Raw genomic sequence first — 144179 nt, 5'->3', positions numbered from 1 at the left:
AGTCCTCACTCCCACTTCCTTTATCCAGAGGCCTCCCTGCCCTTGAGGACTCCCCTTCCACTCTCCTGTCTGGCAGAATCCTCGTAAGCCCAACAAGGCTGGGCCCAGGATTCCTGGGGGGCTCAACCCCCAACCTGCTGCGGTCACCTAGTATAGGGGCTAGGGTGTCCCCACTCCGGGGTACTCTCTCTACACTGGGCACTTCTCTGACCCACTGATCATTACATACAAGTTAAAGCAAATGCAAGTTATTTAATCAACAATTAATTTTAAAAAGAATAAGGAAAAATGGGAAAGGGTAAAGGAAACGCATCAGCCCATTCTGTGGCAGGGAACATCACAAACAGTGTCTCTGAAACGTCCGGGCTGTTCACAGTCTGTGCCTTGTCAGTCCCAGGCCTCCTGCTCAGGCCCTGGCTGTGCTGCAGGGATGCTGCAGGTTGGACACTTGCTCTGGTGGTGGCCACACGCTCTCAGGCTCTAAGTGGTAGGACCCTTCTTCCCAGTGTCGCCCCCGCCCTGTCGGGGTTACAATCCAAGCCTGGCCTGCAGAGTCTCTTGGCTGAGGTGCCTCCCTGTGCTGGGCCCGCTGCCCAGGGTCCCCCTCGGTCTCCCCAGCTGCTCATGACACCCAGCTACGGACTGCTCCAGCCCCAGCTGCACCGCTCTGTCTCTGCTGCTCTGCCTCCAGCTCCCTGGGCTGCTTCTTTGGCCCCTCTGCCTCTGGTTGCTGCAGCTCTGCTCCCAGGACAGGGTCTGCTCTCTCTGGGCTGCTTTTCTGATCCCTCTGGATCTGGCCCAGCTCTGCTCCCCAGCTTAGTTTGGGCCCCTGCTTTCTCCTTAGTTTGGCCCCACTCTGTCTGACCCAGGCAAATCCAGCTCACGTGGAGGATGGGACCTCCCTGGCCTCCTGACTCCCTGATTAGCCTGCCTGCCCTGTCATTTAGGCTGACCTGGAGCATTGGCTTCTCCCCATTGTACCTGGGGGCTGTCAGTCTCAGGGTCCTGATTCCCCATTAACCCTTCCCCCTTTTTAGTACTGGGAGCTAGCAACTAAAACACCCCCACTGAATGTAGTAAGCAGGCAACAGTCCCCTTACATAACTATAAAGAGAGTAGTAAAGGAGAGCCTGGGTCAATGTCTAATCATTTCCCTTCCAATCCACTCCAAGGACCAAATCTTTCCTGGCAGCTTGGATGCACGTGTGCAGAATTAATAGTACAACCCATCATTTTGCCTTGTATTTATGCTAATGAAATTAGTCCTAGGTAGTTAGATTTCAAATTGTTTAAGAAACATTTTGTTTTTAAATGTTAACCCTTCACCTTTTCCAGATGGTAGGTAGGAAAGCTCTGTAGCAGAGGCTTATAAAAATCCTTCTTGGTGTTCTTTCTAAATTAGCTAGCGACAGCATATATATTTGTCAATACAGAAAAACAGCAAAAGAAATTCTAGCCCCTTTGTTTTGCACTGATGTTAATGCAGCCACAGCAGTGAGCAGTGTACGCCTAACATTTCAGTTGTAATTCCCAGAGTGGGAAAAGAAGCCGGTGAAGTTGTAGGTTGCTGTACACACAGAGGCATCATCTTACTAATGGGCCCTTAAACAATTGGAGTTATCCCCTTTTGAAGAAAAATGTCAGAGAGCTATGGACCAGATCCCCAACTTCAGGTCTTAACTTCAATGGGGCACAATTATTTACACCAGGGCATCTGACCCTACATATGCTCCCATCACTGAGGACTGGATGTGCCCATGGTATTCTGTACAGAAACCAGGAAGAATCAAGAGAGAGCCTGAATTTCCCTGTCTCTTGCTCATTCATGGAGAAGATAGGGCATTGTACACCTGGGAATTCTGGGAGAATCCATCCTGGAGCTTTCCCTGGAGGTGGGAAAAGGTGTTGCCAACTGTCCTGATTTTAGCATGAGTTTCACAATATCTGAACTTTAACTTTTTAACCCCAGCGCCTAGAGTCATGTGTTTATGTGAAAATCTTAACGTTTATTTTTCAGAAGTGTCCAGTCCCACTTGTTGCAGAGAAAACATGTCCCAAAGGCACCCTAAAATCCACTGGCAAAGAAAAATAACCCCCAAAATGTATCTTTTTATTCTCATGATTTTTTACCCAAGCTCTGGATTTCGGGGGGGGGGAGGCTGAGTCATAGTCTTTGATCATTTGGGGTTGGCAATGCTGGGTGTAACTCCACTGCTCGGCTATAGAGCTCTGTGTCATCGTCACAATAAGTGTCTACGTCAGCAATACTGCACACTTAGCTCATCCCCAGGCCATTTACAGATTGGGCTTTGATTTTTTGATAGGAGACCCCATGTGCAGAGAGAGCCCTGAAGGACAGCCTTTAAGCAGGAAGTGTGCTCTCAATGGTCAGCTTATTTTTCCATCACCATGTTACCATTCCAAAACAGCTGATTGCCTTTATTTCAGAAGCAGTCTGGCTAAGCTTAGCCCATACAGTTTCAAAGCTCAGGAGTTGTGCAAAGCACTCACTCTGCAGTATTACCACCAGAAGCCAGTGGGCTGCACCAGCAGAATTCATTAAGGGTGTTAATTTCCTGTATTAGCATTTGGCTTCTTTAGCTTCTCTTCACCTGCGCTAACTCTAATTTGCACGTCTTCCTTTAACGTCATTTGAAAAGCAGTTTAAGCCCTGAGCATCCCAGGAAACTGGTGCAGAATATAGATATAGCTTTCTTGATTGTTACTCTGTTTCTCACTAAGATAGTTTTGTGCTGTTAATTACAGCCCAGAGCCATTGAGCACTACTGCTGTATTAAAGTGAGTGAAAGGAGTGCTCTACATTTCTGAACATAGACCACTGAGCGTTATGGGTTCTTTATATTCTTTTCTTTTTTATATCATTTCACAACTCTTAGAAAACATTTTGTTATTTTAAATGATGCAGCTGAAAGTCCTGTTTAATTATTGATGTTGCGAGAACATCAGCATGGATCTAACCTAATGTTGTACGGCTACCGTCCTCCAGCATGATGAACAGTTAGTTTTAATAAAGGCGTGTCGATGAATTGGTGAGGTGTTCACTTCCAGAGCTCTCTTGCATATTTTATAATGCAGGCAAAATGATGGGACAGAAGTCTGCTTTCCCTTGAAACAAGTCACACAGTGTAGCAAGAGGGGAAAAAATCCTTCTCCTATCTACCGGCAAAAGTTCTCATGTAAGGATCAACTTTTTCTTTAATCAACATCTGATCTTTTGGATTCAGAGAATAAAAGCCCTTTTTCAAAGAATGGTCTTTAATTTTAATTAGTGCTTGTGAAAGATGCATTGATTTACAGCCATGTCTTGTATGTGTCGATAGAGAACTATAGCTTTTTGCTAAGACCTTTTACAACCTCCTAGCAATGTATGCAAAGTATGTCCTAACCTTTATGCATTCTCTAGAAGAAACAGGAGCCACAAAAAATAAAATAAAATAAAATTCAGACCTGGAATTAAAACCACCCATGCACAGTATATAGGGGAGGAAATCCTAATTTGAACCCTAGGAACATCTTCCCAACAATGACTAGGCTATGATTTAATCACAGGTATTTTTAGTAAAAGTTATGGACAGGTCACAGGCAAGAAATAAAAAATCACGGCCCGTGACCTACCCATGACTTATACCATAAATACCCCTGATTGAATCTTGGGCAGGGTTGCTACTCGGGGAGCGGGGAGCCCGCAGTCCCAGCTGCCAGGGAGCGGGAGCCCCAGGGACCCAGGCATCAGCTACGGGGGAAAGCCCCAGGGGCCAGGGGCTGCTCTGGCCACCCCCAGGACCGCTGCTCAGGCAGTCCCCAGGGCTAGCTGCATCAGCCTGTATTCGGGAAGTCCTCGGAGCCAGCTGCCCGTTTCACCAGAGTAGTGGCTGGTGCGGCTGTCCTTGGGACTGGGGACACTCCAGCAGTGGCTGGTGCAGCTGGCGTGGCTGGCTGCAGGGCTACCCAAGCAGCTGGCTGCAGAGCCGCTCCAGCAGTGGCCAGTGTGGTGTCCCCAGGTCCATCTGAGAAGCTGTCTCTAGGGTCAGCTGCTTGGGTAGCCCTGGGGTGAGCCACACTGGCCACTGAAGAAGTCACGGCAGTTGCAGGAAGACACAGAATCCATGACTTCCACGACCTCCATCACAGACACAGAGCCCTAACTATGACGTCTGTCCATTGTGAAATAGAGGAAGCTACAGGTATACACACCTAGATAGAAAGATCCTGATTTATTGCTCACGCTGATGTAAATCAAGAATAACTGTTGAAGTCAATGAAGTCATGCTGATGTGAAAATGGTGTAATGAGGTCCCAGGGTAGGGAGATGGAAGGTGAGAGAAGAACAGGAAGGTGGTTGAGTAAGATAACTTAACACTGCAGATGTTTCTCCAGCTGTCATGTCTAGCGCTCTGTGCTATTACAAACATAAGAAGAAAAGTGACACATTTCTCCCCACAGAAAGAGAATTTCAGGGATGTAAAATGCATCCTCCTTCCTCAAAGACAGGTTTTTGTTGCCCCTAAACCTACCTAATCATATCTACTTTTGGTAATGCTGATTTCTTTCAGGCTCAGTTTTGCAGACCGTACGGTGTGCCAATTGCTCTTATTATAGTTTTTAATTAGACACTGGGATACCCTGATGTTTAATATTAAACTATGGGAAAACCCCATCCTCCTTCTTTGGGCATGGAAGTTCTTAGATGCCAACCTAAGAGCAATGAAAATGATTAGGGGGCTGGGGCACATGACTTATGAGGAGAGGCTGAGGGAACTGGGCTTATTTAGTCTGCAGAAGAGAAGAGTGAGGGGGGATTTGATAGCAGCCTTCAACTACCTGAAGGGGGGTTCCAAAGAGGATGGAGCTCAGCTGTTCTCAGTGGTGGCAGATGACAGAACAAGGAGCAATGGTCGCAAGTTGCAGTGGGGGAGGTTTAGGTTGGATATTAGGAAACACTATTTCACTAGGAGGATGGTGAAGCACTGGAATGGGTTCCCTAGGGAGGTGGTGGAATCTCCATCCTGAGAGGTTTTTAAGGCCCGGCTTGACAAAGCCCTGGCTGGGATGATTTAGTTAGGGTTGGTCCTGCTTTGAGCAGGGGGTTGGATTAGTTGACCTCCTGAGGTCTCTTCCAACCCTGATATTCTATGATTCTATGATTCATCGCCCACATTGTGCTTTCTCCTGTGCTGTCCCTCGTGGATGGGAGGAGGTACCTGTAAACATCCCCAAAGCCACCTCAATGTCCTCCTTCAAATCCATTCCTCAAACTCCCTTTTCCCATCATGCCTATACAAAAAGCTTGACATGCCAATACATTGTTGCACGGGGTCTGTTGGAGGCAGATCAGCGGTGTGCCAGAGGGAGGATCAAGGAAAAGCCTGTTGGATCTACTGCTAAATAGATTAACTGACCTTTGCTTATTCTAGGGTGCAAGAGAACCATCTTACTTCACACCACTGCTCTTATGATCATAACTCCCAGATCATAACTGCTTACCTTGCCCAGGAAAGTGTGGGTTCTCTACCTAGGCACTTATATGGCCCCACACAGTGGTAGTAATATATTTGGCCCATACCACCACAGGTATTTAGGGGTCTTACTCCCTTAGAAATCAATTATTTCAGTGGCAGTTAGGCCCCTAAATACCTGTGAGGATCTGGGCCTTTGTGCCCAAGTGAAGAGCTTGGAGGGATCCTGGCTCAGCAAACATTCAGGGCCAGATCCAGCCATGCTTATGCACACTGAGTAGTACCATACCCCAGGAGCAGACCCATTCATTTCAGTGGGATTACTCAATGTGAGTAGTCCTATAATGATGAATATTATGGCTGCCAGACTGGTAACATTTCATAATTGTCTCCCTCTGCCTTCCTTTCTTTTCTCTCTTGTACTAACGAGTATCCCCTGATCTTTAGGGAACAGTAGGGGTGGCTTGAGAAGATTCTCTCCAAAAAGAAAGCAATCAAAGCTGAATGCAGCAATTACATTCCCAGCTACAAGAAAACTGTGGCAATGCCCACTTATTCCCATTAAGCTACATTTAATTGCACAGCCACATTCTGCGAAGCCCTTGGAGTAAAATAACTCGGCCCATTGTTGACAGTGCCTATCTGCTGAGCATATATAGATGCTCTTCTTGCTGAACCAATTAGATAGCTGCAGAGCTTGGATTTATTCCTTTGGTGCCATTGTCTTTTTTCCTGAGACAATGGTTTCGGTTCACTTGGACCATACGTTGGCTTGAATTTATGCTGCTCTGCTTTGTTAAAGATCAGATTTTCCTTTGCCATTAAAGGGAAAATAGAGCCTTTTAAATGGACTGTGAAATAAGGTAAAGAAAAGTTTAATTACGGTAAAATCAATTCAGTGGAGTGGCTTTATTAATAGTTATTGTATTCTGCATCATGTTGCTTATTAAATATTGCGCATTTCAGAGATCTTACTATTTTGTACTGTTTTGTTTTATTGTTTTATTGCTTTTTAGCTACAGGCTCATTCCAGTTGCACGCTGGCTTTGAAGAAAGGAGCTGTCTGTTTGGTGTAAGACCCCATGATTAGAAACATAAAAATTACCATACTGGATCAGACCAGGGCACCATGGAGTCCAATATTCTGTGCTTAGCAGTGGCTAGTAGCAGATTCTCTAGAAGAATGTGCAAGAAACTGCACAGTGGACAATTATGAAATATCATCTAAATCCTGTCTGTTAGAAGTTGATTAATGTCCTGAAGTGTAAGGGTTTATAACACTTCTCTTTCTCTTATTTTCTATCTTATGTTGCCAAGAATCTTCTCATTATCCATTTTGATGCCTGATCCGTTTTTTCATTCTTCTTGGCCTCAAGGATGTCTTGTGGCAATGAGTTCCATAGCTTAGTTCAAAAGTAATTCTTCCTCCTCCTCTTCATTATTATCATCCTCACTGGAGTAGTATCTAGAAGATCTAGTCATGGACCATGACCCCAATGTACTAGGCACTGTACAAACACAGAACAAAAAATGGTCCCTGTCTCAAAGCGAAGTACGTTTTAATCTTTCTGCCTTTTAGTGTCATTGGCTACCCCTTTGGAGTTGTGTTATGAGAAAGGACATAGGCCTGCTCACATTGTCTTCTTGGGGCTAATCACAATAAACCTAAAAATGAGACTTTTTTGAAAACACTTACCATTGATTTCAGGCTCCTCACATTTAAGTCAATAGCGAAACTTCCATTGACATCAATGGGACCAAAAGTAGGACAATGCTGAGCACTTTCAAAACTTCCACCATCCATGTCTACACTTAAAGCAAAACCATTTTTAATCTGATATTTCAATTTCTGTCTGTTTCTGTTTAATTATCAGCCTGGGGAAGATGATTCAGTTTCTCTAGAAACCACTGCACATTAAAGCTGATACAGAAAAATAATGATTTTCCCCACAAAAATGCGAGCCATTCACTTAATAAGATTGAGGATGACTTGCTGCAATGCAACTGAGGCAGAGAGGAGCCAAGATAGCCAATTCATATATATATATATATATATATATATATATATATATATATGTCTGTCTACCTATCCACCTATCTACTAAGGGTCATGGTGGACTTTCCATCCTTTGAAGGCTTTCAGTCAAGATTGGATGTCTTTCTAAATGATCTAGTTCAGAGAGAAGTGAAGGGCTTGATGCAAAAACATTGATCGGAGAGTCTGTGGCCTGTGTGCTGCAGATGGTCAGACTAGGTGATCATAATGGTCCCTTCTAGCCTTAAAATCCATTGATCTCCCATGCTTGGGAGGAGCTCCCTGAAAATATCCACATAGCCACTTCCTTGTTCTTCAGATCCCTCCTTGAAACTTTCCTTTGATGAGATGCCTACAAAATCTTGACAACAGTTAGATTGCTGGCGTGCTGACACCATTCCTACCATGCTGACAAACATTGTCCCATAGTTGCCTTGTACTCACCTGTCTTTCTGTATCCGTCTCTTGTCTTATAGATTGTCAGCTTTTTGAGGTATGGACCATCTTTCTTCTTCTGTGTTTGTACAGCACACAGCAGAATGGAGCCCTGGCCCATGACAAGGGCTCTTGGGTGCTATGATAATAATAATAATGTAAACACATAGATTTGTTTATTACTACCACTCATCACTGTAATATATAAGAACCTTCTGTGACCCTAGGTACCCCAGTATTCACACGCTACACGCTACTGCAATAATATTTGTACAAAATATGCCTTGTGAGGTCTCATATGACACACTGGGTATTAGTATCATTGTAAAATGCATGTGTTGATATTATGTGTGAAGTTATGCATTCCCTCTGTGTGATGTTACTAGAATATGTTTAAGACAAAGACAAGGTAAAGGTGATAAACATGTCTGTCCTAGACCAAGGAATGTGGGTTTATCTCACTTTACATATTAGCAGTTGACAAAGCCATTGAGCTAAACAGTGGGGGTTATCCTGAGCCTGAACTCGAGAGACAGAGAAGAGCATCATTTCAAAACTGGAAGTCAAATCCTACTGAGGAAAAGAGAAAGGAGCATAAACTCTGGCAAATCAAGTATAAGAAGGCAGGCCAAAAAAGAATTTGAAGAGCAAGTAGCAAAAGGCACAAAAACTAACAGCAAAAATATTTTTAAGTACATCCGAAGCAAGAAGCCTGCCAAACAATCAATGGGGGCCCTGGACAATGAAGGTGCTAAAGGAGCACCCAAGGAAGACAAGGCCTTTGCAGAGCAGCTAAATGAATTATCTGCATGGGTCTTCACTACAGAGGATGTGAGGGAGTCTCCCACTCCTGAGCTATTTTATTTAGGAGACAAATGTGAGGAACTGTCCCAGATTAAGGTATCAGTAGAGGTGGTTTGGGAACAAATTGATAAATTAAACAATGATAACCAGGACCATATGGTATTCAATCAAGAGTTGTGAAGGAACTCAAATATGAAATTTCAAAACTACTATCTGTAGTATGTAAACTATTGCATAAATCAGCCTCTGTACCAGATGATTGGAGGATAGCTAATGTACCATCAATTTTTTTAAAAGGCTCCAGAGGCGATCCTGCCAATGACAGGCCAGTAAGCCTAACTTTAGTACTGGGCTAATTGGTTGAAATTATAGTAAATAACAGAATATTCAGACACATAAATGAACACAATATGTTAGAGAAAAGTCAACACGGCTTTTGTAAAGGGAAATCATGCCTCACCAGTCTACTAGAATTCTTTGAGGGGGTTAACAAGCATGTGGCAAGGGGGATCCAGTGGATATTGTGTACATGTATGTTCAGAAAGCCTTCACAAGGTCCCTCACCAAAGGCTCTTAAGCAAAGTAAGCAGTCATGGGATACGAGGGAAGTCCTCCCATGGATCAATAGCATAGAAGGCATCCTTCAGTCTTGAGAGACCATGGGGACGCGCCCTGAGAGGTAAAGAATTTACTCAGTTGGATTTATAGAAGCTGCAAACATGGCTGAAGAGACCCACTAGAGAGAGACAATCTCTGCTGCATCTGTCACATTTAAAGGTGATGTTTCAATCCTTTGGGCTCTGCTTCTGCGAGCTCGTTTCTCCTCTGCTAAACTGGACGGCTTCCTCTCATAATTCCGGAGTCATTTGTAAAGCTCTTGTTTCCAAAGGCTGCAATCTTGGATGTGGTCTCCCATTTGTCCACATCCATGTCCATTTCTTTGAGGTCTCACTTTGCACAAATCCTTGAAATGCAATTATGGGCATCCTTTGTGTCTTTTTCCAGATGCCAATTCACTGCAGAGGATGTCCTTTGAGATGCTCCCATCATTCATTTGGCACACATGCCCAAGCCGGCAGAGGCATCTCTGTTGGAGGAGTGTTTGCATGCTGGGTATTGCTGGCCTGTTTGAGCACCTCAGTGTTGGTGACTCTGTCCCTCCAGGAGATTCCAAAGATTCAATAAAGGCAACACTTATGAAAGCTGTTGATCCTCTTTTCCTGATGAGAGTATAAGGTCCATGTCTCACTCCCACACAAAAGTGTGCTGATAACACACGCATGATACACACAGATCTGTGTGTGTCCTGTCAGTTTGTTGTTTTGCCAGATCCTCTTGTTCAGTCTAGACATTGTTGTGGTGGCTTCTCTGGTGCGGATGTTGAGTTCATGGACCAATAACAGTTGAAAGATAGGACAAAAAGGGTAGGGATAAATGGTCAGTTTTCACAATGGAGAGAGGTAAATAGCGAGAATCCCCAAGGATCTATACTAGGACCAGTGATGTTCAACATATAAATGATCTGGAAAAAGGGGTAAATGCTGAGATGGCAAATTTTGCAGACAGCACATAATTAGTCAAGATAATTAAGTCCAAACCTGACTGCAGAGAGTTACAGAGGGATCTCACAAACCTGTGATTGGGCAACAAAACAACAGATGAAATTAAATATTGATAAATGCAAAGTAATGCACATTGGAAAACATACCAGCTGCACATATAAAATGATGGGTGTAAATTATCTGTTTCCACTCAAGAAAGAGATCTTGTAGTCATCATGGATAATTCTCTGAAAACATCTGCTCAAGGGGCAGCAATAGTCAAAAAGTGAACAGAACATTAGGAAACATTAGGAAAGGGATAGATAATAAGACAGAAAATGTAATGCCACTGTGTAAAACCATGGTACGCCCATTCCTTCCCTATTGTGTGCAGTTCTGGTTACCCCATATCAAAAAAAGATATATTAGAATTGGGAAGGATACAGAGATGGGCAACAAAAAAGATTAAGCATATGGAACAACTTCCATATGAGGAGAGGTTAAAAAGACACGGATGGTTCAGTTTAGAAAAGAGATGACTAAGGGAGGATAGGATAGAGGTCTATAAATCATAGCTGTTGTGGAGAAAGTGAATAAGGAAGTATTATTTACCCCTTCACATAACACAAGAGCCAGTGGTCACCTGATGATATTAATGGGCAGCAGGTTTTAAATTAACATAAGGAAGTAGATGGTCACATAACACACAGTCAACCTGTGGAATTGATTGCCAGGGGATGTTGTAAAGGCCAAAAGTATAACAGGGTTCAAAAAAGAATTAGAGAAGTTCATGGAGGATAGGTCCATCAATGGCTATTAGCCAAGATGGTCAGGGACACAACCCCACGCTCTGGGTGTCCCTAAACCTCCAACTTCCTGAAGCTGGGACTGTACGACAGGGGATGGCTTATCGAAAGAATTCCCTGTTCTGTTCATTCCCTCTGAAGCATCTGGCACTGGCTGCTGTCAGAAGACAGAATACTGGGCTAGATGGACCGTTGGTCTGACCCAGAATGGACCTTCTTATGTTTTAGAAAGCTAACAGGTTGGAGTGTTTTACAGTCTCTGTAGAGGCAGTGAACCTAATACTTTCTATATGAGGATCTAATGAGAGGGACTGGCTTAATATCAGGTGTTCTAATATCAGCCTGCAAGGATCACCAGGTTGGTCAAAGCTAGTGTCAGGCTTGTGGGCTGCTGGCAGGGCTCTTGGGGTCAGAGCTCTGGACCAAAGCTGCACAACCACAAGACATCCTGGGTTTCAAGGTAGATGGTGACCAAACCCCTAATCGGCCTGGGCGAACCCCAAAACTTCACACTTTCCACAGAATATCAATTATTAATCATACATCCCTCCTGCACTTCTCCATTTCCAGGGTAAAAATACTTTGCTTGGATGGGAGTTTTTGGGTTAGTTTGGTTGCTCTGTTTGGTGGTTTCAGGTCTTTGTTTGAGGGATTTTGGAGGGAATAGAAGGAGGTGTCAGTGCTCTGAGTATCGTTCTTGCTATGGAGGAAATGCTTTATCAGAGATGAAATGTAGGAGCACATATACAACCTTGGAATGCCCCCTTGCATCCATGCTTAATGTCACTGGTATCCTTGACTCCAGCATCTCCTGCAGGCCGTCTGTTTCTCAATGGGTCTTCCGTGGCTCAGCCCTCTGCCAAGTCACATAAAGTTCAAACCCCTTCTGGTTCAAATGAAAATCCAAACCACTCTTCTGCCCCTTTTGGCTACTGAAGTTTTCTGATTCCACTTAAAAACCCTATCGGCAGGGCTCCCTCCCACAGGAAGTCTACGCTCATTCCTGTGGGTCTCTTCCACCTGTTGTAGGACCTAACTCAGGGCTTCCCCCAGAGCCTACTCTGCTCCCTGTTGGTTTCTCTCCAGAGAAGAGTCCTGCCTCCTCTGCAATCTCTCCTTGGATCTTGTCCCCTTTCCAGAGCCTTTAACAGTGATCAGCCCTGTGGCCTTCCTCAGTCTGCCCACCCCAAGCCCTTCCCAGAGAGAGAGAGGGAACTTCCTACCTCCTGGGTCTTCTCTCCTCAACTGAGCTCCCTCAGCTCCTTATGAGGCCTAGCTCCACCACTCTTCCCCCTCAGGCAATTCGTTTATCATGCCCCAGGTGATGAGCATGACTAATTGGGGTCCTTTCTCTGGCCTTGCAGGGGGTAGGGTTTAAGCCCTGTCACAGGATGGTCCACAGCATTTCCTAACAGTGGTCAGACTATGGATTCACCCAATCTCCTCAAGAAGTGTATCCCTAGCTCTCACATTCTTCATCCTGGGCTTTGAGATCTGTACTGTTCCATGCCTACCATTCCCCCTTTACTAACTGTACCCTGATTTAAAAACCCATAAAACAAAATCACCCAACAAAAGCAAAACATACAACCAGCTCAGCTGTGCCTTCTTCATTTGCTTGTATATTTTATCCACAGACCCAGCTCCGCACCTGTTCTTGTGGTTTTTTTAATTGTGAGCTGTCCATGGCGCTGAGCTCAGGTTAGTGTATAAGAAAAAACAAAACAAAAAAAAACAACGGACAACCAGAGAACGTGGAGTAAAGGGGATCCTTCCTGCACACCATAGCCACAGACCCTTAACTCTGCCTCATTTAGTCCTTTTGGTAGATCCCCCTGAGACTGAGACTGGAGCACCAGGAGCTGAGATACTCCAAGTGAGGGTTACCATAACAGTACAATATTGCTTCATAACCATACCTGCCACTTTCTCTTTGCCCTGCACAACTCCACTTCGCCTGTCCTGTTCACACAGACATGGCTTTGTGCAGCACCACTGGTATGGGGAATCCTTATCACAGATTGACAAAGACCATCCTGCACTGACAGGCTGAGGGAGGGATAAGTGACTGTGATTACTTAGAGGGACTTTTTTGGCAATGATTCAAATGGGACAGAGATAAGGATCTGGGGCTGTGGTGTGCGGGAAGGGTCCCTTTTACTCTGCGTTCTCTGGTTGGCCATTGTTTGTTTTTGTTTTTTCTTATAACGCTAACCTGACCTCACCATTTCATTGAGAGTAACTAGTAACTTGCTGTACGGCAGCCAGATTTGGCTACTCTTGCTCATAGCTGCAAGTAGTGCCATTGAAATGCAGATCACAAAGCCCAGGAAAAACCGGTGAGAGCCAGGGAAAAAGCATTATCTGTTGAAGGGATCCAGCTAGGGAACAATCTTTGAGGAGATCAGGTGAATCCAGAGTCTGGCCCATCCTTCCTGTTGAAAAAGCCCTTCCACACTCTTCCATTCCCAAACCCCTACCAACCCCACCCAAAAAAAGCCTACCCCAAGCAAAGTTTTGACTCTGAAGAGTGAGAAGTGACAGACAGCCCGGGAAGTTCACTAGGGATTTTACTACAGCTGTTGATTTCAAACAAAAGGTACTACAGTGATGTGCAGTAGTATAACACTCTAAGATTATCTAGCTAGCTAGCTAGCTATCTGTCTAAGCATTCTTAGATTAAGGTATTACTCAAGGTAAACTAGGATAACAGAATCCAGCAGATAAGGAGGAATTGATTTGCATGGCTAAAATGCAACATTTTCCAATCCTAAAGACAAAGTTGCTGTTTCCCAGTGTCCCAATGGATACAAACCAACCCTATTATTATGCATGTCAAAGAGAGAAAAATGTTCCACTTTTAATGAAGAAGACAAGATAGTGAAAAGTGGTTAACTAAATTTCAGCCATTGCGTTTAAACCTACTCATGTGATTCAAACTCATTTACTTCCCCTGAAGTTTTCTGACAAGAACATATATTTCCCTGGAAATGTAGCATACTAAAGCTACTGTAAATAAGCTGAATGAAAAATCATGCTTTTATTTACTTTATGATTTACCAGTCGTAGTGCCGAATCAATCTATGTTTCCTGTATGCTTGCTTCAAGGCTGGACATGGATCAGGTTTTTTTCTGTCTTGCTTCTTCAAAACCATATGAAAAACACTTTCTGATCATGGGGACAGCTATTAAACTTCATCTTTGGTCTGTTATTTTGTAGTAGTGGCATTAAGAAAATGAAACCGTATTCTAAATAGGTTTTATTGGTTTTCACATATAACATATACCCGTATTATTCTCTTGTGGAAGTGTTTAAAAACAACAGCAACATGCAATTGGGCTCAAGTTGATTGAATGCTTAGGCTGAAATAAGATAAAGATACAAGTCATAAAACCAAGGTCTGGCGTACCTGTGATCATTAAAAGTCCCATAGAGCTATTTTGCAAGACTGGGTATATCCTGGCCAAATTCCTACACAAATTCTCCCAGCAGTTTCAACTGGATATAGAATTTGACTTCACTTCTGCCTGTATGTTGCCCATGGCTATGCATCATTAGGCAGCTGCCACATTTTATCCCAGAGGAGGCTGCATTTCAATGGTGAGGAAAACTATATAAATGGAAAGTTTGGATGGAGCTATGTAAAATGAAGGCACTTGATTATCCCATCAGTAAAACACTTTGATGATGGGACCCAAAAATTATACTATTGTACTGTAAAGGAGACATAGGGATATATAGACATATGGAGACATATGGATATACATATAGATAAGGGAGTTTACATTCTGTATTGATAATTTTAAAGTTATAGCTCATTGAATATAAAAAAAATATTATTCACACCATATTAGGGAAAGAGACAATAATAATGTTGAGGAGGATCCAGGGAATTATATACGTCAGAAACAACAAATGAGAGAAATATTATTTTTATTATTTCTATGTGGTAATGCCTAGAATTCCCAACCAATATCGGGGCCCATTGTGTTAGTTGGTGGGCATAGAAAGAGTAAGAGATGGACTGGACCTCAAAGAAATTGCCATCTAAACAGAGAAGACAGACATAGGAAGCATTATTATTATTGTCATTTTACAGACGGGAAACTGAGGCATAGAAAAAAGAAAAGGAGTACTTGTGGCACCTTAGAGACTAACAAATTTATTAGAGCATAAGCTTTCGTGAGCTACAGTTCACGGCATAGAAAGAGAGTAAGTCACCTGCCAAAGGTCCATGACTGGGGCTCCTAGGCACTACCACAATACAAATAATAATAGGAAGAGTCGGTTTCATCCAAAAAATGTAAGAATGTCCAGGAACAGAAGAACTTTTTCTCCGTGATCCTACAACCCACGCTGCATGACTAGAAAATTACAAATGGCCTGTTATGTTGGGTTTTGGTTTAATAAGAAAATATGACTCTCAAGTACTCTCCTTGCTGTGCATACAGACAGCAAGCCTCCTGCCCTAAACAATTTCACTTCAAGATTTAATTAAATGTTCAGAAAACACATTGATATGCCGGCTACGGAGATTCAGGCTGATCAGGTGTTGTCTAATCACGGCAGTGACAGTAATGAGCATCAGCCTTTACCACCTGGGCCTCAAGGTTCACTCTAGTTATCGTTCCCTGATGCCAAAGTTACCCCGGTGAATTCCACCTCATGTGACCCCGGGTTAATTTGAGCCTCTGTTCCGTTTAATCACATCCCCCGCCACTGTGCTATTTTAAGTGACGGTCTACAGTTTTGCCATTGAATTTGAAAATGTCCATCTCTGATAAGTTGTGATTGTAATGGGGGACTGGGAGTTGAGGATTCCTGGGTTCTATCTGAGGCCACTAACTGAGTCTACGTAACCTTGTATTCCTATCACTGTTATCCTCCTACAGTCCCTCTGATTCTTTCTTACATTCACGTGTTGCATCTTGTGTTAAATTGGACTGTCAGCTGTTTGGGGAAGGGACTGTCTCTCACTGTGTGTTTGTATAACACTCTGCACAAGGCTGCTAATTAGGACTTCTTATTGCTACTGTGATACTCATCTTGAGTCCCTTTTAGTAACCCCTCTCTTCACACCAGAATCAGGGCAGTGCCACCTTTGCTGGACTTGTGCTCTAGGTATTGTGGCCAGACTCAATGATCTGGCTCAAAGAATTTTCTCCTGAGGAGTTATATGTTGTACTGTGGCAGGAGTAGGCTGATATTGGCATGCTGGTGGCAAGACATCTAGGAAAGTGATTTTTTAAAATGTCTTGTCTTAAATGATGTCTAATAGCAGTGAGTTCCACAGATTAATTATGTACTGTGCAAAAATAAATAAAGCATTTTCTTTTTAGGTCCCACTTAACTTTAAATCTGTCACTTGTTTAGTTTTTTCTTTTCCTAAAAAAAATCTGCTTTTGTTGAAGTGTTAATTAAAACCATCTACCACACTTTTATGGAACAACTATGCTTTAAATCTACCAGAAGGAAACAGACTTATTGTTATTAAACCATAGGTTATATCACACGTAACTTTCATACTCCCAAACTCAGAGCAATCTCAGTTTCCAGGGATTCTTATAAAAACCCATTCGGATTTCATTAGGCATTTGTAAATAATACTCATATGTTTGGCTGCCGCTGTATGCCTATGGGCTGCTCTCATTTCCATGCAGCAATATTGGAATCAATGGTCCCAGTTTCCCCAAATAATTTTCCTAATTCCCAGGAATAATTTAACTTGTTTCATTTAGTCTTTCATAGATCTCCACTTGCTGTATGTGCATAATATAGATAGGCCGCCACCTTCTGAAGTCAGTGGGACTCTTTCCATTGACTGCGTGGGCTTTGGATCAGGCCCTAAGGCCTATATACTCAAAGGTATTTAGGCACCTAAGCACCATTGAAATCAATGGGAATTAGGTGTCAAAATAGCATTCAGGATCTGGGCTTGAAAGCCTGAATGTCATAGGTTAAGTCTACACAGCCCAAGGCAGGGATCCTCTGAGCCCAGGCCAACAGACTCAAGTTTACGAGACTTGTGCTCCTGTGTTAGCCCATGGTACATGCACACCTTGAATATTGTGAGCAGTTCTGATTGCCCCATCTCCAAAAAAGATATATTGGAATTGAAAAAAGTACAGAGAAGGCAACAAAAATGATTAGCAGTATGGAACTGCTTCCATGTGAGGAGAGATTAAAAAGACGGAGTGTGCTCGGCTTGGAAAAGAGCTGACAAATGGGGGTATGATAGAGGTCTATAAAACCACAAATGGTGTGGAAAAAGTGCATAAGGACGTGTTATTACCCCTTCACGTAACACAAGAAACAAGGGTCACACCATGAAATTATTAGGCCGCAGATTTAAAATAAAACAGAAGGAAGTACTTCTTCACATGACACACAGCCAACTGGTGGAACTCCTTGCCAGGGGATGCTGAGAAGGCCAAAAGTATAACTGGGTTTAAAAAGAGAATGAGATAAGCTCATGAAGGAGAGGTCCTTCAATGACTAATAGCTAAGATGATCAGGGATGCAACTCCATGCTCTGGGTGTTTCTAAACCTCCAAAAATCATAAAATAATGACTGGTGTAGAGAAAGTAGATAAGTAAGTGTTGTTTACTACTTCTCATAACACAAGAACTAGGAGTCACCAAATGAAATTAATAGGTGGCAGGTTTAAAACAAATAAGAGGAAATATTTCTTCACACAACGCACAGTCAACCTGTGGAACTCCTTGCCAGAGGTTGTTGTGAAGGCCAAGACCATAACAGGGTTCAAAAAAGAACTAGATAAATTCATGGAGGATAGGTCCATCACTGGCTATTAGCCAGGATGGGCAGGAATGGTGTTCCTAGCCTCTGTTTGCCAGAAGCTGGGAGTGAGCGACAGGGGATGGATCACTTGATGACTACCTGTTCTGTGCATTCCCTGTGGGACACCTGGCACTGGCCACTGACAGAAGACAGGATACTGGGCTAGATGGATCTTTGGTCTGACCCAGTAGGGCCGTTCTTATGTTCTTAAATGCTCAACGCTGGGACTGGACAACAGGAAATGGATCACTGAAAAAAATTCCCTGTTCTGTTCATTCTCTCTGAAGCATCGTGCACCAGCCACTGTTGATAGACGGGATACTTTGTTAGATGGACCATTGGTTGGACCCAATGTGGCCATTCGTATATTAACAATAGCTGTGTAGACATTGTGGCTCAGGCTGGAGCTCAGCCTCTGAACCCTAGGGAGAAGAGAGGGCTTCAGAACCAAGCACCAACCTGACCTACAACTTAAAAGTGCCATCTACACATTTTTAGTGCCATAGCCCAAGCCTGAGTGTGTTCACTGGGGCTGGGAGGCTCACTGCCGTTGGCTGTGCAGACATACCCTAAGAGTCCCTCTTTGTTTGCAATAAAGATGGTGGTGGTTTCCAGTGAATGTATCTTGGCTTTCATGGTGCTTGTCTCTGCCCCCCAATTGTTTCTTAAGCAATTTGAATGAGATACTAACATGGCTCTCATTATCATAGTTTCTGAGCAACTGTGGAACTCCAGAGAGATGGCCTAGCCTAAGCCAGGATCTTTCTAATGTATTTATCCTCACACAACACTGCTGTAAGGTAGGAAAGTGCTATTATCCTTGTTTTAGGGATGGGGGAACTCATAGATTCCAAGGCCAGAAGCTACCATTGTTATCATCTAGTCTGTCCTCCTGTATAACGCAGGCCAGAGAACTTCCCCAAATAATTCCTAGAGCAGATCTTTTAGAAAAACATCCAATTTTGATATAAAAATTGTCAGTGATGGAAAATCCACTGGGACCATTGGTAAATTGTTCCAGTGGTTAATAACTCTCATTCTCAAAATTTACACCTTCTTTCCAATTCAAATTTGTCTAGCTTCAACTTCCAGCCTTTGGATCATCGTATACCATTCTCTGCTAGACTGAGGAGACCACTATTAAATATTTGTTCCCCATGTAGATATTTATAGATTGTGAACAAGTCACCCCTTAACCTTCTGTTTGTTAAGATATATAGATTGAGTGCCTCGAGTCTCTCAATATAAGGCATGTTTTCTAATACTATAATTATTCTCATGGCTCTTCTCTGAACCTTCTTCAATTTATCCGCCTCCTTCTTGAATCGTGGGCATCAGAACTGGACACCGTATTCCCGCATTGGTAGTATCAGTGCCAATGCAGAGGTAGAAAGCCCTCCTTACTTGTACTCGAGAATCTCTTGTTTTTACACATCTCAGGATCGCATTAGCTCTTTTGCCACTGTGTTACATCGGGAGCTCATGTTCAGCTAATTACCAACCATGAGTAGACCCCCAAATCTTTTTCAGAGTCAGTGCTTTCCAGAATGGAGTACCCATCCTGTAATCATGGTATGCAGTCTTTGTTCCCAGGGGTATGCACTCAAGTTTAGCTGTATTAAAATGCATCTTGTTTCCTTGTGCCCAGTTTACCAAGCAATCCAAATTGCTCTGAATCACTGACCTGTCCTCTTCGTTATTTACTACTTCCACAGTTTTTGTGTCATCTGCAAATTTGATCAGTGATGATTGTTTGTGTTCTTCCAGGTCATTGATAAAAATGCTAGTTAGAATATGCGCAGAGAGGCAAAGTGACTTGCCCAAGGTCCCAGGAAGTCTGTTACAGAGTAGAAACTTGAACCAGCTCTTCTAAATCCTAGTCTAGTGCACCCAACCCCTGAACCATCCTTTCTCTCAAGGTTGTGATTCTTCAAGGTACCTAAGCACTTGCTTGGAGCATGTGAGTCATCCCGTTATTTAAGTACTTTGTTGAACTGTTTCAGAGTAGCAGCTGTGTTAGTCTGTATCCTCAAAAAGATGTGGCACCTTAGAGACTAACAAATTTATTTGAGCATAAGCTTTCATCTCTAAGGTGCCACAAGTACTCCTTTTCTTTTTGTTGAACTGGGCTCTCAAGCCTTATTTGTTTGAACGGTGTAAGTAGCCAGGAGAGGAGGTGGCAGAGTGGGGGTAAAACAAAGAGATATGGGATGAAATTAAGGGAAGAAAAAGTTTCTCTTGAATACGGGGGAGGTGGGGGGGATTCAGATGATAAGATCTGTGAGGCTGCAAAATAATGTGCCAAGGAAAATGACGGAGACGTCAGCACTTGAGACATTTAAATTAGACTGGACACAGCCATGGGATCTGGAATTTAAAGCACAGACCTGCCCCCTGTTCTCTGATCCAGCATACCTGATGTCCAGTGTAACCTGACCTCTCATTTCCTTCTCCAACTTCAATGGGCCCAGTTCATCACTGCCCTAGGACAGGCATAAGGATCCTCGAGACGCTCTCTGGTGCAGGGGTGAATCTGCTAGCTCCGTGCTTCCTCTGCAGTACCACAGGGTAGAAGAAGAGGGTGAGCTGGAGGGGCACAAGGATGGGCTGGTGGCATTGTCAGAGAAAGGCCGCTAAAGCAGGAGAGCAACTCAAAATGCCCAATTTTCCCCTGCATCAATAGCAGGGATGAATCTGCCTCTATGGTCCTATCTGTATATCTCTAAGTAAGGGTCTCGCCTTAGTCTCCAGTACCATCCTGTGTTATTACAATGCACACAGGGCATTGTCCTTTGCTATATTTTTGTCGCTTGAAAAGCAGAGGTGGTGGTGTAGAATTGGCTGCGGGGCTGTGGGGACCTAATACCAGAGCATGCAGGGCAGGCTGCTTGTGAGTGATTAACCCAATAAGAAGAAAATCCATAATGATAAAATGAAGAAATGCTCTCAAATGCTGGCTGAAACTGCCCACCTTTCAGGTTTCTAATCACTTTGCAGTGCTCTGGGGTTTTAGAGTGCTGTGTCCAACTCTCTGTTCTTTCCGAACCAAAAATTGCACAGGGAATAATGAGACCATAGCGGTTTCATTGTTTTCTGCACGTCCATCCATTAAGCCACATTCCGCAGTCCTTAATCGAGCAAAACTCCCATTGATTCTAGTGGGAGTTTAGCTCATTTCAGGACTGCAGAATTTTGCCCATTTTCAGAAGCAAGAAAGCCCACTGCAATAAGTTATAGGGGTCAGGAGAAGAATACTGATAGTGTATGGGGATACGAACAAGAACAGTCAGGTACAGCTGCTACAGAGACCCTTTGAAGGCATTAACAAACCCATTTTATTCACAGCATCCTTTGGTTATATCCCATTGTGACTGCTAAGGAACACAACATTGCATTTGAAAACAAATAGCTTAAAAATCCCCTTTCCCTATTCTGCACCTGGAAATAAAAGTCAGAAGAGGGAGAATACTGAAACTGCAGTTAATAGAGCATGTTATAAATGTAAATGCTCAGAAGGCATGACATGGGAAAATTAAAGTTGAACATGCAACCTTATCTAAGAGCCCTTGTGCATACGCAGCCCAACTTGAATTACATTCATTTACATTCCCTTATCATACAACCTTAGGTACAGATGAGTTGCAAGCGTCTTCTGGTACTTCTAGATAAGTAGCATCCAGGAAAGTCTTTTCCATGTACAGTAGGCAAACATCCTTAAACAACATGCTGGTTACACGGTAGAATATCTGAGAAAATTTTCATTAAAACTAATTTATACTGTACCAGCTGAAGATCTGATCCAGTGTCTTTATTTAACTAACACCTAACATTCGTACACCAGGCCAGCAAAACACTTATGCTCCTGCATAACTTTAAGCATTAGTAATCTCCTTGAAGTCAACATGCTTAAAGTTCCACAGGTGCTTAAGTGCTTTGCTGGATCAGGTCTTTACCCTGTGCACTGCTGCTGCCGGAATCCAGCCTAGCCATGTGTTTTGTCTCGCTAGCTGCAGCTACTTCCTGACTCTGTAAATCTGGGAGAAAGTGTGGCACTGCATAGCATCTTGCAGATTGTGGGGTGGCTTTAAACCTCCTTGGGAAGGTTAACCCTTCATAGCACACCTCCACCATTGCTGGAATTGGGCTGTGGACAAGGGGTGGACTTTGCTCTCCAGTGCTGGTATATTGTAAGAGCTCTAAATTGAACCTGCAAGAGAAAAAAGCAGATGTAAAAATGTTTTAAAAACATATATCAGTGAGACTGGAGTGCTGAGATAGAATAATCTTGCTAAGGTTTAAGAGTGTGCTTTTTTTCATTCTACAAACTCTTTTCTCATATGGAAGCTGTCATCAGACGTTGCAGGATCAGCCCTGGGGTTTTCAGCTTACTGCATAATATTAAAGCAAAGGATAAAGATCATTTCAGAAACTAACAGGTGGTACGATAATGTCATTGTCGAATCAGGGATGAAAGGCAGCCAAAAAGAAAGTGCAAAAATGTCTTCATTACAGGAGCAGCATTAAGCCAACCCCACTCCCTTCCTTCACTCATCCAGTGGAATATCAGCTGCAAAACTAATTACTGACAAGGTGAAGAAGTCTGAGTGTGAGAGCGTCCATTGGTGGAATCTGACTTCGTCCTGCATCCAAAAACAATACGAGTTCCCTTTAAAGGAGTAATTTCCTTTGCAAATGATTAATGACCTGCCACTCAACAGCAGCTAACCAATCTCATAGAGTGCCCTTCGAGCCATGGTGTCAGAGTGCGTCTCATAGCAAATTAATCTTGAGTTGAGAATGGGTCCTGCCAAAATCACAAAAGAAACTACCCTAAAGCCCATGAAATCAATCAAATTTCAGGTTAGACTGACCATCTCCACCCTGTGTCTCACCATGATAGGGTCCAAGGCCATGCCACATTGGCAAAGCCCTGTGTCCCCAAAGCTTGAGGTAAATATCTGGAATATCTCAAAGGCCCACAATGAAGACAAAGGAGCTGATAGGGAATAAGGAGGTCACCAAAGACACAATGGACTTTGCTCAGGCAGCATCCTATAGTTACTGATGGGTGAGTTTCAAAAGGTACAGACTTTGTGTTAGCTTCAGATAAGTACCCAAAAGTTCAGGGGTGAGATCCTGGCTCCATGGAAATCAATGTCAAAATTCCCATTGCCTTCAATGGGGCTTATCCAGACCTTCAGCAGCCATGATAGGGTTGTATGCATTATCACATAGACCCTGTGGAGGTAAACACCACAGGAGTTACCACTTCAAAGGGCCAGACTGACAGCTTCCATCATGGCCCCTGATTGTAATAACTGTAATAACAATCAGCCTTTTGTACCTGCTATGCTTCCATCTACACAGAGAACAAAACTTGTACTTTCAGCCTTAAAAAGATTGCTTTGATTTCAGATTAAGGAAAAGCAACAACATGAAAAATACAAAAGTAAAGTCTATCTAGGAGAGAGCACACTGTGTGCATCCTCTCTATCACAGGCAATTGCAGCTTTGCCTATAAAATGGCTGATGTCTCTGCACGCTGTCAGAATTTGCAGAAATGTGAAGGTATAGAATGCAGAAAATAAAAGCACCACCCTACACCACTCTCCTCTCTGGAAGGTTCCCCTATTATAGAATGCATTCGTCCAGTAGATTCATAATATTTAAGGCCAGAAAGGACCATTAGATCATCTAGTCTGACCTCCTGTACAACAAAGGCCAAGTAATTTCACCCACTTACCCTGTATTGAACCCAATAACTTGTGTTTGTCTACATCATTTTTACCAGTCTTAATCTGAAGACATAAAGCAAGGAGAACCCACAACTCCCCGGGGTAGTTTGTTCCAATGGTTAATCATAGAATCATAGAATCATAGAATATCAGGGTTGGAAGGGACCCCAGAAGGTCATCTAGTCCAAACCCCCTGCTCAAAGCAGGACCAAGTCCCAGTTAAATCATCCTAGCCAGGGCTTTGTCAAGCCTGACCTTAAAAACCTCTAAGGAAGGAGATTCTACCACCTCCCTAGGTAACGCATTCCAGTGTTTCACCACCCTCCTAGTGAAAAAGTTTTTCCTAATATCCAATCTAAACCTCCCCCATTGCAACTTGAGACCATTACTCCTCGTTCTGTCATCTGCTACCATTGAGAACAGTCTAGAGCCATCCTCTTTGAAACCCCCTTTCAGGTAGTTGAAAGCAGCTATCAAATCCCCCCTCATTCTTCTCTTCTGCAGACTAAACAATCCCAGCTCCCTCAGCCTCTCCTCATAAGTCATGTGCTCTAGACCCCTAATCATTTTTGTTGCCCTTCGCTGTACTCTTTCCAATTTATCCACATCCTTCTTGTAGTGTGGGGCCCAAAACTGGACACAGTACTCCAGATGAGGCCTCACCAGTGTCGAATAGAGGGGAACGATCACGTCCCTCGATCTGCTCGCTATGCCCCTACTTATACATCCCAAAATGCCATTGGCCTTCTTGGCAACAAGGGCACACTGCTGACTCATATCCAGCTTCTCGTCCACTGTCACCCCTAGGTCCTTTTCCGCAGAACTGCTGCCGAGCCATTCGGTCCCTAGTCTGTAGCGGTGCATTGGATTCTTCCATCCTAAGTGCAGGACCCTGCACTTATCCTTATTGAACCTCATTAGATTTCTTTTGGCCCAATCTTCCAATTTGTCTAGGTCCTTCTGTATCCTATCCCTCCCCTCCAGCGTATCTACCACTCCTCCCAGTTTAGTATCATCCGCAAATTTGCTGAGAGTGCAATCCACACCATCCTCCAGATCATTTATGAAGATATTGAACAAAACGGGCCCCAGGACCGACCCCTGGGGCACTCCACTTGACACCGGCTGCCAACTAGACATGGAGCCATTGATCACTACCCGTTGAGCCCGACAATCTAGCCAGCTTTCTACCCACCTTATAGTGCATTCATCCAGCCCATACTTCCTTAACTTGCTGACAAGAATGCTGTGGGAGACCGTGTCAAAAGCTTTGCTAAAGTCAAGAAACAATACATCCACTGCTTTCCCTTCATCCACAGAACCAGTAATCTCATCATAAAAGGCGATTAGATTAGTCAGGCATGACCTTCCCTTGGTGAATCCATGCTGACTGTTTCTGATCACTTTCCTCTCCTCTAAGTGCTTCAGGATTGATTCTTTGAGGACCTGCTCCATGATTTTTCCAGGGACTGAGGTGAGGCTGACCGGCCTGTAGTTCCCAGGATCCTCCTTCTTCCCTTTTTTAAAGATGGGCACTACATTAGCCTTTTTCCAGTCATCCGGGACTTCCCCCGTTCGCCACGAGTTTTCAAAGATAATGGCCAAGGGCTCTGCAATCACAGCCGCCAATTCCCTCAGCACTCTCGGATGCAATTCGTCCGGCCCCATGGACTTGTGCACGTCCAGCTTTTCTAAATAGTCCCTAACCACCTCTATCTCTACAGAGGGCTGGCCATCTCTTCCCCATTTTGTGATGCCCAGCACAGCAGTCTGGGAGCTGACCTTGTTAGTGAAAACAGAGGCAAAAAAAGCATTGAGTACATTAGCTTTTTCCACATCCTCTGTCACTAGCTTGCCTCCCTCATTCAGTAAGGGGCCCACACTTTCCTTGGCTTTCTTCTTGTTGCCAACATACCTGAAGAAACCCTTCTTGTTACTCTTGACATCTCTTGCTAGCTGCAGCTCCAGGTGCGATTTGGCCCTCCTGATATCTTTCCTACATGCCCGAGCAATATTTTTATACTCTTCCCTGGTCATATGTCCAACCTTCCACTTCTTGTAAGCTTCTTTTTTATGTTTAAGATCCGCTAGGATTTCACCATTAAGCCAAGCTGGTCGCCTGCCATATTTACTATTCTTTCGACTCATCGGGATGGTTTGTCCCTGTAACCTCAACAGGGATTCCTTGAAATACAGCCAGCTCTCCTGGACTCCCTTCCCTTTCATGTTAGTCCCCCAGGGGATCCTGGCCATCTGTTCCCTGAGGGAGTCAAAGTCTGCTTTCCTGAAGTCCAGGGTCCGTATCCTGCTGCTTACCTTTCTTCCCTGCGTCAGGATCCTGAACTCAACCAACTCATGGTCACTGCCTCCCAGATTCCCATCCACTTTTGCTTCCCCCACTAATTCTACCCGGTTTGTGAGCAGCAGGTCAAGAAAAGCGCTCCCCCTAGTTGGCTCCCCTAGCACTTGCACCAGGAAATTGTCCCCTACGCTTTCCAAAAACTTCCTGGATTGTCTATGCACCGCTGTATTGCTCTCCCAGCAGATATCAGGAAAATTAAAGTCACCCATGAGAATCAGGGCATGCGATCTAGTAGCTTCCGTGAGTTGCCGGAAGAAAGCCTCATCCACCTCATCCCCCTGGTCCGGTGGTCTATAGCAGACTCCCACCATGACATCACTCTTGTTGCACACACTTCTAAACTTAATCCAGAGACACTCAGGTTTTTCCACAGTTTCGTACCGGAGCTCTGAGCAGTCATACTGCTCCCTTACATACAGTGCTACTCCCCCACCTTTTCTGCCCTGCCTGTCCTTCCTGAACAGTTTATAACCATCCATGACTGTACTCCAGTCATGTGAGTTATCCCACCGAGTCTCTGTTATTCCAATCACGTCATAATTCCTTGACATCACCAGGACCTCCAGTTCTCCCTGCTTGTTTCCAAGGCTTTGTGCATTTGTATATAAGCACTTGAGATAACCTGTTGATCGCCCCTCAATCCCAGTATGAGGCAGGAGCCCTCCCCTCACAGACATTCCTGCCTGTGCTTCCTCCCGGTATCCCGCTTTCCCACTTACCTCAGGGCTTTGGTCTCCTTCCCCTGGTGAACCTAGTTTAAAGCCCTCCTCACTAGGTTAGCCAGCCTGCTGGCAAAGATGTTCTTCCCTCTGTTCGTAAGATGGAGCCCGTCTCTGCCCAGCACTCCTCCTTCATGGAACACCATCCCATGGTCAAAGAATCCAAAGCCTTCTCTCCGACACCACCTGCGTAGCCATTCGTTGACCTCCACGATTCGACGGTCCCTACCCAGGCCCCTTCCTTCCACGGGGAGGATGGACGAGAACACCACTTGCGCCTCCAACTCCTTTATCCTTCTTCCCAGAGCCACGTAGTCCGCAGTGATCCGCTCAAGGTCATTCTTGGCAGTATCATTGGTGCCCACGTGGAGAAGCAGGAAGGGGTAGCGATCCGAGGGCTTGATGAGTCTCGGCAGTCTCTCCGTCACATCACGAATCTTAGCCCCTGGCAAGCAGCAGACTTCTCGGTTTTCCCGGTCAGGGCGGCAGATAGATGACTCAGTCCCCCGGAGGAGAGAGTCCCCGACCACCACCACCCGCCTTCTCCTCTTGGGAGTGGTGGTCGTGGAACCCCCAACCTCAGGACATCGCATCTCATGCCTCCCAACCAGCGGAGTCTCCTTCTGCTTTCTCCCCCCAGACATATCATCTGGTCCACTCTCCGCAATGGTACCTGTGGAGAGAACATGAAAGCGGTTAGTTACCTGTGTCTGTGTTACTGGAACCCGGACATTCCGCTTACCTCTTCTGGAGGTCACATGTTGCCAAGCTTCTTCACTGGCCTCTTGGCTCCTCTGTGCAACCTGCTCTACATCTTTAGAGCTTTGTGCCCCTAGAAGCCTATCCTGAGTTTGGTCCAGAAAATCCTCAGTCTCTCGTATACAACGCAGGGTCGTTACCTGTTGCTCCAGACCTTCAATCTTCTCTTCCAATATGGAGACCAGCTTGCACTTTGTACAGACAAAGTCGCTTCTGTCCTGTGGAAGAAAGACAAACATGGCACATCCAGTGCAGGTCACAACAGCTGAACCCCCCCCTTCCATATCACCTACCTACTATGAGCTTCCTCAGAGACGTTGGCAAGATGTAAGCCTCACTGGGCTCACTCCAGGCGAACTCCCAGGCAAACTCCTGCTGTGAGCTGCTCTGCTGTCCCCGCTGCTCAGCTGGTTCGCGAGGCTCTGGCTATTTTTAAACAGCCAGGCTTCCCTGACGCAAACACACAGACACCCTAATGCCCGCCCCCTGCAGGCTAGCAGCCAATCAGACACTCACTCAGGCTCTCTCCCTGCCCTCCCAGCAAACACCCTCACTGCTACAAAATTGTGCCCTATTTCTTGCTATGCCTTTCTCCTCTACATTAAGAAGCCCGTTCATGCCCAGCATTTTCACCCCAGGAAGATACTTATGCACCATGATCAAATCACCTCTTACTCTCTCACTGCACTAAAGTTATCACCTGTGAGCCTTGGGTTGGAGTCCTGCCTTCCCAAAGGCTTTCCCCAGCATTTGTCTCCCAGCTGGCCACCCAGCCTCATAGTCCACTCTTAGAATCATAGAATCATAGAATCATAGAATATCAGGGTTGGAAGGGACCCCAGAAGGTCATCTAGTCCAACCCCCTGCTCAAAGCAGGACCAAGTCCCAGTTAAATCATCCTAGCCAGGGCTTTGTCAAGCCTGACCTTAAAAACCTCTAAGGAAGGAGATTCTACCACCTCCCTAGGTAACGCATTCCAGTGTTTCACCACCCTCTTAGTGAAAAAGTTTTTCCTAATATCCAATCTAAACCTCCCCCATTGCAACTTGAGACCATTACTCCTCGTTCTGTCATCTGCTACCATTGAGAACAGTCTAGAGCCATCCTCTTTGAAACCCCCTTTCAGGTAGTTGAAAGCAGCTATCAAATCCCCCCTCATTCTTCTCTTCTGCAGACTAAACAATCCCAGCTCCCTCAGCCTCTCCTCATAAGTCATGTGCTCTAGACCCCTAATCATTTTTGTTGCCCTTCGCTGTACTCTTTCCAATTTATCCACATCCTTCTTGTAGTGTGGGGCCCAAAACTGGACACAGTACTCCAGATGAGGCCTCACCAGTGTCGAATAGAGGGGAACGATCACGTCCCTCGATCTGCTCGCTATGCCCCTACTTATACATCCCAAAATGCCATTGGCCTTCTTGGCAACAAGGGCACACTGCTGACTCATATCCAGCTTCTCGTCCACTGTCACCCCTAGGTCCTTTTCCGCAGAACTGCTGCCGAGCCATTCGGTCCCTAGTCTGTAGCGGTGCATCGGATTCTTCCATCCTAAGTGCAGGACCCTGCACTTATCCTTATTGAACCTCATTAGATTTCTTTTGGCCCAATCTTCCAATTTGTCTAGGTCCTTCTGTATCCTATCCCTCCCCTCCAGCGTATCTACCACTCCTCCCAGTTTAGTATCATCCGCAAATTTGCTGAGAGTGCAATCCACACCATCCTCCAGATCATTTATGAAGATATTGAACAAAACGGGCCCCAGGACCGACCCCTGGGGCACTCCACTTGACACCGGCTGCCAACTAGACATGGAGCCATTGATCACTACCCGTTGAGCCCGACAATCTAGCCAGCTTTCTACCCACCTTATAGTGCATTCATCCAGCCCATACTTCCTTAACTTGCTGACAAGAATGCTGTGGGAGACCGTGTCAAAAGCTTTGCTAAAGTCAAGAAACAATACATCCACTGCTTTCCCTTCATCCACAGAACCAGTAATCTCATCATAAAAGGCGATTAGATTAGTCAGGCATGACCTTCCCTTGGTGAATCCATGCTGACTGTTCCTGATCACTTTCCTCTCCTCTAAGTGCTTCAGGATTGATTCTTTGAGGACCTGCTCCATGATTTTTCCAGGGACTGAGGTGAGGCTGACCGGCCTGTAGTTCCCAGGATCCTCCTTCTTCCCTTTTTTAAAGATGGGCACTACATTAGCCTTTTTCCAGTCATCCGGGACTTCCCCCGTTCGCCACGAGTTTTCAAAGATAATGGCCAAGGGCTCTGCAATCACAGCCGCCAATTCCCTCAGCACTCTCGGATGCAATTCGTCCGGCCCCATGGACTTGTGCACGTCCAGCTTTTCTAAATAGTCCCTAACCACCTCTATCTCTACAGAGGGCTGGCCATCTCTTCCCCATTTTGTGATGCCCAGCACAGCAGTCTGGGAGCTGACCTTGTTAGTGAAAACAGAGGCAAAAAAAGCATTGAGTACATTAGCTTTTTCCACATCCTCTGTCACTAGCTTGCCTCCCTCATTCAGTAAGGGGCCCACACTTTCCTTGGCTTTCTTCTTGTTGCCAACATACCTGAAGAAACCCTTCTTGTTACTCTTGACATCTCTTGCTAGCTGCAGCTCCAGGTGCGATTTGGCCCTCCTGATATCTTTCCTACATGCCCGAGCAATATTTTTATACTCTTCCCTGGTCATATGTCCAACCTTCCACTTCTTGTAAGCTTCTTTTTTATGTTTAAGATCCGCTAGGATTTCACCATTAAGCCAAGCTGGTCGCCTGCCATATTTACTATTCTTTCGACTCATCGGGATGGTTTGTCCCTGTAACCTCAACAGGGATTCCTTGAAATACAGCCAGCTCTCCTGGACTCCCTTCCCTTTCATGTTAGTCCCCCAGGGGATCCTGGCCATCTGTTCCCTGAGGGAGTCAAAGTCTGCTTTCCTGAAGTCCAGGGTCCGTATCCTGCTGCTTACCTTTCTTCCCTGCGTCAGGATCCTGAACTCAACCAACTCATGGTCACTGCCTCCCAGATTCCCATCCACTTTTGCTTCCCCCACTAATTCTACCCGGTTTGTGAGCAGCAGGTCAAGAAAAGCGCTCCCCCTAGTTGGCTCCCCTAGCACTTGCACCAGGAAATTGTCCCCTACGCTTTCCAAAAACTTCCTGGATTGTCTATGCACCGCTGTATTGCTCTCCCAGCAGATATCAGGAAAATTAAAGTCACCCATGAGAATCAGGGCATGCGATCTAGTAGCTTCCGTGAGTTGCCGGAAGAAAGCCTCATCCACCTCATCCCCCTGGTCCGGTGGTCTATAGCAGACTCCCACCATGACATCACTCTTGTTGCACACACTTCTAAACTTAATCCAGAGACACTCAGGTTTTTCCACAGTTTCGTACCGGAGCTCTGAGCAGTCATACTGCTCCCTTACATACAGTGCTACTCCCCCACCTTTTCTGCCCTGCCTGTCCTTCCTGAACAGTTTATAACCATCCATGACTGTACTCCAGTCATGTGAGTTATCCCACCAAGTCTCTGTTATTCCAATCACGTCATAATTCCTTGACATCACCAGGACCTCCAGTTCTCCCTGCTTGTTTCCAAGGCTTTGTGCATTTGTATATAAGCACTTGAGATAACCTGTTGATCGCCCCTCATTCCCAGTATGAGGCAGGAGCCCTCCCCTCACAGACCTTCCTGCCTGTGCTTCCTCCCGGTATCCCGCTTTCCCACTTACCTCAGGGCTTTGGTCTCCTTCCCCCGGTGAACCTAGTTTAAAGCCTGTGCTGTGGGAAAAGGGAAACTGAGCTGCAGTTTACCCCTTGTTCTCTGGGACTGGGTAGTCTCCCTGTCATGTAGAAGGGAAAGGAGGCTATGTAATAACAAGCTGCCGCCACCCTGAATAACATCTGCCACTTCTTGCTGGTAGCTATCATAAGGAGGGCGTAGGTGGCATGAGGTGGGTGGTCTGGCCCATGCGGGGAGGAGTCTAAGGGTGTCTAGCTCCTCTGCCACATCTGTAACACACCATGATGACATACAGCGCTAATGCCACTGCTTTCTGTGCTCCTGGTGCAGGAGCAGGAAACCAGGCAGGCCAAGGAACCAGAGTCCAGCCCTCAGACAAACTAAGAGCAATAACAAGCTTCATTCTCTGTTCCACTGCCAGGCTACTACACCTGCCTGACACCCCATTGTGTGGCTGGCCACCTCCCAGAGAGGAGGATGGGAAAGGAGAAACCCCCCAAGGTCAGGCATAGCCATAACATGACCACCATTGCAAAGTGTGTGAACCCTAAAGAATAAACCCTAGAGCAACAATACAATCTATCCAATGTATAGGTCAGTACCACCAGTGGCAAAACCTCCTTGCAAATTATACTAGCCTTACCACTCCGCAAACCAACGACCTAGTACAGAAGATCCCCACTTTATGCTAAACAACATCATCCTTAAGCAGGATACGCTCTTGAATATTTAGCCACTGGCATTAACCAGCATGGAGCCAACCCTCAGAGAGAGCAAGTGTTTCAAATATAATGTGTTTAATGACTTGCATTCGATCAGCTCATTAATGGCTGTGACGAGCGCAGAAGCATTGCCACCAGGGGCATTCAAGAGGGGGAAACAAAGAGGCACAGCGAGTTGTGATATCTTAAACTCTCCAGCTGAAGGGGATTAAACGCGCCACAGGAAATGAACAGCAGGGCTTCTTTCCTGCCAGAATGCCACCCCAGCTTGCTCAACTAGAAGCGTACGTGGCGGCAGGCCCTAACCCTCCCTTTAATAGCACTGAGCGGTATGTTCCAAACCAAGTTTTGCAGTGAGAAGCAAATAACCCAGCTGCCAACTAAAACTCAAATCCCATGTGGCACCAGCTGGGTGGTCAAAGGCTGCTAGCCACTAACCACACCCCTTAAAATATGGAGGGAGCATATTAGGAGGAACATTGCACAGAAGCAAATGTATTTCCCTGCCCCCAGTATTGGCTACATGTGGTCCCGTCCGTATTGCAGGCTCTCCTCCCTCAGCAGCTCATGGTGTACGCAGGCTGTGACGCACCCCTCTAGCAGGGTCCGGAGTGCTTGCTGCCCTGAGTCAGACTGAGTTGTGCATGGATGGAAGGAGGACTTGGGCTCACACCGGGGTCAGAGTATGGAGCTAGTGTGTAGTGTAGACATACTCAGAGGAAGCGGGGGGTGATGGCTCTGCTCACTCCACACCTGCCTATGGAGTGGACCCAGACCACAGGGAGAGCCTCCTGCTGCCTGGGGAGGGTTGCACTAGCATGAGCGCACTCCTGTGCCTCCTGGCGCTCCACTGAACTGGGCCTAGCTGTCCCTAAACTAGCATTATAATCATATCTTTTTCTCCTCTAGAACACCTTCTGTTCAAGGGTTTCACAGCATTTTATAGACATGACTTCCCTCTCAGCTCACCCCTAGGATGGGTAAGTATAGCTGGGTTCACTGGTCCATTTTACACATGGGGAAACTGAGGCACACTGGGGGTCAGAGCCTGATTTTCAGAGCTCTTGAGCACCCACTGAACCTGCTGCAGTCACAGTTGGCTTCCTCCTCCCCATCCTCCTGCTATGTAAATCAGTTGTGCAAATTAGAACCCTACTGCCACATGGGATTTAGTTGTGATGCAATAGTACCATCTTGGCTACCTGTGGCTTTCCGTTCCTCTGGGGCTCCCACTGGCAGATGTTCCACTGTTTAGGGCACTAGCCTCGGACTTGGGAGACCTGGCTTCAATTCTCTGCTGTGCCACAAACTTTCTGTGACACCTTGGGCAAGCCACTTAGCCGCGCCGTGCCTCAATTTCCCCTTCTGCTTCACAGCGGTGTTGGGTGGCTGTTTTGAAGATTGTGGAGCACTTTGAGAGCTACTGATGAGAAGCACTGTATAAGAAATAGGTATCATTTTTACAAGGAGGATGTGTTGTTTCAGTCTGTATTATTACCTACAATCAAGTCACCATTAACACAATTTTTTTTCTAATCTCCTTCCTCTGAATCCTCAGGGATGGCCATGGCTGGAGATGGGACATTGGACGGAGAGGCCCAGGGAACAAGGTGGCACCAAGCATGCTCTCTCTCTTAGGTGCCCAGCTGGCTGACTCTTGCTCAATGTGCAGGGTCTAACTGATTGCCATATGTGGGGTCAGGAAGGAATTTTCCCCCAGGGCAGATAGGCAGTGATCTTGGTGGGGTTTTAAAGACAATAAAGTCATTGCAGAGAAACTAAATGAATTCTAAACTAAATGAATTCTTTGCTTCAGTCTTCACAGCTGAGGATGTTAGGGAGATTCCCCAACCCGAGCCATCTTTTGTAGGTGACAAATCTGAGGAATTGTCACAGTTGAAGTGTCACTAGAGAAGGTTTTGGAATTAATTGAGAAATTTAACAGTAACAAGTCACCAGGACCAGATGGCATTCACCCAAGAGTTCTGAAAGAACTCAAATGTGAAATTGTGGAACTATTAACTATGGTTTGTAACCTGTTCTTTAAATCAGCTTCTGTACCCAATGACTGGAAGATAGCTAATGTAACGCCAATATTTAAGAAGGGCTCTAGAGGTGATCCCGGCAATTACAGACCGGTAAGTCTAATGTCAGTACTGGGCAAATTAATCAAAACAATAGTAAAGAATAAAATTGTCAGACACATAGAAGAACATAAATTGTTGTGCAAAAGTCAACATGGTTTCTGTAAAGAGAGATCATGTCTTACTAATCTATTGGAGTTCTTTGAGGGCGTCAACAAACATGTGGACAAGGAGAATCCAGCGGACATAGTGTACTTAGATTTCCAGAAAGCCTTTGACAAGGTCCTTCACCAAAGGCTCTTACTTAAATTAAGTTGTCATGGGATAAGAGGGAAGATCCTTTCATGGATTGAGAACTGGTTAAAAGACAGAGAACAAAGGGTAGGAATAAATGGTAAATTTTCAGAATGGAGAGGGGTAACTAGTGGTGTTCCCCAAGGGCCAGTTTTAGGACCAATCCTATTCAACTTATTCATAAATGATCTGGAGAAAGGGGTAAAGAGTGAGGTGGCAAAGTTTGCAAATTATACTAAACTGCTCAAGATAGTTAAGACCAAAGCAGACTGTGAAGAACTTCAAAAAGATCTCACAAAACTAAGTGATTGGGCAACAAAGTGGCAAATTAAATTTAATGTGGATAAATGTAAAGTAATGCACATTGGGAAAAATAACCCCAACTATACATACAATATGATGGGGGTTAATTTAGCTACAACTAATCAGGAGAAAGATCTTGGAATCATCGTGGATAGTTCTCTGAGGATGTCCACGCAGTGTGCAGTGGCAGTCAAAAAAGCAAACGGGATGTTAGGAATCATTTAAAAAGGGATAGAAAATACGACGGAGAATATCTTATTACTCTTATATAAATTCATGGTATGCCCACATCTTGAATACAGCGTACAGAGGTGGTCCCTTCATCTCAAAAAAGATATACTGGCATTAGAAAAGGCTCAGAAAAAGGCAACTAAAATGATTAGAGGGTCGGAACAGGTCCCATATGAGGAGAGATGAAAGAGGCTAGGACTTTTCATCTTAGAAAAGAGGAGATTAAGGGGGGATATGATAGAGGTCTATAAAATCATGAGTGGTGTGGAGAAAGTGAATAAGGAAAAGTTATACTTGTTCCCACAATATAAGAACTAGGGGCCACCAAATGAAATTAATGGGCAGCAGGTTTAAAACAAATGAAAGGAAGTTCTTCTTCACTCAGCGCACAGTCAACCTGTGGAACTCCTTGCCTGAGGAGGTTGTGAAGGCTAGGACTGTAACAGGGTTTAAAAGAGAACTGGATAAATTCATGGAGGTTAAGTCCATTAATGGCTATTAGCCAGGATGGGTAAGGAATGGTGTCCCTAGCCTCTGTTTGTCAGAGGGTGGAGATGGATGGCAGGAGAGAGATCACTTGATCATTACCTGTTAGGTTCTCCCCCTCTGGGGCACCTGGCATTGGCCGCTGTCAGTAGACAGGATACTGGGCTGAATGAACCTTTGGTCTGACCCAGTATGGCCATTCTTATGTTATTATGTTCATCTTCCTCTGCAATATGTGGGTGCTAGTCATTTGCCAGGGTTATCTGGGTATATCTCAATCATTTTCCTGCCATTGCATGGGCCTTAGGCACTGCACCTTGGTCCCTCCTGTTCTCTGCCTGTGACACAGAATAGCTGTGTTTCCTATGGGCGGTAATACTTGGTCTCATTTCAGTGGCTGGGTTTAGTGAGCGGGTGCTGAGTGGGGTTGGTGATCAGGAGGTCAGTATAGACGATCTGGTGATCCCTTCTGGACTGGAATTCTATGGCTCCATGAATTACTTCTACTTCCCGAGCTCCCACAGTGGCACTGCAGTTACATACGGCCCCTGGCGGCCCTCTCTGGTTTTATGCCCCATTTAGACCTCACTCCTGGCGTGGAACCAGAAGAGAGGTACATGTGCCCCACCGATGTGGGGTGCTAGAGGGTTTAATCTGAAAATTAAACCCAGCTGCAAATTAAACCCTTCCATTTTCCCTTTTCACCCAAAGGGGGAGCCAGAGAGGTTCTGTTCCCTGCATCTGCGGTTTAGATTAATATCATTTGTAATGGTTTCACAGACATTGCAGAGAAGTAGAATATAGCATCACTTGCGGAGGGTTTTAACTCCTTTTATGACTGTACTTTAAGTTTTTCAGCAGATGCTGTTTAAAACCAATACAAAACAAATTCGGGTGGGGGTAGTTTTAGCATTGCATTCAGTTTTTGTCACATTTTAGTATTTTTAATCCAGCAGGCAAAAAAAATTCATTATTTTCTTAAATTTAATTAATTTACTAAACTTCTGATGGTTCATTGAATTCAATCCTGTATCTGCAATCTTTCTGGGTCCATTAAGCTCATGGGGTTCGACTTCATCTCTTCTAACTCATAAAAATCTCATCAAAATGGAAATAAAATGCAGTTTGAACTTGCTAATGAAGGGAAAAAATGTTAACTTCCCAGCGCTGTTGAATTAATGGATTATTTTTGCCAAGCCATTTTAATGGGGAACTTTCGCACTGAGGCAAACTTATAAAAGTGGGAATAATTATACAAAAAGGCATTTGCCAGGCCAGTAATTTTCTCTGCTTTTCCTCTACAGCTGTTGAAGATATTTATGTATCAACAGCCTTCTTCCTCCTACACCTGCTTCTCCTTAAGGATGATCATAATCCTGTTTATAGCATATCCCATTCTGTTGCTAGCTGTGGAGATACTCAATAGACGTCACATATTCATTATAGCCCCATCCAGCAAAGCACTCGAGTACCTGCCCAACTTTAAGCATGGAAGTAATTCCATTTCTCTTCTGTTCATGGTGCATTTCCCATCCAGTGGGTGCAAAGCACTGTAGAACTGTCAGGTAGAGTTGTTCTTTGATGCAGCAAACATCCCCAAGTCTTTTTTCACAAGAGCAGTGGTTACTGCACCCAATTCCAACTGGGCTAATTGCAACCTGCCTCCCTAATTCCCCTTGCAATTTCAACTGGTTTTGGTGTCTTCTTCAATTTCTCTCCTGAATTATTGGGCAGTATTCCTAGGCACTATGAAAGAGCTGCTAAATTCCACCCCAGAGGTGGCTGCATTTCAGTGTTGAATGAAGCAGTTTCTGGATCCTCTACATAAAGTTCATAAAGTACTTTGGTAACTTTTATGATGAAGTATTCTCTGTAAATTCTAGGGCTATTCAAAAAAAAATTATAAGAAAGCATTTTAATCACAAAATTGCCTTTAAAAATTATTTTCTACATTGTTTTCATATCTATTCCTTTAATATTTATCATTTCTTGTTTGTGTTTTATTCTGTTTTTCTTTTATTTCCTCCCAAATCTTCTTTCCCTCTTTCTTTTTTTTCCCCCACCGTCATTTTCAAAATCAGGTTTTTTTCCCCCAAAAAATGATTGACGGGGAAAAGGAAAGAGGAATTTTAAAAGGGAAAGTAAAGAAAAGTAAAGAAGAACCAAACTGAAAACTGAAAAAGATGTATCAAAACATTGAGAAATGATATTGAAAATATTTGATAAAAAGCAAAACATGAAACGTGATTTTGAACCCTGTGAGATGAAAACAACCTCAATATTTCTAATAGTTCCATGAAATTGTTTTTAAATCATGTCTACTAAATAGAATTGATTGTTCTCTACATATACATATAACTATAGAAATACTTATTTTAAACTATTATTCTGACAGTAATTATAAATGAAATAATATCCCTGAACCAATCTAGCTAAAGTTAATGTCTGGCTGTGTCATGCAAACAAACAAAGGGCTGACCAGACCAATGAGTTACTGACTTCCACTGTATTTAATTATGATCCTCTAAACACAAAAGCCTGCCTAACAAATGAGCGTGTCACTGGGAAAGAAGTTAATTATGTATCAGTGAGACAAGGAATTAATTTCATGATCTCAGCTCAGTAGTTTTAGCCGTACTCTCCACTCCCCTTTTCTGGGGAAGTCACACATGACTGGACAAAGGGGAGGGAGGGCATGGCTGTTGTTTTCCAGATGAATTTCTCAAAATTAGTTCTTAGACTAGGAGATTTTAATCTTTCCAAAAACTTGACTTGGACAATTCTAACTTCTCTGTTTGTCCTGTTGTCTTTATTTTCCAACCTCTTAGAAGTAATTTAAATTTGGTCACACAGAGTCCTTGGCTTATTTAGCTTCACTGTATAGAGACAGGTTTCAGAGTAGCAGCCGTGTTAGTCTGTATTCGCAAAAAGAAAAGGAGTACTTGTGGCACCTTAGAGACTAACAAATTTATTTGAGCATAAGCTTTCGTGAGCTACAGCTCACTTCATCGGATGAGATGTAGCTCACGAAAGCTTATGCTCAAATAAATTTGTTAGTCTCTAAGGTGCCACAAGTACTCCTTTTCTTTTTGTGTAGAGACACAGATGAAACGATTCCCAATGGAGATTTTAGGATGCAGGATGGATTTCTATGGCTGCTGATTTCCTTACTTTCTTAAATTGATCTTTGACCGTGTCAGTTAATTAATTAGCTAACTAATTTTCCTCCCCCCATGTATGATGAATCTTTGTCGAGTTAAGGATGGTGATACTCCATAAGGTTTGGAGTCTGTCTTTGGCTTGGATAAACATCCCAAGATTTGGATTCTTGTCTCTAACTGAAAAACTGGGAAGTTTGCAAGACTTGTTTTGGTCACAGCATTTCCGGCACTAGGGTTTCCAGTCCCAGATAGAACTACTGCACAGATTTTGGAGTAGATGACGCCTTTGAACATAGCCCAGAGCAAAGATGGGTGTATAAGTGGCACCGCCTATGGAAATAGCCCTAAAAGAAAAGGAGTACTTGTGGCACCTTAGAGACTAACAAATTTATTAGAGCATAAGCTTTCGTGAGCTACAACTCACTTCATCGGATGTAAATGCATCTGATGAAGTGAGCTGTAGATCACGAAAGCTTATGCTCTAATAAATTTGTTAGTCTCTAAGGTGCCACAAGTACTCCTTTTCTTTTTGCGAATACAGACTAACATGGCTGCTACTCTGAAACCTGGAAATAGCCCTGTAACTCTTCTGACTCTAGGAAGGTGTTAATTTGGTCACAGGAGCAGCAAAGTGCGACATTGTCCATGTTGACTTAGTTGTTCTGACTAGTGCATTAAGGGCAGAGCTCACCCACCACCCATTCTCCACCCACTCCAGACCTTCCTGCCCCACAGTGGGAATAAGTGAGCTATGTACCAGGATCCAAAGACCCTTGTGCAAGTAACAATCTACCCTTTAAATTGCAAGACAGCAGAAAATGCGTTGTGACATTATTATTAGGGAAGCAATACAATTTTGAAACATTAAACATAAGATTTCTGTACATAGAATGGGTGCTTTAGCTAGTCTTATCCATCTTTACCTTCTGAGGTTCTTTGACTTTTAATTCTGGCACTTACATTTATGGGAGGGGGCAGGGTAGGATTTAGCCAAAGGTTTCCTCACCTCTAAAATGATTCCTGTCTATGAACTGATGAAGATTTGTATAAGCGACATTCTTATTTGAAACCAGTTGACCCAGCTCTCTGATTTAAATGTTATGGCCAGTTTTAGATGATGAATATTCTGTCCACACTTCACATTTATCTTTGTCACCTAAAATATCAGGAAAGACCAGCCTAGGGGCAAATTAACCGCTACAGCTTGTACTACTGTAATGATAAATAATCCCCAGCTCTTTTCAGCAGTAGGTCTCAAAGCACTATACAAAGGAGGTCAGTATCATTATCCCTATTTTACAGATGGGGAAACTGAGGCACTGGAAAGTGACATAGATGCTTTCCTTCTGACTTCCCACTTCTTGTATAAACAACGAGGAGTCCTTGTGGCGCCTTAGAGATGAACAGATTTATTTGGGCATAAGCTTTCGTGGGCTAAAATCCACTTCATCAGATGCATGGAGTGAAAAATACAGTAAGTAGTATATATATTACAGCACATGAAAAGATGGGAGTTGTCTTACCAAGTGGGGGGATCAGTGTTAACGAGGCCAATTCAATTACAGTGGAACTGGTCTATTCTCAACAGTTGACAACAAGGGGTGAATATCAAGAGGGAAAATTACTTTTGCAGTGCTAACGAGGCCAGTGCAATCAAGGTAGACGTCACCCACTTCCAACAGTTTCCAACTCTGAGACCACTTCTTGTTTGTTTATTTTGGACAATCGAGGATCATAATAATGGTTCCTTAGACAGCCTAATAAGTAAGGGCCAGATCCTGCCACTTATATTTACACTTTGCAAGCAGTCCTGCTGGTTCGTTGGGAGACAGTGTACTCTAATAGATAGGGCATGGGAGTGGATTTGGGAGACTTAGGTTCTGTTCTTGACACTGTGTGACATTTTGGGGATGACCCAGACCAGTAAGGGGTCCTGCCATCGCCTGCCCCTGTAACTTTGGGGAGCTTTGTGCTGTGCAGCTACATTTCAATGATTTCCCTGACGCCCATGTTCAGCCCACAAGTGCAAGATCTCACTCTGGTGCTCTCACCAGCCTATTTACTCCTGGCAAGCTGGCGTGAACAGTCTTTCCAGACCTAAGTGTCCCCAGACACGTGCTTACAGAGTTCTTCAGTACCAGATGCTCGGAGGGTGCCCCTCTGGGCCCTCACTCCCAAAGGTGTGAAAACAGCCCCCCCAGATGGCAGCTTCCTTTGGGACAGCAAACACAGACAAGTTACACCGAAAATAAACATCAAGATGCAACCTCAGCCCTTTCGTGAGCTACAGCTCACTTCATCGGATGCTTATGCTCATCACGAAAGCTTATACTCAAATAAATGTGTTAGTCTCTAAGGTGCCACAAGTCCTCCTTTTCTTTTTGAAGTAGCACAGATTATGAGCACCATTTTCTATATACACAGATTCATCAATTCATACCCAGCCTGTATATGTATCCCCTAATGACCCTGAAGTTCAGAACACTACAGGCTGTCATAAAAGACCGTACTTAATATACTTTTATGGTACAATAACACAGCATGCAATCAGTTGGTTTAACTGCTCCTTTTGGGAGGTTGAACCTTTTGCTCTCCCCTTAGGGTGTCTGGACTCTGATTGTCACACTCTGCCACTGGCTTCCTGCATGGCCTCAGGCAAATCACTTCGCCTCAGGGCACCGCTGTTTCCCCTCTCACCTTTCATCCATCTTGTCTATTTAGATTGTCTTCAGGGCCAGGACTGTCTCTTAGAGGTTGTCTACATGGGGATTTATTCTGGAATAGCTATTCCTGATTTGCTAATACTGAATAACTTCATGTGTGGATGCTCTTATTCAGGAATAAGAATGCTTTATTCCAAATTAGCTTAATCCACAATAAAAGTGTCCACACATAGAGTTGATCAGGAATAGTTAATCTGCTTTGAATTCACACCCTAATCTTATTCCAGACTCGTTTTTGTGCGTAGACACACCCTTACTGTGTGCGTCTACACGGCCTAATGCACTGGGTCCCCAATCTTGGCTGAGGCCCCAGTAGAGTAGTAGTAGAACTAAATCCAGTCCAGTTGCGGCAGCTCGGTCTAGGCTGGCTCTGCAAAATTATAGGCGATTGAAGATTATGGATCACACATAGTCATTCCATTCCAAATCTTTGCTACTAGCAAACTGTCAGCTCTGGCAAAACCAACCTATTGTCACCACTTGTAAGTGCTGTGTCCCAACTTTCTCCTGCCCCAGAGCCGGGGTGTGGTCAGTGGGTGAAAATGGGCAGAACCTTGGAGGAACAACCCCCTTTCTTGTTGGCAAATTCAGCTGAGCGAGCACAGGAGGTGCCATAATTCGCTGGCGGGAGGGAACTCAGGCAAGGGGCTGTGTCTTTGAGGCACAGTGTCTACTAGGACAACTCAGTCCGGCCATCTCCTGTGATTTGATCACAACTATTGTATTATTTGCTCTTTTTCTTAAAGCCCAAGCTCCTGGAGTCGTGTGAATATATGAAATCTGTTTTCATTGAAATAACATATTTTAGCTCTCATAATCACAGAAAAAATCTTGAAAACATGACCCAGTGTACCCTAAAGGCTCAGTGGCAAATAAAAAGAACCCCCAAATGATGATTTTTTTAAAAAATTGCATAATTTTTAAGCCAATCTCGTGGTTTTCGGGGACGCTGATGCATGATTTTTGAACACTTGGGGTGACAATACTGACAATTGGTGAACTATTATGACTATGCATCACCACTTGCTCCAAGCTAAGCCAAAAGTCACCATCCAGCTGCTCCTGTAGCAACAGCAATAAAACCGAGGGTAATTTTTGCCACCTTTGCTTTGATCCCAGAAAAATTCCCTTTGTTGCTCCAAGGGCATGTCAGTTGCAGGGGGTCCTGTCCCTGCAGAGTAACCCAAATGTCCACATTCATTTTTATTCCATCCAATGTGTCTCACCATTTGTTTTCTCTTCTTTTCTGCCACCCCGTCAGATACTGATTATATTAGTTCTATGTTTTCATCTTTATTAATTGCAGAAATGTGACAAAATTACCTCTGCCCCAGCCACACCTGGCTGGCTTGCCACATGGATCTTTAATTATGCTGCTGAATGATGTCATTTGACTTGAGTCCTAATTATTAAACGACTTACCAATATAATTATGTGGTATATGTCAAGCCACTGACAAAAACTCAGTCTAGCCAGATAAATCATTTTTCACAACTGTACATTGCTACATCAGGACTTTTGCTCATAATTGCTGATCTTTGCGCTTGGAGGGGAGCTGTGAAGACTGTTGATGTGAAAAGAACCATGCAATTATTGGTTAAAATAGCTGTGGGAGGCAATGAAGTCTAGTAGTTAGAAAAAGGGACTAGGACTCCAGGGTTATTCATGGAGTCCAAGGCCAGAAGGGACAACTGCGATACCTACTCCAACTTCCTCTATAACCCAGGTTCTATACCTGACTTGGCCACTGACTCACCTCTGGGCAAGTTACAGAACCTGCCTAAGCCTCAGTTTACCACCTGTACCTCTGGGATAATATTTCTCTCACTGGCACATCATGGGGCTTAACTGAGAAATGACTCCAAAATGCTGAGGGACCCTTGACTTAACGAGAAAGAACCAAATTGCTTCTCGCCATTCGCCACACTCCTCCCTTCACACCTCACCCTGGAGAGCGGTCCAGGCCACAAATAAACACGAAGGCTGAGATTTGCAGAAGTGGCTGATGATTTGTGCGAGGGTGGGAGCCGAACTTGAGGCACATAAAGGGTCCTGATTTGCTGAAAGCGCGAAACACCCGCCCTCTGAAAATCAGGCCCCTTTAAAGCACCTTGGGCTGAGCCTCCAACAACTCTAGTCTCTTAGAAACATCTTGGCCTAACTTCTGCTGCAGGCCCAAAGGGCTCTGTCTAACTGGGACTGAGCAGGACCTGGATGGGACCAAGTCACTGCAGGGCTAATGCAAGTGCACATCCTGCAGTGGCTTCCAATTTGCAGGGGATGCTTCCCCCATGCTGCTGGGATGGCTGGCAGAGAGGAGGACAGTCCTGGCTCTGTTCTCACCCTACCCTTCCCTGCCCTTACAGGGGGCTTCTAGGTCCACCCACAATGTCAGACTCCCGCAGGCACTAGGTGAAGAAGAGAGGCCTCTCCTCCATCCTTGCACAACTGAGCAAGGACAGGCAGAATCGAGCTCCGAGTATTATTACTGCCTCGAGTGCTCTCCCTTTGCAGAATAAAGTAATGTCTACAAATATTGGGCCAGTAAATTATCTCTGCAGAGCCCGGGACAGTTGTAACTTGTAAAATAATTGCACCTCAGCACTGCACCAGCCATTCATTACCAGGGCTTGCTTTAGTGGCGCTTTCGGCCAAGTTAATTCAAGATGTGTCTTGATGTACTGTCGTTTAAGACCATGACTATAACTATAAGGGAAATCATTCTGGCAAGTGTATTATGCTGTGTTAAAATGCATTACCTTAAATCATATCCCCTTACGCACAGCACTGCAGTATTTGAATACATTACGTTCCTCGAGCGTTGGCTGGGGAGCCAGCGTAAGAGAGGAGGTGAGGAAGTGAAAAGTTCCTTGTGAGCTCCCTGTCTTTACAAGTGAGAATCAATATTATTATTATACCACAGTAACGGCTTGAGGCCCCAGCTGAGATCAGGTCCCCGCAGGGCTATACTTATACGTGGCAAGAGACAATCTGTATTGTAACAGGATGGTCTACGCCTCAAAGGGCCTGCCAACCCATTTGATTATCAGCCCCAGCTGGGAAGGGGTCAAGTGACTCTTAAAAAGGGCTGAGAAAACTCAGCAGCGGGAGCTGCAGGAAGCAAGCTGGTGCCTGTAGCTGGCCCAGGCGGGGACGGGGAGGGGGGGGGAGAAAGCAATGCAATGGGGAAAGGCCTCTTGGTGCCAGCAGCCTGCTTTGGTAAAGGGAGTAACTTTGACTCTTTGCTTACAAAACTCCCAGACTGTGCCTTGAGGTAAGGGCCTGACCACCAGGGTGGACTTCTTCAAAGCTCAGTTTTGGGGCCCCTACCTGGGACTGGGAGGAAGATGAGAGCAATGGGGGAGCTGGGAGAGGCGCAGGGAAGCAGGAGGTGACCCCCCCACCACCAGCAGCACCACCAGGACTTATCTCATGTCCTCACCTGCCCCAGCTTGTGCCCAGCTCCTGCTCCCAGCTGTCCGGCCAGCCCGGCTACTCAGCTCTGGCTCCACCTCTGGATCTGCTCTGGGCTCCCAGAAGCTCTGGTCACTGCGCTCCCTGCCTGTTCCTGGCCTGCAGCATCCCTACACTGATCTGCCTCTGTGTGCCTCCCAGCACTGGCACCAGCTGGCTCAGAAGATGCTCGGCAAGAAAGGGAGAGGGGCAGCCTGACAGAGGCCTTCCAGACGGCTCAGGGAACGCTGAAGCCAGGACCAGGCAGGGGAGCGCGGGCGCTGGAGCCACGAGGAGCCCGGAGTGGACCTGGGGGCAGGTAGCAGGTGCATCCTTATAGCAGAGCCCCCAGCGGGGAACAGGAACGGCTGCCATCCTGCAGGCCAAATCAGGTTTACAGGGGCCTCCTCGCTGCTTCAGGGCCATCTGAGATCATCTGGCTTGCCTGTGCCTAAAACTACCACTGGTGAATGCACCTCTGGGTTAGCCCTTCCTGGGCTGGACAGACAGGCTAGTAGCCTCGCCCAGTCCCTGCCCCTTAGATTTTACAATCTGAAGACACAAGAGAGGCAAATGGTGTGAAAAAGTATCATGCCTGTGTAACACCAACGAATCCTGGTTAGCTGGCAGGTGGAATCGAACCTGGGACTTCTGGAACTAAATTCAGGAGCCACTACTGCATCAACTGAAAGCCACCTGGCCCTTAGCTAAGGCTGAAATAGACTCATTCACCTCTAAGTAGTCTCAGTGCCACTACAGTGGCCAGGATACTACTCCAGGAGGTGTTTGGGTTACACCTGTCTTTACAGACGGGGAGCAGAAGCAAAGAGACACCCCCCCCCGCCCCACCCAGGACAAAGAAGGAGTCAGTGGCAGAGCCAGGAAACACATACAGATCTCTTGACTCTTTTCTTTTGGATTGGGCCAAAAGAAATCTAATGAGGTTCAATAAGGATAAGTGCAGGGTCCTGCACTTAGGATGGAAGAATCCAATGCACCGCTACAGACTAGGGACCGAATGGCTCGGCAGCAGTTCCGCGGAAAAGGACCTAGGGGTGACAGTGGACGAGAAGCTGGATATGAGTCAGCAGTGTGCCCTTGTTGCCAAGAAGGCCAATGGCATTTTGGGATGTATAAGTAGGGGCATAGCGAGCAGATCGAGGGACGTGATCGTTCCCCTCTATTCGACACTGGTGAGGCCTCATCTGGAGTACTGTGTCCAGTTTTGGGCCCCACACTACAGGAAGGATGTGGATAAATTGGAAAGAGTACAACGAAGGGCAACGAAAATGATTAGGGGTCTAGAGCACATGACTTATGAGGAGAGGCTGAGGGAGCTGGGATTGTTTAGTCTGCAGAAGAGAAGAATGAGGGGGGATTTGATAGCTGCTTTCAACTACCTGAAAGGGGGTTTCAAAGAGGATGGCTCTAGACTGTTGTCAATGGTAGCAGATGACAGAACGAGGAGTAATGGTCTCAAGTTGCAATGGGGGAGGTTTAGATTGGATATTAGGAAAAACTTTTTCACTAAGAGGGTGGTGAAACACTGGAATGCGTTACCTAGGGAGGTGGTAGAATCTCCTTCCTTAGAGGTTTTTAAGGTCAGGCTTGACAAAGCCCTGGCTGGGATGATTTAACTGGGACTTGGTCCTGCTTTGAGCAGGGGGTTGGACTAGATGACCTTCTGGGGTCCCTTCCAACCCTGATATTCTATGATTCTATGATTCTATGACTCCTTGTTTAATGTAATCACCACAAGAGCAACTTTGTTCATGAGATTTACGTTCTTTTTCTTGGGGATTCTATTATTTGTGGCACTAGGGACTATGCAATAAGAGCTGAAGGGCTCTTGTCCTGGAGAACTCCCAGTCTCAATGAATGAAATCAGCCACACTGGGGATTTGATTTTGTTACTTGAATTTTTGAACAGACTCCCTCCTTAGATGTGTTTTTAGGATTCGCAAGAGTGCGGAAAAAGAAGGAAACGTTGCCCCTTTTAGAAAACGATTGACTCCACTGCCTAGACAGCCAACTCAGAAATGGCTGTCCCTGAAACTCGGCATGTCAAATAGCCCTTCCTGAGGACTAGAGCTATGTAGGAAACAGTTTTCTCCTCCTAAGAACATTTTTGAGATCTGGAAAAAGTTTCCTGTCCCAAACTGGGATGACATGTCAAAATCTCAAATATTTTCAGAAATTGAAAATCCCCCCAAAAATTCAGTCTGGGTCAATTGCAACGTTTCCTTTTGAAAATTTCAAAATATTTGGTTTTGAGTATGAACATTTTGGATTTTAAAACCATTTGTAGTCTAAATGTACTAACATTTCAAAACAACAAGTTTTTGTGACTCAGAAAACCAAACATTTCTGGTGTGAAAATGTTGAACCGGGATGTGTCGACAACATCAAAAGGTTCCAAAAATGTTTCAAGCTGGGAGATTACGTCAGAACTGACCCTATTGCACAAACAGTTTCAGTCTTGATGAATCAGCATTTTTCAGCAAACCCCCAAACAAACCTGGTCCATAGAAAAATTCCCAACCAGCTCTGCTGAGGACTAGATCCAGGACTGTTGGGAAATGAGTTGGTCCACTAGCACAAATGGGATGGTGAACGACCCAAAGTGGGCCATGGGCTATTCTCAGTAGAGAGCTGGCTGCGTCAGAATGGTTGCCTTCAGAGAAGCATGACCGGGAAGCATGACCTTCCTTCTTTTAGAAATGTTGATGACAGGTTCAAATGTGTTCAATGCCTGCCACTAAGCACCCTCCCCAAGACACTGGGACTGCTCATCTCAGTGCTCACCAAGGTGAGTAAGGGTCCTTTGATGTGGCTACCAGTTCCTGACAGGGGCCTCTACATTCTTCGGCAATAAAATTATATCATAATATGGACAGTAATAATAAAAAGGATCCCATAGTTCAGTCTTAGCAGTAGAGCATTAAATAGTATCTGCTCTAGGCACAAGGACAAGTTAATGCTGCCGCAGAAACCTTAACTTTTTCATTTCTTTTTTTTAATATACTAACTGTGCTATCTTAATGGAAATATAATGACCTCCTTAGCTACACTGCATTTATAATGCTGCATTGCTAAATCTACACTTCACACCTTATTACAGCCTTTTCTGTACTAAGATGGTTAAAGTCATAAACCATGTTACCAAGCTGTTGTAGGGACGGAGCTGATCAGGCCACGATAATCTATACCATTGAGCCAGGGTGACATAGGACACCTTACAATATTGCATTTAGACCATAGTACAGAAAGCAGGGCATCATCCTTATATCCCAGCTGGCCAGTATTCTGAAAGGAGGGTAGCTGAGGTATGTGTTCCCTAGATAAAAGCCCTCACCTTTTGTTCCTCCTTTATCAGCTGTGTCTCCTCCTGCCATCGTCACAGATTCAGCTCTGTTCATAGAATCATAGAATATCAGGGTTGGAAGGGAGCTCAGGAGGTCATCTAGTCCAACCCCCTGCTCAAAGCAGGACCAATCCCCAACTAAATCATCCAGCCTTTGTCCTTTCATATTGGTGTTTGCAGGTGACTGAGTCACACAGATGAGTCACTTGCATTCCATGTCTCACCTCGTTTCCAGCGACAGGGCAACTGGGACGTCTCTGCAGACTGGGGTTGCCAGAACAATTCCAGCATCAGGAGAAGAGTGGGAAGATCAGATCCATGGGACGATTGGTTTGTTTCACCGCCCATGAGAATGTGGAGGGCTTAATCCTGCACAGTGAGGAGTGTGGAGTTATTGGACAAGGCAAAGCAGTGGGGAGCCTGACATGACATTAAAGAGAATGAACCCCATCGATATTCCCGTCAAGCAGCAGAAGTTCAAACATGCAGCTAAGTGCTTCCCTATTCTCCTCCCACAGTCGTTTTCACCCTGCATTATCTAAGGAAGGGAATGGGCAGGCAGAGTGCACCTGGCACTTAACCTTTATCTGCCCCTACAAGTGGCCAGTGTATGTCTCCAGGACCGGCCAAAGAAGTGAAACACAAAAGACTCTGCAGGTGTGTGAGTGAGAAAGATACTGGCTTGCTAGTGATGACAATAGGAACCGGTCGGCAATGTTCAGCCAGACAGCGATGCCAAGAGGGATCGAACAGAATAACAAACAAGCCAAATATCAGAGGGGTAGCCGTGTTAGTCTGTATCCACAAAAACGATGCGGAGTCTGGTGGCACCTTAAAGATCTCTTAGTCTTTAAGGTGCCACCAGACTCCTCATTGTTTTTTAAAAAAGCCAAAGAGAGTGCCAGTGGGAGCAGTCAGTCGGTTTTGCTTGTCAGGACACATCATCCTGGAGTGTGTTTTACAGAGAGTGGAAGGATCCAGGTCTGAATGACAGAAGGCTGCCAGACTGCCAATCTGTAAGGAGAGATCCCATCCCAACTGGGTGGTTTCAATGTCCAGTCAGTCCTTGTGGAACATCTAAGGATCACCATATATAAACACATACAGTCAGACCTTTCCCAAGTCCCTGCTGCCCCACTACCCTACCTGCTTGAAAACTTGCTGTGACCCAATAACTCACTCAATAAACCATTTGCACCATGTAAAAATGCAGAGATTTTTACTCTCCATCCCTTTTCCAGTCTCATCTGCAAACCTACCATTTTCTCTTTACCTTGCCTCTTCATTTCTTACTGCTTTTTGCTCCAATGAATATTGTAATAATAGTGGCATTCTTACTATTTACAAAGCACTGTTCATCCACCAATCTCAAAGTGCTTTACCAGAGTGGGTGAGACTTATCAAATGCTATCACTATGGCTAAGATTTAGTCACGGGTATTTTTAGTAAAAGTCATGGGCAATAAAAAATATTCACGGCCATGGGACCAGTCCATGACTTGTACTATATACCCCAACTAAATCTTAAGTGTTCTGGGGAGCTCTGGGGGCACTGTGGGTGCAGGGGGGGACCACCAGGGCTCTGATAGTGCTGCTGGGGGGCTCTGGGACACCCGCAGGTGCTCATGGGGGGCTTTGGGGTACCCACTGGTGCTCATGGGGGGCTCTGGGGCACCCACTGGTGCTCGGGGGGGTACTCCGGGGTGCCTGCTTGTGCTCAGGGAGGGTGCTCCATGGCACCCACTGGTTCCCAGAGGGGGCTCTGGGGTGCCCACTGGAGCTTGGGAATGGAGGGCAGCCTGGGATCACCGCCGCCCGCCCCAGGACTGCTGGGGGTGGCCCAGGACCATCGGTGCTTACAGGGCCAGCCCAGGACTGCTGCCATCGCTGTTGCTTGTGAGGGGGCACCTTGAGACTGCCACTGTTGCTGGAAAGGGAGCAGAGGGCAGCCAAGGACTGCTGCAGTTTCCGGGGGGGGGGGGGGGGGTGGAGCGATGCGGCTGTCCCCAGGCTGCCCAAGCTGCTCGGTTGGCCCTGGGGTCAGGTGCACCAACAGGCTGCAGAAGTCACAGCAGTACCGGAAAGTCACAGAATCCGTGACCTCCATGACAAACTCACAGCCTTAGCTATAATAGATATATCAAATCCCAGTCCAAACTCTTGGGTCACCAACCATGTGATGCTGCCATGGGACCACCAGTTCTCATTTCTAGAACTGGGCAGGACATTCGTTTTCCCATCCCATGACATTTTTTGAGATATTGAAAAAACATTCTGGTCTAAACTGGGACAAAATGTTGAAATCTGAAAACTCTTTATTCATCAAAAAAAAAATTGTTTCAGGTCACTTGAAACATTTTCTTTCAATATTTTCGACCATGTAAACACCATTGTTTTCCTCTGATTAGTTCTAATTTCAAAATTAAAAGTTATTTCAAACTGGAATTTTTCATTTTGTTAAATGTCAAAATGAGAACATTTTGACAATTTTACAACTTTTTTCCCCCAACTTTTCTTTTCAAGTTGAGCAATTTGTCGAAACCAGCCCTTTCCCGGGAAAAGTTCTGGTTTTGAAAAATTGGCATTTGGAACCAAAAAGGTTTTGTCAGAAAATTCCCCATCAGCTCTCCTCACATTAACCACGTTAGCCCGTGTGTGGGAGCATGGAATGAATTTGAGAAAGGGTCCCTTGCTCTTGAGAAGTCTGGAGCACTCTTCAATCCCGTTGGCTTTAAAGGGCACTCAGGGTGCTCAGCATCTCTCAGGACTCAGCCAGTCCTATGCAGTGTCAGGTCCCCAACTCTGCAAACCCTCACTGATGAGAGAAAACTTTACTCAAATGAGTAGCCCTATTGAAGTCAGTGGGACTATTTGTGTATGTAAAGACTACTCAGACAAGTAAGGGTTTGCAGAATCAGGCTCTCTGTTCTCTTTCCTTGAGAAAATGTGTCCATATTAGTACGTTCCTTGAAGGATTCGGATTGATTTCAGGACTGTTAGGCTTTGGCATGGAGATAAAAACATTGTGGGAGTTCTGAGTAAAATTCTGCCCATTGGGTTCAATGGGAAATCACAACAGCAGAAATTAGCTCTCTAATATAAAGAAACCCAATAGACTGGTATGTAAACTATATTGGTTATAGCTCCTCTGTTGGTTAGCCGGGCAGCTCCCTGTACAGTTAGGAACAGAAAACCCATGTTCTCCTGCTGTAACATTTCCCCACACACATACCAGATATTAATATTACATGTATAAGGACAAGCACAAAATCTTTCCATTTGGAAACTCTCAGGTGAATGCTTTAGTCATCCTACAGTGCATCAAGGAAGGGATATGGCTGCTTTTAGACCGGCATTGGCACTGTAGCAATGCATGGCTAATCCCATGTACTGACCCTACAATACCCAGAGCAAAGCTTAACAGTGCAGAGACTTTTGAAAAGATGGCATTTCCCATTCATTGGGAATCTGTCATAAACATGGTAATTTCTGACCTGCCTCCCTTTTGCCCCTTTGGTTAGTACAGTGGGAAAGAAAAAACAACTCTCACGTTTGATTAAAAAATTAAAGGGGAACTGCTGGCTATTGAAAGTACAAAATGTAATTTTTCTTTAAAAAAGAACCCTGATCTGAATAGAAAGGTGCCTTGGTTTTATTTTATTTTTCAATTAAAACAGGGTATTTTTTTAAGATTTAAAAACACAACTGAAGTGCAAGAGAACCAGAAAATGAAACTGACCACAAACAAGAAGGGAAAATTGACCAGGCTAGTTCCACCATACAGGATAGATGAAATACAGAGAGCAAACAAATTGCAAAAAAACTAGGGAATGTTGCCAATACTTGAAAATTTCTCACAAGATTTGTTGTGGTATTTGATGTTTTTCTTAATATTCCAGCGAATGGAGTCAAGAGTCTGCATGAGAATCTCAGCTTTCATTTTTCATAAAGTAAGTTTTGAGCCCTAAAGGTTGCAAAGAAAAGCTTAAAACATGAAGCAAGTGCAACCAGAAGGTAAATAAAAAGAACCCCACAGTTAAATTATTTTAAAAACATCTCATGATTTGGGACGGCCTGACTTGTGATTTTTGAATGCTCAGAATTGGCTGTTTAACAACAATGAATAAAAAAGAGAGATGAGGGACTTTGTGAAATGACCGAGAAAAAGGGAAAATGTATTAAGAAACTCAGTAAAAGTATTTGCATAACATTCATCTAGTTAACAGGGTTTCTAACCAGTCAACTCAGCACAGAATGATGAATCATCCATTAGTGTTGACACTTAGCACATGGGGCTGTCACTCCAAACTCATCTTCATTCATGATAGGTAGGTTATTCTTCTTAGGGAGGATTTTATTATAACATCCAGAAGAGAGAAAACGTTGGGTATAGACCTGGACAAGTTGATTCAGATTTTCATGCTAGCCTCATTTGCAAGATTTGGAATGGTCACAAAACAGAGTTTGACAAACTTTGCCATAGTGGAGTTGGAGTTCACAGGGGCCATCAGGCCGCTTCTATAGTTCTCAGTCAATGTTTACTCAGTTCTTCCTCAGACAAAGCTCCCATTGAGAGTGTAAGGGGTGTCAATTGCATAAGGAACGAGGGAAACCGAGTGAAGGGAACAAGGATTTGGGGCCACAGGGATAGATGTATGTGAGTATCGTCTATGAACTAACATATAACACTTCCTATTTCAAAGGGTTTTTAAAGTAAGCGAATCCCCCAAACTCTCCTACAAGGTGCTATATGTAGAAAATATTCACCCCATTTTGTGAACATGGAAAGTGAGGCAAAGTGTCTGTCACATTACGCTCCATATTCCTTATGGAAATATGCTTATGATATAGATGTGACATAACTGAGATGTACTTTGTGCAAGATGACTCACGTATGGTATCATTGGAAAGGTTATGATTTAGTGAATTTGTTTATCCAATTTGTATGCATGTATCATTTTTGCATTTGAAGCTGGGAATATTGACCATGTCTCTGTATTTCAAATGTGCTACGTTGGTTGAAGCCAAACAATGTTAGTGGCTGATTGAAGAAATGCACACAAGCATAAGGATTACCCCAGAAACTGTGTGCAATAGAAACCTCTCAGAGATAGTTCTATACAATGGGAACTGTTTGACCCAGGTCACAGAAAAAAGCTTTCCATCAAGTTGGGGGAAGATATAAAAGAGGGACAATGACAACATGAGGTGTCCCCACTCTCCCTAAAACTACACACCTGGAAATGTCTGAGGAACAAAGACTGAACTGTGAGAAGTGATGGCCCCAGGCTAAGATCTTTAGTCTGTGTATGAAAACCTGGGAAAGCCAAGGCAACTTGTTCCTTAAGATCTGCCAGGCTGTTTATCACTCAGGGTGAAAATTTGCTAATTTGTATCCTACCTATCTAGTATGTCAAGCTTAGATTGCGTATTTTGTTTCATTTGCTTCGTAATCTGCTTTGTTCTGTTTGCTATCTCCTATGCTCACTTAAAATTCACCTTTTGTAGTTAATAAACTTATTTCCCCCAGTCTCTTAAATGTGTTCAATCCTATTGAGTTTGTTTCATCCACGGTGTAACTAAATGGCTTTAATGGGAGCCCTGGGTGCTCAGCACCTCTGACAGTCAGGGGACCTGTCTAGGATGTGGGTACCTACTTGGGCAAATTGTGGCCTGAGTAACTTGATCCAGGTTATATCCTGAGTCAGTGGCAGAGCAAGCATTAGAACCCAGGTTTCATGATAACCTGTCCATTCTTGACACAGTGATAGAGCCTTTCCCCTTTGCCCTTCAGATACCCTAGCCATCATGTCTCATGTAGGCCCACTTCAGTGGCGTTACTCTGGATTTATACTGGCGGAAATGAGATCAGGATCTGGCCCTTCATTCTCATTCTCTCCCTGCCTTCCTCATCTCCCTTCTTTTCTTCCCCTTCCCCCCCCCCCCATGAATGCTTTGAACGTCATCCCCCTCTTTTTTCATTCTTTCCATGAACGACCTACCCTGTGGAAGTGCCAGAGCTAAAATATGTATGTATGCAGATGAAACATCTATTTGCTGCTAATGACATTTGCTTCTATTTCTAATACCCACGCTGATGAAATGACGTGTGATCACCTGGCTTAATAATATTCATCTCTTTCAATCTTACTAAAAACTCCTCTAGGCTTTCAGTCTCTAAGCCCATGTAATCCTGCTAATACCCTTCCTTCACCTCACCCCATCTGCTCCACTTGGTGCTAGTGGATTCTGCTTTGGACTGATTCATGTCTTTGAGACATTTGCTCTCCAGATGCTTAAAAATCACTTGCTTCCCTTAGTAAACATGCTGCCGATTAAACTGCAGATAGAATTCCTGCTACTCTTGGTGTTCAATGATGGGTCAGAGAGAAACACTGACTCACGGTAGATGAGGTGATTGTGGTGGGTTCCCTGGTTGTTTTGAGTCAATCTGGTGGTGTCCCACCCTGTACACTTTTAAAATCAGTATCGGTCCTTTACAATCATGTTACTGGGCTAATTATTGTAATGCAATCCATAAGTACAGCAGAATCAAGGACTAACCTAGCTGCCTCCATACCAGCTGAAAGATATGGCTAATGCCCTGACATTTTCATTGACAAATCATTCAGAACAACCAGCTGTTTTTTTTTCCCACATTTATTTCTCTAGTTGGAAAAAGTTCAAAGGGCTACAATGGATTCTCAATGATCACTTGTATATCTGGAGCCAATAAGAGGGATAATTTGCTAGCCATCTTTCAAAAGCATGGGTGCAAGTCATTCAAACAACATCCAAACTTGCACCAATAATGAGCTTCTTTGTGTCAGTCTAGTCCCTAATGCACTGGAATGGGTTCCCTAGGGAGGTGGTGGAATCTCCATTCTTAGAGGTTTTTAAGGTCAAGCTTGACAAAGCCCTGGCTGGGATGATTTAGTTGGGAATTGGTCCTGCTTTGAGCAGGGGGATCGACTAGATGACCTCCTGAGGTCCCTTCCAACCCTAATCTTATATTCTATGATTAATGATTTTGTGTCTACAAACCCACTGTGTGGCAGGGGATGACTGGCTGGTGTCTGCTCTGGAGAGTTAGCACTGGGATAGCAGGGGTTACATCCATGGGCCTGTGTTAACAAACTGTTTCTCTAGTTTCAGAGTAGCAGCCGTGTTAGTCTGTATTCGCAAAAAGAAAAGGAGTACTTGTGGCACCTTAGAGACTAACAAATTTATTTGAGCATAGTCTCTAAGGTGCCACAAGTACTCCTTTTCTTTTTGTTTCTCTAGTGATGACTCTCTTTGCCGATTGCTAAGTGCTTGATACAAAGCCCACTGAAGGCAAAGGGAATCTTTCCATTAACTCCAGTGTGCTTTGGATCAGGACTCATGTGAATGCAAACGAGATTGATCCATTTCACATTTTCAGAGTGGTTTGTTTGAGGGAGCAAAATAATAATCTCTGCTTATTTACATTGTTTTTAGGTTATAAATAACCTTCTCCCTCGTTGTATGGACCCATATTTCAGGATACAAGATGCTTTGTCAATATGCAGATGATACAAAGCTGGGAGGTATTGCCAATTCGGAGAAGGATCGGGATATTATACAGGAGGATCTGGATGACCTTGTAAACTGGAGTAATAGTAATAGGATGAAATTTAATAGTGAGAAGTGTAAGGTTATGCATTTAGGGATTAATAACAAGAATTTTAGTTATAAGTTGGGGATGCATCAATTAGAAGTAACGGAAGAGGAGAAGGACCTTGGAGTATTGGTTGATCATAGGATGACTATGAGCTGCCAATGTGATATGGCTGTGAAAAAAGCTAATGCGGTTTTGGGATGCATCAGGAGAGGCATTTCCAGTAGGGATAAGGAGGTTTTAGTACCGTTATACAAGGCACTGGTGAGACCTCACCTAGAATACTGTGTGCAGTTCTGGTCTCCCATGTTTAAAAAGGATGAATTCAAACTGGAGCAGGTACAGAGAAGGGCTACTAGGATGATCCGAGGAATGGAAAACTTGTCTTATGAAAGGAGACTCAAGGAGCTTGGCTTGTTTAGCCTAACTAAAAGAAGGTTGAGGGGAGATATGATTGCTCTCTATAAATATATCAGAGGGATAAATATAGGAGAGGGAGAGGAATTATTTAAGCTCAGCACCAATGTGGACACAAGAACAAATGGGTATAAACTGGCCACCAGGAAGTTTAGACTTGAAATCAGACGAAGGTTTTTAACCATCAGAGGAGTGAAGTTTTGGAATAGCCTTCCAAGGGAAGCAGTGGGGGCAAAAGATCTATCTGGTTTTAAGATTCTACTCGATAAGTTTATGGAGGAGATGGTATGATGGGATAATGGGATTTTGGTAAGTAATTGATCTTTAAATATTCAGGGTAAATAGGCCAAATCCCCTGAGATGGGATATTAGATGGATGGGATCTGATTTACTATAGAAAACTCTTTCCTGGGTATCTGGCTGGTGAATCTTGCCCATGTGCTCAGGGTTTGGCTGATTGCCATGTTTGGGGTCGGGAGGGAGTTTTCCTCCAGGGCAGATTGGAGAGGCCCTGGAGGTTTTTTTGCCTTCCTCTGTAGCATGGGGCATGGTTGACTGGAGGGAGGCTTCTCTGCTCCTTGAAGTTTTGAACCATGATTTGAGGACTTCAATAGCTCAGACATGGGTGAGGTTTTTCATAGGAGTGGTGGGTGACATTCTGTGGCCTGCGCTGTGCAGGAGGTCGGACTAGATGATCAGAGTGGTCCCTTCTGACCTTAGTATCTATGAATCTATGAATCTATGAATATATTTAACTGTTTATGAACGAGCCCTCCTGAAATGTGATCAGATGAAAGACACTCACAACTCCAGTTAACTGGCAAGGATCTGGGCTGAAAGTGACACAAAAGGTTCAAACCCGCCTTCAAGAGGTGTGGGGAGCCTCGTCTGTCTTGTCTAATTAGATTGTGGGTTCGTTGAAACAGGGGTTGTCTCTTACTCTGTGTAAGGGCAGCATCTAGCTCAGTGGACACCTGAGTAGAACTGAGTGAAATTTTTCAGATGAAACTTATTTTCAGTGAAGAATGAAGTTTCAGCAATGTCGAAATGTTTTGCAAATTCATGTTGGTTTTGCTGAACTGTTTTAGTTTAAAAAATACATCATTTTTGCTTTCATATTTTCAAAACCAAATATTTTGATTTTTTTTGTTTGAAACAATTTTGCCCTTCAAAATTCCCTTTAATTTTAGCAAAGAAACAATTGAAAATGTTTTGAAAATGCTCCAAAGCAAACGGAGACATTTCATTTTGGGTCAAACAAAACCTTTTGTTCAGTCTGAATATTTTTAAGCTCTTCAATTTGGGAACATTTCCAAACAAATAATTTGTGATTCGACATGAAGCAGCTTTTTGTGGTTTTCAAAATTGTCAGTGAACTGGAAAATGTGCACAGATCTCGCCCTACCCTCGGTGGATGCCACAAGACAAAGATGCAAAGTAACTGATGATAATAATAGTAGGAAGCTTCACCCACCCTTCTTTAGTCAAGGCCACTGGCATGCGGATTCATGGGACTGAGGATGGGGAAAGGGAAATGACTTTGAGGATCCTGGAGAGAAAAAAGTACTGCCTTTGGTGAAAGCGGCACCAAACTCTGATCCCTTCTCAGGTGGGATACCTGGCAGAACATATTTCAGACTCCTACCAATGTTAACAGAGAAATGACAACCTCCTGAAACTATGCCTCTATCATAGAAATGGCCATGCTGACAGGCCCCGGTTCTCGGTGGTACAGACAGGGTACCTACAATAACGGTGCTGCTGTGGTTTTTTCTATGTCAGTAACCCTCCATTGGAAGGGCTTAACACAGGCGCCTACTTTCCAATGTGCCAGGGGGGGGCCCTTCTCCCAAGCCCCCACCCCACCCCTTCTCCCAAGCCCCCACCCATGGTTACATCCCCTCCCCCGAGCATGCAGTGCCATCGCTCCTCCACCCTTCCCCCCACCCACACCTGAGCCTCCTGCATGCCGCAAAACAGCTGATTGCAGCACGGGGAGAGAGAGAGGGAAGCACCGATCAGCAGTTCTGGGGGGGAAGAGGGGAGCTGACAGGGTCGGCGCCTATGGGGTTTACCATATCTATCTCATTTAAACACAGAGAACTGAAAGTTGGTCTATAAGCTGCCTGCCTAGATAAGAGCTTTCTGGTCTGAAATCCCTTACCTTGTTCATCGATGGGCTGTAGCAAAAGAAAATGTAACTTTGGCCCCATTTCCCATCTGTTTTTTCCCCTTAAAGAACAAGACTGAACTCTGCTGCACATTCATGTTTTGCAGACCGTGCATCGATCAGTCCCAAACTACAGTGCAGCACAAGATTGTGTATCTGGAGTTTCCGATGACAGAGTGAGCTGGTTTGGGCATCAAGAAAAGGGGAAGCTTCGGATCTTGCATCCTACAATGGAGGAAGACAATGACAGTCAGGCTTGCAAACCAGCCGCTTTAAAAGGGGCCATGCTCCAGAACTGAGCCTGCTGAATATCACAGTCAGGGGCCTAATACCAGGGACACGGCCCCTGTCTGAGCTGGGTGGAATCCTCATTCAACTGCAGAATATACATACAACACCAAGAAACAGAAAACAACCGTGCTGGTGGTGGTGCTGCTGATTATTATGGTAGCACCAAAAGCCGGCTGTTATACCTCTGTATATGGCATTGGTGAGACCATTACTGGAATACTGTGTATTGTTCTGAGCTTTGAAAAAATGGAGACAATGCAGAAAAGAGCCACAAAAATGTGATTCAAGGACTGCAGAAAAATGCCTTGCAGTGTGAGAGGGAAAGAGCTCAATCTGTTTAGCGTCTCTAAAAGAAGAGAGGTGATGATTGCAGAGTATAAGTACCTTCCTGGGGAGAAAACACCAGGTACCAAAGGGCTCTTTAATCTAGCAGAGAAACAATAAGTGGGGAAATGCATAACAATAGCTAGAAGCTGAAGCCAGACAGATTCAAACTGGAAATGAGGCACAAATTTCAGTCCCCACCCCGATTGATCAGTTTACAGAGTTACAACTCCTCTGTAAGCTTAGGTTTCAGAGTAGCAGCCGTGTTAGTCTGTATCCACACAAAGAAAAGGAGTACTTGTGGCACCTTAGAGACTAACAAATTTGTTAGTCTCTAAGGTGCCACAAGTACTCCTTTCCTCTCTGTAATCTTAGGGTCTGTGGATTGCAGCAGGGCTACGTCAGCTGAGAATTCAACCTTTAAACAACCCCAACGTTGGAACAATTTCCTTTGCAAATTTTAATCCATCTATAGCTGCACATCTAGGCATCCCAGTTCCCGGTTTATCTGCTCACATGTGGAACAAGGGACCTTTGCTGTCATGGTCCTGCCTCTTAAGCTAAAGGGGAACCTCCATTTGCTGTACTATGGCTTTTATCTTTTGGAGCCTAACCTCTAGGGTAGGGTAAGCAGATAGATAATATATATACACGCACACGCATTAGCCCGTATGTTACAATATACTGAGACCTGATTTTTCTATAAAGGATTTAGAGATTATTTTCAACCTGGGCTTTCCAGAAATGAATCTACAGTTCAGCTCAGAGCCTTTAGGTTTGCCATTAAAGGTAAAGTGAGCGGCTCAAAATATGCCCCAGAGATGGTTTTGGAGTTGAGCTGCACAAACTGAGTTACCTGTAAAAATACCCCTCAAATTCCATCCAGGCTCAAAGCCAACCTAGGAGAGAGACCAGATCTAACCAGGCCATATGGGGGCTAAGTTTTAGAAAATGCTGCTGCTTTAATTCAGAGGGACAGACCATCAGTTCTTGGTTTGCACCAGTGTAAAACGGAGTGCAGGTGCCCCACAGACAGAAAGTTCAGCAGGGGCAGGTTTCGGCTGTTCCCGGCTCCTCCGGCCCATCGGGGGCCAGCATAGCCAGACAAGTGGCAGTGCTGGTTGGGGAGGAGGCATGTCTAAAAGGCCAGGCAGCTGCACTGACACAGAGCATCGGCTGTGCAACATCCAGGAGCAGGACTCTTAGGCTATGTCTACACCTGCCATTTAGAGCGCAAAATGTCCCTTTTTTGCGCTGAAACCGTGGGAGCGTCTACACTTGTTGATGACTTTTTGCAGTGAAACTCAGAAGTTCACCGCACAAAGAAAACCACCTTCACGAGAGGCGTACAGCTCTTTCCGCTGCTCTTTTTGCGCTGTTGTGAAAGTGAAGACACGTTCTACCTGTGCAAACACCTTCTGGCCTCCGGCGGACCTCTCACCATTCCAAAAGTGACCACTCTGGCCAGCATCTCCACTGGTCTGACGCCAGGTAAACGGCCGTCCGCCCCTCCCTCTGTAAAGTTTGAAACTCCCTTTCTCTTTGCTGGTAGATGTGGCGGGGAAAGCAGCCAGACAGCGGGGTGGGGGGAGAGGGGGAGGTTTAAAAAATGCCACGAAAGAAACAAGGAAGTAATGGGGCTGCTGGGACATGAAGCAGGGCAGCAGGGGGCATTGAGCAGGGACCCAGAATGCCTTCGCCTCCCCCCCCCCCGACCCTCCACAAGACCTCGCGAGAGAGCTGCTCTGTGGGGTAGCTGCCCTACAGTGCTGCTCTCATCGGTGATGGAAGTGCTGCTACTGTAAACACTCTCTGATGCCTGAGGACTGAAATGAGTATCCAAATCAGCGCTTTTCTTTCACCGGCTCCCTGTCACCGGTGAAACTTACAGTGCAAGTGTAGACATACCCTTAGGGAGCCTAAAACTAAAGCTGCCCCCCCCCCCCGGCCAGCAGAGCAGTCCCTTGCATGAAGTCAGGCCTAGAGTGCAGGGGGCCTGGCTGGTGCAGAGCGGGCCGGGTGCTGGGACCACACGTCCCCTTTTCTCTCTGAGCCTCGGCCAAGTTTATGCAGGCTTGGTTTTCTCTCCTGATTTGTCAGGAGGGCTGGCATGCCAAGCTGCCATTGCCTCCCGGTGGCTTTGACAAGGCACCGACAGCGGCGCCGCCGGTCCCCTCCGCAGACGCGCCTTTGACACTCTTTCATCTCGTGCTGACACTCTGTCATGCCACCTCTCCGGGAAGCTGCCTGGAGAGCGTTCGGCTCTGACACGGCGCCGGCATCTCCACGGGCTCGCCTTTGACGTGGCCGTTCCTTCATCTCGTCTTTGCTCCAGCTCCTCGGATTCACACTGACGTTGCCGTGGGAACATTATGAGGACGTCAGTCAAAGCCAGCGCTGGGGAGGCAGCGAGCTCGCGGGACGTGCTGATATAAACAATTACTGCTCACAAGCTGTACGTAGCTGTTTCTAAAAAGTTTGCATCTTCTTTGCCCCCTGTTTAGCTGCTCTATTAATAATAGCCAGCTCTTCATCCATATCCAAGTGCTTTACATAGGAGGCATTATTGTCCTCATTTCACAGATGGGGAAACTGAGGCACGTAGTAGTAAAGTGACTTGTTCAGGGTCACCAAGCAGGTCAGTGGCAGAGCCAGGAATAAAACCCCAGTCATCTGAATCCCAGTCCAGTAAAATACATGCTAGGTCACACTGCCTAGAATGCAGTTATGCTTTGGAGCATGGCTTCAGATCCATATTATTTCCATTGCAAAATGTAGGAGGGGGTTGGACCTTGCTTTCTGTTTCATCCACATTATAAGCATCATGGCCACCAGCATGATTCAGATCAAGGTCCTGATTTCAAACACCACCAAGCTTGGATGTAACTGGATCCATGGTTCTACTTCAGGCCCATCCTTTTTACAAAATTATGACCTGATCCCATGATTGCCAAACTCTGAAGTTCAAAAATCATGAGTCAGCCTCCCCCAAAATCCCCCCAAATCAGATTTGCTTAAACAGATTGAAATACTTTACAAAAAAAAAATGTTGAGTTCTTTTTATTTCCCTTCTCCGCTCAGGTGACATTTCCAAGTTTTTCTCTGCAGCCACAAGGACTAGAAATGTACTTGTTTTTAATGCAAGCTGAGATTCTCATGTAATCACCTGCCGTCAGGAGGTGGGGATTGAAGAAAAACACCAAGTATACCAAGACTCACATTAAAACCATGAGAGTTGGCATCATGGTGGTCCCGCAGCCTCCTTACTCGCTTGATTAAGTCCACTGAGGCCAATTCAAGGACTAATTATGCAAACCAAGGGTTTGCAGAACTGGACCCTGGAGTTAAATGACTTATTATAGTTGCATGCACTTCAGTACAACGCCAGCTGGCTAAAATGCTCAGTTAAATAATATTTGTTTAGATTATAAACCCTTTGGGTCAGAAAATATCTTTTTATTATGTACATATAGAGTGCCACAATTTATAGATTCATAGAATTAAAGGCCAGAAGGCACAATTAGATCATCGAGGCTGACCTCCTGCATATCACAGGCCCTTAATTCATCCAGGTTTCAGAGTAGCAGCCGTGTTAGTCTGTATTCGCAAAAAGAAAAGGAGTACTTGTGGCACCTTAGAGACTAACAAATTTATTAGAGCATAAGCTTTCGTGAGCTACAGCTCACTTTGAAGTGAGCTGTAGCTCACGAAAGCTTATGCTCTAATAAATTTGTTAGTCTCTAAGGTGCCACAAGTACTCCTTTTCTTAATTCATCCAGTTTCCCCTCTATTGAGCCCAATAACTGGTTTGACTAAAGCAATAATTGAGTTTGGCCAAAGCATAACTTTCAGAAAGGTATCAGTCTTACCAATGCCATTTGCAGAGATCAAATAACCTCCATACCCCTGTTCCGTTGTTAACACATCCAAGGATTGCTTTGGCCCTTTTCGACACAGCATCACACTGGTTGCTCCTTGTCCACTATGACCCCGAGGTCTTTTCCAGAGTCCCTGCTTTCCAGGATACAGTCCCGCATTCTGTAGGCATGGCTTGCATTCCTTGGTTCTTGGCCGTCCAACACCTTGACAGATGAAAGGAGACATGACAGAGTCAGTCCGTAGTTGGTACTTAGCAATGGTATGGGAAAAGAGCCCAATGTGTGAGCAGCAAACCTTCCCACATTGGTTCCAGGTCCACTTACCAGATGAAAGCTGAAGCATACTCTGCCTGCTGGCTCACCTGTGGGCCTCAGCCTGGGCTCTCTGACGGCTCTCCATGATGACGGCACCAGCCTTGACCCAGCTTCTCCAAACTGAGCGATTGTGGGAAGGATTTTCTCAGTTGTCAGTGGAAATGCTGAATTTCTTGAGGCCTTGCTTGGCATTGTTGCTGTATCAGAGTGTTGGCCTTCCTCTGCATCGTGGGTGGTTTTTAAGTTGGCCATAGAGCACAGCCTTCAGCAGACGATCTCCAGTGTTTCAAACAGCGAAGCCTTTAAATGTCCAGCATAGTCTGCATAGACTGTAGGCTGGTTCTCTGAAGGATCTCGTTATTGGTGATCCACTGGTCCCAAGTAAATCCAAGGATTTTTCTAAGACAGCAAAGGTGGAAACTGTTCTATCTCCGCTCCTGCTTGGAGCACATAACCCAGCTTTCACAACCGTAAAGGAGGGTACTAAGGACACAAGCCTGACAAACAGACACCTTTTGTGTTCAGGGTTAGCAACTTGTTGTTCCAAACACATGAGGTAAGTTTGCCAATAATGACAAAAGCTTTGCCAATTCTAGCATCAAGTTCCCTATCAAGGTTAAGTGAGCTGGTAAGAATTGAGCTGAGCTAGCAGAAGTGGTCCAAGTTATACAGAGCTTCAATATTGACATAGGTTTTAGGTGGAAGGTTGGTACCTTGTGACATGAGAACTGTTTCCTTGATACTGATTCCCAGGCCAAGCTTGGGGCATTCCTCAGAGAACTTGTTCATCATGACCTGAAGTTCTTCGGGTGAAGTAGAGATGAATGGAGCAGCATCTGCAGAAAGCAGATCCTAGATAGTAAGCTGGTCACAGGCCTTCTGCTCTGGAACCGTCTGATGTTAAACAAGCTGCAGTCCATCCTCAATTCAATTAGTACGCCAGATCAATCATTTCCAAAGGCGTACTTAAGAAGAATAGAGAAGATGCCACTTTTTTGGCGAACTTACCTGATTTGTTTGGAACAACAAATTGCTAACCCTGAACACAAAGGTATCTATTTATCAGGCTTGGGTCCAAGGGCGACGGGTGGGAGGGGCCGGAGGGTCACATGACCCTTCCCAAATGACATGGGGGGATGCTGCCCAGTGCATTGCAGCAGCTCAGTGCACCGGGACAGACGCCCCCTCCCGACACACACACACACCAGGTAATGTGCTGGAATGGGGCGGCAGCACTCTCCTGAGTTCCAGGCAGCCTCCAGCCTGGGAAGGGACGGGGCCTGGCGTGGTGCAGCGCAGTGGGGCAGAGTCCCCCGACCCCCTCTCCAGGTAACATGGGAGGGGAGAGCGTGGGAGCCCCGGGCTGGGGGTGGGGCAGGGAAGAGTCACGTGGGGGTGTCACCTGGTGAGGCCACATGCCCCTCTTTGGCTGGTGCCCCCTTTGTGTCCCTCCCCACTAGTCGCCACTGCTTTCGGGTCCTTAGTACCCTCCTTTATGGTTGTGAAAGCTGAGTTATGTGCTCCAATCAGGAGCGGAGACTGAACAGGTTCCACCTTTGCTGTCTTAGAAAAATCCTTGGATTTACTTGGGACCAGCGGATCATCAATAACGAGATCCTTCAGAGAATCAGCCTACAGCCTGTGTAGACTACGCTGGACATTCTCAGGCTTTGCTGGTTGGGACACATGGAGCATATGCCTCAAGATCGTCTGCTGAAGGCTGTGCTCTATGGCCAATTTAAGAACCACCCACGACGCAGAGGAAGGTCCGATACAGCGAAAAGGTCAAGCAAGGCCTCAAGAAATTCAGCATTCCCACTGACAACTGGGAAGACGCCGAAGCCGGTGGGCACTAAGACGCAGCTTTGCTTCATACTCAGCTCAGATGATGTTTAATTTTCATACTGGGTGATTGCCTTCATTCCATCATGGAACTCCTTACGTAGGGAGAGGACCTTCTGTGGACAGCCAGTTTTCAACAGAATCTTTAAGATGCCATTCCTGCTAACTATGTCAAAATCCTTTTCTAGGTCAATGAATGCTAGATAGAGAGGTGTCTGTTGTTTATGGCTCTTTTCTTACAACAAATGCAATGTGAAGGACATATCAGTTGTGGAGCTTCCAGCTCTGAACCCACACTGGCTCCTTTTCCTTGGTACTAGATGTATTAAAACACATTTTGTTTGAATGTGTGTTACCAGATTGCTCCGTATGACAGCCCTGTCCTCCTCATTATTTACTAATCCACCAGTCTTTTCTCATCTTTAGATTTTATCAGCAATGACTTTATATTTACTTTGAGATTACTGATGAAAATGAATAGCATCAGATCTAGTCCCAATCTCGGCGGCACCCAAGAAACAACCCCCATTCGCTGATGATTCCCCATTGGCAACTCCCTTTTGAGATAGGTCAGTTACGCAGTTCTTGATCCATTTCATGTGTGCTTCACTGATGTTGTTAGCATTATTTTTTTAATCAGAATATTATGCAATGCTAAATCAAAGTTTTACAAAAGTCTATTAACTCAACACAGTTGCCTTTATCAACCAAACCTGTCATTTCTCCAAAGAATGAAATCAGGTTTGTTTGACAAGACCTATTTTCCATGGAACAATGTTGACTGGCAATAATTATATTAATATCCTTTTATATTATATTATTATTACTATTATAGTATATTATATTACTATCCATTTATTCTAGTCCTGTCCTTTGCCAGAGCTTCGCCGCTAAAATCTCTGAAGAGTCCATTAACATTGACATGTTCCAGCCCAGGGCTGCAGGGTACTTAGCTGGAATCTCCTTGCCAGGCAATTCCAGGCTGCTGTGGGCCAGGGCCAGGCACTGAAACTGAAAATAGGGAGCCTTTATCTCCTGTCATCTCCATTCCCACCCTGCTGGGCCCAGGCTGTGTGGAGGAGGAAGCTACTTGATTCAAATACAGAGAGCACAAAAGCTAGACTTGGGAGGAATAGGAAGGTGGAGAATAAGTTGGGAGAAGGAGCCTTTTGGCATGGGGAGACTGGGACTGACTAGAGAAGTAGACTGGGAATGGGACCTGGTGATGTGGTTGGACTTGTGTGTTCCTCATGTTTCGGCACCTCAAACTGAAACCCTTTGGTTTGAGTTGGGGAAGTGCTGAGCACATACAACTGAACCTAAAGTCAATAGGAGCTGTGCCTTGAACGGATAAAATGCTACATAATGCTAAGTACTCTGAGAAATCAAGTCCTACACATCTCAAATTGGGCATCCAGACTCAGCAGGTTCTTTCAACCATAACATCCCTGGCTCAGTTCCCCATCTATAAAATATCCCCCCGCAGCTCAGAGGGATGTCGTGAAAATAAATTCATTAATATCTGTGAAGTTCTCGGATACTCTAGTGGTGAGTGCCGTAGAAAATCCCATGAGGATATTAATAAGTATCTTCATAGCAGGGTTTAAATAGCCTGCAGTAAATAAATCCCTGGCTTATCAGTTCCACCCCAGATCACTGCTCTGCATAACACAGAGCAGTTACAGATGTTTATAGTGAAATCAGGTAAAAGTTTATGTAACAAAGCAGAGAGCTTCAAGTAGTAGAACATAGAAGTATTGGAAATAAATGGTTACATATGAAATGAAATCATAGCACGTTTTTGGGGAAAGAGAGAGGTCTTCACTAAAAGGGTTAATAGTGACCAGACACTCAACACAATGAATATTAACAACAAAGGGAAAGGACTGCAAGCCAAAATAGGGAAAGAACAGGTTAAAGAATATTTAGATATGTTAGATGTATTCAAGCAGGCAAGGCCTGATGAAATTCATCATAGGGTATTTAAGGAAGTGTCTGAACTTGGAAGCAATCTTGGAACTGTTAGCAATTATCTTTGAGAACTCATGGAGGACCAGTGAGGTCCCGGAGGCCTCGAGAAGGGAAAACAGAATAACCGTCCTTAAAAAGGGGAACAAAGAGGACTCAGGAAATTATAGACCGGTCAGTCTAACGTCAATACCTGGAAAGCTACTGGAACAAACTATTAAACAATCAATTTGTAAGCACCTAGAGGATAATAGGGTTATAAGGAATAGCCAATATGGATTTGTCAAACACAAATCATGACAAACCAACCTAATTTCATTCTTTGACAGGGTTACTGGCCTATTGGATGGGGGGAACCAGTAGACATGATATATCTTGATTGTAGCAAGGCTTTTGATACAGTCCCACACGGCAGTCTCATACGCAAACTGGGGAAATGTGACCTAGATTAAATTACTATAAAGTGGGTGCAAAGCAGGTTGAAAGACTGTACTGAAAGAGTAGTTATCAATCATTACCTGTCAAACTGGGAAGTTGTATTTAGTGGGCTCAGTCCTGGGTTCAGTACTATTCAATATTTTCATTAATGACTTGGATAATGATGTGGAGAGCATGCTTATAAAAGTTGCAGATGATACCAAGCAGGGAGGGATTGTACACACTTTGGAGGACAGGACTGGAATTCCAAACGACCTTGACAAATTGGAGAACTGGTCTGAAATCAGCAAGATGAAATTCAATAAAGATAAATGCAAAGTACTTAGGAAGGAAAAATTAAATGCACAACTACAAAATGGGGAAAAACTGGCTAGGTGGTAACACTGCCTAAAAGGATCTGGAGGTTAGAGTGGATCACAAAACTAACATTATTCTGGAGTGTATTAACAGGATTTACATATGTAAGACACAGGAGATAACTGTCCTACTCCACTCGGTACTGGTGAGGCCTCAGCTGGAGTACTGTGTCCAGTTCTGGGCACCACATTTTAAGAAAGATGTGGACAAACTGGAGTAATGCTCACCTAAAATCCTTGCTCGCTTTACAGCGAGGCTGGCAGTGACCCTTCTTTCATGAGTAAAACACACCATCTGCTTGCCTCCTACGCAAAAAATTCTGTGTGTTTCTTTGCCCTGAGGTTTATCAGTCTCAGGATCAGCCCTAGAACAAATGGAGCCCCAAGCAAGGAGCATCTTCCACACCCGACCCCCCTCCATTTGTTAAACTTTTGAATACCTTGCAGCATCCTGACCCCGGCGCCCCCCAAGCCTGACACACACACCCCAAATCTGGCCCTGACCAGTCCCATCCTTTGTCTTTACTCATAAATAGCACACCCCCAGCTGTTTGTTTCCTTTTGTAGATTTCCTTTCTTGTAGATTTTGCAGTTTCTCATTCTCAATGGGCTCAATACGCAAAGAGGCCTACAGTGCAAGGAGTACAATACACAATATATAGACAACCAGAGGGGGAGATAGGTGTGTTACTTCCTGTCTGAAAGGAACATTGTTGGGGTGTGTCACCCCCTGCTGACCTGCCTTAACTTCAAGTCCTTAAGAACATAAATTTCAGTGTCGATAAATAACTCCATCAATATGAGCTGTACACGCATTTCTCAATGATTATGAAAGCCAGTGGGTTACTGGCTCTCTGTAGAGACCTTACCTGCCACCCTTCATAGAATCATAGAAGATTAGGGTTGGAAGAGACCTTAGGAGGTCATCTAGTCCAATCCCCTGCTCAAAGTAGGACCAACACCAACTAAATCATCCCAGCAAAGACTTTGTCAAGCCAGGCCTTAAAAACCTCTAAGGATGGAGATTCCACCATCTTCCTAGGTAACCCATTCCAGTGCTTCACCACCCTCCTAGTGAAATAGTGTTTCTTCAGGGAGGTATTATGCATGTACCCAACCCAGGGGATCCCTGTAAAACACTCTGCATTCCCTATGCCCCAGTGACAGGGTATAAAGGTGCCCAGGCGTGAGAGGGGTTGTTGGGTCCCTGCCTATCACATGGTTGATGTGAGCAGGGTTATGCAAGGAAATGGGCAGCTGGTTCAAAGGAGCCTACCATAGGGGAAGGCTGTGTGTTCTCTCCTCCCCGCTAGCGGAAGCTGGAAAGGGCTCAGGGTGGTTAGTGCCCAGCAGTTTGCATGGATTCATTCTGGGTTTGTGTTTGGAAATAAAAAGCAGAGGGATATGAGGAGACCAGGGGATGGGGCTTTATTCTTTAAAGGTTTAAAATGGGCATTTTTCTCTCCCTGAAATGGATAGTTTCCTTTGCTATGGGGGCATTTATTCTCTTTGGAGGTGTTGTACACACGTTATTTTTCCAAAAAGAAAAGGAGTACTTGTGGCACCTTAGAGACTAACAAATTTATTAGAGCATAAGCTTTCGTGAGCTACAGCTCACTTCAGATGCATCCGATGAAGTGAGCTGTAGCTCACGAAAGCTTATGCTCTAATAAATTTGTTAGTCTCTAAGGTGCCACAAGTACTCCTTTTCTTTTTGCGAATACAGACTAACACCGCTGCTACTCTGAAACCTGTTATTTTTCCAATCATTTTAAATAACTTCAAGTAATTAAAAAAGATTCTGTTCCACTGGTGCCTGTATTGGTTGCTTGGTTGGATTTTAAAAGAAATGAATTAGTTAACAAACATTCCCAGGGCAGGAGACATGGAAAACTACTGGGGTTGGAGATTGAATTCAATTAAGAAATTGGGAACAGTTTGGAGTATTCTGACACTGGGCTAATCTGGAGAATAAAGAAACATAAACTGCAAAGATCCTGCAATCAAATAAACAAGGTGATTAACATAACTGAGTTAAAATAAGCATTATCTATATGTGGATTATGTGTTAGATAGATAGATAGATAGATAGATAGATAGAGAAACTAGAGTGTAGGATTGACACTTCCCTGAAAAGATATGACAATACTGGTCAATGTGACTCTTAATGCCAGATCCTCAGCTGGTATAAATCATTGTAGCTCCATTAACTTTGAATCTGGTCATTAAAGTTTTTAAAATGTATATAACTGGGAGTGAGTTGATAGCTCAGAGTCTAAGCAATCAGAGGGCTTGTTTGCGCTTGTCACCAGAGATGAATTTCACCTTATCAGAGAGGGGTGAATGCTGTGAAAACCATTCTGCCATTACTCATTTGAATGTTTAAGTGAAGTTACTTCTGTTTTGTTCACACCCCTTTTGTGTTCACATTATGTAAATATTCCAGTGAATAACTTCTCTGGCAGGACTGGATTTTAAGATGACACAAAAGCACATTTGCGGAAAGTGACTTTTTAATTCCTAAAGGCAGATCTTTGCATTAGAATCCAGGGTCTGAGAGTTACAGTCACTCAGTCACACAACAGAAAACATACATGTGACCAAGGTGTCCTGCCACAACTAAGCAAACCAGCTCATATGTCAAGGTTGTGAACTTCCTACAAGATGGATCTTTCTGCTGCTGCATTAAAGCATCCTGTTACTTACACAGTGATCCAGTAAAGCACTTAAGCGCACACTTAATTTTAAGCATGTAAGTACTCCCCTTGACCTCAATAAGGGTATTCACATTGTTAAAGTTAATTACTTGTTTGGGTGCTTTGTTTGATGGGGACACTTAACTTAGCCATGACTTCATTGGGACTAAAATATGTGCTTAACTTTAAATATGTGCATAAGTGTTCTAATAAATTGGGACCTTAGTGCCAATGAATCTTTGTAATACAGTAGCAAATTCTTGAACCTTGTCTTATGGTGTCCCTAGCCTCTATATGGTGTCCCTAGCCTCTGTTTGCCAGAAGCTGGGAATGAGCAATAGGGGATGGATCACTTGATGGTGACCTGTTCCGTTCATTCCCTCTGGGGCACCTGGCATTGGCCGCCGTTGGAGGACGGGACGCTGGGCTGGATGGACCCTTGGTCTGACACCTTAGGGCCGTTCTTAAGTCTAAGGATGCAGAATTATTCCTTGGACTCCCCTTGATGCTCAAACTCTATGGATGGATGCAGCAGTATTTTCCATTCTGGTTAGATCAGCCATGACCAACTAGACAGGGGTATAAAAGGGTCTGGAATGGTTCTTGAGATGAGAGGGCTCTAAGACCAGAAAGAACAGTGGGAAATCCCCCAGGTATATTCCAACTTGTGAAGGGAAAGAGGATATTTAGGCTGATGTTTATGTGCTTTATTGTAAACTTAAATAATAATAAAAGGCAAATCCCAGGAAGGGGGTAAATTTGGACTCAATCCAGCATATGTGTTTTCTGTTCATAGCTGGGTGGGAATGCCATGTATGTACCAACTCCTCCAGGAGAAAGCATTATTTGAGCAACAGTAGCAGCAGTAAAGGCCTTTTAAACATCTGAGCCCAAAATTGCAGCCCTAAATGATGTCTGCATTTTCTCTGATTGCCCAAGGTCAACCTAACCATTCCATATTCCCTAAGGACTGTGAAGTCAAAACTCAGGGCTGAAGAAAAATTCCCCAGCCTCTGCGGACCCCAGCTTCCCCATGCTGAGTTTCTCTCATTAGGAATACTAAATAATCTGTGTAGCGTTAAAGCTTATACGGCCTCATCAGTTTCAGGTTGTTCGTAGCACCCATGTCATAGGGGACCAGGAAGCATGCCTCTCAGCAGGTAAACCTACCAATATGTGACCAAAGACATCACAATAATCTGGCAACCAAAATGCAGAACACCTGTAGTTTGTTGTGTGTCTCGCCATAATTGGCAGATTAAAATGCTTTGTTTTAAATGATAAAACCTGTTTTTAAGCGTGAGTTCTCACTGTGTGCCTTAAGTACCAGTAGGGGATATGAGGTGAGTGACAGGTGCTATGACATGCACAGGGAGATGCTAGATCATCATCATCATCATCATCAAGGCAAATCTCAAAAGGATGTAGCCTGCTTGCAGATTGAGCACCAGCGGGATCAATCTCTGGCTAACATGGGCTGTCTGGATGTTCAGTCATTGGTGATAAATGGCAGATAGTAGAAGTTAAACCAGAACTCATCTTATCTGGGCTCCTAGCTCACCGCACCTTCCCCTAGGTTACAGGATCTTTGAATTCTCTCACTTTCTCGTCTGCATAACAGTACCTTGTTTGGCAGTGCAGTAAAATAAGCAGTCTTCCTCAGATCAGATGAGAAATGTTCCTTTAAGTCCAGTCCAGCTGAAAGCTTTGACAGGAAGAGGAATTAAGAAGTTCCCCCATGTTGCAGTAACTGCATTCACTTTAGTAGGTAGAATAAAAATGGGTAAGTTTGGGAAGAGGGAAAGTATTGCTTCTAGAAGGGGTGGTGGCAGAGCCTTTCTGAACTGAGTCTCTCTGTCATAGTAATATCATTTTAAATGACTTTATTTCTGCAGTCCCAACACCATTTGTGTTGTAGTACAGCTTGGAAGGGAACAACATTGTCTCCGGAACAATTTTTCCTTCAGCAATTTATTAAACTGTACAACTAGGACATTTTAATAAAAATACTAAGGCACAAAACAAAACTCTAGGTAGTTCATATTTTATTCAGCAGAGTTGCAGAACATGATACATCCCCTTCAGGGCAAGATTTGCAACCTCCATTTCCTACTGTACTTATTTCTCTAATGGAGCCTCAATGATTATTTGCCAAGAAACGTGTTATAGGCCCATCCTTTTTCCTGCTACCTCCCAGCGCAAGCTCTGTTTCTAATCTTTGCTGTTCACAACCTTTCCTTTCCCCCTCCCCTTCCTTCTTTTTTCTGGCTAATTCAGCTTGCATTATAAACAGCCATTTTACATGCCAGTCGGCTTGTTCCACAGCTTCAGTACTCTGCTCTCCTACAACAGCATCCCCCGAGGGGTGACTTTACAGGTCATTAGTAACAACCACTGAAATGGCAACAGCTATCCCCATCATATCGCTCCTAGGTATTATTCATAGGGCTGTAGATTTGTGGTGGTCATTTACTGGGGAAATCACAGTGCAAGGGGTTTCCACCCCACACAGACTGGAAAGGGAGGTGGCCAGGTAGGCCTATTAACTGCCCAGGCTGCACCTGGAGGAGAAGCCAGGGAGGCTGGGACCTAACTGCTGACAGCACCCAGCTGAGGAGGAACAAGCGGGGCCTATATAAGCCAGGCAGCTGGCAACAGAGCATGTAGTCACTCCCTGGGAAGAGGGAGGAGGGTTTGGAGCTGGTACACTCAGAGAGAGAAGGGGAACCAGGAGTTGTCAGAAGCAGTGAGGGCTGGGAGAGGAAAGCCCAGCATTGCTGAGTTGAGGGTCCCTGGACTGGAACCTTGAGTAGTGGTAGGACCCAGGTTCCCCTATTGACCACTGGGGAAGTGGCACCATCAGGGCAGTCCTGGAGAAGACTGTCTGAGACTGTGCAGAGGTACTTTGGGTAGCCCCCTGAAGGGGAAACCATGTAGTGACTCAGCTGGAGGGCCAAGTCATGAAGAAGAGGCTGCGGTTCCTGGAACGAGAGGGGCCACAGGGCAAGATGACGACAGGAGGGACACCACCAGAGAAGGGCGCAACACCTAGCCAGAGCTAATCTCCAGGACGGCCAGGGGGTGGCACCACCTGCAGTGACTGCACCCTGTGACATATGGTCTCGTATCATTGGGGCATAATATGTGGACCTGTGGTCAAAATAATGGCAAGTCCCGGGCATGAGCCAAAATGCAGGGTGCAGAGCATAAATGTTGGATTTCTCTAGTGCAGATCAGAACGATGAGGGACTCTATCGGTCAGAATTTATATTGATTTTTGATGTGGACACCTGTGCACGAGGAAGAGAACTCCAATCCATGCTCTCATTTCCGCAGGACAACCTGGGACACAGCTGAATCATATATGTCCTTGTTGCCAAGAAGGCTAACGGCATTTTGGGCTGTATAAGTAAGAACATTGCCCGCAGATCGAGGGATGTGATCATTTCCCTCTATTCGGCATTGGTGAGGCCTCATCTGGAGTACTGTGTCCAGTTTTGGGCCCCACACTACAAGAAGGATGTGGAAAAATTGGAAAACATCCAGTGGAGGGCAACAAAAATGATTAGAGGACTGGAACACATTACTTATGAGGAGAGGCTGAGGGAACTGGGATTAATTAGTCTGCAGAAGAGAAGGGTGAGGGGGATTTGATAGCTGCTTTCAACTACCTGAAAGGGGGTTCCAAAGAGGCTGGATCTAGACTGTTCTCAGTGGTACCAGATGATAGAACAAGGAGCAACGGTCTGAAGTTACAGTAGGGGAGGTTTAGGTTGGATATTAGGAAACACTTTTTCACAAGGAGAGTGGTGAAGCACTGGACTGGGTTACCTAGGGAGATGGTAGAATCTCCTTCCTTAGAGGTTTTTAAGGCCCGGCTTCACAAAGCCCTGGCTGGGCTGATTTAGTTGGGGTTGGTCCTGCTTTGAGCAGGGGATCGGACTAGATCAGTGGTTCTCAAACTAGGGCCTCCGCTTGTTCAGGGAAAGTCCTTGATGGGACGGGATGGTTTGTTTACCTGCTGCATCCACAGCTTCGGCTGATCGCGGCTCCCACTGGCTGCGGTTCGCTGCTCCAGGCCAATGGGGGCTGCAGGAAGGGCGGCCAGCACATCCCTCGGCCCGCACCACTCCAACCCTGATATTCTATGATTCTATGAGCTTGGAAATGGACTGCATTATATCCCATTTCCAATTGCCTAAACCATCTAGATGGGGATGTTCCACGCCTAAAGGAATTAGATCTCTAAATCCTCTTGATATCGGGCAACTAACTCCTTTGTGCTTCCTTGAAAATCCCAGCGCATTTTAAATTAAAATTAACTTTAAAAACCTGCTTGCTGTGGTGTTGTAGCCATGTCAGTCCCAGGATATTAGAGAGACAAAGTGGGTGAGGTAATATCTTTTATTGGACTCACTTCTATAGGTCAGAGAGACAAGCTTTTGAGCTTCACCGAGATCTTCAGGTCTGGGAAAGAAGTGTTCTGAAGAAGCTTGTCTCTTTCACCAGCAGAAGTGGGTCCAATAAAAGATAGCACCTCCCCAAACTTGTCTTTCTTTTATAACCTGAACAGTTAGAAAAACCTGAACAGTTAGAAAAACTATGTTTGTAGGGTGTACATTTTTAACCTCCAAAATGATTAAATAAGAAAGAAAATGACACACAGGAGAAAAGGGAAAATACCGTGGGATTCCTGTGCATGTACTACACCTCTGACACTCCCCGTGTCTGAATCTGAGCTCACTTGGGCCAGTGTTATACCTGTATAACTCCATGGACAGCCTCTGAATTGCTGCTGGTTTGCACTGGTGTAAGTGGTGGTTGGGCTATTGGTGAGGATACTGGAGTAGCATTTTTGGAGACATGAGTTCAGTTCCTGGCTCGGCCACAGATTGCTTGGGCAAGTCACTCCCCCCCCCCCAATTTATCGAGGGGCAGCCGAAGCACAGGGGTATTGTGTTGTGCGAGCAAAGCCCGCTAAAGATTGTGAGGTGCTTGGATGCTGCGGCCATCAGGCCTGTACAAGTGACAGGAGAACTGGATGCCCAGTATTATAATAATTATGGTAGCACCTAGGCATCCCAATCAAGACTCAGTGCTAAGCATTGTACAGACAAGTAACAAAGGAGACAGTCCCTGACTCCCAAGAGCTTACAGTCAGAAAGGACCCAAGAGGTGGGTGAAACAAACAAGGTGGGTGGGAGGATGAAGTGACAAAATGAAGAAGCAGAAAAATAGAATTGCGGGATCAGATAGACCCAGCAAGCCCAAGGTTTGCAGAGCAGTGTCTTTTACAACATGCTATTTATCTAGGTGCTAATCTGTCTCCCATTAGTGCAGTAGCTGATACGTACACGCTCTGGCAAACCAGGAGGGAAACCAAGTGCACCGGTAAATGGCAAGAGCAATAAATAAGCTTGTCTGGGGACGATCAATTCCATTCTGTCAGACATAGACGGAGCACGCTCAGTGATGATTCCATTGTGCGGCTCAACAATAGATAGTCCAGGGATGGCAAGAGAGTGATCCCTGCAAAAGCCCAGGATTGATAAATGACGCTCAGATTCACCTCCCCAGATAACCTCTCTGATGAGTGATACAGCAAAGTGAGGAGCTGCTGAGTAAACCCAGCTCAGAGCAGCTGTGTGTCCAGTGGGATCCTGCTACAGCAAAGCAAAAATAGAAATGAAAATGTGACCTCAACCTTGCATCCATCAATGGCAGACCTCCACTCACCCACCCAGCGCCTGCCCCGGGCTTCCCTGGGACAAGGAACAGCCACGATATTCTGCTCTGCTTCTGCCTCAAAGTCTTAGCAATATACAAGCTAGTGATCCCCGCTCACCTAACTCCTCCTGCTTGGGCTTGATCATTGCAGCACGTGTGGGTCTCTCTCCCTCCACACATGTCCCTGGCTTGCATGGCTACATACAGTGGTTCATTTTTTTACATAGAGATTGAACCTCTAGGAGGCACCAGACCACCCTGGTGCTAGGGACAAGTTTCCTCCCAGACCAAGACTCCATCACCACCCTTCAGGGCACATGGCCCTCTGTCCCCAGATCAGCAACGCCAAGCCTGAGGTTTGCCCCCATGACTCCCCCAACAGTTAGAAGAAGCCAGGAACAGGACTCAGGGAAGCCTTTGCCCCCATGCCAGCCAGGGACACAGCTCTGATACATTTCTCCCAGTGAGCAAGTTGCACATATCCCAGGGGGAAGTAGATGTTAAGCTGCCCTCACCACTTACTCAGGGTCGACACATCCACTAGTTGTGAGGGAAATGGCCCAGATTCCAGGTGGAAATTTCCCCCTGGATTTCGGAGTGGGCTGGCCATTCCCCCATACAGGTATGGGTAAGCAGTAACATGGTCCTCTGATGTCCAGGGTAGTGCAGCGGAGTATCTTTCCAGTATCGGGGGAGGAGAAGGCAAAAGCCAGGGCACCGGTGACTGGTCTGTTGATCACCACCACCCCCTCTACCTCATTGGGCTTATGAAAATGCACCTGGGCCCTAGCAGGGGAGAAATTCAGTGAGTCAGGCCTGAGAGTCGGTCAGGAAAGGAGCAAAGGGAGCAGATGGGCTAGAGAGCAGCAGACAGATCTGCAGGCCCTCCTGGGGAATAGGAAGACAGGCCAGAAGCTAGAAGGCCTAGGTGGCAAAAAAAATAGAGAGACTCTGGAGAAAGATGAAGGCCCAGGGGAACCTCTCAGTGGCCAGTGTCCCATGCAAGGGGCAGGGAAAGAACCCAGAAGGGGTGTGAGATTTTTATTAGGACCAGGGTGGATGGACCTTGTTTGTTTTATTACTTTGTTTGAGTGTCTGAAGTCTGGTGGAGGTAAGTCCAAGAGCCCTCCAGTCTAAAGGGCAACGGAGGCTGACGAAGAGCCTAGAGCCGTAGAAGGTGGGTGAGTTATGGTATTGAACTTTGCCTTGTGATTTGAGGTGTCCATCTCACTAGAGAAATCCACTGAATAGTCCAGTCTGCATTGGTGAGGTATTCTTGAAGAGCCCTGAGAAGGAGAAACCAAGGTTGGAGTACCTGCAGGGCCGCCCCAGGCCTGAAAAGCATACTCCCAAATGGTGACCTTATGACAAGGGGCAGAGTGGTAAGGCGTGCCTGATATTTGCAAAGGGGAGAGGGCTGGCAGTTCATTAATCATGACCCTTTCCCACACAGGAAGCTGGAAGCTTTTCAGTCCACATCACCCTCTGTGCAGGTGAAAAATCTGCGAGAGATAAATATTTCCAAAGGACACTGTCAAAGCCCACACCCTCCTCCGTACATAAATCCGATGCAGCCACTCCTAGCCCAAAACCCAAAGAGGCTGCTTTGAGAAACAGATAAACACCGAACTTCTCTTTTCTTATTAAAATGCCTCGCAGAAGCAGAAAGCACTGAAACCCCACGTACACGGCTTGTGATGCTGTTCTGAATCGAGCCCTTAAGGATTATTAAAGCAATCCATCTTAATTACACTGAAAACCAGTTACTGGCCTTACATAATAATGCTTCATTTACAATTTCCACTTAGTTAGGGCTGCATTCCTCCCTCCCATGCTCCAGTCTCTCCTCTAGCAAGTATTTTTCCTCTGTATCACTCTAGAAAGAATTACTTGCCGGTTTTGTAATGGGATACGGCGTTCTTAAGATGGAAGGATGGTTTTGTAATTAAAGATGGGAGATTTGGGTTTGGTTCCTGGCTATGACAACTGTGTTCTTCATGACCTTGGGCAAGGTACTGCGGTATTATTTATTACCAATATTGTGGTAGTGTCTATAGGTTCCATCCAAGTCAGGGATTGTGCTAGGCAGAGGTGACGCGTGGCGGGGAGGGGCACGCAGGGTCACATCAACCTCCCCACCCTCTCCGCTGTGCTGCTTGGCTTGTACTGAGTGTGCTCAGTAACACCGCTGAAGGCAGCTGCCCCCACCACTTTCAGCAGCCATGGGTGGGGGCAGTCAGAATCACTCTCTCCCCACTAGGGTTGCCAACTTTCTACTCGCACAAAATCACAAACCCTTGCCCCGCCCCCTCTCTGAGGCCCCGCCCTCTTCGCATTTCATCCCCCCTCCCCCTGTCGCTCGCTCTCCCCACCCTCACTCACTCGCTTATTTTCACTGGGCTAGCTCAGGGGGTTGGGGCGTGGGAGGAGGCCAGAAATGAGGAGTTCAGGGTGTGGAAGGGGGCTCAAGGCTGAGGCAGAGGGTTGGGGTGTGTGGGAGGTGAGGGCTCTGGCTGGGGTTGCGGGCTCTGGGGTGGGGCTGGGGATGAGGGGTTTGGGGTGCAGGAGGGAGCTCCAGACTGGGAGGTGGAGTCGAGGGGTTCAGAGTATGGGAGGGTGCTCTGGACTAAGACAGGGGGTTGGGATGTGGGAGGGGGTATGGGCTCTGAGCTGGGGATGCAGGTGCCAGGGTGAGACCAGAAATGAGGGGTTCAGGGTGCAGGAGGGGGCACCAGACTGGGAGGTGGAGCCAAGGGGTTCGGCGTATGGGAGGGGGCTCTGGGCTGGAGGCAGGGGTTGGGGTGTGGGAGGGGGTATGGCTCTGAACTGGAGGGTGCGGGTTCTGGGGTGGGGCCAGAAATGAGGGGTTCAGGGTACAGGAGGGGGCTCCAGGCTGGGGCTGAGGGGTTCGGAGTGTGGGAGGGGGTTCTGGGCTGGGGGAGGGGGTTAGGGTGCAGGAGAGTGTGAGGGCTCTGTCTGGGGATGCAGGCTCTGGGGTGGGGCTGTGGATGAGGGGTTTGGGGTGCAGGAGAATGAAGGGTTTGGGGTTAGGTCGAAAACTGGACACCTGGCAACCCTAGCCCCCACCACTATCATCAGAAACGGGTCATCTCTGGTGCTAGGTACTGTATGAGACTGTCATTGCCCCAAACAGCTTACAGTCTCCATGCCCTTTACCTCTTTTTGCCATCATTTGTGCATCAGCAAAATGGTGCTGCTAATACTCTCCTACCTCTTGGGGAGGTTGGCCCAGATCTTGAAAGGTATATAAGTGCCTAACTCACATTGAAATCCATGGGATTCAGATGCCTATATACCTTTGAGGATCTGGGCCGTTATGTCTATTAATGACACTGCTATGAGATCCTCAAATGAAAGTCCCAGGTATTATTGTTAATGATCAGAGGAATAACATTGTTCTTTAATGTTTCCATCCATGGATCTCAAAGGGCTTGCCCAAGATGCATCATCATAATTTGGAAGTGCTTTGGGATCCCCAAATGGAAGGGGCTGTATTAGTGCAATGTATTCCCATTCGTATTATCTCCAGTGGAGGGAATGTGATCTAGCGTTTAGTGCTGAGTAATAAGAGTCAGGTCTCTTGGATTCTATTCTTCAGTCTGCCACTGACTCAGTGATGTTGGGCAAGTCATTTAGGCATAAATACTTATCAGCAGGTGTACAAAATATACAGTTCAAGTCAGTGATGTGTATGCACACAGGTTTTATGTGCATTCATCCCTGATGTTTCTGCACATTGTACATGCAACTCAGCTCTGAACTAAAGTGCATGTGCATGTTTGCCCACATATTTGGAAAAACAAGTGTGAAGCTCTCCGTACTTCACTTTGCCCCATCTATAAAAGAACAAGTATAATAATATCTACCTCACTCAGAGATTCCGAGGCGTCACTAACACCTGACTCTGAAAGTGCTTTGGATGGCTTGAACAAATAGCACTGCAGAGTTTAAGCTAGAATGAACAGATGTTCATTTCCTCCTCTGGATAGCTCAGAGTTATTCTCCATTTTCTCTTGGGTCTGTTGGACTCCAGCAAACTTTTGTTTTTTTTTTCCACTGTTCCAGTCCCACTGTTGTAAATTCAAATGACTTCAAATCAGTCCCCAGCTATCTCATCTTAGAAAAGCATCATTATCTTTTTTTTTTTCCTCATTTGGGTCCTAAAGACCTGGGGGTGCCTTTTTCAATGTCGTTTCAGGCTCCCTGGTCCCTCCATAGCCTAAACAAGAGAATTGCAGTTCAGATTTAATAAACTAGCAGAGGAGGATTGCGCTTTGTGTAGCAGCTTTCACACCTAAGGTATTTCAAAGCGATCTGCAGCACAAGAAATTAGTTACTGGAAATGTTGTGGGTGTGCAGGGATATGCACAAGCCATTATGTGCTCAAGAGCAGCTGATACATTCAGAACTATTGATGCAAAGGAGTATGAGGGTTGCCAAGCACGCATTTGCTGCATGAAATTAAAATTGTAAACCTGGGACTCTTTTCTTAATTTGTTCAACATAATTAGCGAGGAATGTTAATGTTCCTGGAAGTGCTGCACTGAATGCAAGGGAACCTGTTTCCTGGCAAACTCAGGTGGCCTAGTGAAACTCTTCCATTCTTTTGGTCGATTGCAACCTGTGCATTTAGTTACATTCATTCCTTTTTTAATTAATAACAATTCTCCTGTTATGCCTGTATCATGCACATTGAGGACGTGATCCAAAGCCCTTTGCGAATCAGCAGGAGTCTTTCCTTTAAAAACAAAACAAAACGTGTTTTATTGAAAATGGAAAATAATTTCTGCTTACAAATCCAATTGCTTTGGAAAAGTTTGGTCCCAAGGGCAGACCCTGGTCTGAGGATGGGGATCCTATCTGAGGATCTGGACCCCAAATGGGTCACTTTTGGATACATCAGTTCATTTTCAGTCAGCTTTAATATATTTCAGAGATTTCATTGTAGAAACTGTGCCTTAGTGATGTGGCAAAGGAGACATCTGGATTGTGGTGTACCTATCTACAAAGCAACTTTTCCAAGATTAAAATTTAATTGAGTCCATTATTCTTCCCTTGCACTCCCACAGAAGAAAAGGTTAAGCGAAATTTCAATAAGCTATATTGATCCCTGCATTATTCATTCAGTCACTGGCATATGGCTGCCTGGAAATGTATGGTCCTAAACATTACCTAGAGGTTCACTGCTGATCCTGACTCCTCAGCAAATCAGCAATTAATCTATCCAATGTTTCTAATTCATGACAATCATGGCAGATTTTATGGCCAGTTAGGAACTGAAGTAAGACCCCACTTCTTTCACATGAACCACTCCACAACCATCAACTTTCCATTACGATTGGCCTGGGTCAGCTTCAAACTGAAGACCAACAAGTGATCGATTCCACAACTCACGACTAATTCTGGTGGCTTAGTCCTGATCTGCTTTACAAGTTTATTGACTTATTTAGTAGCCTTAGTTATAGTGCCTGCTTCTTGAGTAATCAATGACATTGGATACTCCTTTCTGAATAGATCCCAGGCAATATTTTCAAAAGCACCAAAGAGACTTTTGAACCTTAGTTCCGTTTTCAAAAGTGACAAAGGATATATCTACACTGCAAATCTACACTGTGATGCTGAGTCTCAGAGCCCGGGTCAAATGTCTCAGGCTCACAGTATAAGTTACCTAGGGAGGTGGTGGAATCTCCATCCTTAGAGGTTTTTAAGGCCTGGCTTGACAAAGCCCTGGCTGGGATGATTTAGTTGGGGTTGGTCCTGCTTTGAGCAGGGGGTTGGACTAGATGACCTCCTGAGGTCCCTTCCACCCTAATCTTCTATGATTCTAAGTGTAGACGTTCCTGCTCAAGAAGGAGCCCAGGCTCTGAGGCCCACCTGCATCACCAGGTTTCAGAACCTGGGCTCCAGCCTAAGCTGGAACATCTACACCCTTATTTTTCACCCCATAGCGTGAGCCCCCAAAGCCTGAGTCAGTTGACCTTGGCTCTGAGACTTGCTGCTGTGGGTTTTTTTACCAGTGTGGACTTACCCCTAGGCACCCAAATACCTTCAAAAATCTGCACTTAAGGCCTTGCAACCCAGAGCAGAGTAACACTTAAATACCTGTAAAAATCTGGGTCTTAGAAAACTAAGTCTCATTACAACTCAGGGTCTACACTGCAATATAACGTCAGGGTTCAAACTCAGGCTCAAGTCTAACTCCGCTTCCATCTACACACAAATCACACTAACTCAAGGCTCTGACCCAGGGTTCCAGGATCCCACAGAGCTGGATGGTCCATGCCTGAGTCAAGCTGGGATCAGGGTTCAAGCCCATTTGCTTTGCAGTGTAGACACAGTCCAACTGGACTATTGCTCTTGGAGATCACCAAAAGTATTCCTCAATCCCACAGGCCAACTTTCTTTGTCTTCTGGACAGTCAAGTTTGGTAGACAGTCAAGTTTTTTCCCACACTGTGCCACAAACAAAGTGCTGAAGCAGCCATGTTTGGGAAGGTGCTAGGAAATCTGGGATATGGGTGGCTGGACTCAGGTCTGCATAATGCAGTGTAAACATTGGGTCCCAGGTTGGGAACCAGGTTTCAACAATTCCTAACCAGAGGTTACAAATGAATGCAGATGCTCAAGCCCTAGGTTAAAAAACCCAGGGTCTCCTATCTTGAGTTCTACTAACCCTGGGCTTACATTGCAGTGTAGACATACCCTGAGTGCCTAAGGCTATGTCTTCACTGGAAACGCTGCAGTGCTTCAGCGTAGACACTCACTACAGCATAAAGAGGGGTTCTCCCATTTGTGTAGATAATCTACCTCCCTGTATTTTCTGATAGTGCAGTAGCTAGGTTGATGGAAGAATTCTTCCATCAACCTAGCGCTGTGTACGCCAGGGATTAGGTCATCTTAACTACATTGCTCAGGGATGTGGACGCAGCTTCGTTGACCTAACTTTTTAATGCAGACCTGGCCTAAGTCACTTTTACTAACAGGACTTAGGCTCCTAAGTCACGTCGGCACTTCTGAAAATGTGACCTTCCATCTAATTTATTATAGGATACAGTGTGAATTGCAATATCAGCATTATTAAATCTGCTCTCCCAAATGTAGTTTTGCAGTCAGTGAGAATACATCTTGTATTGTTCTTCCGATCAATAACCTGACATGCGCTCCCCCAGCACGGAGAGGTTTTAGCTTGTTTGATTATCAGATCATATGTAACAGCTTTGGGCTGACCCTTCAGTTACCAAAGCTTCCCTCCTCTCTCCCAGTAAAGCTGAGCAAAGAAAACAACCCTGGAAAATGAAAGATATGGAAGACCCATGAAAACCAGACAGTCATCATAATGTCTCTCTCCTGTCACAAATCCTACAGGTTAAACAGGTATTAAAATCAATAATCCATGCCTGGCTGCTTAGCACTTCACCCAGAAGAGTTATACATTGGGTGGACGAAGGAGGGATGAGAGAGAGAAAAAGAGAGAGAGAGAGAGATTCTTGGGAAAAACACAGAAGCAGATTTTATTTCATGCTCTTAATGATAGGTCAAGGTCTTCACCCAAGTGCCTATTGCTCCTGCTAGGTTTGTCATCCATCAAATAGTAATGAAAGCAAAAGCTCGCTTAAAAAAAAAGAGAGAGCGGGAGTGATGGGAGGACAGAAAAAGATTTGTGATGGAAAGTCGCACAGAAGTTATCCAAGAGCTCAAGGAGCGTATGGAAATGTGTCAGTCACTGTCTGGAGCTTCCTTAAAAAGAGAAGGAAGGGAAGGGATACTGGAGTTGCAATGATCAGTGCATTACACTGGTTGACAAGCTGTCGGGCCTGATGTGCCACCGCTGATGGACCTTGGGAATGACCTCAGAAGGCAGGGAATGAAGGGGATGTGCTATATCCAGACAAAAAAAGGGTATCAAAGTCCATGACAGGAGCTGGCTCCTACAGCTTGAAGAGAAAAGAGCCCGTAGGAAGCAAGCAGCTCCCAACCAAGATACAGACATTTGCAATAACTGCCAAAGATCATGCAAATCTCGGATTGGATTATTCAGTCATATGAGACATTGCAAACCATTTATATATCATAGGCTGCATCCCATGAAAGGAAGCCAATGAGTTTCCTGGACAATTGTGATAGCTGTTAGAGCTTGAAATACAAAAGGAAGCCCATTTGAAAAATCAAGGTATTGAAGCCTCCTCAGAGTTTTTAATTTCACGTCTCATTCTTTGCCTGACAATGCAGGATTTCGAGGGATGGATGAGTCCAGGGGAAGCACTGGCCTAGATAGTGAGAGAAAAGAAAAGGTAAAATTGTGGCAGCAGTCACGATCTTTGCAAAAATATATTCTAAGCCATCTAAAGTCCACAGGGCCTGCCCTGTAATTGGTCTTTCTGCAGTGAATAAAGAAGGGCACTGGGAGGAGATGACCTGCTTAACCTATGGACACAGACTGAGCCCAGATCCCTAAGATGAGGGCATTTCCTACTCCCTGTCTACACAGGACTGATTTCCCTGTAGTTGTCACGCACTGTGCCAGAATCACACCGACATAAAGTAGCACGTCTCAATATTCCTTGGCTGCATCAACAGACTGACCCGAGTCACCAGCTGACTCCCACAGATGTCACATGGGGAAGGAACTTGGGCCATCGTGTGCTGAAAACACAGGCTTCGAGCACCTGAGTGAAAGGAAAGTCTCCATTAGTGACTTGGGGGGGGGGGCGGGGGGGCTTTTGTCCTCTCTGGAGGCCTGCCAGTAGAGGCTGTTGCCATTGTAAGTGCTGGGGAAGGACATATTCCATCCATCGCAGGGCTGTGGGTGGTGAACACACATAGTACATTGAGATGTTACAATGTTTGCCAACAGGGGTACCAGGCTAATTCAGAGGGATACGGGGAAAAGAGAGAAGCAGGGAGGGCAGGTAAAGCATCAGGAGCCCTTCTTGCCCACTCACTGCCAACTGAACTGCAGGTGTCTTCTTGACAGCCTGCTGGACACTGCTGGCTGTAGGAGACACTCACTCATACAGCCTCATAGGTTCCCACTTTTCTTCTAGTCTCCCCTGGGACTCAGCCTGGGGTAGCTCCCCAGTCCCCGCAGCCTATGGCATCCAGGCGAGCAAGGAATGGGGTGGAGCTGCCGGAGCGGCAGGGACAAAACAAACAGGTCAATGGGCAAAAAAAGGGGGAAATCTCCCTGAAAAGAACAAAAGACAATGGAAGAGAAGAGAATCAAAGGATAGAGAGCAGCAGGTAGGTCAGGACTTGGGGGCACCTATCTGTCTGGGCATTTCAAGGAGAGCTCCAACAGCACAAAGGGTGGGAGCCACTGATGGAATTAGCTATAAATACAGGTCAGTTACCTTCTCTTTAGTGGGGCAATTGCCCTGCTCCTTAGATCGATGGCCATTTGCCTGGGCATGCATGGTGGTTGTGGTCTCCAAGGGGAAAAGCAAAGAGAGTCCATTTACCTTCAGACCTCATGGCCAACGTCCTTCCCCGGTGCCCCTCCTTTGCCTCATGCCAGCTGCACGACATATATTTGTCACGGGTGGGAGACCTGTTGTATTAATTTAGATGGAATAAGTGGGCCAAAGATATTGGAGAGTTTTAAGAAGGAAAAAACCCTTGCTTGGCATTCTCTTAGAAGGCATTAAAGATGGCAATATCTGTCCTTTTGGGGGAAAGAGAAGAAATTAGTTGAGATGGACTGGAGAGGTTGTTGTTAAAGTCTGATCTCACTCCATCCCAGATGCCATTTGGGATTCAGCGGGAGCCGGCAGAGCTGGCCGTGTCAGCTGGGTCTCTTACTCTGCTCAGGGCATCTCTCAGGATTAGAATGACGAAGACCCAGCATCCCAGGAGATGGGGTGGCAGCCAGGATGGTGAAACTCACTCCAGTAGCCAATTTTTCTCTTCAAAGTCTTTTTATTTTTAAGGACCCAGAAAGGGAATGGGGAATGGAATAGCCAATCCACTCATGATTTTGTCCATCAGTTTAGGCTAGTTTCCAACACACCAATTTTGGTTCACTGATTTTTCGTTCCATGCTTTTCTTGTTGACCAAGAATGATCTCAATGCAGTCCTTGAGTTATATATGCAGGCCTTTTGGTTTGGACTAATTCAGGCTGTCTGTCTCCCTTTCATACCATTTCCTGTCTACATTTATTATTGTGACATCTTATGAACTCTCATGTACTTTTTACGTTTGAGCTCGCAATGAGGGGACATTTGTAGGCCCAGTTATCATGACAGACCCCACTCCTTAAACATGCAGCCTAGGAACTTGACCAGGGAGCTCTCTGCTCAGCTTTGGAAATGCCGCACAAATATATCCAACAGCTCCCTCAGCATAATCGCTGCGCTCAAGGTGCTAATAAATAATTGACGGTGGATCCCAAAGCAGAAAGCGTCACCGCCACCTGTCAAGCCGCAGACATTCAGGAGATTTTTTTTTAATCTCCCTAAAGCTACAAAAATAAAACAAGGCCTGTCTCATCAGCCGACAGTGACAGATGCACTGCAGCATGCAGCACCATGTGAAAGCAAAGGTCTGGAGCAGGAAGATTCTGGCTGCTGAGCATGAATTAACGCCCTCACTGTTACTGTGTGGGTTGGGGTGGGGAGGGGATTCCTTTCTAATGGGATCCAGGCTGCCTTATCCCCATCACACATTCTCCTTGGGTATTTACAGATTTTGTGTTCCAAGGGACCCAAACTGGTACATTCTGCAGCTTTCTAAATAATCACTTGAGCGATATCGGTCTTGCCAGACCGGATCAGACCTGTGGGCTGTGGACTCCAGTATGCTGTCCCTAACGGGAACCAAAGGTCTGATTCTCCCCCACTGAAACCAAAGGAACTTCTGTCATTGACTGCTATGAGTCCCACATGCCAGATCCTACCAGGCCTCCATCAAGCCTGGGAGTTGTTCCCTGTAGACTTGGGCAGAACCACCTCTTTGTCCTTCTTCAAATCCCTCCCTAAAACTTATCTTTACGATGACACTGACAAAAAAACTTGACAATGGGCAGCTGGCCTACTGCTGGACAACCCAGTCGTGTCTTGTTATTTCCTTGTGCCCCAACTGTTGTCTTTTGTCTTACACTTACATTGTCAGCTCCTCAGGTCAGGGACTGTTTTATGTTCCATCTGTACAGCAGCTGGCATAATGGGGTTCTGGTCCAGGCCAGGTGCTCCTATGTGCTCCTGTAATTTACCTAATAAATATTAGTCATAATTTTTACTGATGGTTAGAGACCTCAATGTGTCTGGATTCCACCACCTCTTCCACTGACTCACTGTGTCACTTAGAGTTTCCCTACCTGTAAAACTGGGAAGATAATACTCCATCAACTTCATGGATTAGTTCTCTAGGGCCCCGCTGCCGTCAAAGTCAAGGAGAGCTGAGGGTGCTCAACATCTCTTTAGAGACATCCAGCACCTTCCTGGATTGAGCCCTGTGTGGGTCTGAAGCTCCGGAGAACCCTCTGATGAACAGCATCATATTTAAGAGCAATTATTAGAACAATCAATGAATGGGAGTTGTGGGTTCTGAGTACCACTCAGGATTTGATCAAGATTTACTTGGTCCTGCCTCGGTGCAGGGAGCTGGACCTGATGTCTTCTCAAAGTCCCTTCCAGCCCTACATTTCTATGATTCTGTGATTAAGACCCCAGTCCAACAAAGCAATTAAACATGCTTAATTTTAAGCACCTGATAGTCTCCTAGTTCTAAATGGGACTGACTATTCACAGCAATCTAGGCTGTGCTGGATGAGACGTGCTGCACTTTGCTGCAACTGAGGAGTAACCCACTGGCATATAAAGGGTTTTCTAAAGTGACAGGGAAATGCAATTTAAAAAGAGAGCTTTTACTGACGTGCAGAGTGGACACAGGGTGTCATTGCATTGCACTGTAAATTCCAAGCTAGCCAGAACGTCACCTTTTATTTTTGCTAATGCAATCCCAGAGCAAAAGACACTGTACATTCTCCATTGAAGTCATCTGTTTCCTCCACATGTTTTTGTTTTTAAAAGGCCATCTTCATAACTCAGAGCATCCTGCACACCTGGCAGTTACAAAAAAGAACTTCCAGGAGGCTTCGAGTTTATCTTCTTTTATGACTAATAGAGCCTTTATTTCAAAACCCTGCCCTGCACTCTACAGGACCAGGGAAAATACTGCAGCTGGAGGATGCTTTATAGAAAGGCAACCTCCATGATCTCCACAAGCATAAATACTTAGGACACGCTATGGCCTCTCCCTCCTTTCAGCCCAGCCCAAAACGTTTTGCTTCAAATTTAGTAGAGAGTCATCTTTAATGCAAAGGGTATCTTTGCAGCACTTTTTCAGCTGACAGATATCTGCCTGCTTCTTGTTGTTTCCTCCTCTGATTTAAAGCTGTCTTCTCTAGTCAAATTTAGGACTATCTGATCCCAAGACAAGAGAGACTAAGGCAAGCGGGGGGGAGGATAGCTGAGTTATGTAGCACAGGCTGTCTCTCTGCGACCCACAGCCAAGGACACTGTATAATTACAATGGATGTTTTCTTGTTATATATTTTGTGATTCATTGGGAAAATGGAGATCTTCCTTGTTGGAAGTTTTCCCTCTCTGGAATTGTTGCTGCTTTCTCCCCCTCCATCAGGTTCTGAGCCATGTAAGATCACATATATTGCATAAACATATATATGGTGTACGTGCTTCCTGTGATTATTTTTCCCTGGATCATGTGTGTTATGTATAGCCAGGTTGGGGCTGGTCATGGGATCCTTGGGTTGATCCTTACTTCCAGCCACAGATAGTTGTTTAGGGTCCAGATCTCCCATGCATGGAAATAACCAGTGGAATTCTTTCATAGTGAGGAAGGCATTTGCCCATATGGAAGGAGTCAAGGATTCTGCCCGCAGCACCTCTTGAGATCTCATGGACTTTGGGGGCCGTGCCAGAAGCAAGGGGCCACCCTGACATGTTACGTTCAGCTAACCACCCCCATCTGACTTAGGGGGAGAAGCCAGCTGAATCCTTTGACCTATCCCTTCCAACTCCAAACACCCAGAGCCACAAGTGGAGAAGCATTCAGGCAGTTGGGGAAAGGAGGAGAACACCACAGAGATGAAATTCCCCACTTATGCAGGTACCTCTCACCTGTGCAGGTACAGAGGACAGCGTAGGAAGCTGGGAAGGGGCCACTTTCCATTTGCTAGTAGATGCTTTGCATTGTGGGTTTTAACACAGCACTTTAGCACATTTCAGCAGAGTCACCAGAATGTATTTATCATCTATTTATTTTCACATTAGCAGCTTCCTCTGAGCTAGTTTCCTAGGGGAAGGTCCTCTTACAAAGGCAGAAGCCTAACTGATGGGAAATCTCACAGCTAACCGGGTCCTCGAGAGAAAGCTGCAGTGATTCACGTCAGGGATGCCAAAAATAAAATGTTTGCACAGGGACACACTTCTGTTTCTCTCAGCCTGCCAGGAGCTAGCCAGTAACACCTGGTGCTAAGCACCATGGGGACCACCGTCCACTAATCATGCTTGACCCTGCAGAGCAGCTCCTCTGTGCATGGGATAAGGAATAGGGATCGTTATCAGCAGGTAGCATAGGTAGATTTACAGAGAGGCAAGTACAGGTTTCTGCTAATTAAACCTGAAATGGCTGCTTCCTTGGTATGCCAGTGTGCATAGGGATATGTGCTAAAAGAGGCTGGTATAAGGTGGAACTGAGTCTTGTTGGCAGAAAGAAGCATTTTGAGGAACTGGCTAAGAGTTGTAACGTCACCATCTCCTGGGCATACCTGGCCTTCAGCTGTTAGCAAATGACACATACTTGGGCATTTACTGGACTTCTCGTTTCTGCTCCTTGAATCCCCAGGGGACAAGACTTTCCAGAAATGCCTTTTTGCCCTATCTTTAGCTGCCGAGAGATTGCGTCCTTTGCTCTTAGATGCAGACTTAGCCACAATCATCCAATACTCCTCGTTGTTTTTACAAAAACTAATTTCCCCTTGCTAAATACTCACACCTTCTTGTCAACTGTTTCAAATGGGCCACCTTGTTTACATTGGCCTCATTAACATGACAAAAGTGATTTCCGCTCCTTGTCAACTGTTGAGAATTGCTGACTTCCAACTTAAATTGAATTGGCTCGTTAGCACTGCCCCCCCCTTGGTAAAGCAATTCCCATCTTTTCATATGCTTTATATATTTACCTCCCTGCTGTATGTTTCACTCCATGCATCTGATGAAGTGGGTTTTAGCCCACAAAAGCTTATGCCCAAATAAATTTGTTAGTCTCTAAAGTGCCACAAGGACTCCTCATTGTTTTTTCCATCCCCTCTATGCTAGATTATTATAACATGGCCTGCTCAGGGCCACCCTGGAGAGCCATATGGAAGCTGCAAATAATTAAGTGACCCATCTTCTAGAACACAGCAGATGGACAAGAGCTCTGTGCTCTGCACTCACTGCCAGCCCACTAAAAGGTCATTCCATTTAAAGCCCAGCTAACGTAGGTCCCAGCTATTCCAGACACGGGCTTTTCTGAGGTTGCTGGACTGCCACCGCCTAAAGGAGTCTCCAGTGTTATCTGGAATCAGGCCCTGCAGCAGAGCCAGTCTCTGGGCAACTTAACCAGTGAAGCTGGCCTGGAGGAGGGTGTCTGACTGTGTACACCGGCTGATTGCTTGGAAGAGTCAGCAGTCTGGCTTCTAAGCCCAGCAGCAGCAGTAGTTTAGTGGCTGCTCCAAGCAACCACCGGTGGCTGCGATAGCTTCTGCTTGTTTGAAGCCTTGGGCCCTTCCATGTTCCAGTCCTGCACCTGCCTTGCCTTGTTCCATGTTCCTCAGTACTGACCCTCGGCTCTGATTTCTGACTTCAGCTCAACCCTGGCCTCCTATTCCTGACTTCTGACTTTAGCTCTAACCACCAGCCCTGACTCCTGCTCTAGCCAGTAGGCATGACTACCCATGTCCTGGTCACTGACACAATGAGGTGCTGAGGAGGGAGAAACAAGATGGGCATTAAAGGAGTGAGGCTGGAAGTATCATGGAGTTATTAAAGCCCCAGTGCCTGGAGTCATGTGAATACACCAAAATCTCTGTTTGCATTTTTAAAAGTAAGGTTTTTTAGCCCTCACGATTGCAGAGACACTTGAAAATGTGTCCCAAGTTAGGCTCAGAAATCAGAAAGCAAATCAAAAGGACCCAGCATTTATCATTTTAAAAACTCTCATGATTTTTAAGCCAGATTCATGATTTTTGGAGGCTTGATTCATGGTTTTTGAATACTTTGAATTAGCAACCCTGATATTTGACCCATAGGAGGTCACATTTAAGCCACCTATCGTGGAACATTTTTAAAGGAGCCTCTAGATTAAGAGAACACTAAGGTTGCAAAGTCAAGCACTCAAAAGTTAGGAAAAGCCAGCCTTGACGTTGAACATGTAACCTTAATTCAGCCCCCACCCACCCCCACTCTGAGATCATCTTTAATCCATGATTAGATACTAAGGTAGAACTTCTACTGGAAAATTCCAGATCTAACTGAGAATGTTTTTCAGTCAGAAAATGCCAGTTCAACAAAAGCAAACTGTTTTGCAGCAGCATGTTGATTTTGATGAATTTCCATGTTAAAAAAAAAACCCAAACGTTTTGACATTTTTGGAACAGAACATTTCAGTTTTTCATTTCAAAATGACTTGTTAGAAAATTATTTGTATACTATAAAAGAACTTTTAAAATACAATGTTGAAATTGGAAAAAAAACATTTGATTTTATTGAAAGAAAATGTTTCAATTGACCTGAAACTAATGTGTATGGGAGGTTTGGGGTTTGTTTGTTTTTTTCAAAATTTCATTTTGCAGGAAATTTTGAAATTTTCATTTTAGTTCCACTCTGGAACAAGAAAAAAATGGCAAACTCATTGAATTTCCCACGAAATCGAAAATCCAATTCCCTCCCAGCTCTGTTTTCAATGATACACTCTTAAGACTTTTTTAACATGGGGTCAAATATGGTGTTTCATCTAACTTCAGTCTCAGAAATGGCTGACCTGTTTTGCTGAAATTTTTCACACAAAAAACTTCAGCTTGAGGCAGAGACCCAGTATGGAAACTTTCAGCCCATATGATTAATTTGTCAAGATGATAAGAAACTGAAAGCATGATATGATAATGGAAAGTGTGAGGAATGATAGGCCACATAGTGCTATCTCCATCTATAATTAAAGTCCATACAATTAATACCTTCTCTTTCTCTCTCTTCCACTCTCTCTCTTTCTCTTCCATTCAGTTCAGCGTGTGTTCCCTTAACACAGCACATCTAGCTATTTTTCCTGTACCTATCAGTAGCCAGAAGGCTGGATATTTCAATCCCAACCCATCTCGACTGAGCAGATCAGAAAATAGCACTTCAGTTTGCTGGTCCATAATCACCATCAGGAAACATAATTCAGCCTTCATACACAGTAAATACTGATGAGATTTGCTGGAATTACAAGCTGTCTTTATGTACATGCTGGGAACAAAAGCCATGGCTGTGAATTCTTTTGCTGAAGGATATATACCTAGCATGTTGTTGGAGAAATCAGACGTTTACAGCAACACAAAGTAGATAAATAACAAGAGAAGCATTCTTTCCTATAAGCATATTTTTAACGGTGATAATAATTAATCATTTGAAAAATTTACCAAGGGTCATGGTGGATTCTCCATCTGTGATAATTTTTCAATCAGGATTGGATGCTTTTATAAAAGATCTACTCTAGAAATTATCCGGGGCCCTGTGTTATGCAGGAGGTCAGACTAGATGATCACAATTGTCCCTTCTGCCCCTGGAATCTATTAATCTATAGGCCTCTTGCAACAGATACAGTATTGGGTATGTGTTAAAGCATCCTGGTTAATTTCCTAAGAAAGGAACATGAGTTGTTAATCGCCCAGGCTGTGGATAGTAACAGTGAGAGCATTTGAGAAAGTCCTAGTTCATCATCCAGCTAGTCAATTCTATTTCCAGCCCTGAAGGAGGATCACAGCATTAAATCTTTGATCAGCCAAAATGTATTTCACCAAGAAATACATTGGAATAAGAAGTTTGCAGGACTATGCTTCCATTCCACAAACCTCAAACATTATTTCCAGCTGCCGTGTTGTTTTTTGGGTTTGTTTTACTGTTGTGACAGCTCTGAACGAAATCACAAAATGAGAGGATGATTGACTGGGCCTCTCATTCCTTTCCATTTACTTCCAGATTGCGAAGCTGTGTTACGTGACTCAAGCAAACACAGTTCTTCTGCACATTTGCAGAGGGCTGGTTCTGGTCCCAGATTTATGCCAGTAACTTCATTGAAGTCAAAGGCCCTCATCCTGCAAAGATTTACACATGTGCTTCACTTTACACACATGTACTGTGAGTAGTCCCATTTCCCCCCACTGTGATGCTGGAGAAATGGCATGGTGACCCAGGAATGTTCTTTCTCTCCTTTCCTCCTTAAGAAAGCGTGTTGATGGACAATCTGTCTTATCACACAAGTCATCAGAGGTTAAAGCACTATATGAATTCAGGACGGATGATAAATTGCTAAAAGATTTGCAAATTACTGAAGACTGAAAAAACAACGTAATTTAATGTTCTGCGTTGGCCTAATGATCGCTGCTTATTATGCACACCTGGACTTTTGCCTGCTGGGTATTCATCAACGCATTATATATAATGTTTTTCTTTACCATTAATTGGTCTTACCACTCCCCTTCTGAAGTCCTAGTATATTCCATTAGCATTTCATCTCTTATTAATCATTTTAAGGAAATAAACACGAACACATCATCACCACTTTCTAAAAGACGGCATCTATGAGGAACCTGAGGGCTAGTGGAGCTTAATGGTAATTTTATGAAAGTTTCCAAGAAGTGGTTTGTTAGTTTAATCTGTAGTCAACGACTTAACTTTGTAGGATTGAATAAAAGGTCTGTTTATTGAACTGCCTGGTGATAAGTTCTGAGCAAACAAGAATGGAAGAAAATTATGATAATGATAAATTTGATAACTTAGTATTATTTGCCCAGAAGAGCATATGATCTAAAGTGACAGGAAAGAGCGTTATCTCTATTGTGCAGATGGGGAAGTGAGGTACAGAGAGATTAAATGATTTGTCCAAGGTCCAACAGGAAGTATGTGTCAGAGCTGGGAATTGAACACCAATCTCCTGAGTCCTAAACCGGTGTCTTAACCACAAGGTACAATTCCTCTGAAGTGGGATAGGGAATTATTTTCTCTCTTTGTGCCTGTGAGCTCTCCACTCAGCATCGGGAGCAGATGTTGCAGCTGCCAATTTCAAGTTGCTCATTGAACTTCCAAGTACTATGAACCTGGACCAGTCCCTTATTTCCCAGGGCCAATATTTTGCGCTTGCAATACGTTAAAGATGTAGAGCAGCTATTATCCATGTTTCTAGCTCACTATTATTTTCAATGCTCAGATTCAGAGCTGCCAAGCCCATCACATTCCAAGCAGAAGGGATTTAGAGAGCAAAAAGCAAGGATTTAATACCACATTAAGAAGCTATTTATTGAAACAGTGAGATGCCGACTAAAAATTAGCATGAAGCAAAACTGATTGCATTCATTGCTTAAATGCACAACCTAACCAGTGTGTTTATCCTTTGAGTACAATGCAAATTCATAGCTCAGTGAACAGCAAAGGCCTAAACTACAAGTTGTTCCATTGCAAATCTAAACCATTTTCAAGGCTCTGGATTTTTGTTGTTCACAACAGGTGCAGAGAGATGAGTTCATAGTCCTATTAGTCAAAGCCTGTAAATGCTTTTTTTCTAGTTGGTGTCAAAAATCTCTCACAGCATATAGTGTGCAAAAAAGAGAGAACAGTACAAATTATTATCACTACATTTGTATCACAATAACACCTAGAAGCCACAACTGAGAACAGGGCCCCATTGTGCTGGCTGCTGTGAATACATGTAGTAAGAGGCAGTTCCTAGTCTACAGACTTACAATTAGAACTGGGCAGGAAAGCTGCAAATGTTTTAGAGATTTCAAAAATTCTCTCTTTCCACACTGGGAAACTGGGACTTTCAACATTTTTTTTGCAAAATAACAGGGAGAAAGAACAACACAAGACCTGCTCTGCAACAGCCAGGTGGTGAGGGCAAACATGCGGGAGGTTGGAGACCGACATTCAAGATGCTGCTTTGCCTGATTCAGCAGAGGGAGTTGATCCTGGATCTCCCCCATGCTAGCTACATGACCTGCGTTCTCAGCTGTTCTGGGGTTGTTGTTTTTTTCTTTCTCCTTTTGATCAGAATTTCCATCCTGGACCTGAAACACTTTTCTCGCCCAACTTGGCAGGTTCCTGTGAAAAGTTTCTGTTTTGATGAATCAGCCTTTTTTGATAGAAAAACCATGTCATCAAAAAATTGCCTGCCTCTACTACAGTGTAATTAGAAAAGGCAGACAAAAAGTGGGGAAGCTGCTCCATTACTTTAAAGGCCAGATTCTGATCTTATTTGCCCCAGTGTGGTTACGTGGTGAGTGCTTCAGTGGAGTTACTCCAGATTTACTCCTGTGTAACTGACAGCAGGGTTATGGCTCCAGGTTCCTGCAGCAAGGCTATCTTGGCTATGGGGCAAATGTTGCATTTTCTAGTCCCTTTTCTCCTGCTGGAGAACAGGTGTATTTAAAGTAGCTCTGCTTATGCTGTTAAAGCTACTCTACACCACAAAATATACAATATTGACGCACGACTAACTGGCCCTTCTGCTCCCCCAGCTTTGGCTGGGATCAGTTTAACTCCCAACTTATCTCAGATCAGTCTTCAACCATACCTACTGCCTGACCTACCCCCACCATGCCCACTACGCCAAAGGGGCTGGAGCAAGGAGCATGGAACTGACTGTACCAATATTCAGCCACCTTGGGATTCCCCTATCCCAGGGGAACTCCCAAAGGAGCCATTCAGGCAGCATTCTCTCTGCTTTGCAACTGCCTGAGCAGCCAGAATAGGTGGGAAAGAACCTGGCCTAAAGATAGGCCTGTATTTTAACCCTCTGCTGCAATGAACTGTGTGGAATTTCCATCTTGTGGGAAATGATGATATTTCAATATTTGTCTTTCTCCTGAAACGGGGTAAAAAGTTAAAATATTGCAACTTTTTGCACAATGGAAAGTTCCAAAAAAAATTTCTCCTGGGAAATGTTGAAATGTTTTGTTTTGAATCAGTTTGATGTTAAACTACATGTGCCTGAGTTGCCACAGCGCCTCATGGGAGTTGTAGTTTGGAGGACCTAGGTCATGCGCCCCAGCTAACTACATCTCCCATCATGCACAACAGTAACGGGACTCCTGTGTACTGTGATGACTCATCCCAGGGAGAAGGGGCAGTGCCTTGTGGGAGATGTAGGCCAGCTAGGGAGTCCTTACCCACTTGGGAGCATGATTTACCACTCCCATGAGGCATCACAGCAACTCAAGCAAACAGGCATTAATGTTTACCTGACCTGAAGAAAAATGTTTCATTTTGATTTTCCTGACTGAATTAAAAACAAAACCAGCAAAACTGACATTTTTCCATGGAAAAAATTCAATGGTGCAGAAACCACATTTTCCGTGCAAAACATATTTTGACAGAATTCCCAACCAGCTCAGCAGAATGGCTGCACACACCTCTACTGCTGCCATGTTGCACTTAAGAGGAGGTAACATTTTAGCACTGCTGAAGTGATTCCTGGATGTTGAGTCGATGTTGGCCCTGAGGAAATCCCAGCCTTCATCAGCCATTACAGGACCAGCTCATCTGAAAGCTTTCCGATAACAAAATGGGAAACCCGCAGGTCTTAATACCCACCTGCAAAAGTTTAAAGCAGCCAGCTTCCATTGGTAATTTATGGAGTAGGGAAAGAACAGAGGCATTGATATAACAACCCCAAGAGTGGTTTTCATGGGCTGCTATTAACATATTATTAAGTCTATTATTAGTTTTACATCACCGCAAATTATTTCACAAGTGTTAACATTCCCTGTTCTTTGTGAAATACATTCATGCCTGGGGAATTGGTAGAAGAAGCTATAGATTTGGATTTTCCCAGCACTAGAAGAACTGATAGGTAAGAGAAAAGAAGTTCAAAGTAAATTAAGCAGAGAAGCAGGGTAAGCAATTCCATGCATTTTAATTATGAGGTTTTATGAAGTTTGCTAGGTCAAAAAGAGATCCAGGTGTGAAACTGTGACATGTTGAACCTCCCCAGGTTACCAGATTTCAGAAATTGTGGTCCAATTAATATACTATAGCTCTGGAGGGGTAAAAAATGCAATCTAACGACTGCATATATATAATTGAATCTCCGCTAGGATGTTAGGACAGAATTGTTGCCCACTAGTTTGAGTGCGGTTTTTTTCATGATGTGTAAGAAATCCTGTGTGTGTGTGTGTGTGTGTGTGTGCATACATGTGCGCATACATGGACAGGTGTGTGTGTATCTGCTCATTCACTTCACAAGCCCATGACAGCTATAGTTTCAAAAGCTTCGCAGACGGTTTTTTCAAAAGGAGGTTCTTGCAAGTACCTGGACTTTTCTTTTCTTTTTTAATACATTGTACCCATAGGAAGTGCTAATGAGCAAATGGCATCTTTGAATTCCCTGCCAGCAAACTACAGACAAGATGGTAAACGATGTGTGTAAAATACTTCCCTACCTCACCTGGGTGTTGTGATGAGTGTCATCAAAATAGCTGAGTGGATGATCCTGGCTATATATATTTTTTATCTAATACTTACAAATGTTCCAGCATGACCAGAGGACGAGTTACATTCCCCCTGGTTGTTCACATCTCCAGCAGTTACCACCCCACTTCAGAGCACACTGGTACAACTTGTGTGGGAAATATGTGTCTCCGGAAAGGCATAACGGAACATGCTTATAATGGCTCAGAAGTGTCTGGCAGCAGTAATTCTACAGTATGCGGTTCTTTTGCTACCGTCTCCTTGCCCTGACCTCTTGGAGCTGTGAAGCTAATGAATCAGATACTCGACGAAAGATGCCTTTCTGCTCCTTTTCTCTCTACCTTTCCAAAGTGACCTCTAAGCCCCCGCGTTCCCTTCTGATGTCCACATGCTTTTCCATCGTTTGCTGCAATCCTTTCACAACTGATTTCCCAAATTGTCGCTGACATTAAGATGCTTTCCCAGATGTAAATGCTGATAGCAATCAGCCCTAAATACAGTCCTTGTACTGGCAGATCATTAGACTGTGGATAAAACATGGGACATATATATAGAGAGAGATATATTTCTGATCAGCAGTAGGTGTGTTGACTGCTTTCATGTGAGGCAGGAATCTAAGTGTGACAAGACGCATTATGTATAAATCACGTGTTGGCTTGTAGTGAACTTTCCATAGCTACAAAGATAAAACGGCTTCTTCTCCCTCATTAACTCAGCAGTGACAAAGCACTGCAGGGACCCTTCTACTACATGGAAAACATCTGTCTAGATTAAACTTCAGGAAACCTAATGCAAATCTTTTCATCTGTGGCTTCTTCCCTAATAAAGTTGCATATGGGAGGGCAACCTTAGGTGTCCTTCCTGCTTTGAGACAACTGCAGCTACAAACAGCCCTATGTAGAGATCATCCTTTTACTGCTGGTGTGCCTAACACCGAGAGCAAAGTCTCCCATCTTCATTTGGCCAGGTCATAATGAAATGAGCAGATTCTACCTGCATTAGGAATTATGCTGGGTTTCCTGTCTCCATTAAGAGAACCACCCTCATCCCTTCAATCCCCAACAGCCACTATTCTACAGTATAATGGTCCTCCACATTCTGGATCAGCTGGCTGTAGCTCAGTTAATCCTGCCATTGCAGAGGGATATGGTGCACCTCAGGCCCTCCCATTCTCTGCCTGTGGCACACAATAGATTAGCCTCCCAGGGTTTGTAATGCTTTGTTTGTTGTTTGTTGTAATTCTGGTTATTGGCTTGGTGTTGAGGTGGCTGGGTGGTGTTTAGTGACTTGTGATAAACAGGAGGTCAAACTAGATGATCTGGTGGTCCCTTCTGCCATATGTGTCAGCTTCCTCTGGACCCGGGGGAACCCCTCCACTCTGCCCCTGGCCCCATCCCCCCCCCATCCCTTCCCCCAAATCCCCGCCCCACCTCTTCCCTCCCAGTTCCACCCCCTCCCCCAAGCGTGCCCAGTCCCAGGTCCTCCCCTTTCCTCCCAGAGCCTCCTGCACACCAAAACAGCTGATTGTGTCAGGTAGGATGTGCTGGGGGGGAGGGGGAGGAGTTGATCGGCAGGGCCGCTGGCAAGCGGGAGGCACTGGGGGGAGTGGGGAGCTGGCTGCCAATGGGTGCTAAGCACCCGCTAATTTTTTTGCATGTCAGAGTCAGCACCTGTGCCTTCTGCCCTCAAACCCTACGCCTCTATGAACTCTACAGACCTCTTTTTATGTGGCCGGGGGGGGGATTTCTGAAAGATGCTTCTCTACTCTATTTTATACCACCGCAATGGGCACAGTAAAAGGAAAAGACAAGTCCTCTTATGGATCCACTTGCCCTGCCAACCCTCATACCCAATACCCCTTCCCAATTCCTTTTCCAAGCTTTCTAGGCCTATGCAAACAGATGACAGTTTGAGAATCATAGTTAAGATGACTGCAGTTTAACAGTCTTCCCCATCCTCTACAAAGAGCATGACTTATCCAAAACTAGATGGCACCCTAAGTATTCTGTGACTACGTATCTTGTGTCAGCTTCTTTACTGGGGAATATCACCCAAATTGACAAAGGATTCGGAAATGTCTGTGGGCTGCTTTACTCGTTCCTAGAAGCAGAAAGTTCAAAAGTCCGTTTGTGAAGAATACTTGATTTTTAATGAGAGAGGCAGAGTGGTCGTACATTAGAGTGGGGATGGGAGGGAGGGGACAAGAGACCTGGATTCTATGCCTGGTTCACCTGGTATTTGACCTTGACCCTTCTGTTTCCCCTCCCGCCAGTTGTCTATCTGGACAGTAAACTCTCCAGAGCACGGTTTGTCTCTATATACAATGCCTAACACAGTGAGGCCTCAGTCTCAGTCAGGGTTTTAGGTGCTTCCATAATAAAAAAAATAGCTGATGATCTCTTTCTACCAAAACAACCCCCAAACGCTTATCAGGGATTCTTGCCTCTTTATCACTTCCTCAAGGCAAAGAGGCAAGAGAACGTGGTGAGCCACTTGTCACCAATGCAGTTCTATTATAATCCTGCATTATGTGGTTAGTACCAACAGTGTGGCTGGGAGGAACAGAGTTAGGCAGGGAATGTGGTGGAGTGGAATGTGGTGGAGTGGAATGTGGAAGGTGGTGACTCAAGGTTTATAGACCTGATACCGTGGAGAAGATGGGTAAAGGAGAGCAGGGAAATAGAGGCAGCTCAGGGGCCAGAAAGATGATTTTGATGGCTGATTTTTATATCATTTCAAGGAGAGCAAAGTTGAGGGAGGAAGGATGGTCCAGTGCTTAGGATGCTAGCCTGGGACTTAGGAGACCTGGGTTCACAGAATTTCTGGCTGACTGCAAGCAAATCACTTAGGGCTAGATTGACCAAGGGGACTTAGACGCAGCATTGCAATGCCTCATGTTTAGGTGCCCTGAGTAAAGCTCCCCATGCATTGTCTGTTGGGAGAGTTAGACACCTAAGCAAAGTCTTCTCAGAAGCCAGCACGCTGAGCAGGGAACTTCCTAAGCTCACCCATAGTGCAACCCAGAGGAAAGGGGCCGGGGGCTGGGCTCAGGGCCCGGCTCCTCAAAGCACCTAACTCCTTAGGTGCCTAACTAACAAGCCAGAGGGAAGTGCCTGTCTCCACTCGCGAGTCTCTGCTGTGAACCCTCTCCCGGAGTTAGGTGCTTAAGTCCCTTTGTGACTCTAGCCTTGTGTGTCTGAGTTCCTCATCTGTAAATTAGGGTTAATAGTGTTTCCTTACCTCACAGATAAATACATTAAAATGTGAAGTTCTCAGACACTGTGGCAACAGGGACCTTATAAGAGCCAAAGCTAGAGATGGGTGAGAGTTTTAGCTGTCTGGGCAGAAAGAATGGGATCTTAGAGATACAGTGGAAAAAATACTCATCATCCTCTAGATCTTTATTTATGGTGCCTAGTCTGAGGGCCCTGAGCTGAAAGCTGCAACAAGGAATTAGTTCTTAGACCAATTTTCCCTCTGATGGCCCTGTGCTTTCGCCTCGTCAGCTACTTCTGCTTGGAAGTTGCTCCCTCTAATCGTCTATAAAGCCACCACATGTTCCTCCTCCAAATCACTCCTTAAAACTCACCTCTGGCTTGATGGCTGCGCAACACTTGGTAACGGGTCGGCAGTTGGTGACCTGGGATCACTGCTTTTTGTATTAATCACAAGCATCTCGCTGTCCCCTGGCGCTCCCCCTAGCAGTTGGCTGCACCTTCCTACTGTCTCTCACCACGCAGATTGTAAACTCTTTGGGGGCAAGGACCAGATTTGTGTTTGGATGCTTTTACAGCACCTAGAACAACGAGGCCTTGATCCCCGATGGGGGCCAGGAACTGCTTCCACAATACAAATAATAAGCAGTCATGATCAGAAAAAATCAGAGGAGAAATGAGCAGCTAGGGCAGAGAAATTAGAAGGAATCCCATGCAGCTGCTGAGAATCCCCTAATGGGAATTCCCTAGCTGAAATCCTATTAGGAGCAACAAGAGAGAATTAGACAACAAAGAGGTTCAATGCAGTGAAATGTCATAGCAGTCAGGAAAGGCTAATTTTTTTGGCACAGTGTCCCCGCAAGTGGATGTAATTAGAGGCTTATCCAGACAGTGCAAGATAAGTACCGGTATGCCCTCTAGCTCTAGTCTTCTTCCTATTCCTTCAGCACCATCCTGAGGGATCATTTATTGAGAGCCGGCTAATTGGAAGGAAGCCTGGTTAGGCTGAAGGAGATAAATCTTCTCCCAAGGGAGTGAGGAGCTCTGCTCTCTGTAGGGCGTTTCTCAGGTCATACCAGGCACTTTCCCATGAGAATTTCCAAGTGTAATGATTAATCTGGGCAGGTAAATACTGATATCCACATTGAAGAGCTGGGGTAAGTGAGGAACTGCATGGGGAGAGCTTACCTCAGACAGCGACTCATGGGTATGGCTTTGGAAAAAACCTTCCAGAGATAGCTCTAATGACTAGCCAGCCCTCCTCAGAGCTAGGAATATAACCCATACATAATCCTTCCCCTCTAGTGCTCAGCTCTAACCACTAAGCCCATACACCTTTCTGGAGCCAGGAATAGAATCCAAGAGGTCTGGGTTCCTAATCCTCAGCAGCACTTGCTACCCAACATGTGACATTCCTACTACTTCATTCCCCAGGGCAGGTATTGTATCTCTTTGAGAAGCACGCCTGTTTCTGCAGTGTGCCTGCAGCCATGGGAGAGCCAGGCTCAGTCATACAGGGGAGATGGTGAAGGAGGGAAACAGAAAAGAGCAAGGCAGGACTGACGAGGGGAAACTAGGGACACGCCCCTGCCCGCGATGCCTCTTCACCAGTACCACCCCTGCACACTCTGTCAATGGTGTCGTTGTGGCCCAGCTGTCCCCAGTATGAATGTGGAATCCCTGAGGATGCTGGCACAGTGTGGCTTCAAGTCCTGCCCGATCAGCCGTGCATTGGCATCCGCAGCACCCCAGTGTTTATTACTGCTCAAGGAAGATCTGATCTGATCTATCACACTCCATGTGGGCCTAATCCTGCCCAGCAGCAGCATGTGACCTGAGCAAGGGATGCAAGCTAAGTCCCTCTCTCACTTCCATAGAACTTGTCCTGGAGACAGTCGTTACACATAAATGTGGTGTACTGAAGATGGCATCTAGCCCACCTTTTACTCCCTTCTCCTCTGAGATGTGGCAAATGGAACTCAGTCACTGCTGGAAGTCTGAGCCCATAGACTGGAAGCAATTTGGGGCAAGGAAAAATATCATCAAATTAATCATAAGTATAGGCCCAGACGAAAACCCAAGACCCAGATGCCTCCAAGCTTTGAGGAATTTTGGGTCTAGTTCCAAACTTTGCAGCCGGATTCCATTTTCACTGCAACAGATTCAGTAGCTCTGTTATTTGAAAAAAGAAAAGGAGTACTTGTGGCACCTTAGAGACTAACAAATTTATTAGAGCATAAGCTTTCGTGAGCTACAGCTCACTTCATCGGATGTAGCTCACGAAAGCTTATGCTCTAATAAATTTGTTAGTCTCTAAGGTGCCACAAGTACTCCTTTTCTTTTTGCGAATACAGACTAACACGGCTGCTACTCTGAAACCTGTTATTTGAAAGTGTCTTGTCTTTTCAGTTGAGCTTGGAGCTTATCTCTGTATTTACTTCTCATGTGTTTATTTCTAGAATCTGGTAAACATTCTGAGCAAATGAGACAAGGGCTGCTGCTGCCGAGAGCACATGAAGGTGTCCTGACATCTGCTACAACTAGAGCAAAGCAGGAAATGCTGTACCCCTCCCATGAAAAGTTTTCAAGATCTCAAAACATTTTCTCATCATGAGTCAAGGCAAAAAGTCAAATCTTGAAAATGTTTGTGAATCAAAAATCTGGAGAAAAAAAAAACAGACCCTCAGCTCAGGTCAATTAAAAATGGTTTGTTTTGATTTCAATCATTTTAGGTTTTTTTTAATTATTTGCTAAAAACAACCTGAAATTTCAAAACCAAAAAACCAGAATTCTTTGTTTCAAAAAAGTCAAAATGAGACGTTTCTCTTTCCATGGGCTGCTCTCTCTTTCCATGCATCGCTTGTTCATGTCCTCAGCAATGCAACACAACTGGCCTTCTACGTATTTCAGATCCACAGTCCAGTGTCCTGTTGGAAGGGGTGCAAATCTGTAACAGGGTGATGGGAACGGTATATGCAGCATTGCCTTTCCCTCCTCCTCCTACTATTTATTAAGGTCCTGATCCTGAAAGGTACTGAGGACTCTCCAGCCCCCTGACTTCAGATTAGGCTCTAATGATATCTCCTCATGTGGAAGCTGGGAGATGTTTCCATTACCTGCATTTACCATAGGTTCTGCAAAACTATTGAGCAGCACCGGAGAAAAAGGCTACTCACAAAGATGTTTAGAGGAGCGTGTCAGAGCATTGGGCAACAGCAGCTGTACCAGGACCCTGATCACTGACTCACCAAGTAAATCACCCCCAGAGTAAATCTGCAGGGTAAAGCTGAGCCTAACTGATAGATTGGGATGGGCTGGAGAGAGCTATGAGGCTGATTCACCCATTAGCCCAGAAAGTAGAAAGGCACAGGAAGGAAGTGCTTAAGTGGGGAGGGATAGCTCAGTGATTTGAGCAGTGGCCTGCTAAACCCAGGGTTGTGAGTTCGATCCCTGAGGGGGCCATTTAGGGATTGGGGTTAAAAATTGGGGATTGGTCCTGTTTTGAGCAGGGGGTTGGACTAGATGACCTCCTGAGGTCTCTTCCAACCCTGATATTCTAAGGGGGAGGAGAGAGATTGAGAGCCAGATCTCTCAGGGGGAAGATACTTCCTGTCTCCCCCCGCACTGGCTGAGCACGCAGAGAGGTGTATGCTATTGTAAATACAGAGCTGCACAAGTTTGTCAGGGTGGAGGGAACAGCGCTGTAAATAAATTACCCAACATGTTTGACCAGAAGAAAGTCCCCAAGGAGGTTGTAGCTAGAAAAGAGAGGGGAATGGGATGCAGCCCTGTCACGGGGGACATTCGGAAATAACAGTGCCACTGCCAATTCACTCTTTATGAGCAGGGAGTAACCATCACCTTTTAGATGCTCTGGGGCTGAGTCCGATTCTCTTACTCACACTGACTAGTGTAATGCTTCCCCTGAAGTCAATATGACAGGATGTAACAGTTGGGGTGGGGTGACCAACGGCTTGGAGGGAGGTCCTGTGAATGAATGGGATGGTGGGTTATGTTTAATGTCAAAAAGGCTGTTCAATTTTGCTCATAATGGAGAAAGCCGACACTGCTTTTATGAGCTGCCACTGTTCTGAAATTCCTTTCTCATCATTTAATCACATGCACTTACCTTGTATTGAAGCTCGAATGATTTGTACGCTCCATGTTTCTGCTGAATTACAAGAAGAAATATATTAACCGAAAATGAATAGCATCATGTCAGTTAAGGGCGAGTATTTATTTCTCGGAAGCTGCAGTTATGTTCTGCTGTGCTGTCATAGTGTCTATAGGGCAGCTGCATCCAGTTTAACGGGTGAATCACACTTCTTCATTCTGCGGTTTGATTTATACCCCTCAAGTTTTGGCCACTCTTCCTGCCACTCTCATTTATCATCGTTGGCCATCAAATATTTCTCATACCCGGATCATTTCTTCCACCATCTCACACCTCATGTGATTTATGCCTGTGCAAAGAAGGCTATCGGATCAGCATGGCAGCATTGCATGTTCACTTTGCGCAGGCATAAATGGCTACGTTAGGTGCCGGTAGTGAGAATCTGGCTCCATGGGTGTGTAGCCTCAAGGATCATAGCCAGCAAGAAACACATTTGTGTCTCTGGAGCCACTAAGCCTATCTTCTTCCAGTGAAAGAAAGGTCTCAAATCAGACCCAGTAAGGGAGCAGATCACAAGCTTGAAATGCCATCAAATGTAACCTACCTTTCAGCCAAGTGCAGTAAGTATGAGAGACTTCATGTTGCAATGCAATTCTTTAGAGTTATTATTTTTCTGAGGTCAAAATAAAACTGCACTAAGTGGAAGAACAGTGAAGTGGCTTAGTACTTTCAAAGACTATATTAGTTGAAAGTATTCAGTTTCCACTGTCAGAAAAGAGCTGTCTTTGGAGTGGTACCTAAAAGAGATACAGCTGTACATATAAGCTCTTTAGGGCAGGGACCATTTTTTTCTTCTATGATTGCACAGCTGTTAATACAATAGGGTCCTGGCTCCTGAGTGGGCCTTCTAGGTGATTTTGTAATGCACATAAACATTATAATTAATAAATATGTATACAGGTCAACAATAGAAAGAACATCATCTACTGGCCCACAAGAATACACAGCCTTGTTCTTAAATGAGTAGGTTTCACAAAGTTGTAGTTGTGCACTGCAAATGGCTGCCTGAGAAAGGAGCCATGAGCACCCTCCTCCAGTTCTAAAGAGAGTCACAGGAACTGGAAGTCCATTGTGTGTAGCCAAAGCTAGGAGAGTATATGAAGCAAGCTGTGGAACACCCACACCCAGACCCATGGTCCTTGGACTCTACCCAATTATGCCTGTATTGATGGCTTGACTCTTTCTGCCACTGGCACCACTTTAGAAGACGGCAGAGAGATGAAGGGCATACTCTAGTTTCAGAAGGAAGGAATCAGATATCCTGGTATCCCACCGTTTTTTGTCTATCTGGTTGCTAGAACACATTTATTTCTCCAGTTCCTGCAGTCTCAATGGAACAGTTCACGTTAGGGTTATAGCCCCATACATTATAATTTAACCATATTTATGATCTCACTTCTCATCACTGCAACCCCTCTTACCTGATTTCCTTTTTTCCTCTGGGGGCTCAGGGCTCTGAGATTTCTCTGATTTCCCCGTCTCATTCTAGCAACCCTCAGAAGCCCCATGTCACAGTGACTTTTCTTCCAGCAAGGACTTGGTCTAGCTCCCTCCAAAATGGGTCAAAATCACTCCCCCATGCCAGACAGTCACTGAAGAAAACCTGAGATGAAGCCTCCCCTCTTCTTAAGGTCTGAGGACATTGGCTGCACCACTACCAGCCCCAGTGAGACAAGGGACAAACCTGCTTTCAATGCCAGCTTGCTACACAAAGCAAGGATGAGCAAAAACTGGACCAAGTTCACCACAAAGGCTGAATCTAGGAATTACCACTCCAATGGAATCCAATACAATTTGCAACAAGGATATTCAAAATCAGAACCCAGATCTGAATCTAACAGCTGACACCAACCTTTAATATAATGGGCTGAGACAAAATCCCAGTTCCAAACAGCCACAAGCTCTGGGATGCTGAACATTCAGTTCTAGACATGGATCGAAACGTTGTGGGTGGAGCATATACCTAAGAAAATTTCAGCTAACTGTACACCTATGTCTTCAGTGATCTCTCTAGTAATAATCAGTCATTTTGTTTATATTTGCGTCTTGCCACCAAATTGCTTGGGGCGCTGTAGAAGCAAACAATAACCAAATAATGCAACTCAAAGCAAAGCCAATCTAACACAGTGTACATGGGGCTAGACCTTAAGAACAAATGAAAACTTAAGTTAGTACAGAATGCAGCTGCCTGCCTATTGAGAAACATTTCCTGCTGAGAGCATATTACACTATGGGGATTCACCGTGTTAGTTTTGACACATTTCCAAACTGGTCTTAATCCTCTGGCTTTAATTCTCTTCCTCACAGGGATGATGTGAGGCTTACTTAATTTTCCTTTGGAAAGCACTTGGAAATCCTGGGATGAAAAGTGCTACAGAAGGCCAGAAGGTTATTCTACTATAAGTGAGCTTCACAGTCTATAAGAAGAATTTGGCAGTGGCAATGTGTATCTAACTTTCAAATGTGGGCATCTTAATAGAACATCCAAATCCTGCATTAGATGCTCAAGTTCCCACCTAAACCTATTTCGATCTTGGTCCTACGGGTCTGTGATCAGTGTACTGCAAGAGGTTCCAGATTATTATTTGCAATTTAATGGAATAGAAGAGGGGCAGCTCATGGGTGGAGAATGACCACATTGGTTTAAGGGCAAACTTCATCGTGCAAATGAAGTACTCTGGCAACCTCACAGCTGTGGTCTCATGAATGAGGAACTAAGTTACCCCGCATTCCTTATCCTGCTTCCCATTTCCCACAACACTCCCCACTCCTGTGCTGGGTAAGATTGAGCCATAAATGACCATGCCATGATATATTGATCTGAGTGTCCATATGCAGGATTTGGATGTCCTGTTATTGATCCTAAAGTAGAATGCATCCGATGAAGTGAGCTGTAGCTCACCAAAGCTTATGCTCAAATAAATTTGTTAGTCTCTAAGGTGCTACAAGTCCTCCTTTTCTTTTTGCGGATACAGACTAACACGGCTGCTACTCTGAAACCTAAAGTAGAAAACAGGGAATCGTCCTAAGATCCCATTACATTTTTCAGTGTACTCTTTCAGTATACTCTTGCTTTTGATAGCTCTGGTAGGTTATCAATGCAAGTACCATAGCTAACTTCTCAGGGAACAAAGAAGCGGGTTTGCCAATTAACGCATACCCTTGGATGGGATAAACATGACTCTCTGCATGACCTTGAAACCCGAGAGATCCCAAATACAGTTGACAAGGGAATGACAAAGAAGGTTTTTCTCTGTAGTCAGCCAGAAAGTGGAAATCCATCTGATAGGTGTCACAACATCTTGTCTGCTAGCTAATCCTTGAGGAATAGAGGAAACCAACTTGGTTTGCATGCCAGTTACTGCAGTTTTACTCCCCCCAGCAGAAAGGAGAAAATAGAGAGTAAACTCCAAAGTAAAGATCTTGTATAAGGTACAACAGGGAGGGTAAGACAAGGCATATTTGAAACAGATCCTTGGATCTGAGCTAGAGTACTTCCAACAGCCTATCCAGGCCTATTAAAGGATTAATCCATTTCTGGGGTAAGAATAGTCAATAGACTGTATACAACTGGGGTTTAAATATGGGTTTGGATGGAGGCATAGATTGATTGTCCATCTGTCTGTCTGAGGTATTTCTAGGGCACCCATCATCCCGGTGCCTTGGTGCTACCACCAAGGGACATCAGGAGTTATCCTTTCAATAAATATCTACTTTAATTCAATCCTTTCAACTCTTCCTCATGGGTCAGGTTTTCTAAACCTTTTATCATTTTTGTTGCTCTGGACTCTCTCCAATTTGTCCACGTCCTCCTTAAAGTGTGGCAACCAAAACTGGACACATCACTTCAGCTGAGGCTCATCAGTGCTGAGTAGTAGAACAATTGCCTCCCATGTCTTGCATCTAACACCTCTGTAATACACCCCAGAAAGTCATTTGCCTTTTTCTCAACAGCATCACACTATTGTCTCATATGCAATTTGTGTTCCGCTATAACCCCCAGATTTTTTCTACAGTGAAATACTAGCTCCCTGCTCTCCTTCAAAACCTTATTAGCCCCTTCAGTTCCCTGGACCAAATGCTCCCATTTGCTCTTGATCTCACTCACCATCAGTTTTAGCATTGTGGTTGCTCTCCTTACTATTTTTCTCTTTTCAAAGCCGCATTGCCTAAAACTGAGCTCTGTCTTCCTCAGTTGAGGACTAGCTGATGCCCAGAGCAGAATAATTCCCACACCTCTTTATGCGATGCTCCTATTAATGAAGCTGCAATACAGCACTTGCTGTTTTGTTTTGGTTTTGGTCACAGCATCATATTCAATTTATCCTCTGCTCTATAAAGCCCGGGACCCAGTTGTGTCTCTGCGGTGCAGCTACCTAGTCAGGGTGATTATGAACTCAGCGATGAAATAACAGCAACGTACACGCAATAAAGGAGATGTGTTGTTCTTTATCTCCATCTCCAAGCAACTGTCAAGATGAGGGAGGGTTCCTCCCTCTTTTCCTTTTTGTTTTCCACAGCTGCTTACCACACAAACTGTTGAAAATGTTGCTGCTATTTGGATTTAATGAGCCCTCCACTCTACCAAGGAGTTGATACTTTCCTCAGACAAAAAAAACATGTTTTCTTCAAGACTGTAAAGGACTGGGGAGTGGAAGGGAGGAATGAACTGTGACAGCCGCACCCATGCCCCTTCAATTATTATTAGTCTGATAATGACTATCTGTCATGGTCATGGGGCGCAGTCCTGGTCCCACTCACCACAGTAGGAGCAGGACTGGAGACTCTGTGATTATTTTATTTATTTGGATTATCGTGGCACCGAGAAGCCCTAGTTAAGGGACAGGACCCCATTGTGCTAGGGGCTGCACAGCCACAGAACAGGAAGAAAGCCTGCCCCAAGGGGCTTAGACCCTGAGTGATAGAAACATGGTCATGGTGCCCGGTCCTGGTCCAACTCACCTCAACAGGAGGCACTACCAGGTGCCTGTACCTGGTAGTGGCTGAGAGAGCACCCATTAGCACTGTTACTGCTGTTTAGCTAACATGGCATGGGGGTAAGAAAGGTATTTTGAACATGAACAGATAGGGCTAGAGAGTAGCTCAGCCCCTGGCCTAAGTCTCCAAAGATGGGGAGGATGTGTACTCCCCAAAGGGCAGTACATGTGCTCTCCTGAGCTCAAGGATGGCATCCTATTGCAAGCAAGCCAACCCTAAGCTGGATGGGGTAGAGGAAGAGCCATAGACCCGCTCTGTGGTCAGCCAGCCAGTCAGCCCAGTGCACACTGCACCCTCTCACACCTTGTCTACACTAGCAGCAGCTCACAGGGTATGTGTAGCTACACCACACAGTTTGTCCACACTCACTACTCTGTGTAGCTACACAGGGTAGCAAAAGGCTCTAGAGCAGGGAGACAACTGCACTGCTAAAAAATTGTATTATTGTAGCATCTTAGGAGCCCTAGTGGTGTGCCAGGATCCCATTGTGCTAAGTAGTGCACAAACACAAAACAGGAAGAAAACCGCTGCCCCAAAGGGCTTAGACCCTGAGTGCTAAGGGTGCTCGTGTAGCAGTGTTGACATGGGAGGCATTGCTTGGGCATGTAAAGAGTTGTGTGGACTATATACTCTGGGGGTTCAGCCATGTAGGGCACTCTACTCTACCATGTTTGCCTCAGCCATGTCTCACTGTCTACACTGCCATTATATCCATGCTAGCTGAGCATGCAGTGTCTGTCCTTTGCACGCTGCCAAGGGGGTAGACCTATCAGAGAATCATAGAATATCAGGGTTGGGAGGGACCTCAGGAGGTCATCTAGTCCAACCCCCTGCTCAAAGCAGGACCAATCCCAACTAAATCATCCCAGCCTGGGCTTTGTCAAGCCTGACCTTAAAAACCTCAAAGGAAGGAGATTCCACCACCTCCCTAGGTAACCAATTCCAGTGCTTCACCACCCTCCTAGTGAAAAAGTTTTTCCTAATATCCAACCTAAAACTCCCCCACTGCAACTTGAGACCATTACTCCTTGTTCTGTCCTCTGCTACCACTGGGAACAGTCTAGATCCATCCTCTTTGGAACCCCCTTTCAGGTACTTTAAAGCAGCTATCAAATCCCCCCTCACTCTTCTGCAGACTAAACAATGCCAGTTCCCTCAGCCTCTCCTCATAAGTCATGTGTTCCAATCCCCTAATCATTTTTGTTGCCCTCCACAGGATGCTTTCCAGTTTTTCCACATCCTTCTTGTAGTGGGGGGCCCAAAACTGGACACAGTACTCTGGATGAGGCCTCATCAATGTTGAATAGAGGGGAATGATCACATCCCTCAATCTGCTGGCAATGTCCCTACTTATACAGCCCAAAATGCCGTTCGCCTTCTTGGTAACAAGGGCACACTGTTGACTCATATCCAGCTTCTCATCCACCATAACCCCTAGGTCCTTTTCTGCAGAACTGCTGCCTAGCCATTTGGTCCCTAGTCTGTAGCCATGCATGGATTCTTCCATCCTAAGTGCAGGACTCTGCACTTGTCTTTGTTGAACCTCATCAGATTTCTTTTGGCCCAATCCTCTAATTTGCCTAGGCCCCTCTGTATCCTATCCCTACCCTCCAGCATATCTACCACTCCTCCCAGTTTAGTGTCATATGAAAACTTGCTGAGGGTGCAGTCCACACCATCCTCCAGATCATTAATGAAGATATTGAACAAAACCGGCCCCAGGACCGAGCCTTGGGGCACTCTGCTTGATACCGGCTGCCAACTAGACATGGAGCCATTGATCACTACCCTTTGGGCCTGATGCTCTAGTCAGCTTTCTATCCACCTTATAGTCCATTCATCCAGCCCATACTTCTTTAACTTGCTGGCAAGAATACTGTGGGAGACCGTATCAAAAGCTTTGCTAAAGTCAAGGAATAACATGTGCACTGCTTTCCCCTCATCCACAGAGCCAGTTATCTCGTCATAGAAAGCAATTAGATTAGTCAGGCATGACTTGCCCTTGGTGAATCCATGCTGACTGTTCCTGATCACTTTCCTTTCCTCTAAGTGCTTCAGAATTGATTCCTTGAGGACCTGCTCCATGATTTTTCCAGGGACTGAAGTGAGGCTGACTGGCCTGAAGTTCCCCAGATCCTCCTTCTTCCCTTTTTTTAAAGATGGGCACTACATTAGCCTTTTTCTAGTCATCCAGGACCTCCCCCGATCGCCATGAGTTTTCAAAGATAATGGCCAATGTCTCTGCAATCACATCCGCCAACTCCTTTAGCATCTTTGGAGGCAGCGCATCCGGCCCCATGGACTTGTGCTCGTCCAGCTTTTCTAAATAGTCCTGAACTACTTCTTTCTCCACAGAGGATATCCTGTATCCCGCCCTCATTCTGGGTGCTCTGTGCACCTTGGAGATGCCCCCCTGGAGTGGTTCTGACTCCGCTCCATCAGCTAACCATGACCAAACCTGTGGGCACAATCCCGCCCGTTGTATTTTGCCAATGCCATCTGTTCCTTTTTTTAAAAGGAAGTTTGTGGCTCATTGACTGAAGATAAATGTACTTTCAGAATATTCCTCAGTGTAACTATATTATCCCTCTCAGCCCCAAATATTCAGATATCACAGTGATCGGCACCACATAACAACCTGGATGAGACACACAAACAGTACCTTCCAACTACAACAAGCACACTAAGGACAATGTTGAGGGTTGTTTATTTCTAAGCTTGGAGGGTTACAGACCCTAAGCATTCATGGCATTTTGAGAGACACACCTGCTTATATAAACCATGAGTCCCATTGAAGTCAATGGCAAAACTCCCTTTGACTTCAGAGGCTGCTGCTTTTGGTTCCATCTTTCTCATATTTCTTTAGTGCCCGTTTCAGTGCACTGGCATGACAACAGATACTTTATTTTTACGAGCACATCACTTTGTGCTGCCTATTCCCCTCCTGAATCCCTGGTCCCCTGTCTGATCCAATAGTGGAAGACATTGTCTTCAGGGCATGGATTAATTCCTCAGAAGAAACAGAGATCTATTAGCCAGAATGGGCAGGGATGGTGTCCCTAGCCTCTGTTTGCCAGAAGCTGGAAATAGGTGACAGGGAATAGATCACTTGACGATTACCTGTTCTGTTCATTCCCTCTGGGGCACCTGACATTAGCCACTGTCGGAAGACCAGATACTGGGCTAGATGGATCTTTGGTCTGACCCAGTCTGGCCGTTCTTATGTTCTTATCCAGGATTCATAATAGTATGTTCCCTAGGAGCATATGCTGCCCTCACCTGTACCCCTCCATTTTGCATACAGTGTGCCAGATGTGCGGGAAATGGTGAATGTGACAGGAGCCACTGGACTTAGATCCATGTGATGGGGTATTTACGTTTTGTGACTCAAGCCCATGTTTAATGATGGAGGCCTTTGTTTCAGTGAGGTCCCACTGCAAGGGGTGGGGAGGAGTGTAGAAGCAGGTAGCATCTGAGGGCCTTGTCCCCCAGGTCCCTATATGCCACAAAACCCAATTCCAAGTGGACTCCCTTGAGTAAAGAATGCAAGGAGACTTTGGTGGGATGGAGCTGATAAATCCCCAGATGCATGGTTCTCCATTAGAGGGGCTGCAGGTCTAGTGACCAGAGTAGCTGCCATGGTCAAGCTTTATGACCTTGGAGACAGGATTCCTTTTCACACACCCTGCCCACCCCCCACACACATCCCTCAGATCTTCCCAGACTGTGTGCTGTTTTTAGGAATTGGCCACTGGAAAGTATTACAGGGTGGAAAGCAGTACAGGAAATGACATAATGGGCAGAAATGTCTCTAAACAGAAAGTAATCAGCCTTCACCAACCTTTTAAGGAACATCGTTCATTTTCAGGCCTGAGTTTTTAGTGGGAAAACTGCAGAGGTTGGACAAACTCATGCAACTTCTGGCAATCTCAGGGAAAGTTTCATGGCAGGTTAGTTTTCTCTCTCTCTCTCTCTAATCCTCACATCTTTTTATAAAGAGAGAGGGAAATAATATAGATTCCCTGTCAGATGGCTGAACCCAGGCCCTTTCACTTTACAGTTGGGCTCCCCTCTGAAAAACAGGAAACAAACACTTATTATTGAAATTGCCAACCGTGGTTCCAATTCAAACCAGTGCCCTGGTGACATTTGAGTAGCAACGATTTTTTCAAGTATGACTTTGAAGCAACACGATTCAGTGCTCCGCATCTCTTATTGATTTTGGCTGCTGAATGTTTTATGACAAGGAGTCGCCCTGCATGCATTCTGAACTGGAGATCAATAGGCTCCTTAAGATGTCATGCCGTGTGTACTTGATTGACGTGCTTCCTTCCCTCCACCCCCACCCCTTTGAGTGTTGGCCAGTTTCCATGTGCATCCATTGAATGGTTTCACCTACTGGGATATTGCCCTTCTGCTGTCCACTCCTAATAGATTGGACCTCCAGCTGGCCTACAAATTTTCTTATTATCATCGTAATTAGCTTCAGGGCACATGGAAACTTCTGTGAAGATAAATAAAGAGAACTCAGAAAAAATACACTTTCCTTCCAACTTCAAAGTTTCCCTCTAATAAACAGAAGCCGAGAAAACAGCTGTGTCATTTGAAGAGTGCATCTTCTCATCTTCACTTTCCCAATAGATCCAGCATCCTTCCTTGTCCTTATTAGGTACCTTAGGAATTTCACCCAAAGCTTGGACTAATCCAAACCAAATAATCTTTTGAGCTTTCAAAGGAAATTGTGTGGTGTTTCCCACAATCCCATCCATTCTGGGACTGGAAACAAAAAACGCTGTGACACTTCATTAAAGAACCTTCTTCCTCCAAAAAGAAAAGGAGTACTTATGGCACCTTAGAGACTAACAAATTTATTTGAGCATAAGCTTTCGTGAGCTACAGCTCACTTCATCGGATGCATTTGGTTCTGTATTTTCCACCAAATGCATCCGATGAAGTGAGCTGTAGCTCACGAAAGCTTATGCTCAAATAAATTTGTTAGTCTCTACGGTGCCACAAGTACTCCTTTTCTTTTTGCGAACACAGACTAACATGGCTGCTACTCTGAAACCTGTCCTTCTTCCTCCAGTAGACAAGAGGTTAGTCCAGTCTCCATAATCTTGTCTTTGCTGAAGAGATTACCAACAAGAGGGCAAACCAGGGCTAAAAACTGCTGGCAATTTTGCTGAAGTGGACACCTTTTCACCAAGAACTGCACTGAGATCTACCACCTCACTTCACGTACAGCATCAAATGGTAACATCTTTTAGTAGCTACCAAACTGGATTAGATTTGAAGGGAGAATCTAGAAATGAAAGACTCAAAACCCCAGTCCCTTAACCATCCAGTGCCCCCAATTTACTAATGAGGAATGCATTTTATTTGAAAGGTTACAATTGAATTTACTACCAACCAGCACACTTATAAAGAATGATGACAACAAAACCTAGGCCCCAAAATATTTCCTGAACCCTGTACTTGCCTTTTCTTTATATCGTTTATGAGCAATAAATTACATCCATTGGGGTAGAAAGGACAAACAATGTGGTGGAGATGTATTTGAAAGAGACACAAATCAAATCACTTCTAAAACTATCCAGAGGCTACATATCAGTGGATTCTGCTTTAAATCCCAGAGGTGCTGTAATGCTGCTGGAAAGTCACTAATGCCATTTTAGTGACTTCTGTATTGTTATCTTCCGCTTCAAAAGGCATTCATCTAGTGTAGCAGAAATGTATGAGGTAAACAAGTCAGAGAGAGAGCTCGCACTGGGCAAGTCTATGCTGCTGGGTCTTCAAGAGTAATAATTACTAGGCAACAGTCATTAGAACCAGCTGCAGATTCTTTCCTTCTCTCTGCTGTCACTTTATCAACTTAATCTTTATAGCTGCTTTCAAGTACCTGAAAGGGGGTTCCAAAGAGGATGGATCTAGACTGTTCTCAGTGGTAGCAGATGACAGAACAAGGAGTAATGGTCTCAAGTTGCAGTGGGGGAGGTTTAGGTTGGATATTAGGAAAAAAAATTTCACTAAGAGGGTGGTGAAACACTGGAATGCGTTACCTAGGGAGGTGGTGGAATCTCCTTCCTTTGAGGTTTTTAAGGTCAGGCTTGACAAAGCCCAGGCTGGGATGATTTAGTTGGGATTGGTCCTGCTCTGAGCAGGGGGTTAGACTGATGACCTCCTGAGGTCCCTTCCAACCCTGATATTCCATGATTCTATGATCTTTCTTTGACAAGGTCGCCAAAGGGAGAGGGATATTTCATCTGGATATTCATGTGGCACCTTTTCCCTCTCACTCACCCTGTGTAAATTAGACATAACTCCACCAGAGTCAGTGGAGTAAATCCATATAAAAGCAGCGTGAGTGACAGCACTGCAGAACAAAACCAACATTGACATTTGGAATTTTCTCACCAAAATCGGATTCCATTTTTTGACCTGCTCCCTGCACGGCAATATAGAGCTCACACAAGAGGCCATGAAACTACAGGAAAGTTTGATCAACATTTATGTTCAGATTAGAGCTGTTTAGCAGTTGTTGATCAAAATGTTCTGGGGGCAGGGTTCAGTGGAAAATGGCTTTTTTTGTAGCAGAAAAAAAAATTATTTTCATGGACATTTTTCAGGTTTTCATAAAAAAGAGAGAAAGACTTTCATTTGCCATAAGCTGAAAATCACAGAATCATAGAAAGGTAGGGCTGGAAGGAACCTCAAGAGTCCATCCAAGAGTCCAAGTAAACACTGACCATCCCTGACAGGTCTAACCTATTCCTAAAAACCTCCAATGATGGGGATGCCACAACCTCCATTGGAAGCCTATTCCAGTGCTTAACTACACTTATAGTTAGAAAGTTTTTCCCTAATATCTACCTTAAATCTCCCTTGCTGCTGATTAAACCCATTATTTCCTCTCCTACCTTCAGTGGGCATGGAGAACAATCATCCACCATCCTCTTTACAACAGCCTTCACCATATCTGAAGATTGTTATCAACCCCCCTCTCAGTCTTCTTTTCTTAAGACTAAACAAGCCTGTTTTTTTTAACCTTTCCTCATAGGTCAGGTTTTCAAGACCTTTTATAGTGTTTGTTGCTCTCCTCTAGACTGTCTCCAATTTATCCACACCCAAAGCTGGACATAAATGCGCTGAAGCCTCTCTACTTCCGACTGGGACAATTACCTTCAGTGCCTTTCCTACAACGCTCCTGTTAATACACCCCAGAGTGCTATTAGCATTTTTCATAAGTGTATCACATTGTTGACTCATATTCAGTTTGTGATTCCCCTAGAGCCCCCAGATCCTTTTCCGCAGTACTATCACCTAGCCAGTTATTCCATTTGATTTTCCCTTCCTCAGTAATATTTTGCATTTGTCTTTACTGAATTTCATCTTGTTGATTTCAGACCAATTCTCCAATTTATCAAGATCATTTTGATGTATTAATTGTACTCCAAAGTGTTGTAACCCTTCCCAGATTGGTGTCATCCACACATTTTATAAGCATGTTCTTCACTCCATTAGCCAAGTCATTAATGAAGATGTTGAATAGACCAGACCCAGGATTGACCCTGCAGGATGCCACTAGAATATGTCCTCCCAGTTTGACAGCGAACCATTGATAACTGCTCTCTGAGTATGGTTTTCAACCAGTTTTGCACCCCACCTTATAGTACTTTCATCTAGATTGCATTTCTCTAGCTTGCTTATGTGAATATCATGTGCAACTGTGTCAAAAGCCTTACTAAAATCAAGATATATCATGTCTACACCACTTCCCCCCATCCATTAGACCAGCAACCCTGTAAAAGAAGGGTTTGGTCCTTCCATCCAAAGATGTTTGGTTTTAAGATGATTTTTTTTCTATGTAGTCTTGCTAAAAACGGAAAACTTTTCAGGTTTTCAGTGTTTTCATAAAAAAACTTGAAAAAGTCTTAAGAAAAATTTGAAAAATGAAAAAAAAATAATTTAATTTTTCTGCCTAAAAAAAATTCCAAGCAGCTCTGGTTGGGATGGCCTTGTTACTCACCAATAGCCTCAACATGTATCAATGGCCTTTCTGTATATTTAATGAAGTACCCGTATCTGGCTGCTTGGGAACCAGAATTTAAGTTCTGTGGGGGAAAAAATCAGAATCAGAACAAAAACCAAAATTTCAACCTGTCCCATGAAACAAAATATTCTTTAAAAAAATGGTTTGGGATCAATTGTAACATTTTGAATCAATTTTAACATTTTAATTTAATTTTATTTATTTTTTATTTTATTTTATACATTATACATTTATTTTATATTCTGTTATAGATTGTAATATAAAATAAACAAAAATGAACCTTTGAATGAAAAATCTAAATGTTCTTATCAAAATGCTTCTTTTCCATTTTTCCCCTACATAAAATTTCATGAAAATTGACATGTTCCCTCAGAAAGTTTCAGTTTTGATGAATCTGTATTTTTCCAATGGAAAAACATTCTATCAGGAAAATTTTGACCAGCTCTTGTTGCTAACGAAGCAGGTGTGGGCTGATGAAATCATTCTGAATATCACTGTTCCAAGACTGAATATTGCCCACCCTATTCCTCAGAGCAATGTGATTTCTAGGAAGAGGGAAAGAAATTCCATATTTGAGAGAAAAAAGGAGGTACAGCCATAAGTAAGCAGGGAACCATCCTGCTGTTGTGGGGAATTTCCCTGGTTTCTATACTATCCTAGAGGAATCTGATGATGAAAGGATCTGAGTCCCTGAGCCAACTTCCTTGTGCCTGCCTGGCCTTGCAGACTTCTATTCCTCTCTCCCATGTAGCAGAATCCTTGTAACCCCAATAAAGCTGGGCCCAGGAACCATAGGGGCTTAACCCCCAGTTTCATCATGCATCACTTAGGACAGTGTCTGCATTCGGGGTATTTTCTCCTCACTGGTCACTTCCCTGACCCAGTGATTGCTACATTGAGTTCAAACCACATGCAATTTGCTAAACAGCAACTGTAAAACCATAAGGGGAAAACTGAGATGGTGAAAGGAACGCAGCTATGGCACAGGGACACTGTAAAGAATGGTCTCTGGAACTCAAGACAGTTCATAGCCTGCACTGATACCAGGGGTCAGACACCTGCTCTGGTGGCGGCTACATGGCCTCAGGCTCTAAGGGGTGGGACCCTTCTCCCCAGCATCGGCTCCGCCATTGGGGGTTGCGTCCCCCCCTCCAAGTCTGGCCTGCAAGGTCCTCTTGTCTGGTGACATCCCCCACAGCTGGGCCTTCTCTGCCCAAGGTACCCAGCTCATTCTCCCCAGCCCCTTACTGCATACAGCTCCAGTTTACTTGTGGCACGGTAACCCTTTCTCTACCCCAGCTCTGGCCCCGTGGCTCTCTGGCCTCTGTAGCTTGGTCCTGGCTCACCATTGGTGCGGCTGGTCTCTGTTGCTCTGGTTGTGGCCCCTCCATCTCAGGGCTGCTTCACTCTCCCCAACTCACCCAGGGGACAGGCCCTGGACTCTATGACTCCCTCATTGGCCCTGGACTCTATGACTCCCTCATTGGCCTGCCCGTCCTATTAATGTAGCTCACTTTGAGTGCTGGCCTCTCCTCATCAGCCCTGAAGACCTGTCACCCTCCTGACTCCTCTTTGGCCCTTCCCCTTTCTCTGGGTATTGGGAGAAGGCCAACCAAAAAAAGCCACTAAATTTCAGTAAAGGGTCAACAGCCCCCTTAGCCTTAAAAAAAAGTTGGGGTGGACCACAAGTGAAAATTCATGAGTTTTGCAGCAGCATTGGAGATGTCGCTGGGATAGTAAAATTCTGAAAGGCATGTATCCCCCTCTCCTGCACAGTGGTTGCACCTATAAAGAAAGATTTCTGTAGCAGGATGTCGTTTGTAAGTCAGCTTTTGATGGCTGCTCAGACGTTTGCTATGTTAGGAGCAGCCCCAAGGGAGATTAATTAGTGAGCAGAGTGCAGGTGGGGTTTTCAGAGATGCTTGGGTAATCATTACCACTCACACACACATATATATATAGGTTTGGAAGGATTAGATTTTTATTGGTAAAAATCGGCAAACATCAATTTCACCGTACTCAAACTGAGGGGAAAAATATTTCCACCCGTAATAAACAAAATGTACAGCTAGGCAAAGAAAGACAAGTGCTGCTTCTGAACTTCTTAGAGTTTGATTTAAGGATATTTACTTTGAATATTTTGACATTTGATGTTGACAATTTGTGTTTTAATGATTATAAAGCTTGAAGTTTTTGAATCTCAATGTCTACTGTCATCAAATAATTTCTGTCTGGTCCCCACCATCATTTCCCACAATGGTGAGAAATTAAATAGGTAACAATAGAAAAAAAAGCTGAAAAATAAACATCGATATCCATCAGAATTATTTTAAAAATCAAATTCTACCATGCCTACGCATGGAGAGAGAGAGAGAGAGAGAGAGATGGTCAAATGCTACAGAAACGGGGGGGGGGCAATATACGTGGCCAGGGGAGAGAGAGAGAGCATGTCAAAATCCTTGTGGAATGTAAATGGCAGAATTAAAGATTTCCAGAGCTGGATTTCTGACCCTTCAAGCAAATAAAGTTTTATGGAGAATGAAATGATCATTCTTGGTGGCTGGGGGTCCTCCTGTCAGAGCAGCAGCTGATGTGACTAGGGATATTGAGAGTTTAATCTTCCTTCCCTGTTGTGTGCTCTGTGGACTTCTATCTCCTTTCTAGCCTGAGTTAGAAAACAAAGATCAAACAAGTCTGGTTTTTAACATTCTTCACTGACAGGCGATCCTGTGGCTGGTCCGTGTCAGGCTGCTTCAAGCAGACAATGCTCTGTTTGTCCATTTTACCCAGCATCCATTTGAGAAGCTATCACGGGCCTGATTCTCCAAGCACCTTGTGTCGTAGAACGATAGCATTTCACACTGACTTTGCACTGGTGCAAGACCCACTGACTTTGCACTGGTGAAGACACCAGGGAATTATGACTGGGATGTTTCCAAGGAAGGGAGCCGTAACAGGAATGGAGTGGGGCTACTGGGACAATTCATGTCACTGCAAGGGAGGGAAGAAGGTTGCAGAGAGAAAGGGGATGGCTCTGGAAGGTCAGTGAGCCATTAAGGAAGGAAGATAGACTGTAAGGAGAGACAGTGCCTCCCAGGATTTGGATACAAAGGCAACTGTCTGTGAAGGGATTTCCTCTGGTTACACGGAAGGGTGGTGTTGGCTTCAACCCCAGCAATGTCCTGCCTGACCCAGACTCCTGTGAGGCAGTGCTATAAGTCCAGAGAGCTGCAATTGTGGAAAGGGCTAGACAAGGGGAGTCAAAGGTGGCAACAACACTATATGCATCATCCCCCGCCCCCCCACACACACATACCCCACAGCCTTCTCAAGACTTTGATTCAGGAGTTAATACACTGGGTCCACAGGCAGCTGCTACCAGAAGGAACCCTGTCAGAATGGCTCGGAGCCAGTAGAGAGCAATAGGGGACCACCTGGCCTGTGTAGAGACCTTGTTCTTCAAGAGTTCCCCATGGACCCTGCAGATCTTCAAGAGATCCAAAACTTTTAAATGTCCATTCCCTGGCTTCCTTCACAGGGAATAAAGCCTGGAAGATCTCATCCCAGTTTGATTTTCTGTGCAGTTTCAGAAACATCGGAGCACAATGTTGGGGTCACACTCATGTTCCTCGGGGGGAAGAATCTTCACTGTAGCTGGGCTGTAGCTCCAGAGAGTTGTTTTGTTACAGCCACAGTCTGTTCAGCCTTCATCGGGGACGAGAGATGGAAGTGCCTTCCTGCTCTCTCTTTGCTTTCAAGCTCTTCACTCAAGCTCGCCAGCGTGGCTGCTTTAAACTCAGTGTAATCCAAGGTGATGGAACCTGGCAAGCGGAGCAGCAAGCGGGCCCCCTGCATGGAGAAAGCATAGTGTGAACATAAATTCCAAATTCTCCCCTTACATGTTAATCTTCTCTGAGTGTAATGCAGCATTTTCAGAGCTAAGCAAATCCCAGCAGAAATCTTTCAAGACATGTCTTTAAAAAGGAGCTAAATGCCTCCTGCTGGGCATAATCCAAGGAAGCCTGCTTCCCTACTCTACCAAGAGATTGGAGCAACCTCCCTCCCTGAGAGGGGGATGGCCTGGTGGAACAAGACTGCATCCCTGCCCAGAATTCTCAGGGTTCCTTTGACATCCCTTGTTGTTGCTACACGGCTCAAAATTCTGCAATCCTTTAATCTGTCTCCATAGCCTGCAAATGTAGAGAGCCAACAATACACTCTGGCAAATATTTGAGATCGTATTTTATAGCAATGCTGAGATTTTCAAAACTGTCTATAGGATCCGGGTGCCCAATTCCCAATAACAGTCGTGAGAATTGGTTGTCCCAGTACTCTAGATAACTTTGACTACTCAGTGCAAAAGTCCATTGTACTTCCAAGAGCTTTCTCTCTATTTCTTTTTGCAGTATGTGTGTCAGTTACCAGCTCTGACAGAATGTTTTTCTCTGGGAAAACGCTGTGCATTAAAAATCAAAAATGTCCACATCTGTGGGAACATGTCAATTTCAAAGAAATTTTGATTCAGTTCATTTTGTCTCATAACACAAAAACTAGGGGTCACCAAATGAAATTAATAGGTAGCAGGTTTAAAACAAAAAAAAGGAAGTATTTCTTCACATAACGCATAGTCAACCTTGTAGAACTCCTTGCCAGAGGATGTTGTGAAGGCCAAGACTATAACAGGGTTTAAAAGGGAACTAGATAAATTCATGGAAGATAGATCCATCGTTGTCTATTAGCCAGGATGGGCAGGGATGGTGTTCCTAGCCTCTGTTTGCCAGAAGCTGGGAGTGAGCCACATGGGATACATCACTTGATGATTACCTGTTCTGTTCATTCCCTCTGAAGCAACTGGCATTGGCCACTGTCAGAAGACAGGATACTGGGCTAGATGGACCTTTGGTTTGACCCAGTATGGCCATTCTCTTGAAACAAGCATTTGTTTAGAAATGTATTTTGTGTTAAATTACATTATAAATCATAGTATAAAATAAAAAGTTGAAATCAAAACAATTTTTTTCAATTTTATCGGAATGGAACATTTCAATTGATCCAAAACAATATTTTTAATCCATTTGGCAAGACATTTTGAAATGTATTCATTCTGTCCTGAGTCAGACTGAAAAACAAACATTGGGATGTCAGTGTTTCCTGAGGAATGGAAATTCCAAGTTTCAAGTAGCTCTGTTAAGAGGCAACCAGCACGTTGTCGCACGCAGTGCTGTGTCATGGTTATTGCATCTGTGCTCTATGCACGTGGGTTCAAGCTCCAGTGAAACCATTTATTCTACGAGTTGTTAGAAAATGAGGGGGTCCCAAATGCAAACAAACAGAAAATTGTTTGCAAACATTTTTCAGTAGAAGTTTCAGCTTTTTGTCAAAAATAAGATTCCGTCCTCTCCTACCCGCCCCAACCCCCTGCAAAACTGAATGATTTTGAATTTTAGGCAAACCCTCCCAAAAATTCATGTTTTTGATTAAAAGTTTAAATTTTCTGCAGAAAGCAAATACATTCCATGAAAAATTTTGTGGAGTCAAAAACCAAATTTTTCACCAAAATGGTGTTGATGGATAATTTCCAAGCAGACCTAAATTATTCCTCATTTAGTTCCTGAAGCAACTCCCAATGAAGTAAAAGGAAAGAATCCCACTGACTTCAATGGGAGATGGATAGTGCCTGTATCCCTGTTTGAAGGAGGATTAAGTGTCTTCCATCCCAAGCCATCTATGATTCTATGATGTGCCTATGTAGATACAGATTAATCACCCTGATCCCCTGTTCTCAGCTACTAAAGCTGGTTTTGCTCCCACTTAAGTCAATGAAATGTTTGCAACTGACACTACAGGGAGATGCCCTTTGTCACAACAATCCAGTGTTCATGGCTTTGCAATAACCCTCATGGTGTAGTGTGAGCTGGTATCACCCTGCAGAACTGCACGAAACTCCCACTTTTGGTATGCATGAACATTTATTTGCTCTGATGTAACAGCTGCCTTTGCGCCACAAGTGGGCCCATTCTAGCGTAGAAATCAGTCCATTGCAGCCTGAACATTTCCCATGACTATTCCATTTAAAAAAGCTTCCCTGTTGAGTTTAGAAAGCAATGTGTGTGAGAGTGCGTGTGTACATGCAGGCGTATCTATGGATGTATGTGTCTATGCATCGTTTTTGCTTGATACCTAGCCCTGCCAATGTTCAAGTACAATCCCCAGATGATACAAGAATGTATTATCCCAGCTTTAAAGCAGGGAGCACACCTAGCCATGGGCATTGTTAAAACATCTGTGCATCAGGCACATCTGATCCTTACAGTTTTACAACTCAGCTGCCACTTAGGCACCTTAATGAAGTGGCCAGTTTGTCAGATACGCTCAGGGCCAAGCAGCACTCATTGTTCTCTCTATTGTAGTCACACGTGGATTAGAAGGACCGTTACTCTGATCTGATCTAGCCATTCCGAGGGCATTCTAGTGTTTCTGTTGACCTTGACTAGCATTATTGTGTTTCATGGAGAGAGGGAGTTTCCGGGAGGGATGTGAAGGTGGGTGTATGACGCATTGGGACAGGGAGGGAGTTTGAGGCATTGTGGGAGCAACATGCAGAAGGCATGAAGATGAGAACGGGAGGAGAGGACAGAAATGGTGTTTAGGTGAGATTTGTTAGTGAATTCACAGCGGGTGAATATGAGTAGCGACCTGGCTGGGGTTTGAAGGTGCACAGAGCCTTGAAGGAGTGGATGAGAAGACACTGAGCACAACAGATCACCAGCGGAGAGATTCACAGTGGGGAGGGACAAGGCGTGAGCAGCAGAACACAACAGTGAAAAGACATGGCTGATGAAGTGTTCTATTGTAGAAAACTTGCCTGAGTGTGCTGACAGTTCTTGAAGACTTAAATTAAAGGTAGCAAGTAAGGCTGCGTGGGTGAGGGGATGAAACTAGTACAAAGATGTAGGGTGATATATGCCGTAAATCTGAGTGTGGCTGCATTACTAAATAGAGGCACGAGTCTTTTTTCTGTTACTTTGATTTCCCTGCTTTGTGATTTACTGCTGATTTCAATGGGCTTATTAAATCTTACAGTGAATCAGATGCTATGATCATGCCCTAGTTTTAAGATTGAATATAACACAGTCAAAACAGCTTCAAATGTTTTTCTAGCAGAATGACTAAGGAGGGGGTTGGTTGGTTTGTTTGTTTTGTTTGCTTGCTTACAAAAAACTGTCAGCTAGAACTTAATATGCACTGTACCCCTTTCACTCACCCTTGCTGAAAGGGCTTGGAGGGGATTTGCTATGCTGTTCTTCTGAATCTTTTCCATCTCATTCATGTTGGTACAGTGAGACTGGGTAAAGTACATTCGTACAGTTGCTTGATCTGATAACGCTCTCTTTCCTCCCCTCTCCTCCACAGGTTTCATGTCCCCTCTTAAATACATAGGACCAAAACTGCATAGAACCCAATTCTGCATGGCCTTGTAGCCCACACAATCCCATCCTGGGATCAGATGGAGAAAGTAGGCAGAGGTACATGAGACTAGAACTTCTCTAGTGCATCAGAATGCAGAATTTAAGCTTTCCTTTTAAAAGAGCTCTTCTCTTTCCATTGCAATTTCTCATTAAGGTCCTGGTGGCCATTGTTCAAAACCCAAATGGCTTGAGGCCAGGCTGTCTCTAGGACACCTCTGCCTTTACCAACACTTCCCATAATGGCTGTGCTGCTCAAGAACAATGTAACTATCTACCACAAGAATGCAGCTCATGGAAGGAGGCGGCAGAACCTTCCGGGTGGCCAGCTTGTGGCTTTGGAACTCCTTCCCACAAGAACGAGGAATGATCACAAGTTTCAGGGCATGGAGCAGGACCCACCTCTGGACCATACATTTCTTGTGATGATGATGATAATAAATAATATAATATTTTTTTAAAAATCAACCTGGGGAAAGCATGGAGAGGCCTGTTGCAGAAAAAGTCTCTAAGATTTTCATTTAGCACACTCATGACTACCTTATAAATGCTGAGGTGAGATGTGGTAAGAGGAGAAAATTGAATTAGATCCTAGGTTATCAAGTGCAATTTCTATCTGAACTTATAAAGCATAAACCAGTTTCTATTGATTGGGGTTTAGGTAGAAATTTCCCCTGGGATCTGAATATCCCATAAATGAGCCTACTGCAGGGCTTCTCACATCTTCCTTTGAAGCACCTGGTACTTACCACTATTAAACAAAGGATACCAGACTAGATGGCCCATTGGTTTAATCCAGCATGGCAGTTCCTATGTGGAATCCTTGTCATTGGAAGATTTTAGGAACAGGTTAGATAGACAATGCTCAGGGGTAGTCTAGGTATACTTAGTCCTGTCTCAGTGTGGCGGTATGGACTAGATGACATCTTGAGGTGCCTTCCTGCCCTACATTTCTATGATTTCTATGAATATGTTGGCCAAGTTCTGCCCTGACTCACCTCATTGCAAACCCATTGACATCAACAGATTGGAACCAGGTAAATCAGTGCTGAATTTAGCCAACTGGGGGGCCAATACTCTCTTACAATATAGCAAATTTGATGTCCCCATTTCTCTATTAGCTAATAAATAATTTACATTATCTCCAGTTTAGCCCAGAGTATCTATATCATAGAATCATAGAATATCAGGGTTGGAAGGGACCTCAGGAGGTCATCTATTCCAACCCCCTGCTCAAAGCAGGACCAATCCCCAACTAAATCATCCCATGACATCATAATGCATTTAGAGAACATTAGTTTGGAGGAATTTCTATTGGTGACGCTTAAATTCAAACCCACTGGTGGCCAGTTAGACTGGCTGCTATTAATTTTGGGTCATTTCTTGGTGTTCTTAGTCAATCTCTACTAAGGTAAAACTTCCATTGACTTCTTTTTACCAGAGAACTGGCTTAGGTTGCTTACGCATACAGAACCAGAGCCCTGAGGCTGGTAACTTAATCATAGCATGGAAACCTGGAAAACGTTGACTCAAAGTTATATTTATAAAATTTGGGAGAACTGCACAGAGTTCACAAACTTCAAAAAAGAGAGAAAATCAGGATACAGTTTAAGGGAGTGTCCGGGTAAATCTTTTCCAGTCTAGCAAATTCCTTGTTCAGACACGCAAAATCAATGTGGTTGTAACTGTTTAGTTATGAAGACTTTGTATGGCGTGTGCCATACATAATGCTTTCTTAGATGTCCTGGGAAGTATCTGTGTCAGACCCTATATACTGCACACAGATATAGGGAAAAAGAAAAGGAGTACCCGTGGCACCTTAGAGACTAACAAATGTATTAGAGCATAAGCTTTCCTTTTCTTTTTGCGAATACAGACTAACACGGCTGCTACTCTGAAACAGATATAGGACTAAATGCTCTCTGCTGCAGAGAAGAACTAATGCATACTAATTGCATGACCAAGACCAGAAAGTGATGGAAGGAGAACATAAGAATGGCCCTACTGTGTCAGACCAAGGGTCCATCTAGCCCGGTATCCTGTCTTCTGACAGTGGACAGTGCCAGGTGCCCCAGAAGGAATGAACAGAACAGGTAATCATCAAGTGATTCATCCCCTGTCGCTCATTCCCAGCTTCTTGTAAACAAAGTCTAGGGACACCATTCCTGCCCATCCTGGATAATAGCCATTGATGGATCTATCCAGAGTTCTTTTTTGAACCCTATTATGTTCTTGGCCTTCACAACATCATCTGGCAAGGAGTTCCACAGGTTAACTATGCATTGAGTGAAGAAATATTTTGTTTTATTTGTTTTAAACCTGCTGCCTATTAATTTCATTTGGTGACCTCTAGTTCTTATGTTATGAGAAGTAGTAAACAACATTCCTTGTCTACTTTCTCTACACCAGTCATGATTTTATAGACCTCAATCATATCACCCCTTAGCCATCTGTTTTCCAAGCTGAAAAATCCCAGTCTTATTAATCTCTCCTCATAGGGAAGCCGTTCCATACCCCTCATCATTTTTGTTGCCATTTTCTGAACCTTTTCCAATTCCAATATGTCTTTTTTGAGACAGGGTGACCACATCTGCACGCAGTATTCAAGATGTGGACATACCATGTATTTATAGAGAGGCAACATGATATTTTCTGTCCTAAAATCGACACAGGATGCTCCCTTCCCTAGCCTCATAGTTCTGCTGTACCTCCATAGTATCTCTGTGTGGAGCTCTCCAAGTAAAGGACCACCCAGTGTGTATATTCCCATGGCATAGACTCTGCTACTCTAACAAATGAAAGCTAATACTCAGGGAGTCAGCAGTAACCTATTCTGATCTCTCCTTGCAGTAGGCTTCTTGTAAGCTCCAGATAAAAGAGGGGCACATGCTGCCAACAGGCTTACCACCAATAATCTGGAACAGCAAGAGACACAAGTTCCTTTGAAATCCAGGTTACCAGGGTAGCTCTACTTCCCACACTAGTGGGTCCAAATGTTTTGACTTTGCCTCATAAGGATTTGACCCATATTGTCTGCTCCATTTGTTCTGCCACTAAACCTTCCCCCACAAGCTGGTGAGTCACCAGATTTTCCTCAGAGAAAATAGGAGTTTGGGGTACACAAGGAAAGGAGGGCCAGGCCTCTAGTCTGTATATGCTGTATCACAAAATCAATCCCATTTGAAAATGGCTAATGTATGAGTTTATTGTGTGCTCTTTGCATTGCCACTGCAGAATTTGACCCACCCTAGACTTTCAGCTTTAATATCACCTGCCAACTTTGCATGAGCCATGACTTGGAAAATAGAGTTGACAGTAATTAGGCTTCTATTTAACATCCAAAAGACATATACTCCCTAATGCCACATATGGTATATGAGAGTAGCACCCAGAACATCTCATTAAGTTCCCATTCACCCAAGTTCCATGTTATTCAGTAACAAGTAATTATTTAGGTAAAGCACCTTCATTTAAGTTTCATTGAATGCTATGTCATCCTTTATGAAGCAACCAAACTTTTCCTCCATGGGAGTCAGACATAATTTATTAGAAGAGCAATTTATCTTTTAATCTAAATTCTTTCCAGCTCTTCCTTAGTTCATTGCTCCTTTTATCATTTCTTCTCTGCACTCAAAACTGAAAATTCATAAAGCCCAGGAATTCTGTTTTAACTTGCATATTGCATTTCCCATTGACAAGCAGAAAGGATAAGATATTCTGAAAATTTCAAGTTTTGAATTTTGATGAGTCTTCAACATCCAACATGAGAAGGATCTTCCAGAGCATGATGCCCTTTGTTTTTTTCCTCCTTTTTCAGAAGAGATTGATCATCACTACACAAGTTACAAAAATTGCTAAAATACAAGAAAAAGGAAAAATTATGATGCAGACATAAATAATAATTAGCAACAAATAGTCGGGAAGTTTTGTTCTCTCTTTCACTGGTGCAACCCCACTGACTTAAAGAGAAGAATTTGACTTGATAGGTCATGTCTTATTAACAAAAAGACCTCTCTGAGCCAAATTCCAACTTTCTCTATAGCTGTGTAGTCCCAGTGAAGCCAATTGGATCACACACGTGTAAAAGCGAGCTCACATTGTGGCCCATCTATCTTCTTCTTCACCTTATCCCATCAATAATGGCTTGACTGCTCTTGTTCTCCATCTCCAAGTGTTCTTGTCAAGTGTATCTTCCAGGCTGATACTACCCTTTTTTATATCCTCCCTCAACGTCTCAAATCACCTTTTTCTCGCTCTCCCTCGTGGTCTTTTCCCCTGTCTACTAGCTCTTGTACTCTCTGGCCAACACATCCTGTGTCTCTTCATCTCACATGACCAAGCTACATCAGTTGATACTCCCTCTGGACTTTCTCCAATTTGTCCACATCTTTCCTGTGGCGCCTGAAAACTGGACACAATACTCCAGTTGAGGCCTAATCAGCATGGAGTAGAGGTTAGCAGAAGAATTACTTCTTGTGTCTTGCTTACAAGACTCCCTGCTAATACATCCCAGGATGATATTTGCTTTTTTGCAACAGTGTTACAAAGTTGACTCATATTTAGCTTGTGATCCACTATGACCCCCCAGATCCCTTTCTGCAGTACTCCTTCCTAGGCTGTCATTTTCCATTTTCTATGGATGCAACTGATTGTTCCTCCCTATGTGGAGTCCTTTGAATTTGTCCTTATTGAATTCCATCCTATTTACTTCAGATCATTTCTCCAGTTTGTCCAGATCATTTTGAATTTTAATCCTATCCTCCAAAGCACTCGCAACCCCTCGCAGCTTGGTATTGTCCGCAAACTTTATAAGTGTACTCTCTGTGCCATTATCTAAACCATTGATAAATAAATTGATCAAAACTGGACCCAGAACTGATCCCTGAGGGACCTCACTCAATATGCCCTTCCAGCTTGACTGTGAACCATTGATAACTACTCTCTGAGAATGGTTTTCCAATCTGTTTTGCACCCACTTTATAGTTGTTCCATCTAGGTTGTATTTCCCTAGTTGTTTAGGAGAAGGTCATGCAAGACAGTATCAAAAGCCTTCCTAAAGTCAATCATGCACTGGGCTTGGTGTAAAACCTGGGATGGAATTCCTTGGGTAGTCTCTTTTCTTTGCTTGTCCCAGAGTCTTGGCCAGGAATCTCTCTGGGGCGTCCCCAGGGAATGACAGCAGCAGTTGCCTGCCTAAGAGCATTTTACTACATATGGGAAAGCTGGCTCTTCAGTAATTTGCTCTGCAAACTTGGTATATCCCACTAACCAAAAAAAAATGGAGGATGCCTCTGTCTGCTCCCTTGACTTTCATGTCCTCTGAGCATTTACCCAGCCTCTGTTCACTTATAATGTACAGGGCTAAATTCCACAGTGACTTACCATGGATCCCTCATTGACTTTATTGGCATTGCACATGGCATAATTGAGAACAGGATATAGACTCTACAGTATGCAAGAGAATTGTTCACAAAAAAAATGTTAAAAAAACGTTAAGGTTGCAAAGTCAAGCCCTCAAAAGTTAGGAAATGCCAGAATTAAGGATGCCTGTGCAACCTTAATTTGGCCTCCTTGTGAGTATGAAGAGACTTTATCCAGGCTCCTTAACCACTCAGTCCCAAGTCTTCCTCTTTAAGTTTCTCATCCTAGTCTCCCGCCTTGGACTCCTCATCCCAGCCTTCCCCGCTAGGCTTTTTGTCCTAGCCTTATCCAATCTCAGTTAACTCCACCTCAGGCTCCTTATCCCACTCTCCTTGCTCAGCCAGTCCCAGTATCACACCCAACCTGGGCTCCTCCTTCAGTCTCAGTCTTCCAACCCCCACACAAGCTCCCAGTCTGCCCATCAGTTCCCAGGCTCAGTTTTCCACCTTATAGGTTTCTTGTCCCAATGACCCCCGCTCCCAGGTCCAGCTGTTGTCCCCTCCATATTCAAGGCAGGCAACTTCATTTTCCTCACAGTGTGGGCATCAGCAGAAGGAGACTGAGACTCCAGGAGAGACAGTGTTCCTATCCTCAGTGACTGTCCGGCACCACAGCCCTCTGCAGTAGATTGGAGGAGCAACTGCAGGAAAAAATCTTGCTCATCTCCTGCGTCCCCAGGCTGGAGCATGTTGCTGTGCAGAAAGAATCTTCAGAGAGTTTACCTGCCAAATTCTAGCAAGTCTCTACTGAGCATGTGCGAACTGGGATTTTTCAGAGGTTTTTAACTTGGCCAGAGTTGTGCAAGTTTTCACACCACCAGAAAAAGGCACATTCCTGTCACAAGAGTAACCCCTCCTGCCAAATTTCAAGTCCCCGCTCCAAAACATGGAGGTGCTAGACCTGTTCAACACAACGGTTGCAAGAATTGTTTTTAACTGTAAGCAAAACAATGTATGTTTTCCCTAATCTCATTCTTGGAAAAAGCTGAATCATTTTGCTGAAACTTTCTAAACAAAATAAAGCCTTAAGCGGACTCCAAGCATGGGAACTTTCAGTGCAAAAGTTTAAAGTTTGGCAAAATTATAAGCAACTGAAAACAGGGTTTTGTGTTACAATGGGAAATATCAGGCAACTTTACTTATAGCAGCCCTGTGTGCCTCAGCTATAATGAAAGCAACACTAAGGGTTACCTCACTTACACAACACAAAATGTCAGCCTGCCATTTCCAGTACAGTTTTGTTCAGTCATTAGTTATAGACTCACCTCAGTAATGCCATCATTTGGGCAGTTTATTTCCTTCATTCACAGGTTAAGAGTCTTGGTAGCTCTCTTTTATCTGGTATACTCGTCCTGATCCCATTCACACCACTGTCGGTCAGAAGTTACAAGGGGGTAAGTAAGAACGGAATCAGGCCCAGACATTTTTACCTATATCAACATTTATATTCACAGGTTTCAGAGTAGCAGCCGTGTTAGTCTGTATTCGCAAAAAGAAAAGGAGTACTTGTGGCACCTTAGAGACTAACAAATTTATTAGAGCATAAGCTTTCGTGAGCTACATCCGATGAAGTGAGCTGTAGCTCACGAAAGCTTATGCTCTAATAAATTTGTTAGTCTCTAAGGTGCCACAAGTACTCCTTTTCTTTTTGAGAACATTTATATTGTTGACACCAAAAATTTAGAAGGATTCAAAAAAGAGAAGGGACATTTATATGGATAACAAGCATATCCAGAGTAATAATAGTTAATGCTGTTTTTAAAAAGAGTTTTAGAAAGGATATAAAATGTCATGATTTAGGCTTTAAAGCCCATCTCCAGATATTAAGGATTAGGATTAAGCCATCAAGGAGGGTAGATTATCCAGCATCTGCCTCCTGACGGGTGTCATGTACTTTCCTTTGAACCACGTGGCACTGACAGCAGTTCGAGACAAGATATTGGACTGGATGGATCCCAGTTCTGATCCAATCTGGCAATTCCTAATTTCTGTATCCTCTTTCAGTTTTTTTTCTGACTCAGTCCTGTCCTAATCTCCAGTTGCAACATTCGCAACTGAAAATGAATGCAAAAAACCTCAGATCTCCCACAAACACTGCGAGATCCTGCTCGCGAGAGTAAAATGCTCCTTTTTCACCTCTTTAAATGTCTCACATAGAAAACTAGTGGGGAGGAGGAGGGAGATAATTTTCTCAGCTCGTCTCTAACGTACGCGTACGGGGGGGGAAGAAAGCTGTTGGGCAATCAGCAGCCATCAGAAAAAAATAAATGAGAAATCAGGGAGATGGGAACAGGGCACAAAGAGATGTGTGACAAAGAAAGGCCTGAGAAAGAGGCCACATGAACGAGAGTGAGAAGCCTGAGGAAGGAAACAAGATTGGATGCCACACTCACACGTATTTCTCCTGCAATGACTGTGCAGCAGCCGAGTGACACTGGAGCTTCTAAAAGAAACCTCTGCTTCCGATCCCGGTGGTGAATAGCCAGGTTGCAGGAGCATCCCAGCCACACCCCCTCAAAACCCCAGAACCACTATGGTCCTGGGAATGCTTGTTAGAGGAGGTGCAGAGGAAAGCCCTTTGCACTGGGGATATGAATCCTAGGGGATCCATGTGGCTACTGTAGTGCCATTTTGCCCAAGCATAGCAGCCATGAAATGGGCCTTGAATTCCAACATATTGTTCCCAGACACATTGAAACCAGACATGGCAAAGGTCCTTCATTACTGCAGCACCTAAATATCATGCCAGCAGGTGTTGTAGAAGTATGACAGATGGATGGACACTCCAGAGTGATGGGAGCATGCTAAATAGATAGACAGGACTTCAGTGGGAGCAATATTTACCCCCTATATAAAGCGGACTGGATCGTGCACCCCTTATGCACACTCTGTGCACCTGGGCAATCCAGATGTGTGCCAAAGCAGCTAGGAATGGGCCTTCCTGTCATTCTGAGACATATATGTCCCCAGTGGGCAGTTTATTTCCTTCATTCACAGGTTAAGAGTCTTGGCAGCCATTCTGAGATGGCTACTATTGCCCATCTTAACGTCTCTCTGTAAATAAATGGAATCCTCCTGTTTCCATAGCTACCGGCCCCCATTGCCTCCATAAGCAGCAGCACCTGTTACCAAATTAAACACCAAATAATACAGAAGAAAGGAGAAACGCAAGAGGTTCATTTGAGTCCCTCTCCCCGGCTCATTTAAATGCTGAGATGCTCTCCAAGATGGAGAGGACTTTCAAGTTTAGAGGTTTCTAACCGAGCTAATAAAAGAAAACACGAAGACTTCGCAGCAGAGGGATGCGTGCAGGGCTTGTTGATATGAGATTCTGTCTGAGACAGCTAACGAAGTACCTGGAGGCTGCGTAGCAACTCCAGTCAGATTTTAATTGCTTCACAAAGAATATCATGGATTCCACTCACAATCCAGTCGCCGCAACCCAAACTTATTATGCAAATCGGCTCCCTTCAAGCTGGATCAGGTCTTTGTATAAGTCTCTAGCTGCATCACTGGCTGTTAGAGCTAGTAAAGACTGAGCATTAGTGGGCGAAGCAGACTGGAACTCACCTGGTGAAGTTAGTAGGTGAAATAGCTTGCAAGAATGACTGTACTTGGGAAAAACTTATTGCCTGGCTCCCTAAAGGAAGAACAGATTTAAAGCCAAGAAGCATATTTAAAGGCAGGGACATTATCACGTTGTTTAGGCCACACACATATAGCTGTGTTTAAAAGTAGAGATGGATGAACAATTTTAGAACAAAACTTTTTTGATGAAAAATGCACATTCGGGTCGACCGAAACATTTCGCAAAATTGTGGCAAATATGCCAAATTTTCAGCAGAAAAATGCTCTCAGTCACCCCAAAAAAACTGTGGGGAAAATGAAATGTTTCACTTTGACATTTTCTAAATGAAACATTTTGATTTTTTTTAATCTGAAGGGAATTTTTGTTTTGAAATTTACCTACATTTCATTTTTAAGAATTGTAAAGGGTAGAAAAAGTCAGAACCAAAATGAAAAGTTTCAGGTTGAATGGAATCTTTTATTTGGCCAGACACTATTTGTTTTCTACTTTTTGGTTCACTGAAGAACTAGGGAAAAATTGTTTCGGGTTGAATTGAAACAATTTCCCCCTATTTTTATTGTTACCCAGCAAACCACAAAATAGTTATTCACACAACTCTATTTACATGTGCTGGTCAGAATGGTCAAATAGAGAAAGATCTGTTCTACAAACTTTGAATCTGGATCTAGAGCTGAACATTGCCAAAGTTTGGGAGTGACAGGATCTGAACTTTGGGGTCAGTCCATTATCAATGTGGGAGCCAGTAGCAAAGTTTGGATCCAAATCCTGATCGGAATCCAGTTCTGAGTGGAGTACAATTCCATTTCATGGAAACAGTTGAGATTTTGAAATTTGTTTTTAGTTCCACATGCCCTATGTTACAAACATCAACTCTGGCCCTGATGTACTCAGCTACAGAGAACCGTGCATCAGTATGGACAAGAACCTGCCATACCCAACTTGTGGATAGGCAGCTGCATCAGACCATGCAAATCGTCACAGGAACATTAAGATCAATGCCGCTACCATGGCTTTCTGTATTAGCAAACATTGAACCTCCAGCTGTCCTCTAAGATATACTCACAGCGCAATAACTTAAACATGCCAAAGACTATTTGGAACTTCCCATCCGGCAGGTTATGGACCACATTCCCCAACACCTGAAATCATGAAAACCACTATGGACCACATGCGCCCAGCTCAAGTCTCTGAATCCAGCCAGGGAATGGCAAAGAGTCTGGACCTCACCCACCTTTCCAAACAACACATTATCACTGACCCAACAAGCCTCCCTCCCAGTTTCAACTTGCCAGGCAGACTTTGGACCACACTGAACCACATCTGAACAAACCATGGAAAATGAGACTACTTGATGCACAAGTGGAAAATCAAAGACTCCCCTTAGTGGGACTGTGGTGAGAACATCCAAATCATCCATCATAATGCAGTGCTCTAAATATGGATTCAAAGATGAGAATGGTAATATTCACAATGTCACAGAGGAGGCCTTGAAATGGTTTATGGATCTGCAATGGCATTTATAGAATGTTGCTCTACAGATGCCATGTGAGAGAGACATTGGAAGGAAAACAAAATCCTTCAAACATTTTCACAAAACAGAATTGTGTCAAATTGTCCATTTTCAGATTGAAATCTGAGTTTAATCATTTGGGAAGGACTTTTGGTTGCAAGAGAAAGAGGGAATCTCAGACTGGTGAATAGGGTATTGGCCAGGGATGTAGAAGAGCCAGCTTTAAGCAGCTGCTGGATGATTCAGAGCAGTTTTTCATCCCAGATTACTCTGTAGTCTGGTCATTAAGGCAAAGCCATAGATTGTAGGAGCTCCTCCTCTGTCTGTTTCAAAGTGTGATAGTATCTCTTGCTATGCAGGCCCAATATCTCACATGGCCGCAGAATGTTTCAGCCTTGGTTGAATGAAATTGTTCTGACCAGCTCTCTACCAATCAGGAAGAAATAGCAGCAAAGTTTGGATACAGATGATAATCAAAATCTATTTCTGGTTTTGGTTCTGGTCTTTGTCTTTTGAAAATTAACTTCAAGGTCTGTCTGCTCTTTTCTTTCTAGTATGAACACCAATCAGTTTCACTCTTTTACTGTCCTTGATTAAAATGTGAATCAGCAGGTTAACTGCTGTTTTCTGTTTATAGTCTGGAAACCAGAACCAAAGGCAAACACAGTACATGGGTGTATAATGTTTAAATGAAAGTCATGCCTCAAATCTAGAGAGATGCTTAACTATCCTATATGTAAAATATGTGTTGATTAAACATGCTCAGAAAAAATTTTCACAGAAAAGTTTGACTTTTTGTTGAACACCCAACTGAAAATTTTAGCCAAAATCGGGCAGGGAGGCGGAGGATTGGCTTTCAGGTTTTCAGTTTCAAAAAAAACCAAAATTTTCAAGGAAAAGTAAAGACTTGCTGCAAAAAAAAATTCATTTAATTGAAAACCCGTTGCATCAATAGAAAGAACTCCGATACATGGGGATGGATATTCATAGCTTTTACGGCCAGATGGTACCATTATGACTTCCTGCATAACACCTGCCTCAGTGTCTCACCCAGTAATTTCTGCATCAAGCCCATAACTTCTTTTGAACTACAGCAAATCTTTTAGAAAGACACCCAGTCTTAAGTTAAAGACTTGAAGTGATGGAAAATCTACCTCAACCCTCGGTAAATTGTGCCAATAATTAATTAGCCTGATCTATAGTTATGGGTTACTTCAACCAGTTGCCCATCCCAAGGCAAGGGTTTCCACCTTCTTTAATCTGGGAGAGCTCGGCCCCCAAGATCAACTTCAGTAGAAAGGTTATCAATAGCAAGGCGACCCCATGGTGCGCAACAGAGACTACACAGTGCTCTCTCTATAATAATTACTTTTATTCACCAACAAACCAACAATTACACTCCCTGCAGTCTGATAAAGGACAGAGAGACCAACACAGAATGCATGCTCTTTGCATTACTCACACCAGGCCTTGAAGAACACCCTGAAGGGTTAGCTCTCATCCTCATCCTTACCATCATCATCACCGCCAGTGGTCACCATTCTAGCGTCAACCCAGCCAGCCATAAAGGCCAGGATACAGCTTTTATAATGTGTTACACTGATGCCCACCGGGATTCGTATATATTGATGACGGTTTTAACCCTTTTTCCTTATTTGAACTTCCACACCCCCACTACTTTTGCAGTGTCCTCTTTTTCATAGGCCAACTCGTTAATTTGCTTTATACCCATTAACGTTTACGTCACCTTATCACCATAGTAACAGGTGGTTATCTGTAGAAAGTCTCTAACATTTCACCCTCGCTACCAACAATCATCTTGTGGTGTCTACTGTTATTGTAGACATTATTATCCCAGCTCAGCAGTTATTTTCGAAACACCAGCATATCACAAACATAGACACAAGCTCAGCAAGTTTATTATTAACTTACTTGTGCTCATTTATCTTTTTAATATAGCTAATTTATCCTAAATTCTAAAGCCTACTTTGACTAAGCTAAATATTATACAGGCCTGAGGCCCCTAGGCCCCATGTTACAACATTAATTAATACTTATATTTCACCTCTATATCCTAAATATACCTGATACCTTTATCCTAGGCTACATCTCGCTGTTAAAAATGTGCACTTTATTCCTAGTCTGAATTTGTCTAGCTTCAGTTTCAAATCATTGGATTTTGGCTACTGTAATTAATCTCCTCCCCATGTAGATCATGGCTAGGTCACCTCTTAGCAGTCTCTTGGATGGACTAAATAGACTGAACTTCTTTAGTCTCTTGGTATAAGCCATGTTTTCCAGACCTTGGAATCATTTTTGTAGCTCTTTTCTGAAACCTTTCCAGTTCTTCACCATCCTTTTCGAAGTGTGGACACCACAACGGGAAAAACTATACAATGATGGTTTCAGTAACGCTGTATACAGAGATAATCATAGAATCATAGGAATGTAGAGCTGGACAGAACCTTGAGGTCATCTGGTCCAGCCCCCTGCATGGAGGCAGGACCAACTATACCTAGACCATCCCTGACAGCTGTGTGCCAAACTTGTTCTTCAAAACCTTCAATGATGGGATTCCACAACCTCCCTTGGCAACCTATTCCAGTGCTTAACTACCCTCATAGTTACCACATTTTTCTTAATATCTAACCTAAATCTCCCTTGCGGCAGATTACGCCCATTACTTCTTGTCCTGCCTTCAGTGGACATGGAGAACAATTGATCACTGTCCTCTTTATAACAGCCCTTCGCATATTTTTTATCAGATCCTCTTGCAGTCTTTTTTTCTCAAGACAAAACATGGCCAGTTTTTCTAACCTTTCCTCAAAGGTCAGGTTTTCTAAACCTTTTTTCATTTTTGTTGTTCTCCCCTGGACTTGCTTCAACTTATCCACACTTATCTTGTGTGACACCCAGAATTAGACACAGGACTCCATCTGAGACCTCACCAGTTCTGAGCAGAGTGAGACAATTATCTCCTGTGGTTTTACATATAACACTCCTGTTAATACTCCCCATAATATTAGCTTTTTGCGACTGCATCACATTGTTGACTCATATTCAATTTGTGATCCGCTCTAACCCCCAGGTCCTTTTCAGCAGTACTCCGCCGAGTCGGTTGTTCCCCACGTTGTAGCTGTGCATTTGATTTTTCTTTCCTAAGTGCAGTACCGCTTCCCTAAACTGTTTGATATTCCACAATTTGTGCCTCCAAGAATCTTGTCCACACTCTTAGCTACAGCATCACACTGGAGGCTCATTTTTCATTGGTTATACACCATGACCTCTTAAACCTTTTCATTGTCACTGCATTCCTGGATAAAGTCCCACTTCTTGTTAATTGTCCATTGGTGGCTCCTGGTGCTAGGAAAAGAAAAAAATGTTATGAGGTGCTCATGACAGGAGAGAGTGGGCAGAGAAGGGCAAAGGAGTAGGTGGAGACATGACCCCTCCTCTTATGCACCAGATGGTTTGTTCAAGAGGAAGGATGCTGTGATGAATAAGGGAATGTTGCAAATTACTCCTCCACCCTGCCTGGCTCAAGAGGGGACTCCTGGAAGGCACAATGCCACTCAAAGCTTCTCCTGGAATAGTGTAGCTAGGCCCCATCCTTGAAGGCACAATCTAGCCTAAGGCAGTTACGCTGCTTTCACAGCTCTGTTTCAGTGCACTTCAAAGAGTGCAAAGCAATGCTTTTATTAACCTGATTTATTAAATCTTAGCATTCCTGTTGTGGTAAAATGCAGTATCTCACATTAGATTTAATGAGACTGACTCTGTACAGCATTAAAGTATCCCATTGCTATTAAAGGACCATTTATTGCACTCTAATAAGAGACAAATCAGCCTTCCATTTCAGAGCCTCAAAAATAACACAAGCCATAAAAGTTTGATCATATATATTATGATACTGTAACTTACACTGTACTGACACCAAATGCTTAGGCATTTTCAGTTTAACAATATTGTCTGTAGTTATCATTAGGGGAAATGTTTATTATTATTCTAATTGCAAGTGGAATGTTACAATTCCTCTTCATTTAAAAGCAAACTACACTATTCAGAGACTTAATGTGCAAGCATAACTCTCATTGTTTTTGTTTTGTTTGTTTCAATGCTTGTGTTATTTTCAGTGAACTGTTTCACTACATTGATATAATTTAGTACTGGAGGCTGTCTATAGAAGGCAATATGGTATCTGTAAACATTACGTTTAGTGAAAGATTTTCTTTAAGGGGGAGCAGTAATGGGTGTTATAGACCATATTCTGAAATTCTAGCGTCAAACTTCTGTCCAAAAGAGGCAGAAGTCAGGAAAAATAATACTCTAATGAAGTCCCAAAATATCTGCCCCCACCCCCAGAAGAGTTAGATGTTTCTAAGAAAATGAGCAGCAGTGAGATATTTTACAGTGTTTACGTTTAGATTATTGTCCACTTTTTTCACTTGCAGTTCTTTCCTTCATTCGTTTTTCCCTTTGCTACTCTGAAACTTTTCAAATCTTCTTCCAACTTGGCAGAATTACGGAGTTTCTTTCCTCCCTCCCCCTTTTGCTGCTCTAACTTTTGAAAAAAGAAAAACGAGGAAAACAACCCCAGAATCATAGAATCAGAGAATATCAGGGTTGGAAGGGACATCAGGAAGCCATCTAGTCCAATCCCCTGCTCAAAGCAGGACCAATCCCCAACTAAATCATCCCAGCCATGGCTTTGTCAAGCCTGACCTTAAAAACCTCTAAGGAAGGAGATTCCACCACCTCCCTAGGTAACCCATTCCAGTGCTAAACCCATTCCAGTGTCTTTATGTTTGATTGGGGTCCTCTACGCCACCATCATAGAAATCTTTTGTTCTACTTCATTCAGCGGCAAAAAAAAGAATGAAGGAGGAAAAACGGCGGGAGGCAAATAACAAAACTAAAGTTTTTTGTTTCAGAAACAGATTTTTTATTCATCAGGAAAAAAGTTTGGAATGAAACATTTCAAAGCGCTCTAGTGATTATCCTATTTTGCAGCTGGGAAACTGAGGCAGGAAGTAATTAAGTTGTTCTCATGGAGCCCCATAGAGCCTGTGGTAGCATGGAGGTCAAATTCAGCTCCTCTAAGCCTGTCTGGTGCTTGTAACCCCATGACCATCCTTCTTTTTTTGGCCTGGTTTGACTGAAAATAGATGTTTCAAAGCACGTTGTAGAATTTTGTCTTATTGTTCTGAATCTTGATCTGATCGGGTACGTTTGCCCTAGATGGCTGTGTAAACAGCCTGCACGGGCAGCTACCCAGTCCTTGGGGATGTGCAAAGAGGAGAGAAGGTGGCTCCACATTGTTCAGAGCTGCTCCGTGTGGCCAAGTTAATTAGGAGTGGGTTTCCTAAAGGCGGGAGGGGGGTAATTGACCTGCTTGGGGGAAGAAGATGGCTCAGAAGTAGGGAGATTCTCTCCTACTCCCAGTTGGCTTTGTGCAGTCTAACCCACCACTCTCCTTGGATGAGTATCAAGCACCACCGCCCCCACCCCCCATCTCCCCCACCCCCCAGGCCCTCCGGTAAGGCATTGTGTATGCTGTAGATTCACTCCCCATAGCCCAGTTTCCCAGTGTGCAGCTGGAATCCTGGGGAGTTTAGCCTGGATAAAGAATACCATCCTAAGCCCAGAGTTCCGATGAGCGCTTTACCGTCTCATGACAGTGAGTTCATATGTTTGCCATTGTCTATAAAGAGATTCAAATGAAAAGCAGGCACGAGGCATTTCCGCACAATTTAATCTGCTCCATGCTTCCATCATGGCAACACAGTATCACCTCGCTTCTGTTTTGTAATCACTGCATTTTTCCCCCTTGGCGAAAGTTCAAGGTTGATTTATTATAGATCATTTGAACCTGACTATAAGGAAGGTTAAACTAGTGTGGGTTATGATTCACCGGTGAGCTTATTTTCCTCTCCTAAGAATTGATTTAACTATAAAAGCAAAGGATGAGACAGCTATTGAACCCATTAAATCATTTAAAAGTCTTGGACTGATGCTTTGTTCCATCAGCTGGCATCAGCATTGAGATTAAGCCTGCAATGAGAAAGCAGGGACTCTTTTTTTAAAAAAAAGGTCATGAGATGCTATTTACATTTTAGAGAAAGATTAAAGATGGCTGTTCAATTTATTGTGCCTGCCCCTCACTGAAGAGCTGTGCCTGGGGAAGGTTGGAGTGGACGGCTTCTATAACAGACCCCCTTAGATTGGTATCATGAAACAAATTCAGAACACATGGTAATATATGTAAAGCTCAACAGGAAAGAGAGCAAATTGATATAGTGTTTATGCAGTGAAGCTTAGCCACATCACGTTTGATGCTCTGCCGTGCCTGGCTCACTCTACTCTATTTCCTTACAAGGCATCTCACTCATTTGAGCTCTACATTTAACTCTATTTCCCCATCACCCGCTGCCATTTCACTGCTCACTACTGTAACTTATTTCCATCAGAGATTCAGAGCCATAAAAACTGAGTTCCTAGAAAAGTTCATGCCTGTTTTAGAAATACCAACAGATGGACACTGTAGGTATAATAGTCTGATAGCTAGTGACGAGCTGTGGTTTGTGCTGAGCACTCTTTGTTTGTTGTTACCTCATCCTCCCAACTTACCCCGACCTCGTTGGTCTGCGTTGTCTTCCTGCCTTATCTTGTTTTTTCTGTAGACTGTATGCTGTCTTGGGCAGGGACTGGCTTCTTTGTTATGTGTCTGTAGAGCATCTGACACAACAGGGCCGTTATGTTTGATTGGGGTCCTCTATGTTACCATCATAGAATTAACAAGATACGATAGATAGATAGATAGATAGATACAAATTAAGGTGACCAGATGTCACGATTTTATAGGGACAGTCCCAATTTTTGGGTCTTTTTCTTATATAGGCTCCTATTACCCCCCCCATCCTGACTTTTCACACTTGCTGTCTGGTCACCCTAACACAAATACATCTGCAGAAGAACCTCAAAGATATGAACACCAGAGTTATAGACTGACCAGTCAATCAGACACCGTGTGAAACCAGAAGCAACCAATCAGGCAGCAGCCAACACCCCCACCCCCCCAAAAAAAGAAGTACTGTACTGTGCCTGAATTGCATCTTGAAGGTAGGTACATCTGGGCAGCCTGTCCCCACTCTCATACGCAGGGCAACCCCTTAGGAGGTGAAGCTGCTGGAGCTGCCAGCCCAATGCAGCTGGAGTCGGCAGAGCAGAAGCAGCACTGGGGGGCACTGTTTTCTCTCTCTCTCTCTCTCTCACACACACACACACACACACACCGCGATGGGGACAAGTTTGCAAACTCAGTCCGACCCAGGGAAAGAAGCTGCCTGCAAGGAAGCTGCCAGCACTGAGGAGCGAGTTCAGATGCTGCTGGAGCCTTGCCTGGAGTGTCAGCTGCTGGAGCTGGAGCCCGAACTTCGTTATGAACATTTCAGAGTTACGGACACAACCTCCATTCCTGAGGTGTCTGAAACTCTGATGTTCTACTGTAGTATCAAATTTTTCTCTGGTACTTTTGCTGTGTCACTTATTTGGGACTTATGTCATATATTTGAGTCTTCATCAGCTCTGGGTCCAAATCAGGGCTGGCCGAAAAACAAGGATTTTGCAAAACATTTTGACATTGCAAAATGTATTTTCATTCTGTATCGGAACAAAAACAAGATCTTTTGAAATTTTGCATGGAAAAATGAGAACAAAAAAGAGAGAGAGAGAGAGAGAGAGAGAGAGAGTAGCCCATCTAGTGGATACAGATGTGAGAGATCCAGGTTCAAGTCCCGCTCTGTCAGAGTTATAGATCCATAAAACTGGTCTATACGGTCAGTCTCAATTGGGGCTGTTCCCTTTGCATAAATAATTAAATATTCATTGGAGCCGA

This window comes from Dermochelys coriacea, chromosome 11, assembly GCF_009764565.3.
Source record: "Dermochelys coriacea isolate rDerCor1 chromosome 11, rDerCor1.pri.v4, whole genome shotgun sequence".
NCBI lineage: Eukaryota > Metazoa > Chordata > Testudines > Dermochelyidae > Dermochelys > Dermochelys coriacea.
Note: the sequence above shows the minus strand (reverse complement) of the source record.